General features: G+C 37.7%; 1 protein-coding gene across 1 annotated transcript; it reads right to left on the bottom strand.

Moving 5' to 3' along the window:
- Positions 1-18461: 18461 nt before the first annotated feature.
- On the bottom strand, positions 18462-94501 carry MEI4 (meiotic double-stranded break formation protein 4). The gene is made up of 5 exons (XM_061991080.1): positions 94459-94501; positions 83383-83631; positions 69933-70492; positions 55193-55324; positions 18462-18713 (listed from the first exon to the last, which is right to left on the bottom strand). The coding sequence occupies exons 1-5, from the start codon at positions 94499-94501 to the stop codon at positions 18462-18464; spliced, it is 1236 nt and encodes a 411-aa protein (XP_061847064.1).
- Between the last annotated feature and the right edge of the window lie 49678 nt (positions 94502-144179).

The following is a 144179-nucleotide window of genomic DNA, read 5'->3' on the forward strand; positions in this document are numbered from 1 at the left end:
GAGGCTCTTCCTTCCTTCCTTTACTTTCTCCCTAAAATATGAGGATGCTTTATGTGAAGAAATGCTTCAAACATTTCTTCTTTGCTAAACAGACCTTATTCTCATTTAATTCTTAACTATTCTCACACCAATGAGTTAAATAGAATTAATATCTCTATCTAATTTGTGTTTTCTTCTTTTTTTAATTCCAATGGGAAGCTCAAGATATTGACAGAGAGTAAAACATGACTTAGTCCTGTTTATATTTTGAATCAATCCTTTTTGAGCAGTGGTTCATCTAGAGGATGCCCTGAAAACTCTCTTCTGCCATGCTGATTCATGCAAGTAACCTTGTAACTTTTGGTGCTAGGCATGAACCAAAAAATTCAGAATCAGATATAATATTAAAATACTCGAAAGCTGCTACTAGAGGCTCTCCAAAGTCCACTCTTCATTAATCTAAACAACTCTAATTCCCTAAAAGACATGGTTAGAAGTTTAAAATGTGAATGACCCCACCATCAATTTGCTATTGGTCCTTACTCTTCTTGTGGCCTTATCACAGAATCAGTGGTTGGAAGTGACTCAGTCACCCCTCATCAGACTTCTCCAAACCCTTCACCAGTTCCAATGCCTATCTCTGGATACGCTCCAGCACCTCAATGTCCTTTTTGTAGCGAGGAGCCCAGAAGCAAACACAGTATTTGAGGTGCTGCCTCACCAGTGCTGAGTACAAGGATACAATTACTTCCTTGGTCCTGGTAGCGACACTATATAAGCCAGCATGAGCCTGCAGTGGCCGTTGCAGCAAGGAGCACCAACAGCATCCTGGGCTGTGTCAGCAAGGAGCATGGATGGCTGATCAAGCAAAGGGATTATTCTCCTCTGCACTATACTCATTAGATTGCATCAAAGCCTGTAATGAGCTATGCTCCTCTGCTACCCACCTCCCTCCATAACACAGAGAAAACATTGCTAAACCAGAATGAGTAGTGGAGGCCACCAGGATAGTAAGAGCTGGAGCACATCCTGCAAGGGAAGAGCCTTGAGAAGAGAACTAACAGCATTGGCCAGTGTCTATGGGGAGCAATTATCAAGGGGCTCAATATTGTCTCTTCACAGTGATACACAGAAAGAAGTGAGATAACAATAAGTGGAAATAAAAGAGATAATGACAGCGTAAGCAGAAATTTTCAACATGAGGATAACTAAACAGTGGAACATGCTGCCCAGTGAGGTCATGCAGTCTCTTAGACATTTTCAAAACTCAACTAGATAAATCACTAACAACCTGCTTTGTCCTTCTAGTTGATTTCACTTCAAGCAGGAGGTTGGACTATACACCTTCTGAGGTCCTTTCTAATCTGAATTTTCTTACAGTTCTAAAAACCATACAGACATCTTCTGGAGATGGACTAAAACTCTGACAAAACGGGAACACAATTTCAACATACAGTACTTTTTTACTTAACTGTAACCTAGTATATTTACTAACATGCATTTAAAACTGTGAGCCAACTATATGGGCTTCAATGGGTTTTCTGAGCTCTTATTCCAGGGAAGGCAACAAAAACCAAAAGCTGAGCATACAAAAATGCCCTGCTCACAAATAACTCCTAGGATATCTTATTTATCTCTTAATCTGCCCTTTAATGCTTCACAGTTGCATTTTCTTTACATTTAACAAGCTCCACTTGCAAGGGCAAATAAGTTTCCTCCTAATGATGTTCTGATGGAAGACACATAATTACACATTATAAAATCTTAGTAGCTATTTTAATTGCTCCACAAATTATCTTTAAGTGTTGTGCATGACTTATAGTAGCAAACCATTCCACCTTCCAGCAGCTAAATAGAGCTGAGAGGGAAGCTTAAAGAAACTTTTTGTTTTGGTAGAAAAATATCCACCTACAAAAGAAGCCTTTTTTTTTTTTTTCCAGGGAGGTTTTAATTAAAAAAATTAATTTTTCTGGTAAAGGTTTCTTAAATTTGGGTAGAAGATTTAATCAGATTTAAAATACCAGGTTAATTAATCACAGTACGAATACCTGAGTTGTGAGAGACAGGGAGACAAACCTTTTTGCAGAGAAGCTTTAATTAAAAAAATAAATTTTGCTGGTAAAAGTTTCTTGAATTTGGGTAGAAGTTTCAATCAGATTTAAAATACCAGGTTAATTAGATCTTAATCACAGCAAGAATACCTGAGTTGTGTGTGAGAGAGAGAGACAGCCAATTTGTAAGCTAAGGCAGACAAGGTGACACAAACAGGTTCAAGATCTTGCCTCATTCAGATTTCAGAAGAGCAAAAGGCTTGAACTTGGGTCTGGGTGAGAGATCTATCTTGGTTGAAGCTTTATCTTTTCTACTGTACTGGAAGGAATATAATATAAAAGACTTTACAAAACTCAGTAGATAAAAATTTTGTTTGCCAAGAACTCTATCTTTAAATAATATTTAGGCAGCTGTGAGACAATAAGTAAACACATATACTTGCATAATTACAGCAATTTCCACTCCCCTTATCACCTCAGTACTTTATAACAGTAAATGAAGTGTCAATTTAGATGCAGAGCAGCATCCTTTTTAGACAGACTATTGCTGTAAGTAAAAATATGAAAAGATTAATGTTTTAGAAAGCAAAAGCTGTTTCTCTAGAACAAAGCTCTACACTAATTAGACCATAATTTATCGAGTAGGAAATAGAAATCAGTGAGGCATTAGGAAAAGCTTTTAGAAAGAGATGAACTTTGTAGTTGTTCCATCAGAAGATTATATTCTGATATAATTGCAGTTATTTATTCCAAAAGTTGTATATTAACGGGTTCCAACTCATTAATGAATAACATTTATTTCTATAAAATTAATCATTGACATATCGAAACAATTTTGAGCTGCACTTAATGGAATCTGATATGTTGAATTAAATCCTTAATTATTAGTACTTTATTGAGCCACTTGTAGTCTAAAGTCTTTTAAACAAAAAGTACTGGAATAATCTGTATCTGAGTTGGATATAATTATTTAAGGGGTAATGGGATGAAGCTGCAACACAAAAAGTTCCACTTAAACATAAGGAAAAACTATTTCACTGTTCAGGTGAGGGAGCCCTGGCACAGGCTGCCCAGAGGGGTTGTGGAGGCTCTTTCCTTGGAGCTCTTCAAGACCCACCTGGACATGTTCCTATGTGACCTGATCTAGGTGACCCTGCTTCTGCAGGGAGGTTGGACTAGATGATGTCTAAAGGTCCCTTCCAACCCCTACCATTCTGTGATTCTATGATTCTATGATTTTCTGAATTCGACAAGTTGAAGAGGACGTAAAAAAAAGCTTACAGAGTTTAAACTGGAAATAGATACAAACACTAAAATAAAACAGGCCTGACTGATAACAGGTAACAGGAAGTCTAATTCAAGTAAATCTAATTCCAGTACGTCTAATTCAAGTAAATTACACAAACTTTGTGAGTATAAACTATGTGTGAGTATAAAGTTTTATGAACATTAGATCAGTAGTAAATTCAATTTGTAAATCAAACCAAGACAAATACTATTTTACTGTTCTGTGATACAGATCTCAGGAGACAGAGACTTTAGAAACCTCTCAGGTTGCAAACTAGAGGCACCACAGACAAGATGACCACACCTTCCATGCAGAACTGAACAATAGCTGCTTGTAAATTTTAAAACAAAGATAACATAACAATTGAAACTATAGAAGTTTCAGTTGCTACATCATATCATCAACAAAGTATGTTTGCATCATTTATGTTCCAAATTATAGCATGTAAAAGAAAGAAGTGTAAAATAAAACTAAAGGTACAAGTAAAAATAAAAATCAAAATACATAAGCATATATATTTAAAACTGGAAACAAACCAAATATATAATAAAAAGCGAAATTCTGAGGTAAGATTCCAACAGGAAAAAAAGAGAAAATGCAAATTTGAAGAGATTATATTTCATACCAAATAAGTATTGTCAGATTTCAATTAAAATTCTGGAAGTAAATTTTGATATGTCAGCACTTTTCATTCATTCCATATTCATCTTCTGCTTTACATATTTTAAATTATTCACAAGTTAAATGAGTGTGTTCATACTTTCTGTCTTTGCAAGTTATAGAGTTTCTGTGCTAGAGGAGGATTGTCCCTAAGCTTCTGGGCAATCTGAAGCTGTCATGGTGTAAAACTTGGTAGTAGGTATGGCTGGCCTTGATTTTTAAACATTAAAATCTAAGTTGCAAAACCCGCTTGCTTCTAAGCATTAAGAACTTTATGAAGTTAGCGGGTTTTGAAAAAATAAATCTTATACAATGCCAGATAAAACCAGCAATTGGATGCCCGATAATGAAGCTCTAACAAAAGCACAGAATACAATAGCTTCATTACAAGAAATACAGACTACTAACTGTAGCATATCTACCTACATCTACAAATAAGAATTTCCTTCTCCTGATTTCATGCTACGATCACAGCACTATAAAGGTTAATCTTGTAAGTGCCGTGAACAGAAAACTGCAATAACATAAAATTCACAGTAATCAGAGTTTTAATACAGTTGCTAATCAGCTCATTAAAGCTAAGGAAGTCCATATTACTGGTACTACTTCTTTTTTTTTTTTTATATTATGTTTATTTAACTTCTGCATTTATGCACAGTACTGAGTTAATTCGTCTCCACTTTCACTTTCTCCCTTCATTTGTCTTTCAGCTGCAGCTCTTGCAGTAGCCAGTCTTTACTTTAAAAGTTATTTTCTACCATAACTTTTAAAATTATCAAAGATTTTTATAAAAGCTTCTTTTTTCCATAGTAGGCTGTGAGACCCTGTTCACACTAACACTATACTTTTGAAGGTCAAAACAAGATTCTTTTCCTTTTTGGAGCAATTTCCCCTCCCCTGAGCCTTAATTCCTTTACTGTCAGCTTCTCCCTCTCACAGTTACTATTTCCTTCAGGATGATAAACATCAGAGTTGATGTCAGGATAAGATCAGTGGTGCTATCAAGATCAGTGGTGCTATCAAGGATTTAAACAGGTGCTGGAGACAGAATTTGAATATATAACAGGATCCCTAGCTTTGATGATCCCCTCTCCAAGCCTGCCTTGTGCGTCTCTGCCTTGGGGACCTTATGTTGACTGTCATTTAAATTTCCCCTTGGAGGTTTCCTGCTCATATCTGCCAGAACTTGAGTAAATAATAATAAGGAAAAGAACAATTAAATCAACATTAGCAAAAAATAATGAGAAATGTTGGTAAATCGACTTACAGACAGCTATCCTGGTGTGTATTGCAGAATGTGGTGTTAAGACTGACAATGTACGGTCCTGTCATAAGTGATCTGCAAGAAGGTGTAAAGATTGCATTAGTGACATTCTCAAACATAAGCAGGGCATAAAGAAAGAGCTTACAAATCACAAACAAGGCAAAGAAATCAACAGGAAAGATGAATCAGGACTAAATTAAACACGGAATTTTTCAATTAACAGAAAAAGTAAAATTAATGCCTCCAGGAAGAAAATAATCTTTAATTTACAGCCCAGGATGATCTCCTGCCTGCAACCATTGAATTGTAATCTAGCTCTCATGTGTCATATACTTTGGAAGCATAGGTATTACCTCTACTTCTCAGGAAACCTTTCCCTCTGAGTTCCCTTTATTCTCCTTCCTGGGAGTTCAAACCTTGTAGCTTGTGACCCCTCTAAAGCTCTGCTCCCTTGCTTCCTCTAGGACTTCCCCTGACACACTCTCCAGACCTTCTGAGAACCGCTGGTGATATTACCTTCTGAGTAAGATGACATTTAAAGCAAAGGGCACAAACCTTGTGATGGAATTCCTAAACACAAACATATACACAAATTTATGGCAACAGGCAACTCTGTCTGAAAACCTATTTCAATCTCTGCTTAACCTTAGAAACCTGAAGACTTTGTCTGCACCAGTGAATTAAAGTGTCAGGACACAGAAGTCAAACCACCTATCGCTGAAATATCAGAATAGTCCCTCGTACCTTTTTAGCACTGCTCATCTAGCACTTCCCCATCTGATTCCCTACAGTTCTGCCTGGGTGTTGGCACAGGCCAGGGACCATCCCTAACAGCTGCTTTGGACATGGCAACTCTCATTAGCAAACTATGAGAATTTCAGTTGGCTTGATGGCCAGAGGAAGGCCTTAGCCCTGGTGACGTGGGCGGTGTAGGTGCAGCCTCTGAATCTTGGGCCTTACCAGGGTGGCACACATCTTGCACACCTCAGAACAGGAATTGCAGCAGGCAGCACAGCAGGCTGTCTAAAGCCAACACCCTCATCAAGGTCCTGCTCAGTCACTGGGAGAGTAATGAGAAGGAAGTGTCTTTAACTCTTTATGGACAACAAGAGGAAAGTACTTCAGAGCCACAGATTATATCTTTTCTGCAGACAGTTGTCCTGAAGCCTTTTTCTGAAAGACTGAGAGGAATCATAGAATCACAGAATGGTAGGGTTGGAAGGGACCTTTAGAGATCATCTAGTCCAACACCACTGCAGAAGCAGGTCAACCTAGGTCAGGTCACATAGGAATGTCTCCAGGTGGGTCCTGAAGACCTCCAAGGAAGGAGACTCCACAACCCCTCTGGGCAGCCTGTGCCAGGGCTCCCTTACCTCACAGTAAAATAGTTTTTTCTTATATTTAAGTGGAACTTTTTGTGTTCCAGCTTCATCCCATTACCCCTTGCCCTGTTGCTAGATACAGCAGAAAAAAGGGATGTCCCAACCTCCTGACATCCACCCTTTAGATATTATCCCAACTTTCCACACAGAAGTGAACAATCCATCTGGATACTGTGTAAGAAGAAAGAACTAATGTCTTTAGTATTGTCTTCTGGGGTCACCTTTTGAAACAAAGTATCTGAAAATGTATTTTGTGACAGGCCCTAGAGATCATATTGGCTTAGGATAATACTTTGCACCTCTGTGGTAAGTAGGGCAAGTGATACAGGTATCTACCACATCAGGAAGATAAGGAAGAGGAAGGGAGGAAGACAGCAAGGAATTAAGTTCACAAAGAAGAAATAATACCTAGGAATCAGTAAGGCTGCTGACATATTTTTCTTTTTTTTTTTTTTGAATGTAGCTAAACTGACTGAAAAAGTTGCTTCACAAAACAACTTCCAGCTGACTGTGATGGTCTACTGAACTGCTCTTGCCCATAACGCCAACTCATCTGAGTTGACATGAGCTACCATGAAGACCACATTTGTACTAGATTGACCTATTTTATCTGAAATGCTTATTTCAGTGTGATCAGAGACTAGTTAGAATTGTTTAACCACTTCTTTCACTGAAAAAGCCAAAAAGGTGCACATGTAAATCTTAATGCACAAAGCCCTCCAGTAGTGTTGATGGACTTAAGTGCTTAATGTGCACATTTATGGTGTTTTTGTACAAGGAGCTGCAACATGCACAATGAAGGCTGCAATCATAACAAAACAGAACAGGTACAGTCACAGCTAGAATTACTACTCTCCAAGCATAATAATGTTATCATAAAGTTATTATTATTGAATCTGGGACTATTCAGCTTGGAGGAGATTGAGGAGGGATGTCACTAACATTTATAAGTATTTGAAAGGTGAATGCCAAGGGGATGGGGCAACACTTTTTTCTGTAGTGTCCAGTGATAGGACAAAGGGTAATGGACAAAAGCTGGAACACAAAAAGTTCCACTTAAGGAAAAACTTCTTTCACGTTCAGATGAGGGAGCCCTGGCACAGGCTGCCCAGGGAGGGTGTGGAGTCTCCCTCTGAAGGTTTTCAAATTCACCTGGACACGTTCCCGTGGGACCTGATCTAGGTGGACCTCCACCTAGATGGAGGTCCTAGATGGAACCCAATGCTTTAGCAGTGGGTTGGACTAGATGATCTCTAAAGGTCTATACCAACCCCTACCATTCTGTGATTCTGTGATTACCAAATCATCACACAGGATATCAATACAATGCTGTCTGAAAAGAATCATAGCGGACAGTCAAAAGAATCAAATGAAAGCAAGTGAAGAATGACCAGGACCAGAGAGGCCCTGTCTCTAACCAGGTGGAGGAGAGGGACAACTGGGTTTACTGGACTGTGTGGATGCAATGGCTTGGCACATCAGACCCACAGCAGTACAAGGCTCTATTGGACAGCAGTACACAACATACCCTCATGCCACCCAGCTATAACGAGGCAGAAGCCATTTGTATTTCTGGATGGTGCAAAGTCGGCTCACTCAGCAGAGTTGGATCAGGCTTTGTTGCAGTGCAGTAGGCCGGTGGCACCAGGGGCAGCAGGAGGATGGTATGTAGTGATGGACTTGCATGCTGCATGTAGCAGGGTTTGAATGTGAAGTCAGTGCTTCACTTGGTTTTATGAAGGTTCATTCTTCATTCATGTAAGTAATTCTTACTGTAGTACCATTGACAGAGCATATAACAATTACAGTAGCGATGGTATACAGTGGTAAGGTTATATATGAATTAACATCATAGACTTGAGTTCATTGGCTATTCTCATCTCAAGTCAAATTCCCCTGAGCCACACATCAGACTTCCATCTTTACACATCACTCACCCACCCTCATCCCTGACCAGGGAAACAGAATGTTAAATGGATGTTTTTCTGATAATCAACATTTGGTAGCACATTACCAAGACAACAAGTAAAATGATCTGCTGTTCATCAGTATGGAAATTAGTAAGATATTTGTTCACTTATCATTTCTAATCCTTCTTTAAAGTGCCGCTGACAGGAATTCTGTCATTGAGTGTAGAAGAGGATTTGGTGCTTTTTTTATGATAAGCACTTTTCTCCAACATGAATTTTCAAAATAATCCATCCAGAAGATATTTAGAATAAGAGAGAAGAATTATACAGGCTACTTCATCAGTGTCATCCATAAGGTTTTTGGGTTTTTTCTGCTGTTTGGAGCAGAAATGCTATGGGAGCTTTGAATTCATTTCTCTGCTTGTCTTTAACTCCTGCATCATGTGTGTAACATGAACTTAAAATAAATTAATAAATCAGAAACTGGAACAAAAATTCCCCACCCTAAGCTGCCCTGAGTAAGGAAAGTAAAATCTAACCCTTAGTTATGTCTGTGTGTTTGCAGCAAACAAAAAAAACAGGTGAAACAGCTTGGAAAGGCAAAATAAGTAAGAAAAGCTCAGGAACGTTTCATTTTAAAGGTAATTACACAACTTCAGTACTTCACTGTAGTGGCTTCGTCTGGGCCAGATTTTTTGGTAGAAGGGGGGCTACAGGAGTGGCTTCTTTGAACAAAAAGAGTTTCCAGAAGCTTCCTGTGTAGTTCACAGGGTTAGGGCCAGCCAATTCTAAGCTGGACCCTGCAGCTGACCCAGGCCTGGCCAATTAGTGATGGAGGTAACACCTCTGTAAATAACGTACTTGAGAAAGAGAAGAATTGTTGCACAGTTGCAAAAACTGCAGCAGCATCAGGGAGGGAGAATGTGAAAGTATCTCTGCAGACACCAAGGTCAGTGGAGGAGGAGGAGGAGGAGGAGGGTGCTTAGGCACTGAAAAGGCTCCCTTGTGGTATGTGGTGCGGACCATGGTGAAGCAGGTTGTTCCCCTGCAGTCCATGGAGGACCACCGGGGACCAGAGACCCACTCGCAGCCCATGAAGCACTGGAGTGGGTGGATGCCTGAAGGAGGCTGTGACTCTGTGGGAAGTTCACCCTGGAACAAGTTCCTGGCAGGACCTGGGAGTCCGTGGATAAGGTCCCCACACTGGAGCAGGTTTGTTGTCAGGACTTGTCATCCCATGAGGGACTCAGGCTGGAGCAGTCAGCACCTGAAGGACTGTTCTCCCAGTGGGTAATCCAAGCTGGGGCAGGGTGTGAGGAGCTGCCCCTGTGGCAGGCCCCATGCTGGAGCAGTTCATGAGGAGCTGCAGCCCAAGGGAAGGACCCACGCTGGAGAAGTTCATGAGGGACTGTCTCCTGTGGGAGGGACCCCAGCACTGTAGCAGTGGGAAGTGTGAGGAGGCCTCCTCCTGAGAAGCAGCAGCAGTAAAGTCCATCTGTAATGAACTGACTGCAAACCCCATCCCCCATCCCCCATCCCCTGTGTAGCTGGGGGGGAAGGAAAGGTAGTCCTGGGAAGAGGAGGGTTAGGGGGAGGTGTGTTTAAGATAGTTTATTTCTCATCTGCCTGCTCTTATTGTTTCTTTAATAAATCAAACCTTTTTCTCCCTGAGTATTTTGCCTGTGACGCTAATTGCTGAGTGATCTCTCTGTCCTTATCTCAACTCAGAAGCCGTTTGTTATATTTCTCTCTCTCCTGTCCACCCAGTGATTTTATGACTGGGTGGACATCGGGCTAAACCACCACATTCACCCTTCTCATTAATTGCCAAACTGGTGCATATAAATTCTCATTGTATGATCTACCTGGCGGAAGCTGAAGGCATGAGGGAAGCTGTTAACAGTAAGGGCAGATGTGGTATCTGTGTGTAGTTTAGTTATAGAATGCAACAAAGCCTTTCAGCAGTCAACATTTTCCCATTAAAAATAAAACCCCTTAGCTTATTCCAGAATAATCAGAAGGGTACTTTGTGTGGAAGACGATCATTAACTTTGCAGTGATGTGACGAGTGTAACTAGACTGCCTCTAGTACTCTTTCCAACTTCACTAGAAACTAATGATTGGAAAAACAGAACATGTCAAAAATAATTCCAGTGATATAGGTGGCTGGCATGTATTTCTTTAACTTATTTGTATCAAATATCTTTTATATGAGGAAAGACTGTGGGAACTGGGGTTCTTTAGTCTGGAGGAGACTGAGGGGGGATCTTATTAACATTTATAAATATCTAAAGGGTGGGTGTCAGGAGGTTGGGACATCCCTTTTTTCTACTGTATCTAGCAACAGGACAAGGGGTAATGGGATGAAGCTGGAACACAAAAAGTTCCACTTAAATATAAGAAACTATTTCACTGTGAGGGTGAGGGAGCCCTGGCACAGGCTGCCCAGAGGGGTTGTGGAGTCTCCTTCCTTGGAGGTCTTCAAGACCTGCCTGGACATGTTCCTGTGCGACTTGATCTAGGTGACCCTGCTTCTGTAGGGGGGTTGGACTAGATGATCTCTAAAGGTCCCTTCCAACCCCTACCATTCTATGATTCTATGATAAATTATTGCCTTAAGTGATTTTCATACTACAGCATAAATTATTTTCAGCAGATTTTTGCTCTCATTTGGAGCAAAACTTAGAAATACCAAACAGAATCCTAAAGTTCACAGTCACTTTACTTCTTTCAGTTTTGGCTGTCAATATTGGTTTATACAATCATTAGAAGGTAAAAAGTAAAGCACAGTATGCTCTTCAAGAGGATACATTAATATTACACAGAAATACTTGCAACAATACCTTGGTGTGGTAAGGAATTTGGAGTCAAGTGGAACAGGCTTCCTTTGTGCTTCTATTAGCTTGTAACATATGAGTACACTTTTAAAGGATCGAATAGTGCAATCTGTTTCCTGAATAGAACAAATTGCTGCACCAAAAACCTACAAAAGAATATATTCTGTTATATTCTAATGGTGGTACACTTACATTTGAAATGCTGCACAATTTCTTATAAAGTCTCTCTACTCAAAAAAGCCTGTTATACAAAATGAGAAAAACAAGGTCTCCTTTGAAATAAAAGCTTTATTTGTCTTAAAAAAGTGAGTGATAAGGAATAGTAAAAATTAACACCAAATGAGACTTTAGCAATCTTTGTTGCCTAGTTATGAGGGGTTAATTTTTTTTTTTTACCCAGAAAAAACCCCAAAAAATTGTAACTGGCTCTGTATTTAGGAAACAGACTATTCTTAGTTTTTTTGCAGTGAACCGCCCTGCTAAGTGTCTGGCTGTCTGCCCTGGGAATGGAAACTAGTTAGTGATGCAGATCCCAGAGGTGCATGATACTGAGGACACTGAATGAGGCTGTGGGAGCATTTTTCCTACTGCCTGTGCTAGCTCCTGCTTAATGGCAAACATCTTACAAGGTATGACTTGTTTATGCTGCTTGGATCAAGAATTGGCTGAATGACAGAGCCCAGAGGGTGGTGATCAATGTCACAGAGTCGAGTTGGAGGCCTGTGGCCAGTGGAGTTCCACAGGGATGGGTTCTGGGGCCAGTCTTGTTCAATATCTTCATCAACAACCTGGATGAGGGGACAGAGTTCACTGATGACAACAAACTGGCAGGATTGACTGATTCCCCAGAGGCTGTGCTGCCATTCAGCGGGATCTCGACCGGCTTGAGAGTTGGGCAGAGAGGAACCTTGTGAGGTTCAACAAGGACAAGTGTAGAGTCCTGCATCTAGGGACAAACAACCTCATGCACCAGCACAGGCTGGGGATTGACCTGCTGAAGAGCAGCTCTGCATAGAAAGACCTGGGAGTCCTGGTTGATAATAAACTAAACATGAGCAAGCAATGTGCCCTCGTGGCCAAGAAGGCCAATGGCATCCTGGGATGCATCAAGAAGAGTGTGGGCAGCAGGTCAAGGGAGGTTCTTCTCCCCCTCTATTCTGCCCTGGTGAGGCCTCATCTGGAGTCCTGTGTCCAGTTCTGGGCTCCTCAGCTCAAGAGGGACAAGGAACTTCTGGACAGAGTCCAGCACAGGGCTACCAAGATGATCAGGGGATTGGAGCATCTTCTTTATGAGGAAAGGCTGCAGGAACTGGGGCTGTTTAGTCTCGAGAAGATCAAGGGAGGATCTCATTAACACGTATAAGTATTAAAAGGTGCATGTCAGGAGGATGGGGTAACACTTTTTCCTGTAGTGTCCAGTGACAGGACAAGGGGTAATGGAAAAAATCTGGAACAGAAAAGTTCCATTTAAACACAAGGAAAAAGCTTCTTTATTGTTGACCTGAGAGAGCCCCGGCACAGGCTGCCCAGGGAGGGTGTGGTGTCTCCTTCTCTGGAGGTTTTCAAAACCTGCCTGGACACATTTCTGTGTGACCTGATCTAGGTGGATCTGCTTTAGCAGGGAGATTGGACTAGATGATCTCTAGAGGTCCCTTCTAACTCCTATCATTCTGTGATTCTGTGACCCTTAGAAGGACAACCACTGCTGAAAGCTCTTAGATGCCTTAATTTTTACAAATATGGAACACTGGAACAGGCTGCCCAGATGAGTTGTGGAGTCTCCTTCTCTGGGGACATTCAAAACCCACCTGGATGAGTTCCTGTGTGACCTACTCTAGGTGGTCCTGCTCTGGCAGGGAGATTGGACTAGATGATTTTTCAAGGTCCCTTCCAACCCTTGAGATTCTGTGATTTAGATAATTTCACTGAAGTTTGTACACTCTGTGAGGTCTCATCAGCGTTTGTCTTTTTGCCTTTTTATCCTTGTGAGGACATGACAGCCTTAGAGCAAGGCCAACATGGAGTGATCTCAGTCCTTAGAACTGTTTTTATGGATGGCTACTAAAATAAATTGAAAGATTAACCCAATGATGCTCCATTACCTCTAAAACTTGAAGAACCTTGATCTTGAAAGGACTCATTGCCACATAAGTAACAAGCACTGGTGCGCCATCCTGATATCCTATAAAATTCAGAATCCTGAAAACATGTACTGAGAGTCCCATTATGGAAGGAGTTAGCTCTCTTCCCTCCACGCTGCACCCTCCTCAAAAAAGGGTATAAAGGAGTTGGTCACTAAGAAAAATAGTAAACTACAAGATTAATCTTTCATTCTTTCTTGTCTGGCTCAAGACTTATTTCCTCACCTCTGCTAAAAGACATAGTCCAGAATATCCAATGTCCAGAAGGAACAGCTTACCAGAGGGAGACACCAGAGGGCTATAAAGGTCACATGCCCCAGTATCTTCCTCAGGTAACAACAGCAGTAGTATAGGAGTGTGTTCAAAATCTTCTGTGGATATAAACCCCTCTTGTTAATTCTGTATGTCAAAAAGATAATAGCAAATTAGGCTGACACCATTTTTACTTGCATTCAGCAGAAACATGAAATAAATGCTTCACAAAATCAATGGGGCTCATTTATGTTAAATGAAAACAGATTAGACTCTATATTTCCCTTGTAATAGTATCTTTGCTTTCAATGCTTTATCTTCCTTCAGTACATAATAGTCATTTACAGGAGTTTAAATTTCTGTTGATTTCTCCATAGTTTTTAGTTTATAGTATTCCTCTGGCTGTACAAACTTGGCTGAATATATCAGGGTACTTTCAAAAATTGTGTTATCATGCTAGGGTCAGAGGAGGACAGTTACTATGGAGGACAGAGACAAATTTTAATATCCATTTAATATCCATCCATGCTTGTTCAGCCTGGGAAAGAGATGCTCTCAGGGGGACTCAACAGCAGCCTCTGGTTACTAAGGGGAAGCTATCAGGGGGATAGAGATTGGCTCTGGGTGGTGGGAAGACTAAAGACATTGAACATAAAATGAAACAAGAGAGGTTTAGACTGTATATAATGAAATTTTTTTCACCATGAAGACAGTCAAGTGGAAGAGTAGGTTATCCAGAGAAGTTGTTCAGTCTCTGTCCTTGAAAGTTTTCAACACCAGCAACAGATAGCTTGGTTTGACCCCACAGTCAATCTCGCCTTGAGCAGGAGGATGGACTGGAGGCTTCCTGAGGTCCCCTCTGACACATAATCTCCTATGATATTGTGTATGTCAGATGAATGTTGTGCTACAGTACTCTGTAAAGCATTACTCTTTATTAGCTAGTAATGCATAGATTATTGAAGGAAAAAAAATGCAGATTATTACAGGATGAAAATATGGTAGTTTAATTCCTGCTAATACCAACATGTGAGAGCAATAACTACCTCAAAATAAAATCGGTAAGTCACAAACAGTTTCTAAAAACATTCCAAATTAAGTATACTAATATATTCTAAGACAGTTAACTTCAAAATCCCATCCACTGCTGTCATTAGTGGGCATGTACAGTTCTTTAGTGAACAGAACAGTCAATGGAGCAGCACTAGGGAAAACATATTTGCCTTGTCGCATAATTTTTCTGTTCTCATAAGAAGAGACACTCTACCATAAAATTCTTCTTAAAACCAATGTAAACAGGTACAAAACAGTCATCTGAGAAGACATGAATGTGGCAAAGTAACAAATTACAAAATTATAAACTGCTATTAAGCTACCAGTTAGTAATCACTGGTAATTCAACCATTTAAATATACAACTCAATCGTACAGTTACACAATTCAACCATATTTGTGCATGTATATGTATATATAAAATCCTGAACAATTTGCATTTGCAGAAGTCTAAAGTACATATATTTACAAAAAGGAAATCAGCAAGACAAAAAGAAATACCCTAGAACTGTTAATTCTAAAAATGATAGGGTAACTCAGATGAAACACTCCAGGGAGTGATGACAGGTCACACCAAGTTATTTTTTTAGCGTTTCTTATCCTCGAGGTCTACAATATATTATGCTCAGTACTTGGGACCTTGAGATTGTTCTTCTGAGACATCTAATAGTCTCCACTCAGCAAAGACCATAGGTTCTTTCTCAGGATTTGGGATTCCTCTCTGGAGGTCAGATATGTAAAGCGCTTATTTATTAAGTACTTTAAGACTTAGTTGAAGTCCAAGATGCAGAAAGGTTATTTTAAGTGGAAATCCTCACCTCTAACGGATAACTCCACGGACTGGCTAAGTCATCCTGTTTTATTTAAAAAATAGCAACATTTACTCAAGTTACCTCTAACAATCACAGAATCACTTGGAAAAAAGGAGAAATTGAAGAACAGGGACATAAATCTAGGATTTTCTACTCCTACAACCAGATATCACACAGGTAGGATTTATATCTCACACTGACACGTAACTGCATGTTTGTGCCAGTGAGTTACATGTCTAAACTCATGCTATCATCACAACTGCCTAAGCAGACACATCTAGTGACAGGGTCACTAAAGATCCTTTAGGGTACCAGAGGCAGCTACATGAAAAGAGAAACTGTGACACAGGACTTAGAGAAGATATGGAGTTATCTGGAGCAGCAGTAGGAGACTCAGCCTAAAACATCGGGGTACTGTTAAGTGTTTTATAGCTTAAACATCCCAAACACATGAAGACATCTAAATGCACGTGTCCACCTTTGTGTATCTTCATCTTGGGGCAAGTCCCACCTTGCTGAAAAATCTCAAAAAAAATGAGACAACAATCTGTTGAATAAATACTACTGTGGCAGAGGTTATTGCTCCCATCAAAGCTGAGATATGCTCAGCAATGTGGTTCAACTACACTATTTAATTTTGGCTAAGAAGAGATCAGGTGACCTGTTAATACTACTTTTGCAGAGAGGTTAGCAGGTGTCTAAATTGCTGCAATAGCATTACAAGAGGAGCTCTCACTCTGCCACAACACATTCAAAGCTGCATAACAAAGTGTTTCAAATCCTCATCAGAGCATAAGTACCACACAGTTACTGCCATTTCTGGACATCACCCCCACCCTCCCCCCCGCCCCGCCTCTGCACGTTGTGGGGAAAAAACCCAAAAATCATGTCTCAAGTCAGCAGTTACTTCAAGACTTATCAAGGATGTATGTATTTCCCAAAATACCCATTGCTCTTCCCATGGCCCAGACAGCTTGCTGGCAAGAAAATCTTGCAATCTGTAAAGAAAACACATGGCCCTTTGTGCCTGAGTTGCGTTACTCATAACAAAGGTACTTTTTTCCAATAGATAGCAAATATGCAGTGGTGTGCAATCAAGTGTTGAAACTGTTCTTCAGAACAGTGAGTCTTGAAGCAATACACATTTTGCTATTACACAGACTCCAGTATCCTCCTATGTTTTGTGTCTTGTCTTTACAACTCCCTTTTGAAAAAAGTTGGTTTTGAAAAATGAAATTATTAATTAGATACCAGTTCTTTTTGTTTATTCTTTTCCTTGCTCTTTTTATAATCATGCTTTTGGCACCATGGATGGAGGCGGAAGAACAGATCCTCTATCTTAATGAAACAAACAAACAAAAAAGTATAGCAGTAAATAAAAGAGTGCACAGTTCTTGAGTGGCTACCAATCTTAAATACTTACTTATTTTCTTTAATTTGGCTAAACTGATCTGATTTTCTGATGTGAATGGTCAGGAAGATTTGTTTAGTAAATCAAACATTTCTGTTGAAACAATTTGCTAAAAGAAAGCGTTAAACATTATCAAATGACATCCCAAATACCAAATTTAAGAAAAAGGAAAGTGGCCAGTGACTAAAGAAGTGTAAGAATCACTCTTCGGGGAGCCAATTCAACATTGAAATAACTTTTTTTTGTAAAGAGTAATACATTTTACATATATGGAAAATAAAGGTTTAGTATCTGAAGTACATGTATGCAAATTGACAAGAAAAATTCTTTACAGCCTTAAAAAACAGTGATGTTTGAGAATTTTTTGGCATAAAATTGATCTGACAAAACAAGGGGAAGGGGAAGGTTAAGGACTAATGCTAAAAATGTGTTAAATGTATGGTGAATATGCACAACATAGGAGACACAACAAAGCCAAAATGTTGTTTTATCTATTACAAAAAAAATGCCATTTGTTACAACAGTTGCCCTCTAAATTGATTCAAAAACTCTGGATCAGGTAAGTTATTGTTGAAGTTGTATTTTAAAGGCCTTTAGTTAAGGTGATTTCTATTAAAATATATTACTTTAATTATTTCTCTAATTGCATCACCCAGAAATAAAAGTTTGAAAATTGGAGAATACATAAATAAAGGGGATTTTATCAATATTAATTAAGTTTTGACAGAAAGGTTTAAAATAATCATTAAAGGACTTAAATTTATCTAGATTAAATCTTTGAAGCAATTAGTCAGATTGCAGTGAATTAGGCCCCCTTTGCCTACACTTGTGCAAACACAAGCAAAGCCAAGCAGTATACAATGAACGTAAGAAAGTCGTAAAACAGGGCACTAGATTTTAATTTGCTCGGGTAAGGACTCTTTTGATTAAATCAGAAACTAATTCTGCTCTGTAAGAATCCAAGTTTATTATTAGTTATATTATTAGTGTAAATTACCAAGTTTAAAAAGAAACATTTTTCTTTCTGCCAACCAGCCACTGTCTCTAAAGCACACAGAAGCTATTCCAGCTCTTTAAAGACAGGCATTAGTTTCCTACCTTGGATGCTCTACACACATTATGACTTGACTTTAAAATTCATAGTGCCTGAAACAACTTAGTTGCCCTTTTCACTGTGTATGCAAACTCCAACATACTGTTTTCCATTATGAGAAACAGCATTTATTCAAAATGGCACCTGGATTATTACTTTTTTTATTCTATATTTAAAATTGGAAATAAACTGCATTATCTCTGAAACTGCCATACAGCATAGTAGTTTAAAAGTAAATGTTTTCCAATAATGACAATTTTCCTGTCTGGCTCAAAAATCTTCCAATGCAATCCCAAAACAAATGCATTGTTAAAAGTAGCCTGCTTGTTTTAATCAATTTGTATTTGAGCTGAATTCAAAAGAACACCAACTCTCCATAAATATAAACAAAACAAAGGGAATTCGTCTGAGAGATGAAGAATAATTTGATCAAGGCTCTTCAGAAATCTGATTTTTTCTTCTCCATCACAGTCTGAGCTTGAACCGTTACTTTCTTCTGTCTCATTTTGAAGAAGTTGTTCCAGAATCATACACAAAGGAAAAATATTCTCATACTGAGTAACGTTGTACATGGCCTGGACCTGGGAATAAAGAAAAATCAATATATAAGCACAGTGTGAAAATATTTCTGCAGCCCACCATCTCAGATGACAGTTTAAGGAATAATGTTAAAATTTCCAGTAGCATTTATGTAATCAGAATAGCTATATGCTCAGAATGATTGCTTCTAAGAAATGTTTTCTTTTTTGTGATAACAGCCAAACAACTCTCTATCGTACTACCAAATGAAAAGTAAACATAATGTTCTGTTCATGAGTCAAAGAGCTTTTTGTCTGCCTAATTATTCACAGGCTGTGACATACAATAATGATCTACAGATAAGCAACACCAACAGCAATAGTTTTGTTTGGTTTAGGAATATAATTAAAACTGATGGATTTCTGTTTTCTGAGAAACAAAATAACAAGTAAAAAAAGGGTTTTTTTTTTTTTTACTCTCAAATATTGACAATTGTCTATTAAAGCCACATCTCTAGAAAGCAAGTAAAAAGTCCAAATTCTAAGTGCCAACAGAAAATACAGAAGTCAGTTACGAAGTGGAAGAGTGAGTTCATCAAATAAACTCACTGACCAAAATATGAATTTATTAAAAGCCTTACAGCTTTATCTAATGTAAATTTACCTGTCCTATGTTTGGAAACTGCACTTTCAAACTGAAGCTTTCAGTTCCTTATGCCAGGCATAAGGAATAACTGCTAAGAAAAAAACTTAAACCTTTGGAAGTAGTCTCTCTGGAATGAAATTCTGTGCTCCTTAACAACAAAATCTACCAATGATGAGGGAATGATCTCATTGATGAAAATTATGAACTTGTTCTGAAAAAAGCTGTGATGACAGTAGCTAGTTGCTAGAAAATTAATTACATCTTTTAGAAAATGGACCAATAGCTCTATCAAGCCTCATCAACTCTTTAGGCCTGTGGTACAAAGCCAGATGGGTCTTGGCTTCAACAAGAGCCTATTAATCAGTATCAAATAATTTTACACATCCTAAATCACATACTGCTAGCACTTCCAATTGTGAAACATACTATATAATAGGGGTTTTTTTACAAACAATGTAAGCAATTTTTTATTCCATTAGAATCTAACAAAAAGATAGCACTTTGACTTCCTGGTGTAAGGCTACTGTCAACTATCCTACAGTTGACAGTGGCTCAGGGATTGTTCACTTTGGCTTACTGAGCTAGTAGTTATTAAACCTAAAATCTGTATTGAAGCTCCTTAAAGTAATATCTTTCAGATAACCTCACACCTCAAGAACAACACTAAGACACCATAGCCATCCCATTGTAAAGCCTCGATATGGAAAGCCATTCTGCTGAGTTTTTTTGCATGCTCCAATTCTGTCTCTCTGAAACTTGGTAAGAAAAACCTTCAGTTCAAAAGCTGCTGCCAAGAATTGGATATTGACACTGTTATCACAACAGACAATAAAAGACAGAAAAGAACAATATTAAGTATTTGCATACTTTTAAATCAATTAAATCAAATTGTATAAATAGGGAGAAATTTCTTGAGGTAAATTAAGGTAACAAGACAGTCTGTTTCTTCAAATAACAAGCATCTGACTCTAGGACAACCATGCCTATGCAATGATTGTTTTGGCTATTAACTAATATTGGTGAGAGAATTGTATTTATTTTACTTAGTTGACTAAATTACAGCTTCTCAGTTGAGAAAATAACTGGTATTAACAACTTCCTGAATTTCTAGGGAATAGATTATTTAAAAGGCCTACATGCTGAGATAGTTACCCTTGGTTTCTGATTTAGTCAACAGAGGGAAACGGGGGCAGATTCAGTTCTGTGAATGTAGATATCTATTGTCATTTTGGATGCCCAAGGGTATCCAAGGCATGTGCATGAGTAAAGCTTTACATAAGAGTCAGCAGCTCTAAGTAAGGAGGAGTACCTTAGGGCAATCCAGTGGCATTAAGTGTCTGAGTTTTGGTAACTGAAGAGTTCCCAAGGTCTTTCAGGATGTAATTCATCCTGTTCTAAACCAGATAGTCAGATGCACCATTTGTGCCCAGAAAAAATAACTATGTAGAAATATATATTGAAATTCTATGCATTTGGTTCCTGAAATTTGGATAAAGTTCATTACAAGCAAAAACCCTTGTTTGATTCTTAAGTGTTGGCCTTATAAATTCCCTTAGATCTTCCTTTTGCATAAGAGGTCAATAGAATATGTTTCAGAAAGGCAAATTATGTCACTTATCCACATAACCTCAGGGTCTTCCAAGCAGTTAAGCAACTGTATTACTTTCAGTGGATCTTGAAAAGTGCAACTAATTGCAACTTAGTAAACTGTCTAATTGATTATGGATAATAGAAACCACAAGCCAACAAATTATTTTTCCTCTGCAAATACTACTGCACTAAAACTATTTTAGCCAAATAGAACTGACTTTGAACAGAAAGGATAAGTCTGATGGTAAGAAGGAAGTATTTTTTTGAGGTAATTGCTTTTCAAGGGACAAATGAACCTTCAAATATTGTTTTATAAGACCAGGGGGGGAAAAAAGGGTCTGTCTAGAATATCTTCTGGCTAAAGGCTTATTAGCTTTTCCAGCCCATTTAATAATCTTAACAAAATGTGTCTCCACTTCTTTTGTTAAATGTCTTTTGTAGCACTAATTGATGCAATTACTAGCAACGCAAATTTAAGCCACAGAATTTGTAACCGAATACCTTTACTCTTACCTAATGGTGCAGTCAGATAAGAGACCTACTAATCTTGCTCATCAGTGTGTGTAAATGGGTAGCTGTGTACATGTATACATACACACACACACAGTTAGTCAGAAGGTACGTCAGAAGTTCAGAAGGTATGTGTGTAAAGCAAACCATATATATAGGCCACAATTCCAGTATATATTAATATAAATTCAACACTAACTCTTTTTTTCAGAAAGAATTTTAAGAGAGCAATTCTTATTATAGATCAGATGAGTGTGCAATATGGGTTTTGGACACTGTTTCTGAGATTAGTCCTTGCCAATTCTTCCTCACCAAGTAGTGGGAAATGTGTTTCTTAGCAGAAAGAAGTATTTTGCACACACCTCAGTTTTAATTTTAACTTTTCAAATTATTTTGTCATGATTTCTCAATCCAAGCAAACTTTTCAAAGTTAACAACAAAAGCAACAGGTCAGATGGCCCTCAATCAAACTCCAAGTCACTGCTCTCGTATTGGAGAGATTTGAAGTTGGGGTCTTCAGCACAATTTTGTACAAAAAGTAGGGATTTGACAGCACAGAATTAACATCAGTAACATTCACAGAATAATGGAAGTAATTTCTGAAGCTTATTCAACCAGATTCTGAAAAAAATCCTAAATTATATTCTATATGAAACTCTGGGACTTACAATTTTGTTCTCATATCTTAGTGATTTTCATGCCTTAGTGGTTCATGCTAATTATATAATTTAATCAAAGGCTCTCAATAATGCAATATAAAACAAGAACAGGAGAATATATATAAATTTTGAAGAAATTCTCTACAATTCCCAAGTCATTTACAGGCTGCAACTCATATTTCTAGTGGTGCAGTCTTTTCAAGCTGGAATTTTTACATGCAGAAGACTGATGTCACGTTCTGAGTATTGGCAAATAACTTCTGTTCCTTATAAATTTCAAAGGACATACAGAATGGAGACACTATTTTACCTGTGCAAATATAAATTAGATAAAAAGAAAGGGATTATGTTCACAGTAGCTAGTGTTTGCTGTCATGCAACTCAGATACTTATGTAGGCTACGGACAAAACATCAGCAGCACCTGTATGCTTTCTGGAAAAAAGCCTGAAAGAACTCTAACTCAGGGAAACCCCTTTTTGATTTAGAGTGAAATGCTGCAATGCTGCAATTTGTGACAAAATTAAAACAAATTACTACACACAACATAATGCTATACCAAATACTGATATAATTATATAAATTCCAATCAAACTGGAAAGATGAGTGTTTATACACCACTGCTGTTTAGGAAGGGATAAATTTGACACTTTTAAAAGATGGCTATTTTAGCAGAAAATTGTTCTACTCAAATGTTCTCAATCCGTCATATTCTAACAGTTTTGCTTCTTGTAAGTTTTTTATTGCAATTTTTGCCACTTATATTTCTTGGCAAACTTTCACTGTTCAACAGGGATATAACTTTTATGCTAGAAAGGTGTCTCTTCTATGGCCCAAGAAATTATATTTAAAATATCACTGAAATATGAAGTATTAAAAGTTGGAATTTCTCTTGTTTTACATGCATATTTTTCAGAGAAGCATAAAGGGAGGACTAAAATAAACAACAGAATCATCTCAAGCCTGGCTATTGTTGCCTTTCAATGGAAGCAGAGATAATAAGAGCTGCAGTATTGTCATAGAATCACAGAATGGTAGGGGTTGGAAGGGACCTTTAGAGATCATCTAGTCCACCCCCCCTGCAGAAGCAGGTTCACCTAGATCAGGTCACACAGAAACACATCTAGGCGGGTTTTGAAAACTTCCAGAGGAGACTCCACATCCTCCCTGGGCAGCCTGTGCCAGGAACAGGAAAATAGGGGTTTTTTTGTTGAAACGGATTTTTTATGTTCCAGTTTTTGTTCATTACCCCTTGTCCTGTTGCCAGATACAATACAAAAAAGGGATGCTCCAACCTCCTGACACCCATCACTTGTAAATATTAATGAGATCCCCCTTCAGCCTCTTCATCTCTAGACTAAACAGTCTCAAATTCCACAGCCTTTCTTCATAATGAAGATGCTCCAGTCCCCTGAGCCGGACTCTCCAGATGTTCCCTGTCCCTCTCGAGTTGGGAGCCCAGAACTGGACACAGGACTCCAGATGAGGCCTCACCAGGGCAGACTAGAGAGGGAGAAGAACTTCTTACGACCTGCTGGCTGCACTCTTCTTGATGCATCCCTTATTGCATCCCAGGATGCCATTGGCCTTCTTCGCCATGAGGGCATTGCTGGCTCATGGTTAGTTTATTATCAGCTAGGACTCCCACGTCTCTCTCTGCAGAGCTGCTCTTCAGCAATTCGACCCCCAGCGTGTACTGGTGCAGGAAGTGAGTCTGGCTCAGAGCTGGGGAGAGTTGCGAGCAACTTCTTACAGGAGCCATCTTTACAGCCCCTTCCCCCTTACCAGAAAAGGCTGTCATGTCAAACCACGACAATGACTAACTTATTTCCCCATATGGCAATACATTCTAATTTTATGAACAAAGAAGACAAATTCTCACAGGGAACTGCATTCTCAACCCTTCATTTTTCCTTTGAGAAATCCCTCTCCAGTCTACTTATTGTTCTGTTCAAATTCTGAACACAACTTTTTCCTAATGAGGCATGTAATCTTGGCCCAGGAAGTGATGGTAAGTGGAGTTAAATCCAGTTGACAGCTGATCACTAGTGGTGTTTCCCAGAGCTCAGTGTTGGGGTATGTTCAGTATAACATCGTTATCAATGAGGGGATCGAGTGCACCTTCTGTAACTTAGCAGATGATGTGAAGGTAGACAGGTGTGTAGATCTGCTTGAGGGCAGGAAGGTCTTCAGAGGGACTTGAACAGGCTGGAGCAATGGACCATGTCCAATTGTATGAGGTTCAACAAGGCCAAGTGCCAGGTCCTCCACTGGGGCCAAAACAATCCCAGGCAATGCCACAGGCTTAAGGCAGAGTGGCTGGAAAGCTGCCCAAAGGAAAAGGACTTGGGGGTGTTGGTCAACAGCTGGCTGAATGTGAGCCAGTAGTGTGCCCAGGTGGCCAAGAAGGCCAACAGCATCCTGGCTTGTATGAGAAATAGTGTGACCAGCAGGACCAAGGAAGTGATTGTTCCCCTGTACTCAGCACTGGTAGGCCACACCTCAAATATTGCATCTAGTTCTGGGTGCCTCACTACAAGGACATGGAGGTGCTGGAGCATGTCCAGAGATGGGCAATGAAGCTGGTGAAGGGTCCAGAGAGAAAGTCTGATAAGGAGCTGCTAAGGGAGTTGGGGATGTTTAGCCTAGAGAAGAGGAGGCCAAGAGGAGACAGGATCACTCTACAATTACGTGAAAGGGAGCTGTGATGAGTTGGAGGTCAAGCTCTTCCCTCCAGTAACGAATGATAGAACATGAGGAAATGGGTTTAAGTTGTGCCAGGTGAAGGTTTAGATTGGACATTAGCAAGAATTTTTTCACTGAGAGGCTTATTAGGCATTGGAATGGGATGCCCAGGGAGGTTGTGGAGTCACCATCCCTAGAGATATTAAAAAAATGCACATATGAAGTATTACACAGAATCACAGAATCTTCAGGGTTGGAAGGGACCTCAAAAGATCATCTAGTCCAGTCCCCCTACCAGAGCAGGACCACCTGGATCTGGCAGTGTGAGCTTCGTGGTTGGACTTGATGATCTTCAAGGTCTTTTCCAACCATAATGATTCTATGACTTTATGTTTAGATAACAGGCACTCTATTTCAAAAAAAAACAGGAAGTCTTTTAACTGGATGCTCCATAGGCACATAAATAACCTTTACTTGAATCATTCAAATTTGCAAAACCAGCAATACTCATTGTACAAGAAAGCCCACAGTAAGATAAACAAGGTTATGTCTAATTGCTGTTTAATGTTTAAACAGCATGCTGACAAGCATCTCTAAAATGTTTAAGGCAGGAATGTATGAAAGACTTTACTGGAAACCATTTTGTTGTGGGATTACCTTACAAATTGCCACGTGTCTGGATTGAATTTTTAGCTCGTTTGCATTTCTCTTTGTATTTGCTTTGTTTGTTTGTTTTTTTTTTTAATATTGAAATGTATATTTCCTAAACATCTCTTCCAGTAATCACAATTCTCATTAACCACGTCAATCAACCTGACAAAGAAGATCAAACTGATTTACATCCCAGAGTTTGACACTGAAGCAAAATACCCAGCACTTAAAATTCCTTATGTAAATTTATATCACTCCCTACCCAAAAAACTTTCAAAGTATTGAAAATACTTGATGTTTTATTCAATGGGATCTGAAATTCTAGTTATGCCATTTTTATTCGTGCTATCATTTTCTTCTCAAGTAGCTCCCTAAGATTCAACAGTTCTGGTTATAGATCAAGACCCAATGAACCTTCAGAAAGAGTCAATGAATTACTAATATTTTTGAAAGTTAAAATCCAGAGTGATCATCAGCTAAACTCTTGGAACAAAGGAACCTACAGCATGTGCAGTGACTACAGTCCAGAGCAACATATCATCAGCAAAACTTTACATGTCCCAGACAGCCTCATGCTAGAGAGAGTTCAGAAATGACAGCAAGAATCTTGCAAAAATTATGTGTGCCCAGACACAATAATATAGCATACCCTGGGAAACACTTTTGATAGCAAAGAGAACAAGTACTTTAAATTCTATCACCCAAGGGAAGGAAGCTTATCTCAGAGACAACACACGTCGTGCTTCTTCCACGGATCATTTAGCAGGGTCATCTGTTACTAGCCCTTAATATGACACACAGAATTACAAGAAATTCCCAAGCCATTTTAAGTGATATTTTTCTTATCCAGTAATGTGATTTCCACAACATATTGTAAGAAATCAAATATACTAGCAGTAGAGCAGTCAGACTTCCATTTTGGTGTAAGAATCATAGCAACTGCCTTGCAAGTAACATAAAGACACAGAAAGCTTTGAAAAGGAAATTCTAATCCCTGTTATCCTGTTTAAGAAGGCTAAAATATGAGCCACTAAGAAGTCTCATTTAGAGACAATCACATAATTTTTCACAAACTGAAGCATGGAATTCATTGCTTTGTTATTATTTTTTCAGAAAAGAATCTAAAGACTATGAAAGAATCTGTCATAGTACAGGTCCTTCTAAATCAAATGGGCTAGTTGAGCATATTTCTAATTTCAAAATGATAAAGTTCTAGATAGACAGTCACATGCACACTCACTATCAGTGAAAAAAGGAGAAAGAAAACAATAAAAGCAATTTAATGAGATATCTCAGTTATAAACACTGCAGTATTAAAGCAAGGTATTTTTTTTCCTGGTTGAGGAGGAATTACCTCCTTTAAAGAACTTTGCAGGAATGTAAACTCATAGGAAAGTTTATGAAAGTAGAACTGTGTAAAAGTATACTGGTTTTGGCTGGGTGAGAGTTAATTTTATTCATAGTAGCTAGCATATTGCTATGTTTTGGAATTGGGCTGGAAACAGTATTCATAATAAAGAGATGTTTCAGTTATTGCTGAGCAGCGTTTGCAAAGAGTCAAGGCCTTTTCTGTTTTTCACCCTACCAGTGAGTGGACTGAGGAAGCACAAGAAGCTGGGAGGCAACACAGCTGGGACAGCTGATCCCAACTGACCTGAGGGACATCCCAGACCATATGGTATCATGCTCAGCAATAACATTAGGAGGAAGGTTGGTGAGGAGGCCACTGCTCAGAGAGTAGCTGGGCATCAGTGGGTTGGTGGTGAGCAATTGTTTTCATTTGCATAATTTGTCTTTCTTTTATATCTCTATGTTATTTTCCTTTTCATTATAATTTATTATATTATTTTAATTGCTAAACCATTCTTATCTCAGTCTATGAGTCTTCTCACTTTTACCTGTTCACTTTTCTTCCACCATCCTGCTGGGGTAGGTCAGTGAGCAAGTCACCCTGTGATGCTTTGCTGTTGGCTGCAGTTAAACCATGACAGTCCTTTTTGGCACCAAATACAAGGCTCAAAGGGTTTGAGATAACAACAGACTGATGAGAGCACATCAGAAGGGATTTATATCTGTTAACAGTTGCAAGTCACAGTAATTGATTCACCTGTTCTCAATATTAGCTTATCTTATCTGTGCCATGCTCTTTATTTTGCTGTATATGTTAAAGACTGGTGGTGTTTTCTGCAGTTTGTTGTTCTCTGTAGTGATCAGCATTTCATCCAATGAATCAAAGTCTCTGTATACTTTTCATAAATAAATAAAAGAATAATGCTAAAGTGAACCCGCTTCTGCAGGGGGGTTGGACTGGATGATCTCTAAAGGTCCCTTCCAATCCCTACCATTCTATGATTCTACGATTCTATGACAGGTTTCCTTTTAATTATACAGTTATTCTTTCTCTTCCCTAGTTAGAGGCTGTCTATTACATAACTGTTAAATGCAATGTTTAACTAAAACAGCCCCTGTCTTTAGTTTAGGGAAAAGTGTTTATCTACTTATCCCTTCTCTCGTTTTGTTTACATTTTATTGTATAGAAAAAAAAACCACTAAAATCTTTGTATATTTCATATATACAAGGTCTCATAAACTAGTTGCTTAAAATGGATGAATATTTCCCTTAGGACTATGAAAGATGACAATAAAATACGTTTTTTCAATGATTCCAGCATCTGCCTACAACACTAGCTTTCCTTTACAATTATGTCACCAAATCCCATAATCTCCATGCAATTTTCAGAGGATTCCAAACTTTAACTGGAAGCAGGGTAGGATATAATAATTTCATGAAAATTAGATGAGATAGGCAGTGATACTTTCTTATTAAACATATTTAAAACTACATAGAATATGTACATAGAATAAATCTTGAATGGATTAATAGAATTTAACAACAGGGAAATGATGCTGCTTATCCATCTTAAATATGTGACAAATTATAGCAGTAAAGTATTTAATTGAAAATCATACAGAATTAATAAATTGTGAGTATATAACAGTGTATCTAGAAGTTTACATACATGCTGTAAAGCTTAATTTTAGAAACATTTACTCCTTTGACTAAAACATGTTATCATCTGAAACAAATCATGGAAGAATTATTGAAGAAAGATCTGTGGTCTGAGCATCATTCTTATTTAGTGAAATACACTAGGTCACATCAAGCCAATCCAAGTCCAAGGACTTCCTATACCTAAATCTGGAGTAGCTTGACTCCCACTCAAGGTAGTTTGGAGAAAGTTTTCTGCTATGCAAGTCATAGCTTATGCACTGCTGAACTTGTTACCTGGATTGTTCTGTACATCTCAAGTGTGTCAGCTGGCAATGGCACAAATGGCCTTAACCAAAGGAAAAGAATCCACAAAGCCAAAATATATAGCACCACCATTTTCAGCAAGCACAGTGATTTACAAAAGGCCTCATTCCTTGTGATAACATGATGTCATTGAGAAATGATGAAACTGGGAATGTCAGGATTTAAAATGATGAAAGAAGAAAGCTGAAGAAAATTTGGAAATATTTACATATGGTAAGAGAAGTTCATGATTTTTCACTCTTTGGTATCATTTCTTCTATCAAAGCTTCATCACAGCTCAGCAATGTTACCTGGAACTGACATGCAGCAGAGAGCTACAAGCTTACTTATTCTTCATAGAATCTCTTTGAAGGATAACCCTCTGCAGTTGAGCTGAGTATCTAAGGCTTGAGTACCCTAGCAAAAGCACAGATTACTTTATGAAAAGGTTGTGCTAAGCCCAAGACCTAAGAACAATAAAGTTAAAAACAACTAGAAATACACACTACTGCTCCAAGTCCCCCAAAAGTAGACTACTGTACCCAAACTACAAGATATCGTAGAAGTTTAAAGCAATTAAGTTTGAAGCAGAAACATCCATTCAAGAAATAATCAGAATCAACAGCCCAGTTGGAGCTCAACATATGATCAAAGTCAAAAAAGATCTGAACAAAGCCCAGTGAAACAGCATTTGCATTGAGAAATCTAAAACACAATGTTTCAGCCAAATGACTCAGGTGTCTGGCCAACCTGTTACAAAATGCTGACATAGAGGGGTTGTGGAGGCTCCTTCCTTGGAGGTCTTCAAGACCCGCCTGGACATGCTCCTATGCGACCTGATCTAGGTGAACCTGCTTCTGCAGTGGGGTTGGACTAGATGATCTCTAAAGGTGCCTTCCAACCCCTACCATTCTATGATTCTATAAATGTACTCGTAGGGGCCCATATGGGACACTGATAACAATGAACAAAGTTTCCAGAGATTGCCATTCCTGTGAACACGATATGATAGCTACATGAAAGAAATGTCATGGTATCAAAAAAACCAGCCAGTGAAAAACAACTGTAGCAACAGAATGGTGTTTCAGTCTTTGATGCTGCTTGGTGGAATGGAATTTTGTAGAAAAACAGTTCAAATCCACCTTCCAGCTAAGGTTGTGATGTCCTCTAATGGCCTGAAGCAGTCATACTATTAGGTGAATTACATCTGAAAAGCTCTTCTGCCTTCCTTAGCAGGTCCAATATGCCCTACAGTTCCTTTCGTTTGTTTATCTCCATCTCCATCCTTTTGACTTTTCTCTATTTTTTCCCTCTATTTTTTCTATTTTTTACCTCAGGAAAACAGAAGGTATGATAAAGGGTCTCATTGGCATGACCATGTTCTGGGCCATAAGTGGAATGACATGATAATAGAAATACAGAGGAGGTTGTTTTTCATCAATCACCACAAAGCCTTTTGCTCTTAATGTCTATGAATACTGAATCTGGACAGAATAAAGTTTTGATTTGATTTGAACTTTCCACAAGAACGTGATGTTAGGGAAAAAAAATGAAAATAATCAAATCTGCAAAGTGAAGAAAAATATACAACTCTCTTTACATTCACTTCAAAGCTGTGTATGTTTTGAAGGGGACTGACCTAGTAGAATAATTAACACTATTTAAAATGCTACATGCTGCTTCAATAAAAAGTAAAAGTTTAAAAGTGCAGTTAGTACTACCTATGCAATTTCAGAGCTTAATATAGTTTCAAGAAGGTTATAAAAGACAGTCTCTAGTCCTTGTAACCATTAAGACAGTACATGACCTTTTGTGTAGCATCATACTAGCAGAATTAAGGTAATTGACATTGAGAACAGATTCTCAGAGAGGATTCTATTCTTTCTGCAGGTGCCAGAATCCTTGCTTATTACTAAATGAGCACACAGTAGGTGAAATGCAATGCTAATGTCAGATTGACTGTGCAATCAGAATGAAATATTAGATACAGCATGATATTTATTAAATATTTGTCCTGAAAATATTATAAGTATTCCAACACTTCAGAGGATGACTAGCCTTTCAAAAAGACAGCTGAACTGCAGTTTAAGACAGGGGGCTTTTTACATTAAATGGTCTGGAAAAAGAAATAAAGTATCTCCCTAACTGTGGATAGTTTAATAATTCAAAATACCTGCTATGTCATTTTACACATAAAGCTTTTTACAGTCAGCTAATTCTATTTAATAATTACCAGCAAGCAGAACAAACAAGAATGTAGGAATGCTTCTTGAAGAGCCTTTAGTAACACAATAGCATTACTCTTTGCTACTTTAAACAGATAAAATACTGTAAATTTGATGCAATTTAACATAATTACTTAATTTATTAGGCAGGTTTAAACCCACTGTGAATCACATTAAAAGATGATATTAACAAATCATACCAAATACACAGGCCACGTAGCTCTTATTATTTCAGATGACTGCAGGAAATACATTAACAGAAATGCGACAGAAAATCACTTCAGATTGACTCATTAAAAGAGAAGAAGCAAAATGAGATCCTATCAGAATTAAAGTGTTCAGATTATCTTCGTTATGCTGTAATTGACTCCTAGCAAACTTCCAGTTATTGGAAAGTTCAATCTACCAAGAACGTAGAGCGGAGACTGAAGGTCGAGGCTGAAATGAGACATGATCACTCTCTACAGCTACCTGAAAGGGGTTGTAGGGAGGTGGTGGTCAAACTCTTCTCTCCAGTAGCAAATGATAGAACACGAGGAAATGGGTATAAGTTGTGCCAGTGAAGGTTTAGATTGGACATTAGGAAGAACTTTTTCACTGTGAGGGTTGTTAAGCATTGGAATGGGCTGCCCAGGGAGGTGGTGGAGTCACCATCCCTAGAGATATTAAAAAAATGCATGGATGAAGTATTGAGGAATATGGTTTAGTTTAGTGATCGGCTTGGCAGTGTGAGCTTAGTGGTTGGACTTGATGAACTTAAAGGTCTTTTCCAACTGTAACAATTCTATGAAAATTACAGCATTAGAGAGAAATACATCTGCAATCATATAAATAGTCCAAAGATAAAAGGTAAAGCAGACAAGAAAAAAATATTATAGACATTTAGCTCACATGATGAGAATTTTCATAGAATATCCACATGGAGAAAAGTAGCTAGAAAGTTCTTGCACAGGATCTGAAGATCAGGAGAAAAATATATTAGAATGTATCTTTGAACAAAGGTGTCATTTTCTCAGATATCAGCTTTTTTACCTTCAAATTTCAATGTCATCTGGTTCTTCCATAATGATACAGGACATCACACAGTGATTTATATACTTCTGTTGAAACCCTCATTTGTTTCCTCTCTAAATCACAGCCTTTCATTCTCTCAGAAGACTTTACAAGTCTCTAAATCTGCTGGGTGTACTCAAATTCTTACTAGTCTGTTACATATTTTCTTAAAAGACCTGATCACATGACCATGTTTGCTACAATTCATCATCTATATCTTTACCAGTTTATCTTATAATCCTATTAATATTTTAGAGCAGTTGCTGTCCATGAAAATAGTAGTCAAGAACACATTTTCTGTACTTGGTATACAACAATAAAGAACTCACTCTTAAGGGTTAAAAAAAATTAATTCATTACACTTAAGAGTAAAAATGACACTAACAGTAATCTTCAAAATTCGAATCTGCAATAGCTAGCACCGCCTCACTACTCTAACTGATGAAAGAATAATGACAAAATACTTGGAGTGGTTTTTAATTTGCTGCTCTTGCATGTAGTATGATTTATCCTAGGATTTAAAACTGTATTTAATTGCATATTAAGAGATGGTAATATGTGCAATAAGACTTTATTAATACCACTGCCTGTCATACCTCATATTGAAAACAATCTACACTGGCTCACCTACAACGTGAACTCATAACAAAGGGCTACTTCACGCAAAGTAGCACATTAATATTCTACACAGTCTGTAATTGCCATTCTGGTGGTTTTATAATATTCATGTTTGTAAGCAGTTTTCAATAGCAGTCCAGGACTTAGGCACGTATGAAAAGCCTTTGAGAAGATAGTTACTGACTAGTGGGAATAATTTTGAGGGAACATAGGTACACTTTTTAAGTTTATTTTGCCTTTGTGCAAGTCTGAAATTATTTCTTTAGTCTTTTTTTAAAAAAGTAATTCAAGTACAGCAATTATTCCAGTGGCTGCAGTATTCACTACAGACACAACAGAGTTCTGAATTGCTTTAGAAAGACATAGCACAATAGTAACACAACTAGAAAATATTGACACAGATGCTCCAAAGAATAATGTAAATTTGATAACATCTTTTAAGAACAAACTCTGGATGTTGATGGGGTGTGTAAGTAAATAAAAGGAAGGAAGAGAAAATGCAATACAAATATGAATTACCTATAAGAAAATTATGATAACTCAATACCTAATGTTTGCTTTTCTGGAAAACTGAGAAGGCAAGACTGGAGAAAACCAATGTGTCTGCTGAGAGTCTTCCTGTGCTGCTAAGCCTTCTATGTTACCCAAGCTTTGTGGAAAGTGATGCAAGAAACAAGTGTTTCCTATGAATTACATTCCCTGTTTAGTCCCAGACTGGTTTTGCTGTGCTTGTTAATCAAATGTGACTCTTATGCAAGCAGTATTTCAAGTGGTATGGTGAACTGACTAAGCTATGAAGAACAGCACTGTTAGTCTAAATCATTGATTGGTCTGCACAAATCTCTCTCCTATTAAGAGAGTAATTCTCTGTAAGAAAATGAGACATCAGAAGTCAGTATATTAAAAAGACATATGAAAATTTCCCCATTTCTAACTTGCAAGAAAAAAGTCAGGTGCTTCAACTAAGGAAATCTCTTAGGGTTTGTGTGTGCAATAATAGTAATAGTAAGCTAAGTTGCACAGGAAAACAAATTTTAAGAAACATCCATTTCTTTAACTTTTCCTACCTCTTAGAATAGTTGTTTCCCACTCATATCTGTTGCTGTCAAGCCTATTCTGAAATATTCACACCTTTGCCAGCACTACACCAGGGGCTCGCTGAAAGATTTCCCACTGGGAACTAGGCACGTATAAGTAGAAGCACTGCAGTATTTTTCAGTTATGTCCCTCTGTGGTCTAACATTCAGTCTCACAGTATAAAGAATGTTGTTCTTGTTTTTTTTAAAATCAAGAAAAATGCAAGACAAAAATAATAATATTTACTAAAAATGGCAATTTAGCTTCTAAATGTAGTCAACCAAAACTGAGCTCTTGAAACTATGAGAATAAAACAGCCTTAGAGGAAACTGTGTAGTGAGATGAGAGGGAAAAATAAAAAATGCTACATTGACAGAGTTGCAAAATGATGTGAGAAAGGTAGCAAAAATGGGCAGATAGAAAAAAGTCAAATGGATAGTCATGGTAGTCACTATTCAAGGATAGTCAGTAGTCCACTTTAAGAACTACTCCCTAACTAGAAAAATCACATCTATTGCTCAATCTCAAATATTAGCTATAAGTAGGGACACAAATTAAGAATGAGAAACAACAGTAAGATTGTAAGAAATCAGTTATTTCAGGTTTTACAACTGGACAGTCCTTGTTTGTAGCATTATGTGTAGTATTTTTTTAAGTTTGTGACAGGCATTGTCATTCAATTCTCAAAGGTTTTTGGTTTTGCTGCTGCTACTACAAAATCACAGAATCTTAAGGGTTGGAAGGGACTTTGAAGGATCATCTAGTCCAACGCCCCTGCCAGAGCAGGACCACCTCAAGTAGGTCACAGAGGAACTCATCCAGGTTATTTTACGGTTTACACAGTTATTTTACCATTCCTAATTCCAAATTCATATCCATTCAGTGGCATTTAAACAGCACAACTGCGCAGTAAGTCTGCTTCCTTTTCAAAATAATTCCAAGTTCTTAGTAGCATGTACCTGAAAGTATTAAATAATGTATCACAATGTTTTTATGTAGCCTTCCATTTTAAATTGCGAAGGGACCACAAAGACTACAATGCTTGATCCGAAAGTTCAAGGAAAAACTCACAACTTCTTTTTCACAGAAAGTTAAATCCATTGTCTTTCAGAAAGATATATAGCTTTATTGTAAAGATGATAAACCGTGAAGTCTCTGCTTTTCCTTTTAAGTTCCCAGTATGTCAGCTGAATTTTCCAAGTATCAACATTACAAATGAAAACATATGCCAATATGAAAATGAACCTATACATAGAATAGGAGGCAACTAATATCACCTAAAGTAAGGTAAAAATTTATAATGCAAATAACTGACAGCAGAAACTAAAGGGATCATAGACTATCAGTAAATAGTAGGGTTACAAAGATAACAGAACTAAAGAAAGATTTTTAAAGCATGTTAGAGATAAAAGCAACACCACAGATAAAATGAAGCACAGTCTACTAAATTTAATTAAGAAAATTATAACTAGTTATGCAAAAACCCCAGAAAAAGTAAAAAATGGTTTTTCCTCCAATTCTGAAGAGGAAGAAGGAAAGGACATTTCTATTCCATGTAATATTGTGGTCAGAAGTGATATGAAGTGTCATCTGCAACAGTCTAACACTTTACTAAGATACGCTCTCAAGTCCTTTGCACGGCATCTTTGTAGTACTTCTCAAAATAAATTTATATCAGGATTCACATTAAACATCAAATATATGTTTCCATTAAGTCCTATATCACTGCTTGGAAGATCTATTTCAACAAGATAATGCATTTCCCAAAAAGGCACTGGGGCCTGTCTGCTTAAGGAATTTCCTTTATGCCAGTACAGTTATGAATCAACCAGAGCACAGCTCTGTCCCTTATGTTCATGCTGTATGTTACAAAACCACAAAGCTTCCTGTGCAAAAAGTGTTACATTCAATATAAACATAGTATTTCATAGTTTGGACTCCAAATAAGGAATATCAAAGGAAGCAGACCTTCCTTCTGCCCCAGAAAGATCGTAACAATAACAGATATTTGACTATATCACAAAATCATAGCTTAGTTTTCTGTAGCTGATTAAGTTTAAAATAGCATGAAGAAGTGGAAAATTAAAATTTATTATTATTGCTAATCATTTCAGGGACTATAATTATTTCTCAAATAATATGTGTAAGATGCCAATTTATTTTAAGTACAGTAGTTCACTGCTTGTGCTCCTGGATACAATTGGCAACTAATGAAACGTGGCTATGTTTTATTTATTAACTTAGTAGACAGACATGCACTTACTAGATTTCACATTAATTGCTAGTATTTCCCTACAGCAATGAAGCCCTGAAGGTCTTGTTAGAAATATGACAACTGCAACTGGATGCCTATACCTGAATTTGCTTTTCAGATCAATTTTACACTTTTCAGATGCAACTATTCAGGATTCTGGAAAAAAAGTTTTTCATTTGCCAATAACAGAAACAGTTGGAATCGGGTAACAGAATTGGTCACTGCTGCTCCTGCAGACCCTTAATATACCACAAGGGCAATTAAATCAATATGCCTCAATTTCAACACAATAATAAAAAAATCCACAGACTGCACTGTCAACCTCGTTTTAGAACTACATTGATGGCTAAGAAATCCTGAAAATCTTGCTATTGCACAATGCAATTGACTGCAAATCCTGACTCTCCTTAAACATCCTACTGAAGGAAAAAGGTTCCTAAGAAAAAAGGTGGTCTTTTAGACTCTTAGCTTTAGATTATTTATCTAATCAAGTAGTAATTCCAACAGGGTCTGAATGTGTTTTTTAACTTTTGAGTTAAAATAGGGCTAGCAGCATAGAGAATGCTATTAGAGCACAACACAGTCAGAAATGAGTAAGTCCCAACTATCTTAACTGATATTGAAAATTCTGGAGTATTCCAAGCATTTGTAATACTTCCTTCAAATGACTTCTAGTAAAAAATTTGTTTCCACCAGCTGGATTTCTTCTCAAATAAATATTTTAACATATACATAATAAATAACAAAACAAATCAATATTTAGTTAGTACTATTGATTCAATTTGATTCAACATAAAACTAATTGCTAGGACAACTGCTTACGCTTCATTCATAATTTATCTAGCTTACTATATCACTTTACATGTAGCACTATACATATGGCTGTACTACTACTATTTCAGCATATTCAATCAATCTTCATCAGGGTTTTTTTTTCTTAAACTATTACCTAGTTCTAGGCAATAACATTCAGTTAGAATAATAAAAATCACAGAAATAATAAAATCATTATTAAAGTAGAAGGAGAATAATAATTGTAAGGAAAATTGATACAATCAATACTACATTTCAGAGCTTCTTGAAAAAAAGACATCTTCTGTATAGAAAGGAGTCTGGACTCCCTCTGACCTCAGAATCTATGAAATAATAATAACATTTGACTTTCAAACGCATTTAAAATTCTTTGCAAGGAAATTAAGATGCATGTTCTGAAATGGAAAAGAATGCTGAAATACATTTTGAAGAACAGCTCTTATAATAAATAGAAATATTCAAAAATGAGTAAAAAGGCTCTCGAATGTTAGTAATTTTGTCATTAACATAAAACACCCCAGAACAGTACACATTATTTGAAATGCTATTCAAGTGAACACAGCTGTAAGCTACTTATCCTTCTATTTATGCATTGCATCAGTGAGCACAACCCTCTAAAGTCTCTGTCAATGGTGTAGTCCAGTCTTCAGCTGCATTTTTCTCCCAGTTTCCAAGACCAATCAGAATTATTAGTATATAGATAAAATTTATTACCTACAGGTGTTACAGTGAATACTGAATTTAAGTGGGGACATCAAAAGGAATCTGCCTAAAAAATAGAGAATTCACAGGACTCCAAATATGAAAACCTTAAAGAGGCTTTCTCTGATGCAAAGAACTAACTCTGTGAAAAAATCACTTGTTTAAAATCTCTGCCAGGATATGTCTAATCTACATTCTGATTTTTTATTACTGCCTGAAGAGGGTTTTAACCTCCTGCACTTTGAATTCCTGATTTTGGGACACGTTAGTAATTTTCTAAAATGAGTTAAATTTTGTAAATTTTCTGTAAAATCTCCTTCCTGACCTACTAGCATTAATTATTAAATCCTCATTGTACCAATTCCCCCAAAACTAACTTCTACACATTAAATTAAATTATTACTTCAATTTCTTCCAAAACTTAGGACAAGAGAAAATCTGCTGTGGAATCTTCCCTCCTTCCATCTCTTCTTCCCTTGGAACTGGTTCAAATTTTCATTATAATTCTCAGTATTAAAACTATTGTATTTATTATATGAATTTATGATATATAATAATTCAGCTATAAGGTTTATGGCTGAATGAGTCCTCAATTGTCCTAGTCCCAACCCAGTTTAAGATAGGTTCAAGTACAGTTTAGGTCACTCCCAAAAGATGCTCATCATGAACATACTTGAAGACCTTCACTAAAAGAAGACTGATATCTAACCATAATCATCAAGGACGTTTCTTCTTGTTCAGAAGCCAAAAGGACCAGTCCTTGTGTAGCAACTTTTCACATCTGGAAGACTATTACAACTGTTCTTCCCTCCTCAGGCTTCTCTTTTTCAGATTATTTTATGGAAAATCATAATTTTTCAACAATACCTTAAAATATATTTAACATGCACACCACAAATCCTGTGCAAATTCCCTATCAAACATAAAATACCCTATTCGTCAAATCATAGGGGTTGGAAGGGACCTTTAGAGATCACTTAGTCCAACCCTCCTGCCAAAGCAGGTCCACCTAGATCAGGTAAATTTATTGTAGTTTTAAATTCATCAAGAACTTGAAAAACAAAAACAAATCACAGATTATCAATAAACATTTTTTTGAGTAAACAGAACATATTCTTGACATTTCTATCAACTGATTCATTACATCACAACTTCCTTCATTACATACTAGCACATTTCTAATGAATGTTCTGCAATATTTCACACTCTACATCATAAAGCACCTCTTTAGCAACACCATCTATAGAAAATAGATGAATTTTGAGCACAATATTAGTAAGTCTCCTACCATTTTGACAGTTACACTTTAAAGATGACTAATAATGCCATACAGCAAATGACACAACGGTAATACATATGAAAGAGAAGTCTATAGGCAGTTTTAATCTCCATATGCTTCTTTTAAAACCATTATGGGAGCAGAAATTCTCTTCCTCTTCAGTTCTGTGCATTATGAAAGTCTCAGAAGCTTTATACTTTCCTGAAAGTTAACTTCCTCCACTATTCCTGTTGTGGTATCTACATGTAGAAAAACAGACAGGCATCATTTAGAAGGAGCTGTCTTTCACAGGATGAATAATTAAGAATCTGTGATCATGGAAAAGTGCATCGTAAAAGGCTCTGAAACCACAAACTGGAATCACCTCCTATGTATAAACTGCCTACATGTTAAAACTCAGACACCAAACAAAGCATACTTTCCTTTAAGCTATTTAAACTATTTAGGGGCTGAGTGATTCTTGAACAATCACTGTGCAGAATGAACTAGTGGGACATATTCCAAAGGCTAGTCAAAAGATTCATTAGCAGAATCATAAAACATTGAGGAAATTAAGGTCTATGATTCAGACTATGTTCTTTAATATTGCAAATTAATTCCCTCATTTATTTTATATAGTTTCTTAATGTACCGCAAGCTACCTGCTTTTTATTAGCAAGGGCAATTTTAAATCAATACAATGACATTGCATACCTAATTTCATGCTTATGCCCATAGTTTTAATTACGTGATCACTTACTGTTTGTTTTATTTGGTTTTGGGTTTGTTTTTTTTACAAGGATACCTGTGTCTGTTTCTATAGAGGATGGATGGTGCTGAATTAGAGGAAATACTATTCAATACTTCATCTCTCCTTGTTATATGCAGGGATAAAAATTATGTATCATTCAATTATGTGTTCAGAGTAGAGGCCAGTATCTTTTTTTTTTTTAATGATACTCATTGCTATAATTCCACACATGCTAAAAATAGTACTTTAACCTCCCAACTGCTTTTCAGAAGAGAGAGGGGTAATGCTTCTGTCCTTTTACAAAAGGATCTTTTAAATACTCAAAGTAATAATTAATGTCTACCTTGCCTGGTTAGGACATGATTTTACAATCCCTGCCATTAAACAGAAACTGCATCACTTCCAAGCAAAGCTCCTACTGGCTTCTGTGGAAGCTATGGACATTTATGCCTTTCTCAACAAATTTGTACATCTGCACTCACAGAAACAAAAATAAAGTAAAACACACATGCAAAAATGTCTCAAGTCAGACATCTTTAGAAAAGCGTTTCAAGCCCAAAAGGTTAAGATTTGTAAAAACTTTATAAAACAAAACAAAGCTCTTATGATGGAAAACACTTTCATTTACCTGATCCACAACATGGGTGAATTCTGTTGTAAGAGTTATTTTATTTTGTATTATTACTGAGAGATAAAAGCCTTTATTTTCACATGTTCACCTAAAAATGTATTGTTTTTGTCAGATGGTACAATAACCTCTTTCAGCCATACAGCATTTATCTGACAGAAGAGCAATTCACTTCTCTAATTTTCCTATTTTGGAACTACCAAATCAGACACCATTTACTTCTTAAAAAAGCACTTTGTGAATATCTAGAATTACTTCTTACTTTTAATAAGAGTTTTCAAGCTTAAAAGCTCCTTGCCCTCTTTAACCAGAGACTTCTAGTGCTACCTCCTCCAGGGTACTCTGCAGCTAAGAGTCTGTGAAAGACAGAAAAGGATTGATATGTAACCAAGACTGACAGATGTAAAAGGAAGATAATTGTGATGGTGTGTAGGTGACTGGAAGGGTAGTGTGAAAACATCACTCGTCTAGCAGTAATACAGTGGTACCAGACAGAAATGACTACACAATGGGAATTCAAGATACCTGGATTGACAGAAGTGAGGCTAGAAACAGTGAAGAAATCACCACACTCTTGCTAGCAGCAGCACTGTTCTAGATGTAACAAGAGCGGCCAGTAATCCTTGGTGGCTTCTCCATTCCTTGTGCATTGCTAAAACACCAGAAAGAAGCTGCTCCCAGAAAAGAAGAAGATGCTCCGAGCAACACCTCCCGAGAAGCAGAAAGAACGTATGCTCATTGACATACGTGGACACAAAGGAGATCTGTCTTACAATTTAAGCTGCAACTTTTAAATTAATCTACACACCCTGATGAAAATCAAAAGATTATAAAGACCCAAGCACTAAGGTTTCTAAAGAAATAATTTTCCTTGTTTGTTTACTGAAGTTATTTAAGACCCTTCTTATAGCTAGACAAGTTCTAACTTATTGTTAGGCAGAGAGGGATCTGGGAGAGTTGGATTGACAGCTGGCTGAACATGGGCCACCATTGTGCTCAGGTGACCAAGAAGGCCAAGGGCATCCTGGCCTGGATCAGGAACAGTGTTGTCAGCAGGAGCAGGGAGGTGATCATTCCCTTGCACTACGCTTTGGTGAGGTTGCACCTCAAACACTGTGTCCAGTTTTGGGCCCCTCTCTACAAGAAGGACATTTTGATGCTGGAGAGGATCCAGAGGCTACCAAGCTAGGAAAGGATTTGGAGCACATCTCCTGTGAGGAACAGTTGAGGGATCTGGGGCTGTTTAGCCTGGAGAAAAGAAGGCTCAGGGGAGACTGCTCTCTACAAACAACTACCTGAAAGGAAGTTGCAGTGAGGCAGGAGTCGCTCTGTTCCCTCTAGTGACAATCAATAGAACAAGAGGAAATGGCCTCAAGTTGGTGCCAGGGGAGGTTCACGCTGGATAGGAGGAGTAATTTCTTTACTGAAACGGTTGTCAGGCATTGGAACAGGCTGGAGTCACCATCCCTGAAGGTGTTTAAGAGATGGGTGGATGTTGCACTTAGGGAAACGGTCTAGTGGTTGATAGGGCTGGGATAAGACTGGACTTGATGATCGTAAACTTCTCTTCCAGCTGAAATGATTCTAACAGTTTTTGGGAAAGCAACACATTAGCTTAATTTCCTTCATTAAAATAATAAAAAACCAACAACAGCAAAGACATGTAATATACTTGAATGTATAGTCTTCTAGCTGTTATTTAAGGTCCCTGGGAAAAATCTTTAACCCCTGGAAGGCTAGTGGCTAACTTAGTGAATAATGTGCTGTCCTTCAGAACAGATCTCAGTCTCTCAACCTTCTCAAGTATACATGAAGGTTTTCTGAAGGATGTTCAAGAAAAAGGAAGAGTTTTAGAGTTTCCCATCAACTCAGTCAGCTTCATTATGAAATATGAGCTTCATATAATAATTATTTTCACTCATTCATAACTCAGAGCATTACCAAGGCTCCTGTAAGCTTTTTGGAAGAGGATTACTCCTTAGTAGGTAGAAAAGTAACTTGTCTCTGTGTGACTCTTTCCATCTATAATCTCACTTATTGCTTGTAATTTTATCAAAATCAAAAAGTTGGAATACCACCCTTGGCATAAGAAGGGCAGACTTTGGTCTCTTCAAGAATCTGGAAGAGATTCTCAAGGATCACCTCCTTCATCAGTTTACCTGATGTACTGGAAAACAATGGTGATGGGAGGCCCGCAAGTGTGAACAAGGATCTCCTGACAAAAGTTAAAAAGTAGCATACAATAGGGTCAGGTGAACTGGGAGGAATTCCAAGACACCATCTGAGTGTGCAAAGAGATGGCTAAGAAAACTAAAGCCCATCCATGTCAAGGGAGGAATAAAAACCAGCTGGACTAGAACAGTCACTAGTGGTGTATGTACTCCAGGGGATGACATTAGCACTACTATTGTTTAACATCTTCATGAATAACTTGGACAATAAGACTTTTGTAACATCTCCAAACTCAGCAAGGAGGAATTGACTCCATGCACAGTACAGACTGGTGACTAACAGCTGCAGAGCAGCTTGGCAGATAGGAACCCGGAGGCCCTGGAAAAGAAGGTGAACAGGAGCCAACATTGATTTCATGTGGCAAAGGCAGCCAACTATGTATGAGAGGAATCGTTGCCAGGGAGCTGAGGGAAGTCATCCCTTTGAACTGCTCACTGGTGAGACACAGCCCAGTTCTGGGTCCAGTTCTAGGCTCCTCAGCACAAAGGAGACCTGAATATACTGGAGTGGGACCAGTAAATAGTCAAAAAAAAAGATGAAGGGTCAAGAACATGCAAGGAGAGAGTGAGAGCTGGAACTGCTTCCCTTGGAGAACAGAAAGCTCAAAGGGAAACTCATTAATGTCTATAAATACAAGGTGGGATGGGGAGGGGTAAGGAAGAGAAAGACACGCTCTTCACAGTGGTGTTCCATTGACATGACAGAAGTCAATGGTAAAAAACTAAATACAGTAAATAAGTACCTTTACAATAAAAGTGATGAATACTGGAACAGGCTACCCAAAGATGCTGTGTAGTCTCCATCCTTGGAAAATTCAAAATTTGCTTAGACACAGCCCTGAGCAACCTGCTCTAGTTGATCCTGCTTTGAGCTGGGGGGTTGTACTAGATCATCTCCAGAGGTCATTTCCAAGCTTAAGCGTTCTGTAATTCTATGATCATTTCATGAATTCACTCTAAGGACTGAATTATAGTTCACATAGCCAAATTGTGTAAAAGAACCCAAGATGGATAACTTGAGTTAATCTAAACTAAGCTCTGTTTTTAATTTATTCCTATAGCCAAATTACTGCTCACATTTTTATCCCTATTACCATACTCTCTCATATTTCTCATACATAATTCCCTATAGTATTTTGTATTAAATGTAGTAGCTAGGCTTAGCAAAAGAGCTTTGATTAAATGACAAAGCTACATGAAACAAAGTTCTTTAAAACAGCAACTTCAGCTAGAAGTTTAATACTCTGAAAACTCAGACAGGCTAGGAGTAACTTTTAATGAAAGAATTAATTATATGGATGAAACAGAGCCAAAATTACCTTGTTTCAAGACAATACACCAAGAGGTTTAATTCTACTTTGCCAACTCAATCCAAGGATTGACAGATGCCTGGAAATTCAACACACACAAGATAAGTCTTCAAAGGCTGCACTGTAATCATGCAAACTGGTACGCCATCAGTTACAAAAAAGGAGAAACAAAAACATGCTTTTTTTTTCCTTCTGTTTTCCACATTTTCTTGTTCTATGCATTTATTTCTTCCTATGTAAATTATTATTGGAATCACATAAAAATAATTAATTCTTATTATTAGGAAGTTAAACTGGAATGGATTCAAGAACATTCTTTCCTAAAACTAGTTTTGATTCTGTAATGTTAGTGCTACCTGCATTTCAAGATGTATACTTCTGAAGGAAAGAAATCATTCTTAAAGACATGTAACACAGATTGTACTGCCATAAATTTTTCTGTGACTGTGTATGTGTGTGCACTCGCATTTACAATTGTGGTTCATCCCAGCAAATGTATCTGGTAGTCTGTATTTCATAGTGAGAGATTATAACCAACACCTTAATCCTAAATCTAATCAAGGCATATAAATCATATTCTTCCCAAGAATACTTCAACTTCTCTTTCCGGAATACCTTCAACTCTAGCAAAGCTGCTGTGCAAATTCTAGGCATTCATGTCTTCCTCTGTACTGTAACACTAACCTAGCAATTCATGTTACTAACAACTCAGGTATAAACACTCAGCTCCTGCTGTCTCTCCCTCACCATAAACCTAGCACAGTATCCCCTTCCTGTAACTCCAAAGACCCTATGAATCCCAAAGGCATTAATAAACTCACTTCTCATCTTTACACTTACCCAAGTCCATCAATACATCAAAATTTGTTGTGGATTGAGAAGGCTATATCATCAGTGCCTATGTAAAACTGAAGCCCCAGACCCCTAAGTCCTCAGTACCTCAGATGCGAAATTTATCTTTAATATCTTCTGCAAGTGTGTTAAGCTTTAGCTCATCACATCCTATCTCCCTAAATTAAATGTATACCAAAAATCCTGTCAATCTAGCAATGAATAGGAGTTGCTGCTGACACCAGTCCTGCAATTTATCTACCTCTCTAGGCACGTTATTAATAGCAGTTTGCTGCCCTGACACATCCAGCCTTAACTAGTGCTGTCACCTAAAACCTAAACTAACTTTTACATAAACCAAGAAGCTACATTTAATCTACTGTATATGTCAGTCATGTAAGCTATAATTCCAATTTTGGCTACAAGACAAAGTCTAGGTAACCAACCCTTTCATCCCAGATATAAATCTAGTCTATTAACCACTTGTATGTGGAGCCAAATCCTAACAACACGAGCTTTTCTTGTTTCACAGCCAAGTTGCAGACAGCACCTGCTTCTGGATATGATGGCAAACCCTGCAGCTCATAAGGAAAAACGTTGCTTATCGAGAACATGTGAAGACCTGAAGTAGTTTTTCTATACTTGATGGTATACCAAAACATACTGGAGAAGCTATGCCACTGTGCATGTGTTTAGTGGTTATAATATCTCACAGTGAGCTACACAATGAGTCCTTTTAAAAGCACTTGAACATTTTTAGAAAACACTGAAGAAACATCAGTTAATCTTCCCGGTGTTGTGATTGATAGTGACGGCCATGCATAAACTCCATAGGTAGATAAACACAGCTTCAAAGGTATTTCTATCAAAAAGATCCAAATCAATGAATGAGGTCCCAACGGGGTACGCTGATTTTCTATGTCATTATGTACAGGACTGTCCCACATCTTTACAGAAAGGTGAGTGCAAAGCTAAGAAATTCAAAGATATTTATACAACCTGTAAAATGAAGAGAATGCTTTGAAAGAAAGATGAAGTGATGATTTCACTAGGATTCACTATCAAATCCATCATTTCCATTTCCATTTTACTCTATTTGACTTGGCTCTTCTTTAAAAATTGTCAACTGTAATTATTCTTCCAAAAAGAAAGTTACATTAGTCATTTCTAGTCAGAAATGTTCAGATTACAACTCGTCTCATTTTCATTTTATGAAGATATGACTAAAGCAGCAAAGAAACTGCAAAGCCATTGACAGAGGAAGTGTGCATTTTTACAGTATTTATGCATTTTATACTCATATGCCACAAAAATCAGATGCTTGTTTCTTAGTCACATTCTACTTTCAAGCATCCAAAAGTATTAACAGAATTGTTAAGAAAGAAATAGGAAAAGGACAGAATTAACACAGAATAAGGAAGTGAATGCAGCATTGATCCAGATTTTAAGAGGGCAATGAAAGCTTATCTGGATCGAGAATTCAAACAGGTTGTTTTAATTTGCAATCACCTTACTTAGAGCTTTTTCAAAATCCTGGATTTTGTGCATGATTTAAGAGAAGATTTCCAGGAATATTACTTATTTACTGGTTGAGGTATGATATAGTCTCATTTGTTTAATTAAGTATTTTTCCTTTTCCAGTATTATGTTTCCATGAATGAGATGATTCATCAATAGTAAAAGTAGTAATTCTCTAGTTGATAGTAATACCGAGCTTTCCTCATGCAATCGATATTTGCTGCTTCTATTCCCAAACACACCTGAGGTTTTCTGATTACATGTCATCCTCAATTTCGCCAAGAACCTCAGTGCAGTCAAAGCCCTGCTACCTTTTAGCTCAGTAAGAATACTTCTAAACTCCTTTCTTCTTAGCACTATTTCACAACAGTATGAGAGGAAAGAGAGAAACCACATGAACACCATTTGTCATTTTCCAGCTCTGACAGGTGTGCATCTTAAAACTTTATCTGTAATAGGAGATGACATATGCAGCAAAAGCAGGTATATGCTTCAAAGGTCTATGGCACCCTTCTGACATACACCTAGTCTCAACCGATTCTTTCACTCCTGTCTTTCAGGGGAGAGATTTATGTTTTCACAAGTATGCACCTCCAAGTTAGGGATATATCTACAAGAAAAAAATGCAGATCTACTGCTTTTATTCAGCTGTTATTTCTTTTGTTACCAGCAGTATCAACAGTCATGTGGAATAAAAAAAATAATCCTACATTTATCCAGAGCAATATTTTGCATTTAGCCATTCTGCAACATCTTTAACTATTCACAATTTGATGTGACAATCTAGTTTATCAGTGTAACAATGAAAGGATAGGTTAAAAACGATGAACAGATATCCAGATGCAAGTTTAATTGTTTTCATGATCTCTGCATGCCAGCAATGTCTTTTCTTTTACCTAGGTGAAGCATTAGTAATCTAATGCACTAGTAAAGGTAGAAACCACAGAGTCAAATATGCTGAATAGCCAAATTAGTACCTTGAAAAATAGTGAACTGCAAAATGTATTTAGCTTTTCTAGTTACTGTGGTATTATTACTTAAGTGGCCTAGAAATTGAAACATATTAAAAATCAGCATTGTTTACCAATTAAGGAAAGGTATAAAATCAAGCAGGCTCACAGGGTGGATACAGCTGCTGCTGCTTTGTGAGGAATCCACAACACAGCAATTCCCTGCAAATACCATGGAGTGTGGAGCAGAGTGGAGGCTCTGTGGTCAGACTCCGTGACAATACACAGGAACAAGATGGTCCTCTATAACTGATAAGCAGCACTTTTGGTACCCTGAGCCAATGGTCTGTCAAATCTTGACAAAATGCTGTCCCAGTGCAAACTTTGTTCACTATAATATCATTTTAATATTAAAACACACCTCCATCCCAAAAGCTCCCAGCCTTCAAGATGCAACCACTCCTTCTTAAGTCTGCACCCTGAATTGTTTAAATGCGAAGTGAGAGGATTTTACATCAATTGTAATGAAGGTATTTAAGACTAAAGTCACTCAAACTCCACCTTGAAGGTGAAAAAAGTTATAAAAGGATTTTTCCATTTAATGATTTTAGGCATCTTCTACTATATTTGGGAATAATATAACTTTTTTCCCCTAACTCATATAAAAGTTCTATTACAACACACATAAACTTATGGCTGAAGAAAGTAAACATTGCACAATCAAAGTAGATTTTTTGGAAAGAGGAGCTTATGTAAAGAATTCTCTACATCATATCAAACATTCAGATTTGGAGTAAGGTATGTCATGGATACCATACCTGCCCACAGCACTCACTGGATGCAGAATGGCTGCATGGAGAAAGGCTTATGAAGACAAGCCTTGACATTAATAGCTCAGTTCTTTGCACTTTAAATCTTTCTGTTATCTAGCTGAACACAGCTCCAGGCAAGCTCAATTTTCCCCTATGGATTGATTACCAGCCAAGCTAGTCCATCTTGACATTAGCAATGTCTCCAATTTGCAGGCCTGCTAGAAAATAACAGCTTTCCAGCCATGGAAATATTTCAGCTCTTCATTTACTTCCACAGGGCTTTTGCTGTGTAGTTTGACATTTCAGTGATACAACTGTTAGCTACACAGTGCTGAATGGCAAGAAAAATCTCAGAAAATGCTCAAAACCATACTGCATCCATGCTCTTCCTTGTTCTTTTTCCTTTCTTGCCTGCATAGACCGTTAGTTTAACAGAGCTTCTGATTTAGAGGTAAGTGCATCGGACACACCTTGCTGAATACAGGCTACATGTATCCTGCAGCCCAGTTCATTATCAATCTTTCAACAATGTGTACACTTAAAGAATTTGAATGCCTGGGAACTTAGTTAATTTACTAATTATCCTAATTGAAATATAACTTGTTACAAACCTAATGAAGTTACTTACATAAGTTTGGCAGTGATTCCGTGATTATGTACACGTTCCATGACTACTGGATACAAATTGTGCTGTAGGATCAGACTTATCCTGGCTCTGGCCTTCATATCTTCAGAGAGATATGATAGGATTTCCCTCCCTTAACTTTAAATGTCTACAACATAAATATCTACATTTCACCTGACCAACTTAAGTTTCCGACTTTGTATCCAGAATAGAGAGGCAGACAACTCGAGGGCCAATTATATATGTCCAAAATAACTTGGACAAGAAATGCCTCTTTCCTTTCCTTGGCTGTAAAGGAAACTTAAAGTAAGCATCGTGGAAATGTGAAGTGAGACAAATCCCACCATATGTCTCCTTTGGCTCTTTTGAGTCAAAGCTATTCTGTTCTAATAAGCTCAATTCTCAAAAATCTCTGTAATGTTCAACAAAGTCTTGCACAGCTGTCTAACTTCACATTGGCAAATTTTTTAGTTAACTTTAGCTGCTTGGTTGACTTCATGAGAAGTAGACAGTAGTGATGTACTACATACATCTACACTAAGCAGGATGAATCCTGTGTCAAAGTCTAACTGCATCATTCATTTCAGGACAAAAATTCACATCCACATTTGGATTTGGACTTAATGCTTACATATAACCTTAAGAATTACTCATCACTTAAAAAAAACCAACCAACAAACTATTAAGTGTACAGTTTTTGTGACAGAAATACTGATAGAAAAGTTTTAAAAATGGAAAAAAGTAAAGAAAGTAGTGTAATATAAAAATGTAATACTAAACCAGCTATGTATCAGCAATTATTGAATAACAGGGCTTTCCAAAACCTCACAGTACATCCTCCTTTTTCTATTTTCAGACCTATTTTCTGGTTTTTTCATTTAATTTTACAGGCCTCTTGGAATTAACACCTGGGAGGTTAGAAATGGACACTGAAACAGTATGTGCTTTCCATTTCTGTTCCTCTGAAATAGTTATCATAAAGCAAGATCTTCTATCATGGTGAGAAGCTCAACATTTGAAAAATAATCCATCTTCCACAGTTTTACTCTAAAATGTTAGTATCTTAAAATTGTATCTGCTCTGCAGTATGAATCCAATTAGGGATCAGAAGATTTCTATTATCTAAGATGATAAGGTTCAGTTACTGTATTTTTATAAACCATGTTTATGAAGCATAAGAAGTTCCTATTGCAGATAAAAATGAAAAGTACATATTCAATAACAGTAAAAATTAAAGGATCCAATTGAGTTTGTAACAGTATGCTTTTTTATAGAAGTCAGTGTTCTTGTGTCAGCAAAGCACTAAAGTATGAGCCTCGCTTTAACCACATGATGAAGTACTTGAATGAATTAAACTGCTAACTTGCTAGAGAGTTTACTACCAGAAATGCACATTAACTAGGGGAAAAAATTGGATAACTGTACTGTTTTATATCCTTTGTTACTTTTATTTTCTATACTAACTTGTGAGAATATAAGACCAAAATATTAAACAAAATTCTATTATTCATATATTTCATATTAATTTATAATATGCTAAGAGTAATGGATTTAGCTAAATAATCATGGAATCACAGAATCACAGAACCATTACAGTTGGAAAAGACCTTTAAGTTCATTGAGTCCAACCACTAATCTTACACTGCCAGGCCCATCACTAAACTAAACCATATCCCTCAGAACCTCATCTATGCATGTTTTATATATCTCCAGGGGTGGGAAGTCCACCATCTCTCTTGACAGCCTGTTTCAATACTTAATAACCTTCTCAGTGAAAAAGTTCTTCCTAATGTCCAATCTAAACATCACTTGGCACAACTTTAGCTCATTTCCTCTTGTCCTATCACTCATTATTGGAGAGAAGAGATAGATCCCCACCTCACTACAACTGCTTTTCAGCTAGAGTGATCATGTCTCCTCTCAGCCTCCTCTTCTTTAGGGTAAACATTCCCAGCTCCCTCATCTGATCCTCATCATACCTCTTTCTCCAGATCCTTCCCCAACTTTGTTGCCCATCTCTGGACACGCTCCAGCACCTCAATGTCCTTCTTGTAGAAGGGCCCAGAAGTGGACACAATATTGGAGGTGCAGCCTTACCAGCCCAGACATCCAGTTTTACATCCATCTCAAACTAGGTCCAATCCAAGCCACGGGTAGCCAGTTTCACTAGGAGGATGCTGTGGGAGACTGTGTCAAAGCCCTTACTAAAGTCTCAGAAGACGACATCCACAGCCTTTCCCTCATCCACTAAGAGGGTCATCTTGTCATAGAAGGAGATCATAAAGTCATGCTGATGGGGCCTGAAACTTTGGTTGTCCTGTGTGTGACTCACAATGGTGCTCAGGATGATCTGTTCTGTAATCTTTCCCAACACTGAGAACAGGCTGACAGGCCTGCATTTCCCAGAATCCTCCTTATAGATGAGTGTTACATTTGCCAGTCTCCAGTGCACTGGGACCGTCCTGATGGGCCAGGACTGCTGGCAGATGATGGAGTGGCTCAGCGAGCACTTCTGCCAGATCCCTCAGCACGCCTGAGTGGATACCATCCAGCCCCACTGACTTGTGTGAGTCAAGATGGAGCAGCAGGTCACACACCATTTCCCCTTTGATTAAAGGGGACTTCATTCTGTCCCATGTCCCTGTAGAGCGCCCAGAGAACAGCTGGTTTTACTAGTGAAGACTAAGGCAAAGGCATAAAGTACCTCAGTCTTTTCCTCATCCTTAGTCACTAAACTTTCGCTGCATCCATTAAAGGATGAAGACTCCCTTTATCCCTCCTTTTGTTGCTCATAAATCTATAGAAACTTTTCTTATTGTCTTTTACAGTAGTAACAAAATAAAACTGCAGATTAATCTCTGTACTTTTCTGGTGTAGTTCATTAGATACATTTTCCTACAGTCAGTCTATGTCTTCAATTTTTTAAGATAGAAGCATAGATAGCTCTTTAAAACTGTGAGTCCTGGACAGGTAAGTTTGTTTTAAGAGGACACAGACACAAAGTCACTAAAATCAGTCAGAATTTTAAAGTAAGAATTCACACTATTTATGAGAGGACCTATCCACAAACCTACATAATCTGAGATGAGCACGATTCCGCTTGCAGAAATGATTGAATATAAAGTTGCACAGTCTGGAATGCAAACGTTTTACAAACTATTTGTAGCTTAGCTCAAGTCTTAACGAGGATGTTGAAACAAAAATGTTGAGATATCTAGATGATTAGAAAAATTAACAGGAATTTTGCTTTCAGTCCAAGTCAGTGTTGAAAAACATCTTCAACTTTTAAAAAACCCTATTAATTATACAAAAATAAAACAGAAACTTGCTGGTTTTCAACAAATGTTTTTAAATTAATTACAAGCTACCCTGAATGCATACCTCAAATAATTCCTTTATTTCTCCTATCTGTCAAAAACAACAAAAAAGAAACAAACAACCAAATGAAAACAGGAATTTGCACACCTCTAATCATAACTAAAATTCAGAGTCCCTAATTGGGTTGTTTAAAGTGGAAGACATGAAACGTCTTTGCAATTAACAGTAGTTTTGCTTAAGTAATAAGTAATAGGATTAGGATACTTGTCAGCTAATGAAGTTGGATTATATAAAGTCTTATCTTTCTGAAAATTCTAACTTAAGTATTTATGAAGGTTTTTATTTAAAGCTGTGATTTATTTCAAATAAACATTGTATTGTTAGTTTACATTATAAAACAAGGAAAAAAATCTCCATCTTTTAGAATCATGCCTGCCAAAGATAATGCTACACAAAGTCAGAAACATTCAGAAGCAAGTCTGTAAACCATGGCTGTCAGAAATATGAGAAGTTTAGAGTCTTATTGTGATAAGTAGAGAGGTTTTTGTTAAGCAGTTATTTCCAGAAAAAAATATTTCATACAGAATATATAGAGATATTATGTAAATGAACATAATATATCTATTTGGAATAAATACAAGAATTCATAAACTTTAAAAACATTGACTTTAAGGCAGGAAAAGCAAACCAGAACTTGTTACTTTTTCTACATGAACTGCAGCTTTAGAAAAATCTTCTAGTCCTATGAAGTATCAGCTACAGAGATGTGCAGTTTCTTTGGCTTCAGATTTGGCCACCTTGAACGTTATGCTATTCCTAGAAAGAAGTCCAACATTGTGTTGAGGGTAAAAATTTCAAGACTACTTTGTCATTGTAAAATTAATCTAACTGGAGTCTGTCTCTACCTAACTGCCTGATGCTCACTTATTCTTTTGATGGTTATTTAAATGTAGTGTTTTAAAAAGACTCAGAAGAAAGTCCCACAAGCTTTAGTGAGATTATATGAAAGCCCTATCCTAGACAACAGTTTGATGTTGGTTTACCAAGATTCATTAATCTAAGAGATGCTTGTAATTCTGGATAAGAAAAACAAAAAAATTACTGTATTGGTTTAAAAAAGAGGTCTACCATATTTCAGTAGCAGAAGGCAGACTGACAACTTAGTGGAAGGAAGCAGAAGCAGAGCATGGAACTCTTATGTAAATACGGCTCTAAATTTTGCAATATGAGAGAATTAAGTTATTTCTCTAGGTGAACAGAAAGGATTGTTTAAAAGAAAAGGGTTTTGTCAGAAAATCTATGTTTCTCATTGCAAAATAACAAACACACATTGCCTCTCTTGTAAAGGGAGGCGGCTCCTGGTAGTACAAAGTCTGAAAATCGGTACTGTGGACTGATAATGGCTAAAATTTACAGCAAGCACAAATGCAAGATAACTAAGGTGAGACAGATGGAGGGATGCAGGTAGCAAAGACTTAAGCTAAAAAAGGGTTTGGTCCTGAAGCTGAAAAGGTCAAGTAACAAATGAGTTTCACTGTCCCTAATTTTAGTTTGCATATACTAAATATAATGAAATAGAATAAATTTACCAGATCAAAAACATCTTTTTTTTTTTTTTAATTTCAGTAAATGAGTACAAGCCTCTGTCCCCCCAGAAAGTGTCTCCCACTCCACAGGCACCTTCCTTTCAGTGCAAAGTACAACCTTCTTCATTTGCTCCAGGAAGAACAACTGAAGGTTTCTGTTTCTTGACAGGGATAGTGTATCAAGCAGAGTGATGGCTTTCCAAGATGTTAAAAAAGAAAATGGGGAAAGCTTCTGTACCATTGAGTAAGGATATCAAGCCACCCTAGTGAGGTTGTCATTTTAGCAATTTATTATACTAGCTGCAGTGTAAGAATACTCAGGGATTAAATTATCAACTTCTCTATATTTATATATGAATCAAATCTTCTACTGTCTTCACTTAAATAAATTACACTGCCCCTAATAAAATATTGGACTTAGAAAAACCAAAATCATTCACATAGTTAAAGAAACTCTCTTATGCTTATCATCACAGGATACTAACTTACTTCTATTTTATCAACTACAAATTATAGTTCTGCAATCTCAATTATGATGATCTTAAAATCAAATATATGACCCCTTCCAACATAAAGCAAAGAGAAGTAAAATTTCTCTTGAAAATTTTTAGAAGCAAATTTTATGAATCAAACACAAAAGGAATACTGAAAATAATTACACTATGGCAAGGTTAAGTAGTACTGTAGTAACCAACTTAGCAAAGTGCAATGCTCAATGTAGGCTTTTTTATCAGTGTGAAGCACTGGAGAGTTCTGTGTTGCCACTGGCAAAAACTCTGCTGAAAGGAAGGGTGACCAATGCTGTTAAACAGGTGAGACCTAATAATATTAAATATGACCAACATGTTTACACTTAAAAAAATATGTGTTTTTTAATTACACACTTCCCTATCCTTACATTTATTTAAAGTCTTTTTGCTTTTGGCTGCTATCAGTAAATCTGGTATACTAATAATGACTTAAAATAACACACAGTTCCTTGCAAATTCTCTCGAAGCTGACTTTTCTGAAGGCTCTTCTAAATATAATTCAAACATACTAGAAATTTGGATTGGAAATTACACAGTCCCTCTCCAGCAGCCAGAACTTCATTCTTTTTCTCTCTAGGATGTGCTATGAGAGTTAAGACTGCTTGAGTAACACTTAAAACATTTGTCAAACTGGACAACCACTAGATACATCCATGAGGAATTTTTGTATGTACATGATACACTTTATTTGCTTCCAAATAAAAAGCTGTATGCTTTCTTTGTATTGAAACTTCTACGAAAGTGTATAATGAAATCATAATCCCAAGTGAAATTGAACAGTTTGCATCAAACACATAACATCACACACAAACACACAGAAAACCCAATATATTTCATACATCTCCTCTCCAAATGTTGAAGGAACTTACCTTCTCTCTCTTTTTGAACTCCATAATTTACTGGAAAAAAATTGACCTAAGAATAAATTTTACCCAAAATATACCCACAGTATTCTGCTCTTCATCTCCTACACACTGGAAAAAAATAAATACATTTCTAAGTGTTGGAAAATTTTTACATCATGAAAATTAACATGATAAATGGGAAAGATGAAATCTAATTCTGAAATAAAATAATGCAACTTTTGGTACAGTTTTACATGAACTGGAGACAGACGTCTGCCTGCATAGCCAACAATTAACATGCAACAATTGCTTTATTTCAACTATTTTCCAAATGATCTTAAAACTTAGGCAGTCTATTTATTATACAGACTGATAATTTACTTTTGTCCATAAGGAAATTCTTTTTACTCTATATGTTTCTTTTGAATCTGTTCTTAAGGTTAAGTTCTGGTATCTTCTGAGTTCTTAAACCTGCGTATTCTATAGAATGATCTATTTATTACATTTTATGAAATAAATACAGACAAAACACTTCAAACTCCAGCCCTTCTCAAAAAGAAAAGATAATAGTACCTGGTGAGCTTGTAAGAGCTGCTCAGCAAAATGACGTACTTCTGATAGTAGAAGAGATATTAAAGAATTTCTTAGTACGTTGTTCCTTCCCAGTAAAACCAGCGTGTGTGACACAGCATGCAGTGCCTGAAACTAAAAAGAAGTGTTGAAAGATTAAATTTACTATTATATGTCTCTGCCACTAAAATTTTGAGTTTTACCTTTTTTTACCTTCTTTAAAATTTTAAGATTCTCTTTTCTGTTTGAAGTAATTGTTTCAAGGCAGAGAGTTCAAAAGTCTATTAATTGCATACATATGACATATATCAGAAACCCAGTTCCATTACCTAGAAACTTTCCTTTCTCAGAAGATTAGCACTACAGGAAACCATCATATGAACAAACTCCTTCAAAAGCGTGAATTCCCCAGGAGGCAGTTTTTAAGCATTAGCTGCTATCATGCCCATCTGCTGTCACAGAAAATGAGTGACTATCTTGCACATATAATAATTCTGTTTGTCACAGGTAGGCAAATGAAGAAACAAATTATTTGAAATTCAAGCACGTGAGCAAGCCAAGAGCTACACTGGAGTTTTATGTCAAGACAGTTACCAGGAATAAACTTGATTAAATGTGAAGCAATAGAAAATGTTTTTTCAAATTCAAACAATTCACTTTCATATTGTTGTTTAACAAGCTGTAACCAAGACATTTCTCCTCAATCACAGCAGGAGTGAACTTATATGAGAATTACTCTAGGTTTTGGGCTTTTTTCCTCACAGTAATTTCTAGGAAAAAAAACCCAACAACAAAACACTCTTTTCTTCATTCCTGAGTGGAAATGTATAGCTATTATGTAATGGAGCATATTGCTCTACAAATTAAACATAGCATTATTTCAGAAAATACTACTGGAAGAAATTATTGTTTACATATATAAAAAATATTATATGCACTAAATTAATTATAATTAATAATAATTATCAATAATAAACAAAATATTTTGTATTTTTATGTTAACTTATACTCCTACAGCATTAATATGCTCTATCTCTTTGCAACTGAGTATTTCTGATTACAAAAGGATAACCTGGTTCAAATTTGTATATCCAAGAACAATCACTATGTCTTAACCACGCAAAAGCAGACCACTGCATCTGTTAATGATCTAGTTTACTCTAGGCAGCTCATGTACACATACATATATATGAATAAAAATACTTGGCCACCATTTACGTGTTTTCATAGGATGAATCTTGCTGGAAATCGTTTCACAGAATCACAGAATCTTATGGGTTGGAAGGGACCTTGAAGGCAATCCATTGGTAGCCAGCATGGATTTATTAAGGGGAAATCATATTTAACTAATCTGATAGCATGCTACAGTGAGAGAAAAAGCTGACTGGATGAAGGGAAAGCACTGTGTATCATTTATCTTGTCTCCACTGTGCCTTTTAACACTGTCTCCCATAAAATTGTTACTGACAAAATTTTGGGCTAGTGAGGTGGATTGAAATCTTTGGCTGCAAAACCTGTTAATTAAAACTTTCCCATGTACAGTTACTGCTTGTCTGCCTCATCAGATGGTCAAACTGCCCTGCCAGTTGATGCATCGCTTATTTCCCAGGCTCTTACCACTGAGGAGTTTGATCAGTTTGGTCTCATCTGCCCATTATCAGACAATCTCCTATTCACAGTCATAACAATCAAACCTTAATAAATCTTTGCTGTTAATCATCATACTTTAGTATGTAATCCCCAAACAAATATAAAAGACGTTTCTAACAGACAGACAAGTCTTATATTCAGAATCAAATCTGCAGAGATGCAAAGTAAACTCTTCATATTAAAGAAAATTCATAAATTGGACACATATGGCTTTCAAAATTGCTGAGATTAAAATCACTCATAAATGTATACACCAAAAATTCTATAAAGATGAAATATGAATGAAGGTGAGCTAAAAGTAGGTTTCTGAAGAGTTAAAATGATATGAAAGGATAACATAATGCATGCACCTACATGTTTTTTAAGGACATACGAATTAAAGTCAGACTCCCATATACTAGAAATGTACACCCTTCCAAACAAAAAAATTACTCCTCTTCCTAAAAACAATCTAGACATTTATAGTTTTGAAAGATCTTCCACAGTATTTACTAAAACTGTATGACAGAAACAAAGTTGGCAACACCTGGATGGTTCTGCTTTGACAGTACCCATGTTCCAAAAGGGTACAACTGCTTCAAATCTTTACCTGAGGTTCAAACAACAATAAAATATAGCATTAAAGTCCTGTAGTGAGTTGATCCTGGCTGGATGTCAGGTGCCCAAAGGAACTCTATTGCTCCCCTCCTCATCTGCACAGTGGAGAGAAAATATTTCTACACGTGAGGTATATTCTAGGAAAGTGTATATTCATAGTCTCCTTTAGAAATCTACTTGCTCCAGCAGAGAGTCTTCCCCGGGCTGCAGGTGTATCTCTGCCCCACCATGTCCTCCATGGCTGCAGGCACAGAGCTGCACCACAGGCCACAGGGGAATTGCTGCTCTGGTTCCTGGAGCATCTTCTCCCTCCCCTTCTTCACCTTGGTGTCTGCAGAGTTGTTACTCTCACGTTTTCTCATTCCTCTTCTCTGGCTGCTGTGGCACAGCAGGTTTTTGCCTTCTTAATTCCCTTCTCCCAGAGAACTACCAGCATTGCTGATGAGCTTGGCCTCAGCCAGCAGGTGCACTGACTTAGAGCTCTCTGGTATTGGACACAGGAGAAGCTCCTTGCAGCTTCTCACAAAAGCCACCCCTGTAGCCCTCCCACTACCAAAACCTTGCTACGCAAACCTAATACAAGCCCCCCTACATTTTTATTTCTTTTATAAGTTAAGGATTAATACATATTTTGGAGTTCTGTTTTCAGGGCGTATCACTGGCACTTGGTAATTTGCCTTTGGCAAGCAAGCAAAGTAGACAATCCTGAGTAGTGTTTCAATGTTGCCTCTCCCAAAGAACACATTAAATGTATGTATGTATTCACAAACAACCATGATTATGATCACTTTAAGCTCTATGTGCTTACAATACAGTAAAATAATGAAAAATTTTAGATTTTTGTAGTTATTAATGGTAGCAGTTGAGACTTAACTAAAATAAGATCTTTCACAAAAATTCTGGCTTGGCAAGAGCTACCATTTTATAGCTGGGATTTTGCAGGACTAGGTAACAGTAGATCTTAAAACTTACAGTCAGAGCCTCTACTAAGGGAAGTAAACATGTATTTTGTAATGACAGTACTTAGGGTACTTGAGAGATGGGTACTGATGCCACTGAAAATCTCATCACCCAACTGATTAATTACAAGAGTATTGATTTGAAATTGTAGTTTGTTAAGAAAATGAGATAACAAAGAATTAAGGTGAAAATAATTCTCACAAATTAATTGGACAAATTAAATGCATATAGAAAATATTTACAGAATGTAAGCAACTAATTTGTGAACAGCAAACAAAAGTAAGGCTCTGTTTTATAGGAATGCTTATGTATTGCTAAGTAAATGCTGGAAACTGATAATAGTTCAGCTACTATGCCACTTCATTAAAAATAAAAGCATATCCTCAGCTCTCAAATTTATCAAACATTAAGAAAAGCAACAGAAATCTTTTAATCCCTTGAGCTTGCCTTATGGTATAGATGAAATAAAACCTATGCTCTTCAGGGATTCTCAGGTCAAAGCACTCATAAAATTAGACTAAAAAAACCATACTATCAGAAACAAAAAAATAATGGATCTTGGTTCATTGCTGAGGAACTGTATTATCCCACACCCTGGGTTTTGCTCTCTTCCCATGTTCCTCAGGATGCAGAACAAGAGAGGGCAATGATGTGCCAGTAGCTGGGAATGATGGGTGGTTTGTTGACCTGGCTGCTGTCAAAATGAATCTATAATGTCAATGTTCTATTTGCCTCAAGCATACTAATTTGGTCTCTTCTCCACTCAGACACTGATTTTAGAGTCTATTGGAAGGTATTTTTGACATTGCATTTCTTTCCAAATGATTTCAAACTGGTTATCAGTTTAAAAAGTTACTCGTGGAGGAAAAGATTGACAAGCAAAACAAACAGCATATGCCTATAAACTTTGTTTCCCCAGGGAACTAAGATAAAAAACCTTCACCTCAATTTCTGTGTCACTAGTTTACATTTTTCATGCCAGGTTAACAGCTCTCTTGCCCAAGCAACTGGCATATTTGGCAATACAGGACTAAAGCAAAGAGTTCTTACAGGTATCCTTTGAATTCACATCATCCTTGCCTGTCCAACTTGACTTCCACTCCTAACTCAATGTCAGATGAAAATTTTCTGTTTTCTACAGACAGTGTTAGTACTCCCTCTTCCTGTCTTACTGTCATGTCACTTCTTTTGTTAATTTGATAGTTGTCATTTACCTCCCCTCATGTTTACTCTGCACTATTTCTCTCATCTTCAAATCCTGAGATTGGATACATACTGCATTTTTTTGCTCTGTTAGCCTCAACTCAAGCCTTTGCTGTGACCTTCCTCCTTCATAAGCTTGTTCACGCTTTACTCCACTCTTCTAAACCTGATGTTCTCTGCCAGGACAATCAGTTAGCTTCACTATTGCAAGCTGCCTTTTATATTACAGTATTTGGTACTTTTTTGCAGAGCTTTAGTTGAAAGACATTCTGACAGACAGTGTGACATACAACAGAGGCATATATATTAGCAACATGTTTGACAGCATGCACCAAAAATGTTAAAAAAAAAAAACAAGCTAAAATGCAAAACTGACTCTTTAAAGAAATGATTCAGAAAAAGTAAAAGAAAATAGTGAACATTAAACCAAGATATTTCAATATCTGGGAATTACTGTAATACAACACTTGCTTGCTGTATAAGACTGGACTAGATGACTTCTAAAGGTCCCTTCCAACCCTTACCATTCTATGATTCTATGAGATGAAGAAACAAATAGCCTGCAGTCAGTCTACTAAAAATTCTGAAAACCGAAATACTTTGGTGAATGATGTTGGAAAAGACATAAATGGCAGTACTATCATGGTACTCACTGAAAGAAACATGTAACCTACTGGCTTCAGTACAGCTTTGTTGAATTTGTGGAGTTAGGAGGGAAGATATTCAACGAAATGTATTACATGAACTCCTCCCAGTCATCTTTGCTGACCATGAAGCTTGTATGCTAGACTCAGAATGCAAGGGTGTGACTTTTTGCTCACAGATTGAAAATATCTTTCTTAGGTTTATTTCTTCATAGCTGCCTCAAAGTCATCAACAGGGTCTCTCTGGCTCCATATATTCTTTTATCCAACCCGATACCAGTTCCCTAGCAAAGCAGGCAGCAATTGGTACATCTGCTTGTTCCTGTTCACAGGCTAAACTAGATACACAGTTATAATACCATCTCTAAGTCTTGACTCCAAAGTTACTTTTTTTTTTTTTCATTCAATAAAGACTTATCCTGTCTTTCCCATTTTGAGCACCTCACACTCTCTTGAGCTGGATATTATATATACAGCAATGAGGCCTAGTTGATGGGGTAAAGTACAACAGTTCTTGCTGTGAGGCTTTTTTGGGCTTTTTTTGAAATAAAACACACACGAAAAAAAATCAAAATCAAAGAAAACCCCCAACCCAAAGCACAACTTGGATGTCCTCAAAGAAACTCAGTACTGCAGATCACTATCACGTTTAATTTAGTGTCTACCTCAAAATGGTATCTTTTTCCATACACCAAAATCATGTGCTTTGATTATATCACCGCACACCACTAACCTTTAACAACACTTTCCTTGAGGGTACGCAAACACTACAACTATGAACACAAGCACAAGTAACCAATTCACCTGAAGATTAAGTACAAGTAACTGATGTGTACAAAAATCTCAAGCAAAGACATTTGAGATCCTGCTGGCATCAGAGTTTTCACCAATAAATTTACTTGAAGCAATGCTATCTTGGCAGAGATCAAGAACTTCTGCATCTTCTTGAGATTCATGAATTAGGCATCTAAACAATCCAATTCATCCAAGAGGCTGGATTCAATAAATATTGTCAACAGGAAGACAGTATCAATCCAAGTTAAACAAACCGCATTCAAAACAGCTGCCACTCAGACACCTCTGATGTTACTGTGGCCCACTTTTTAATACCCATTGAATACATTCTATTAATTACAAAGAAGCACTCTAGATACAGAGTCTTCCATGTCTTGAGAGATTAAAATTTCTATCATTCTTGATTTGCCATTCTTAACTAGTCCTGGTCAGAAGACCAGAGGGGTGAAGAACTGCCTGCCTGCTTGCTGATGCCAAGTTGCTGAGCCATGTTAGTGGATGCAGATGACACCAAGCAACAAGTGAGTGAAATGACATGAGAATAATTATGGATTCAAATTTTTAATCTGAGGACTGATCTAGGTGGACCTGTTTCTGCAGAGGGACTGGACTAGTTGATCTCTAAAAGTCCATTCCAACCCTACCATTCTTTGATTCTATGATTCTATGACTGCTTAGAAAAAGTCAATGGATTAATTACAGAAAGCAGGTATTTTTCAGCTATTAAACTAAAGAGTCAGATGGCCATCCTTAAAGAAATTCAGGGATGTAAATCAATGTCTCGTTTAAGAGTCTAAGATTTATAGACACTTCCTGCAAATGAAAACAGTTCAGATGTTTACTTCCCAACCCTTCACTCTTCTCCCCTCTGCCTACACTGTGTAAGATATTCTGAATACCACTTAAAGATGCCAAGTGTCTGGCATACATATCTAGGAAAAAGGGAAGTACCTTGTGTATAGTTGTAGATTTCACTGCAAGAATAGCCTAATCAAAAAGTTAGGCAAGGAACAATCAACTGTCTTTGCAAGTGGCTGTAGATAATAAGCTCTGTAGAGCCTGTTTTTCATTTCTGTGCTATCACCATAACATAAACACACACTCTATTAGTGCACACAAAGATATTTCCAAGAGAACCACGAAAAATTTAAGCTATAAGAAAAAATTAATTAACGAATAGGCAAAAGAACAGAGAAGCACCAAGATTCTCATTATTAAAGTATGTATACACATTTTAAGCAATGGTTGAGGACTATTACCAAAAACTCTGTGGGATATACATCCACTTTCAAAAACTATAGGATGTAAGAGGCAATCTCCCTAAGACAAAAAAAAAAAAAAAAAAAAAAGAGCTCTATCTCTGTTAAAAGCAGCAAAATGAGTATTTCCATGAAGGGAAAGATAACTCTTAGAGCAAGAATAGTCCTAGACCTCCATCTGAAAGTGACCGGAATGGAACTAAAGAGCTGTTGTAAGTCATGATGTGATGGAGCTAAAGTGATCATATTGTACCCTTGAATAACCACCTACTATGGTCCACTTCAGCAAAATAAAGTGAACAATTTTAGGCCCTTTTGTTTAATAATATGGCTATAATACCAGAAAACGAGGCCTAGATAGAATTCAAATACTTCTGTACAGGCATAATAAGTGAAGGACTGAGGGACAGGCTTTGACGTTGCTGTTCCACACAGTCTCAGCTGCAAATATCAGAGAGATGCCAAAGAAGCAAAACGACACTGCTTGATATGATGCTACAGAAAGTTAAGAGAGTTTTGATAGAAAGCATTTGCTGGAGACAGACTGCGGGCAGAGGAAAGAAACAACCATATTTGATACATACTACCTCCCACATTCAACAAAACCAAGAACCTCCTGTATTCTTGTGTTAAAGGTCCCCATATATTTAATTTGTAAATCAAGAGAATAGCAAAGGACTATTTTATCCCTTTTTTCTTCTCCCAGGGGAAATAATCTGTAATACCCTGAACACTCATTAATTGGATAAAAACAGGCAACATTATATGCTGTTAGGTAAAGAGATAGTCCTGACAAAACAACATTACTGGCAAGGTGGAAATCACAAATAAAGCTTTTTTGCCTTAATGGTAAAATGAACACTGCTAACTTTCACCCTGTAACTCTTCAATAATTGTAGATTTAGTGTATGATGTGTATCAGCTAAAGATGAGGAGGAAAAGTGGACAAAAGTCTAAGGCAGACAAAATTTTCTTTCATTCATTCCTGTCTAGTTACTCCTATGATCCACTTTACTGAAGTAAATGAGAGTTAGTCAATTTGGTGATTATTTCGGACTCTAGTAATTTACAAGACAACAGATTTTGATTACCATTTGACTTAAATAGCTCTCTACATAGGATAAAAAAATGCTGAGAAAATTTAATTCAACAATCAAGAGATTCAAACATCGACTTTTACTAGACCATAAAATCCTGGTAACACATTTTAATATTTATATGAATGAACTGCTCTTCCACTATACAAGCAAAATCTTTGGCAGGAAAAAAAAAGTATCATGTCTGAAAAACCATGAGATTTCCCTTGGGACTCAATTTAGGAAAACTGAAGCCCACTAGTTTTATACTTGGGAACCAGGCTGACACGAATAACTATTTTTAAATCTCATTTGTCCCTGAGCAGGCAAGAGTTGTAAACTGATGAGTTTGGTACTGTCTTGGCAGTTGCTGACAAAAGATAATGAAAATTATTCATGGCCAGGGGAATCTGTGTCACCCAGAACTAGGCAGAGCATGTATTAAATATACATTGTTAAAAACCATCCATGTAAATTTATGATTACTCTCTTCCAGGCAATTTCAGTCATTAATGAATAATACAAATTGTATCCTAGGTAAGAAAAGACTCAAAATCATGTGTGGGAACACAGAACTGATAATTGGTAAAAAATGTAAACCAACTTTCAGAGTATGAGACTGATTGCTGGCGAATGGGTAATGTTACAGAATGCCCTTTTGTGAGTGTGAGAAGCAGCAGCATGAGAATGGAAAACAGGCAAAGTCTGAAAGTCAGCAGGATGTAAAAAAAACCCCAGCTATTATGTAACTTTGACAATAAATTGGGAACCTGCATACAGCATGGCAGCACTTGCTCTTTGCAATGCTCCCCCTTCAGAAAACCTGAGTGGGTTTGGTATGTTTCATCACATTGTCCTGATGCCAGCTGGCCCAAGACTGGCAATTATGGTTCTTCTTAATGTGTGCTTTTTCAATTGCACAAGCACATTTCCACACATTTCATTAAAAAATTGCCAAATAGATTCAAACATTTTTCTTTTTGTTTCTTACTGTACATTTCAACTTGTTATTTTCACAAAGAATCATGAATCATTTCTTGTGCAAAGAGTCAGTAAAGGCATTAAGCTACCACTCAGAATTCTTACGTTTGCTTTTCTGCTAAATACATAACACTTGGCCATTTGTAAAATTCTACATAAAGACTTTTAGAGGGACATGTCAGGAGGTTGGGACATCCCTTTTTTTTTTTTTATGGTGTCTAGCAACAGGACAAGGGATAATGGGATGAAGCTGGAACACAAAAAAAGTTCAATTTAAAAATAAGAAAAAACTATTTCACTGTTGAGGTGAGGGAGCCCTGGCACAGGCTGCCCAGGGAGGGTGTGGAGTCTCCTTCCTTGGAGGTCTTCAAGACCTGCCTGGACATGTTCCTGTGTGACGTGATCTAGGTGGACCTGCTTTAGCAGGGAGGTTGGACTAGGTGATCTCAAAGGTCCCTTCCAACCCTACCATTCTATGATTCTATGACGTATGAGAGAGAATAATGAAAATAAGCAGTAAAGTCACTTCCAGGATAGAAAAAAGTTCCTAGAAATGATGTTCCTGTATCAGTATCCAGTAAGATACTACCCTAAAGGTAGGTTAGGCAATTTCCAAAGGGGATAATGGTTACAAAGAGAGGAAGAAAATAGAATATAACTTTTTAAAAATTTTGCTTTGTTTGAACAAAGCAGGCAATTAATGACTCTTTATAGCACCTTAGAAGTCAGCAGTGATGTTTTAAACATAGCATGAGAAGCAGTAAACGAGTATAGTTCACTAACATACATATGTCTGTCTTCTGGGTCTTTTTTTGAAAGATTACTAGTGAGATGGGGAAGATGGATGAGGTATTTGTTGAACAGGAACAAGGCACCAGAAAGCAGTCTCTTCTGAGAGCCCTACACAGCTAAAGTTTACTCTAGAATCCCGAAGCCAATATAACATTGTCTTTTATTTTAGTGGTTTGATTATCTCCTCAAAACAAGAGGTCCAAGAAACACACAACTCTCTACAGAACCCAGGGAGAAGACCGGCATCTTTTGGCACATAATCAGTGCATTTTCCATGTTCCAAATAACAGTATGAGATGCACCTAAAAGAAGTACAGCCAGTGAACAGAGTTTCTGTGAATGCTGCTAAACTAGTGTGACTTCACTAGTGATCACATAAATCTTAACTAATGCAGCACATTCTGACTGTGTTTGGCTATGACAACTTTGAATATAGTTGAACTGCAATGAAAGAAGCCAGACTGAAGACAGAAAAGCAGTTTTCTTCTAAATAACAAACAAGATTTGGAAGTCCTTAACAATAATAGTTTTCAAGCTTTATACAGATGCATTTGCAAGAGATATAGATAAGACATATATTAAGTATCTTAATTTCTGTAACAGGGATTTGACTTTTTAAAGCTAATTCATAGAATCACAGAATGGTAGGGGTTGGAAGGGAATTCTAGAGATCATCTATACCTAAAATGATAAAGCAGGTCCACCTAGATCACATAACATCACACAGGAATGTCTTCAGGTGGCTCTTGAAAACCTTCAGAGAAGGAGACTCTACATCCTCCCTGGGCAGCCTGTGCCAGGGCTCCCTCATCTGAACAGGAAATAAGTTCTTCCTTATGTTTAGAAGGAACTTTTTTTGTGTTTCAGCTCTTCTTCATTACCCCTAGTCATATCACTGGACACTACAGAAAAAACTGCTGCCCCATCCTCTTGACATATACCTTTTAAAAACTTGTAAGTATTAATGAGGTCACCCGTGTCTTCTCTTCTCTATGCTGAACAGTCTGAGTTGCCGCAGCCTTTCCCCTCATCCAGGTCGTTGATAAAGATGTTGAACAAGACTAGCCCCAGAACCAATTCCTGTGGAACTCCACTCAGACATCTCTCCAGTCCTCCACAATTGTTCAGAAATTATAGAGAGTCGGTCCAAATTCACCACAGAAGGCTTCCAGGCAGGTGCCAGGACACCGCCCACGTAAAAGGAATTTAGTGTCCACTCTGAAGTTATCTACTACAATGAGATGAGCAATATCTTCACCCCAAACATGAAACACACATGCTATTCTGCATATTCACTATGTCCCTATGGAGGCTGATAGAGATATCTGTTGTCAAATCCCAAATGGGTAGATTAGGGAAAATGTTCCTGTGATTCCTTTCAGAAGAAGGGACAAAGTTTCTACTCCAATGGAGTGATAATAACATACTACATCTCCTACAGAAGTTTTCCATAGGAAACATATTTTGTCAGTAGCGGTGAACAGTCCATTTGAAAAAGAGAGCCAGTGGCTCTATGAACTGAATAGAGTTTCACAGAGCTTTCTTATAACACATTTTTGCCTGCCTGAAAGCAGGACTTAAAAAGAACCTGCATAAGTAGGACAGGGGCTCTGCTGATAGCAGAGTGACTCAACATGAATGAACAATTTGCACATCGAAAGGCACTGCACCAACAGCAACACACCTCCAAGCACTTCAGTGCTGAGGACTCAAAAACTGATGACAAGCAAAATGCTTGCTTCATAAATCAGCAGCAACTATCATAGATTTTGCAACATGAGAGCAATAGCTCATCCATACCAGAATCAAGCTTTCCTGTGGCAGCCATACAGAGATGCAAGACACAGGTAGAAGGTGCAGAGACAGACCTTTGAGCACATGATTTAACCTCACAGCATTCACAGATCTGTGACTTGAGGCTCCGTTCTAGGTATTTCCTAAAGGCTTCCTCCAAAAGATTCTGTCTGACAGCTGTGTGCATTCTTTTGAGCTGCTCTCCACACATGAAAGGAGAGAAGAAAAAATAAGAAGGCAAATTCAAGAGGCTACCTGTTATTTGTAGTTTTTTGATTTAAATACTTCTGTATTTTAAGCAATATTTCCTTTTACTTTACCTCTCATATCTTAAATGATGGATTTTTTTTCTTTAAAAAAAAAAGTCAATTTAGGGTTTCGGGTCAAAAATTCTATCCAAAGTGCATAAATTTAGGCAACTGAATCCAGGCAGAAAAACTCTAAGTACATATCTTTGCTGGTTCCTACAGCTTCCACTGCTTTATAATTAGAAACATCACAAACAATAGGACTCAACAGTTACAGGAAATAATTTGCCGCTGTTTTTCTTCCTTTACATCTATTGTAGAGATAATTATATTTTTTTCCATTTCTCAAAGGTTTTTAAAAGTAATTTAATTTGTTCTTGCAAAACACTGGGACTGCTTTTGAAGATGAGGTTAAATGTAATTCACAGCCATTTCTCTCTTTATTCACTTTTTGAAGGTGTTTCTCACAGTCCTTTGTCCTTCTTGACAGCTCCTGACAGTTTTATAGGTGTGGACAGCAAAGGGAAAGTTGTGTCAAATACTACAGCTGCATTGGTAGCTGTCTGTACAAATGCTTTTCAACAGCAAGGCTAGACAGAGTAAAATTCCTAGTGTCTTTTATACTGGAGAGATTTAAGCATCCTCCTGGAACCAAAATTCATACAGTTTGCCACTCTTTCCAGATGACAGCCTCGTAATTAATGTTAATTTTATTTTAAACCTATAATCTTGATATTTCAATCACCACTTCAGTAAACAGTGATAATTAAAACTGAAGTACAAAGTGTCCCTGGGAGATCTCTGATACACAGCACATGGAGAATTATACAATTTCCACTACTAATTCTGAATTCTACATATTTATTTCCATATTCAATCCAATTTATAGAAAATCAAACCTCTAAAAAGGATTTTTCAATACATCTTCATAAACATTGCAATTACTACACACAACATTTGCCCCATTTCCTTAGAAATCTGAGAGCTACCATGATTATCCCTTAGTAATTGGTTTATACAGTTTTTAAAGTCTTTGTATCTGTTTGATTGAAGTAATGGCTGCTAGTAGGAATGATTGTTAAGTCAATATTTTGGTGGAAGCAAGTTATGTAACATCTCATAAAAAGCCATCTGTTTCAGTGAAGATATTCACAGAAATGATGCCACTTGCAAATTATATGGACATACTGCATTCTTCCTGAATGATTTATAAATGTATTATGTAGACCTGAAACATCCCATATCCATCAGGATATTTTCTCTTATTTAATATATGACACCTCTCACTCCAGCTTTGCTAGGTTTGTCCAATTAACGAGTAACCCCTCTCTGATGATCTTATGGTTGCTCTCCCACAATTAACATTATTTTAATTACTTATTAACCTTCTATTTGGTAGAGGAGGGGAAACACTGGACATTATAAACTATGAAGAAGGTCTTAACGAATGCCTGGTAAAGTTTTCTTCATGCAGTATTCTGTAATCACATACACACACACACTCACACAAAACAGTCATACCTGCATGACTATTCCTGATACCATGAACATGGTATGTGTACTCATAGACTTTCAAAACACAGGCCAGGGACACCTCCAACTAAAAACTAAGCCTCACACCACGGCAACACCGAAATAGAAAGCACAAACACAAGGCTCTAGTCCTGGAAAACCTTCAGTACATGAAGAATTTCTTCTGAATGCTTTCTGACCAAAGTACAAGCATATTTGGTCCCCTGCCCCTGATAGTTTGGTAATAGCATTTGGTTGATATTTACATACTGGGGTACATACCTAATACACAGTGAGTGGGATTCATTTTATATTAAGACAAATAGATACATCTGTCCACATGTGTAGCAGATGTCTAGGCTCTCATTGTGTTAAAGGCAAGTTTACAGCTCATCCTAAAACAGGGACCTAGTACCTGGTCAGCACTCTTTAGGCTCCATGGATTATAGAGATACAATCTTCATTTACTATGATCGTAGTGTAGTTACACACAAGTGGATACTAAATTGGTACATCTAAGACTCAAACAATTCCACCATCATGTCTCCTCCATGTTACTCTAGAAGAAAGAATGAAAACAAAAAATCCTAAGACAGACAATGGAATTCATTACTTACGGGAAGTGTTGTGAAGACAGACTAGGGATACTTTAGTTGAATGGGAAAACTAACAAGATGATGCATGGGATAATGCAGAATGATGAATACAGACAAAATGCAATTTAGTCTTATTTGCTGTTTGTGCCAGTGACATGCTATTTCTGAATGCTTCATTCATTGGTTGACTTAATTTTAAAACATGAATTTTCAAACATCTAGAGAGTGACAAGGATTTTCTAGACCAACTAAACCAATTTAATCTAGGTACCCAAGAGGGAATAACAGAATTGTAGTCATTACTTTGTGAACATTTACAATATATCTTCATGTAGCAAGAGAAATTGTGTATTTCTCACGTATTTTCTATAAGGCTGTGTTAATCTGCCTTTGTAACAGTTTTAAAAAGTGTTGCTCTCAGGAACAGACTAGAAGAACTTGCATACATGAGCAAGAACTTTTTCAAATGCTTTAAAGCATTTATTGTTCATGTTACAAAAAGAATTATCACAAAAAAATCTCAGAGAAGCATTCTTCAAAATACTAAGACAAACTTGTATGCAAAAAGTGGCTAAAACCAGAATACTACCATATACTGAAATGCTGTAGGAAAGATGGAAAATGTTTTAAACTTACCCTATTAACACTGCTGTTACTTAAAATAATTTGAATTAGATTTTTCTTAAATTCTTCCAGCTTCTTGAAACGCTTCTTCAAAATATGATTACATAATTTAGTATCAGTTATTAAACTGATCAAAACACAAACTGCTTCGGTAAGAAAATTCGAAACTGGAATTTTAGGACTGTTATAAAAAACAGTCAGTCCATCAAGCAACTGAGACACTGAATTGCATATGGTGAAGGAATCGTTTTCAAGTTCTGTGAAATCAGCTTGAAGAATTCCTCTTTCGGACAGTTTTCTTATTTCAAGCAGATGTTGCAAAAACTGCACTGGAGCAGTCAGAGCTTTCTCCTTGCTAGTACAGCAAAGATTCAGTGGGGGAACTCTTTCCAACCAATGTTTAGAAGTGTTTATGTTATGCTCAGACTGGTGAAAACCAGAAGTTGTGCCTAAAGAATCGAATGCGTAGTCATTAGAGACATCACATCCAGAGTCTTCTAGCTGGCTGGAATAACTCATAGGGTTTATACATTCCTGATCCAGAAGAGTTTCAGCAGAGGTATCTGGTTTTCCTGAAACACAAATGTGAAATTTATATTTGTATAGTAGTTAAATATATGCTTATGAAAAGTGTCATATATCCTTTCTTCTTTAGAAGCTATGCAAAAAACACGTAATACCTATGTATTACAAACTTCGAATGACTGTAATTTAGCTGTGGAAGAAGGTGACATTTTAAAATTAAAGTCAAAACTTTCAGAAGGTAGTGTCTATTTGTAAGCAAGATGGTTTATATCTATAGCAATATGAACAGTAATTTTGAGTTTAAAGTTCCTGACGGTTTTAAGTTTTCAAGGTTGTGTAGTCTCCTTCCATGGAGGTATTCAAGACCTGTCTGGACATGTTCCTGTTGACCAGATGTAGGTGACCCTGCTTCTGCAGGGGGGTTGGACTAGATGATCTCTAAAGGTCCCTTCCAACCCCTACCATTCTATGATTCTATGAAACAATAAATTTCTCCTGTCACCACCTGCCTCATACCATCTTCTTCAAAAACACACAAACTACATTACAGAAGGTATGCATTGCATTCACAGTACTAAATTATTTTCATACAGTGTTGTAGAATCTCTTTCATCCTATGTCACACATTAAATACATTTAAGTCAGTGCCTCCAGGCATAATTTCAGCACTAGGTGACAACAGACTTTCTCTGTGCTACCTACGCCAAAAGACTGTAGTCAAAACAAGCAAGAGATATTAGAACAGTGAAGTGAAAGACCATAACACATAAGCATCTCAGCGCCAAAGGGCAAGGCTAGAGCTCCATCTGACCAGCTCCAGGCTGTGCCCTGCTTACTGGGACAGAGACACAAAGTGTTTCCCATCTCTCAAAAAAGCCTGCATATACCGCATGTATTTTCTACAAGGATCCAAAGCAATACCTTAGTCACACATGTTTGTATTCTTAAATGGATATTAAGATATTATAGATTGTTTGGCCTAACAAAAAATAAATGTTATACTTTGTGGCAAAAATTTTAACGCAAAAAAAAAAAATTACTAGGTGGCAACCTACAGTATTTTGTACACTAATGAAACACCGCCCAAAGAAGTTTATGCACACTTCATTAAATTCTGACCATGACTTCAGTCTCTGAAAGCATATCAGATTATCCAGTGAGGGTATGACTACTGAGACCAAAACTAGAAATGTGACTCCTTTATTTTTGAGTTTCATGCTTCTAACATCCAGACATAATCAAAATTGAATAGAATTGCTACCCATTGGCTAACAATGGATAGATTGTGAGGAAATCAATTGACATTTCCAGGAGGTAGGAAAAACAGGACTTGCAAGGTTGGCTTAGCATTTTACACTGCTCCCAAATGCCCTCAATACCCAAACTTGGAAAACAAGCAAAGCATACTTCCAATGATCTGACTAACAAAAGCAGGCATCAGTCTTTCATATCTTCTCTCACAGAATGGTAGGGTTGGAAGGGACTTTTAGAGACCATCTAGTCCAACCCCACTGCAGAAGCAGGTCCACCTAGATCAAGTTGAATAGGAACATGTCCAGCTGGCTCCTGAAGACCTCCAAGGAAGAAGACTCCACAACCCCTCTGGGCAGCCTGTGCCACGGCTCCCTCACCTGAAAAGTGAAATAGTTTTTTCTTATATTTAAGTGGAACTGTTTGTGTTCCAGCTTCATCCCATTACCCCTTGTCCTCTCCCTCAGGTTTTGTGCAAAAGACATTCCAGAAGAAAAAAAAAAAAAAATGGAAAGATGTTTTTAGTGCTGTTTAAGGAAAATAAGGCTGTTAATGAACTATATTCCTATGTGGATATATTGTTTCTGTTCTTAATCCCATGAGGCAATATGAAAATTGCTCACAAGGCTGTAACACCAGGAATCAAAAGAAGTGAAGCAAGAACTATGTGCAAAAAAATGTATTTATGTTCACTGACTATTTTGTTGAAAAGAAAAAAAAAAAAAAGAGATGAAAAAGGAAGAAGAAAATGGGATGAAAAGAATAATACAGAAATAATCACAGACACCAAAAACTGTCTCTAAATAGAAGGGGTAGCATAGTAAGTGAAACACTTACCAGTAGGAGACAATGTTGCATTTATACTTAAGCTCTTACTCACTGAGGTACCAAACTCCTGTCCCATGATGAGTTTCTAGAAAAGCCTATTACAGTAAGTCCCCAATGGCAGCGTATTTTCAGTTCAATGAATAATGTAAAAATGCTTTAAAAATGTTCAGCCATTTATACATTGTAGTCATTTGGGGAGGAATTGGAAGATGTCTTTTAAAGAAAGAAATAAATCACCCACCAGGAAATACTCATTATTTCTCTCAAAATGTCTATAAAAAACTTATTTATTTTTTGAATGAAGGTAAAATAATCACTTTACACTTAACTATTGTGTAAATGACAAGGTCTCGATGTTCATATCATGTGATAATGACATACAAAAAACATCCCAAAAAGGAACAGCATTAAGCCTATCTCACATTAACAATAATCTTTAAACAGTAATTTCAAGACCATTTGACTGTAAATATACTGGAATAAGAAACAAGACAGTTTAGTGTGCATGATAAACCAACCACAACATTTTACAGTGCCTTTATATAGGTAATGAAACACCTGATCATAAGCAATTTTACAGCCTCAAATATGTCACATCAGATTCAGGAAATATTTAAACTCTTAATTCTTATTTGAGACTAGCTCTTTGCCACATTAAGATTCTGAGCTGAAAATCAGAGCTGTGTGCTCCCTAAATAAAGCAAGAACAGCCTCAGGGTGCAAGGGCTGAAGAACTGACATGTCTCTACACATGTGGATATCCACATATCTACCACTGCAGAAAATTCTGGCCTGAAAACCAGCAGTTGCTCAAGGGACAAGGGAATGACTCACATCCTGTGTATAGTATGTAAGCAAGGTTTGCAGACCCTGCTGTGAAGTGTATGAAATCAAATGCATTTACTGCTGTTGGACCACAGAACATGGAGGCTTTTATCAGAGGAGTGAGACATCAATCAGTTATGATTAGAGAGTATGGAGTCTTCAGCTAGCCTTGAGGAAGCATAGCTCTGGAAAACAACAAAGTCCACCCCATCTCCCAAAAGAATTTTGTCACTTCTGAACAGCCACCTTAATACAGACACCAAGATTCAGTTCAGAGTCAAGGAAGCAAGGAGGAAGAGCCAGTTGCTTCACTAGGATAGGAAAACACATTTTGTCTCCCGAATGCCTGTTGCCAGCAGTATGGTCATAAGGATTTTCAGAGCTGTGAAGAGACAAGGGAATGAACCAGATCCTGGTCCTACCCAACTCAGAGTAAGAGAAGCAGCATCTGCATAATATCCATTTTGCAGGAGTACGGTGGTGGAAAATGCTTTCTCAGACACCTGCACTACTGTCTGCCACAGACCAGACAATGCTTGAATGTGGAAGGCCACGTTATATGCACTTCAAAATGTAAAAACCTGAAAAACAGCCCTCAACTGATGAAATTGCTGTGGAATCATAAGATGGTCTGAAAGTCTTTTCAAAAACTTAATATACACCCATTAAACCACCAACAGGGACTGCAGAACAGAAATGGGTTTGAAGGTGGTAGATGTAAAAACCAAAGAGAAGAGATGAATTGAATTCTGCAAAGAAAGAAATTACTTCATTTTCAAGCATTAGGCATTGTTTATATTCTCTTGCTTTGTGAGTACACACATGCACTATCACTTGAAAATCAAAACCAATGATGTTAAGACATCTAAAGCTCTCTTAAAATTGTTAAAACTGATTAGCTCAGTTCCACTTCTAAAAAAACGACAATTAAAAATGGGCCAATCCTAGAAACCTCCTCAATGATACCACATTCTACTTTCCAAGTACGTGTTCTACCAATAACTGAACAGGAAATGGAAACATAAGTGAAATTATTAATATTTTCTCCTATTGTGTTACTTCTCCATTTTTTCACACATTAACTATTTTATTTACTTTTTCTTCATGTGTAAGCCTGTCTCTGGTCTGCTCTTTTCACTACTAACCAAGCTGTCTGACTGAGAAAAAACAACTCTACCTCACAAACTTACAGAATCATAGAATCTTAAGGGTTGGAAGGGACACCATTGTTGTTCTGATCTGGAATCAGGTTAAACTTCTGCACATATCAGAGCAAGGAAATATTGTCTCACATATATGAATATTTTTAAATAATTAGGAAAAAGAATTCTCCAGATGAAGAAATTTTAGAAGCCATATATCTAGGTATCCCACACTTTCCTTCTGCATTTCTGTATTTTTTTTAATGACCAGCTTGGGAAAGAAAGTCCTTCTGTTTAAAGCTAAAGTATTTCGTGCTGACATACTTTGTCCCATTTAGGAGTAATATCACAGAAATAAATACAAGATTGAATATTTCAAGTTTTCAAATTAATTGTTCAATGCCTTACTGATTTAAATGCTTCTTGGAAGGCTTAGAAGCATATAGTTCAATTTGTTAGGGATTCTGCTTACATAAAGCATCTAAATATTTAGAATACAGTTAAGAACTGAGAAGGCTTTTGAGGATATAAATACTAATTTTTAGGAAATTTCTGCAGAAGACAGCACAAATCTTTCATAGTGTAAATCAATTAAAGAATACCTGCAATGAGGGTATGGAAGGATTGATGATCAGGTGAGAAACACAGATTTGGGTCAGTTAATGACCATCAAGTAGCTTTCATGACAAAAGATCTAACATATGCTTTACAATATTGACCATCTTGATGAGATGATGGAAATTTGAGTTCTAAGCTAGATAGGTGATATTTCAAGATACAAAGTGAATTACTGTTACCTATCACAACTATCTGTTTGTATGAGTAGTGCCGAACTGGAAGAACAATGTCTTCTCAAAAATGCTTTACATCTTCAAACAAAATAAGCTTTGCCAAGAGACAAAACTTACCAGCCAATGCAGACAGCAATGATTTGGGTCCAACTTTAATGAACTGAAGGCTGAAATGAGATGGAGTCCCTGTGAAATCAGCTAGCATGCACATTCCTAAAAACATCTCTTCCCTCAAATATAAGGTGATATAAATATTTGTCTTTTTTGCTTATACATCCAGAAACTCACAGACAAATATCTACTTGAGAAGCTCAAATCTAAGTTTGAGTTTGGTTAAAGTTGCCCAAACAGGCTGTGGAATCTTCATTCTTAGATATACTCAGGAGCTGTTCAGGCACAGTCCTGCACAACTGTCTCTAGGTAGCCTTAATTGACAAGGGAGTTATACAAGACGACCTCCAGTGGTCCCTTCCAACCTCAACCATTCTGCTAGTCTATATTTCCAGTGAAAAATTTCATTGGCCCTTAGCTCTCTACAGTGGACTTATAGGCAAGAGAATCCTAATTGACATGGCCACACTTCTTAACCTGTTTTTACTATATACATTCAGGTTTCCCAGAACTATCATTCTATTACCCTATTACACTAGATTATGAATCCCATTTGTTTTTATGAACTCCCTAAATGTCACTATGCAACTTACCAGGAACCTGACATAAACAGGGAATTTATAAAACAATAACAAACCTTTTCTCTTGCTGGGACAATTATGGGTTTTTTTGCCTCTGAATGGGTTCCCTATACAGAAACCTGGAAAGAAAAGCATGCTCTTGGGTCTCTTTGCCCCGAGTATGTCTTTAGAACAGCTGTAGCAATGCCATCTGATAAGATAGATAGCATCTGCTTTCAAAGGGAGAAAGTTTCCACAACCAAAACAGACCTGTTATCCATGGAAGGAGCAGTACTCTGAGATTTCAATGAATCATTACACTCCAGCTGGTGCTTTTTCCAGATTGCAAATTGACTTATTTAATTATCCTGAAAAGGCTTCAGCTTTCATAAAGTTCCCCGTTGTGTCACTACAATTATGAGGAACAGATTTATCTCATCATCATATTCCAAGAGCCATATTCCCATAAATCTGTGCTAAACACAATTTTAACTTCGTTTTTGTCATCTCAGATATCTGTTCTCAACTCTGTGCTCCCCCTCCTAAAGAAATACTCTTTGTGAGGCATTACTTGCAATGCTTCCTACTTGCATCAGTACCACTAGCACCAGAGCACGTGAGATGTTGAATGACAGATCATTTTGGAAGTACTGTCTGTCTGATACTGCCATGCCTTAGAGAAAATGCTGAGGTGACACTTAGACTAGGCTGCCCTTATGGATCTACGTGGAGAGAAGGCCATCATTTGGGTGAGGCAGGGGCAGGTGGAGGAAGGAAGAATCTCTTTATGCAGTAATATCACGTCCCTAGGCACTGGACAAAGATAATTATATCTGTTTTCCATGGCAACTTCAGACTAAGTGTTGACTGCTGCCCAATGGAGAATCCTTTCACCTTGAAAAAATGATGCTAGAAAAAGGAAGAAACCAAAGATATGCCTCAGAGGCTCACAGTTGCTCTGCAATCAGTTCCTCCTTCTTTTGCATTCTTTACTTCCTGCCAAAAATCTGGAGGGTTAAGATACAGTGACAGGAAACACCAATCTGTAACAGCAGCTCTTTCAAATATAGAATCATTTTAGTTGGAAAATGCCTTAAAGATCGAGCCTAATGCTGTCAAGCCCATTACTAAACCATGTCCCTCAGCCTCTCATCTGCATGTCTTTTAAATATCTCCAGGTATGGTGACTTCACCACCTCCTCGGGCAGCCTTTTCCACTGCCTAACAACCCTCTCAGTGAAGAAGTTCTTCTGAATACTCAATATAAACCTCCCCTGGTGCAACTTGAGGCCCTTTCCTCTTATGCTGTTACTCATTACTTGAGAGAAGAAATTCACCTCCACATCACTGCAACCCCTTTCAGGTATTTATAGAGAGTGATAAGGCCTCCCATCAGCCACCTCCTCTCTAGGCTAAATAATCCCAGTTCCCTTCTCATATGACTTATGCTCTAGACCCTTCAGCTTTGTTACTCATTTCTGGACACACTCCAGTAGCTCAGTAACTTTCTTGAAAATACTGACCTAATGAAATAGCTTTTATATAAACATATTATGATCATTTGGAAACTCTAGTCTATATTCCTCTACCTTACTACCATGCCTTGGGAACTAAAAATCTTTGCTAAGTGGTACTCTTGGCAGCTGTATACATTTCACACCATTTAATTCTCTTTCTGGGAAGGAAAGTAATTTCTTGTAATAGAGAAATATGTTTTTATCTTTACTATTCAGTCTGATTTGGACTGTTGCTCCCTATAATAATGAGAAAGACTTCTTTACAAGACTGTAAATAACTTATTCACTTATGAATCTGCATATGTTTTGGTCTGATCTTTCTGAATTCATCTGAATCGTTTCTCTTTGAAAATGAGCTTTAAAATCAATTATGTTCTTTCACCTCTAAACAGGCAAAGGAATCATGGCAACTTAAGTTACTTAAGTCATGATAGAGAGTTTTGCCCTTTCAGGGGTTTGAAATCATATTATTCTGAAAAGATTCTGACTGGCTATCATTTTTGCTCTCAAAGTACCACTTATCTATTTCCTTCTTTGCCTAGTGAGCAAATACTGGGTCTTTAAGATGTGCACCTAGAGTTTCTGTGTCTCCCTGCTGAGCAAGAAATACCAAAGCCATAACCTACAGGGAAGTGGAAAGGGAAGACGTGGACAAATTCTGTGGTTCAAAATAAGGCTTCTGGTAAGCTGGAATTGTGTATCATTTATAATCAGTTTTACTTCAGCTGATGAGCTTGTTGGTTCCAATTCTATATGCTTGTGCCTTTGCAGCAAGTCTGAGCTTCCAGCAAGAAGAAAGGAGACTGAAGTGTCTTAATTCATACTAATCTATAAAGGAAATTGCTTCCTTTTTTTCCACATGTACAACTAAATGCCTCAAGAAACACACCAAGTTAAGGAGCAGGGAAGGAGACAGAAAATTCCCTAAAGAAACACAGGTTGCTTCAAATGTCTTGACAGAGGAAGCAGAAATTAGGGGACAGTATTCTGAAAAATCAAACACGGCCTCAGGACACAGTTAAAAAATCAGACATTAATGTTAATGACATTCTGATTCAAAGTTCAGCATTTCCCCAAACACACAAGGAATACTATGATAGGGTAGACTGCCAGCCATATGCTACTGTAGAGGCTAAGAGCACAGGAGGGGACTTCAGAGCATGGCAGATGACTGTAAATGATCTATTAAAGGAAGAATAACCTAATTCTTAAAAAGGCAGGGGGGAATCTGATTTGTTTGTTTGTTTCAAGGAGCAATCAGTTCAATAAATTCCTGTCTGCTGCATAATAGTGGAGTAATATGAACCAAGGTGAAGCTGAGGAAGAGAGAATACATACTCAATTCAAGTTTTCCTAAAAATATACCTTGGATAACTAATTTGGAACCATTCAAGACCATCAGTCTGAAGTAACCAAGTCAATAAACATCTATCCTCTAAATTGTCATTCCTAAAACACGTGCTTGGGAAAAATAAAAGACAGAATATTGCATTTATGCATTCTTAGGTTGGAGTAACAGCTGCAGGCTTTTCAGATCTCTTTAACAGAGGCTGCCAAGAAACAATATGACTGTTGATTTAATGAGCTGATAATGGCTAAGGAATTTGTCTTACAGGACAGGTGTTTCAATCCCTGAACCTATCAATTCATCAATGCTTTTTTGAGACCCTTTGTCTTTTCATGTAGCTCCAAAGCAAAGTGACAACAGAATGTCCAAATATTTCATATTGTTATTCTTGAAATAACACTAACGAGTTTCTCTCCTCGTCTCTGCGGAATTTCAGTCTGAACCAAAGAAAGGCAGAAAACTTTGATCAATATGAAATTTGATATTTTTTCTACCCATGGGCACAGTTGTCAAGACAATACTGGCAAGGTGAAAAATAATGAAGAAGCAATTACAAAAAGATTTGCTTCTCCTCCTCTTTGCATGGCTGACAGACAGCCAAAAGCACCACCATGTAAAAAGAACACTGGTGCCCTTGTATTCAGAAAAGGCATCTGCACATTAATTCAGGTAAGAAACTTCCAGACACAGCAGTCAATGAACATGTTTATAAGATTGCTGTGGTGCAACACATTAAACTGTAATAACCCATATCACCAAACAGTTTACCTGTGGCAAAGCGTGCTCCTTGCCTCAGAGAGGAAACCCAAACTTTTTTATGGTCTTAAAGAACAAAGAACAAGGCAGATGGGTCAAAAATATTTTTGACAACATATCTTTAAAAATTGACACTTTCTTCTTTTTCCTTCAAATGCTTGTGTATCCATACTGTGTGTGCAACTTTCTGTGGAGAACGGGCACCATGCCATCAAAGAGCTCACAAATTTCTCACATCAGGGAAATAAAACTCCGTGGGCAGTCTCAATATTAAATTCCTGAAGCCTCTGAATGCCCTAGTATTATTATTACACACAGCAGGTGGGAGAGGAAAACTCTCACACTCAGAATGCAAAGCAGAGAAGAAGCAGCTGCAAAGCGAACCTTGGCTGAAGGACTTGAACTCTTCAGCTCTCAATACGCAGCATCAGAGAAGTGCAGTATCTGATTCTTACTGCATATGAGATTTTCCAGTGGTGGATATTTTTTCATCTATAGAGTTGTTAAGCTGAACACAAGAGAGTAAAAGAAAAGCTGAGATCTGAATTTTTTTAAGAGGTTGTGTTGCTTTAAGCAGAACACCAACATCAAACACAAGGCTAGGAAATGAGTGGAGGAAAAGGATCCAGAATATTTGTAGATTACCTGGCCCTAAGAACAAGCCCAGTTATCCTCAGCCCTAATGAGAACTTCTTTGGTGTGATACTAGGTGGTAAAATTGGGCAACATCAACAATAAACCATAACAATGGCTAGATGGAACATCACTTACACCATTTTTCCTCTCAAATTAGATTCAAGGTGCTTGTGCCTTCCTACCTCAGCAGTTGCCATCCTTTAGATTCTAATTTCCATGGGCTTGAAAAATCTCAAAATTGGCATATAACACTAGAGAGGAAATATTTTTCTTTTCCCCAGAGCAGATGATGTCAGTGATGGACCAGCCCTCCTTCCAGGTAGGTTCTCCTTCTGTGACCATCTCCCTTGAAATGTCAACCACAGGCGTTCTGCTATTACTACAAATCATCAATTCCATTACCAAAAGAGCACATAAATGTTACCAATAGATATCCTGCCAGCTATCAGTAATGATCCTTCTTTACTCAAAAGCAAGAAATTTAGTGTTTGTCTCCAATGTAACTGTAACCATGAATGTTCATGGTTATAGTTCTACATGAGAAGAGGAGATTGAGAGGAGATCTTATTAACATTTACAGATATCTAAATAGTGGGTGTCAGGAGGTTGCGACATCCCTTTTTTCTCTTTTATCTAGCAACGGGACAAGGGGTAATGGGATGAAGCTGGAACACAAAACGTTCCACTTAAACATGAGAAAAAACTATTTCACTGTGAGGGTGAGAGAGCCCTGGCACAGGCTGCCCAGAGGGGTTGTGGAGTCTCCTTCCTTAGAGGTCTTCATGACCCGTCTGGACACGTTCCTATGAGACCTGATCTAGGTGACCCTGCTTCTGCAGGGGGGTTGGAATAGATGATCTCTAAAGGTCCCTTCCAATCCCTACCATTCTATGATTCTATGATTCTATGTGATGAACATCTTTCGAAATAACAAATGACTCAAATGCATTATCAAAAGATTTAAGGGGGGGGGGGGGGGAATGAAGAACAGTCAAAATAAAGAAATATCACAAAAAACACCCATGTCAAGTTTAGACTTAAAGAGTTCTTGAATCACTTTTGATTTTAAGGAAAATCAATATGAAGAATAAAAATTATGATACAGTTCATATTTTTATGCATTTTTGCTCACATCCAAGTGGTTAAGCAAAACTGAAGGGGAAGACTATGCCCTACTCTTGAACAGCAGTATGTGAGGCAGGTGGAGTTGATAGGAACTCCCACAGATATTTCAAATGCAAAAAGGTTTTTTATCTAACAGGTTTATCAATACTGTAATCACAAATATAAACAAACATTAGAAGGGAAAAGCAGCTACACACATCCTTCAAATTAGTATAGTGTTAGTTTTGTACCCTGGAGAAACTGAAGAATGCTGAAGGATTATAGATACCACATACTCATTTCTAGTATTTATGATTCCACTAGATGAACATAGACCCAGATCAAAGTTTGGCTTCACTGAAAAATGAGACTTGGTCAGCTACCACGTCTGTTTGAACAGGCTGATGAGACTATAAAAAACTAAAAAGAGCTATCTATGAATAACAGCTTACTGAAGTGATTTAGGAGACTTTTTCAAAGCCAGTCAGCCTATTGCTAGCAGAATGCAGAGGAATATCTTTTGTGGACAATTCACTACATTCATATTAGTGAATATTGTAATGGGTCAAGTGAACCATAAGCTTTAGAGTAAGCATGCTATTCTCCTATACAGATCACAACAAAAGCACAGAAATTTAGTGCAGATGTTGCCACTTCAAATTAGACAGGATTTATCACGTTAAATCTGTGAACAAACTTCATTGTGACTAGGGCAAGGAAAATTAACATCCTTTGGAATAGGTATTATTCACCAGGGACAATTGCTTTTGTCTGTCTCGCAACTAAAAGAGCTCACTTGGGCAACTGAGCTATCAGGTTTGCTCAGTTCCATAGCTTAGGATAACGAATCTTTAAAATAATTCTTTAGACACAGAACACAGAAGTTGCAGATAAACTGATGTCATTCATAGAGTTTGATACATTCTGCTTAATCCACAATTAGAATGTCCTCTCCACACATTAAATATTAACAAATTCTTCACAACATTATGACACGTGTTGCAAACAGCAGCTTGAAAGTTACTTTAAAATAAACCATGTTTGGAATAGGTTGCAGAGAACAGCCACATAAACAAGTACCAATAGTCATTAACTCATTTCTCTAGAGAGAAAGATCTATGATAAAAAAAGTACTCAGTCAAAGCTGGAATCCTAAAATCTTTTCACAAGGCCATAAAGAAGCTACCATTTCAGTACAAAAGCATTCCAGTAAAGGCTCATCAAGTTTTCTATCAGGAAACCTTCTAAAAAATGTCAAGTGGTAAAGCAACTAGCTATACACTTTTGACTTTAGAGATGTCCTCAATAGTTAGATGACCCTCCCCTCCAGTTGACAGCATTTTGACCTCCATCTCTCCAGGGAAATATCTCTCCAGAGCCTGCAGACATCCTTCACTGCCTTATTTCCAAGCTCATCCTGTGCTATTGATGTCTCAGAGTGAGAATGACTCACTCCACATGCATACGTCAGAGAAAAAGTGCTTTAAGCTCATCTTCCCCCCCCCTTCTTTTTTCTCCCCATATTCTTTAACTATCATCTCTTCTGAATCTCACAGTAACAGACTCAGAATACTTTCTATATCATAATAAGCATTCACATTATCCACAGTCTAAATACATTAACAGCATTATCAGTCATGCTGTCTTTTGCATGCCCAATCTTCTCAAGATCCCTATCATGCTTTCAATACATTAGGCTTAAATTCTGATTTTAAACATCTGTAAAGTGGTAAAAAAAATATGCAATGTCTTTTAGACATGTTCTAAATGTAAAAAGGGTACATCAATACTCTTACAAACTAGTAACCCTGAGGTTTCAGAGAAACGTTTTGTATTGACAATTTTATCTAAATATTCTGTATGATATGTATTGATTCTGAAGGCTAAAAATTTAAGTTCTAAGTAAGCACCAAATTCTTAACCTCAATCCCAATCAGAGCTTTGGGAAAAACAGAAAAGTATACACTGAAGACTCTCATCTCTGAATACAAGAAACAGTGCAGGCAACATGAAAGCTGTTTGTTTCCTTGCTACTGCAACATAGTCAGAAATTATTTCATAAACTTACCAGTTTCCAAGCAGAATCTCGGGCAAATCTTGTTCAAAAGCAGTTCCTGACGTAATCGAAGAACTTCAGCTTCCAGTGCTTCAACTTCCAATTTCCATCCAAAATGTTTTTCGGACACAGTTTTGGCAAGGTGCTCAGTGTATTCCTTGCAACTCTTCCCTGGTGGTTTTGAGCGGATAATTGCAAAAGCCAGTGCTAGTTTTGATATTTTCAAAAACCAAACTTGATTTTCTCTTCCATCTTTGATTTCTATTACATTACAAAAACAGAAAAGAAAAAAGTAACTTCACTGTAACTCTATTAAGGAAACTATGCATAGTGTTTTCTTGGCTTTAGAAACTGTTCAACAGCGAGAACTATGACTTTCTAGTGCATTCCTAAATCATCATGGAAAAAAGGAGAAATACAAGCATCTGCGTACAATGTGAGAATAAAACATACAAGAGCTGCACTCCAGCTATGAGAATAAAATTCAGACAGTGTCCAAGCATAATTACAAGTAGCAAGCACTTCAAACAGGCTTATCCTAACAAAATTTTAAATGCAAATGATCTCTTTCCTAAGAAAAAAAACCACTAAAAATACTAACTAAAAAAACCAAACCCTGATACCTCCTCCCCCAATGCCTCCACCCCACAAAAAAGAGATCCTAACTTCTGGAGAGAGTGCAGCACAGGGCTATGAGGATGATCAGGGGACTGGAGCATCTCTCCGACGTGGAAAGGCTGAGAGGCTGGCAGCTGTTTAGCCTGGAGATGAGAAGACTTAGGGGGGAAAAACCACATCAATGCTTATAAATACCTAAAGAGAGGATGGGGCCAGTTGTTCTGTAGTTCCCAGTGACTGGACAAGGGGTAACGAGCACAAGATGGAACACTGGAACTTCCACTTGAACACAAGGAACTTCTTTCCTGTGAGGATGAGGGAGCCCTGGCACAGGCTGCCCAGGGAGAGTGTGAATTCTCCTTCTCTGGAGGTTTTCAAAACCCCCCTACATGCATTCCTGAGTGACCTGATCTAGGTGGACTTGCTTTAGCAGGCGACTGGACTAAATGATCTGTGCCAGGGTAAAAACACCTAATCTAAACCACCAATGCATTCTTAATGCTAAAGAAAGAGTAAGCTCTTAGAAACTGAAACATACAACCTATACCCACTGCTCAGGGTAGTCATGCATTAAATAAATGGTACTTCTGGCAAAATTTCTTTCTTGTAAAAATCTGCTTCACACAACTTTTCCATGAACTCCAGTGAAAAAGCAGAAGTTAATTCCTCAAAGGATCAGTGTCTCTGTGGGACAACAAACTGATGTAAGATTCTTGTTTGCCTTATACATCAAAGGAAACATTTTACAAGAAGAAACATGCAAGTAATTCTACTGTCTTCAAAGCTGTGAATAAAACAAAATACATGAAACTAAACTGAAAGAAGTAGCAACAGAAAGGTATTCAAAATCTTTGGCTTTGAATCTGAAAGGTGCTCCCCAGATGATCTCATCTTCTTAATAGAAGTTTCACACAGATACCACTCAACTAGTGGTATCTTAAGCTTCATTCATACAAAGTTCCTTGAGCTACAAATTAAGACAGGCAAAAAGGTGTCTTACAAATGGTCTTGACTACTGGTTTATCATTTTGGTATCTCCAGAGCAAAAGCTTTCTGATTCATCTTTAAAAAAAAAAAAAGTACAAATAAAGATTTGCTTTGTGCTTGGTAACATGTTTTGTCAGTACTAGCATGTCCTTTAAATTATGATCAAGGAAGTTGCAGAAGGACCAACATTCCAGTAAGGGTTAGGAGATTGTATTTAATTTCAGCACCGCACAGATGTTCAAGTGACTTTTGTTATTAGAGAATCATCAATACCACCTTTTCTATCCCACTTTGGTTATTTCTACTCATATGACATACTATTACAAAGAAAATCAACTGTTTGAGCACTGACACTTTACCATTACCTCAGCTCTAAATCAATTGACTTTGATTTAAAAAAAAAAACCTCAAGAAAAACAAGAAGTAGAAAACTACTACATAGAACTAGAATGAAAATAGTTGAGACTGAATTTCTACAGCTCAAGGAAATTTTGAAGTGTTTAGAAGCATTTCTTCTTTGTCTATTATCTAACTAATGACAGTAATTTGTCTACACTCTTTTAACTATATCTTTAGCAGAGCAAAACCTTAGTGCACATGCTAGCAATACAACACAGAAAAGTAAAAGATTCTTTCATCATCAAAATGCTAAAATACTATTTCCTAAACAAGACGTACCCTAATAAATCACATAAACCATGGTATCTTACCTAATTTTGCTTTAAATCACATTCAGAAAAAACTTAAATAGCATTCCACCTTAACACTTTGGACACAGAGTTAAGCAACGAAATTTGGATTTTGAGGGAGGCCTAGTTCTCTTTAACATCTCGTACAGACTCATTTCTACAATAGTAGTGCCTTACACTGAATGAGTTTAATGAGGTACTCTTACTCTGCATAAAAAGAATCACTCCTTTTCTGCAGCAATTACTTGTAGAGATACTGTTTGGAAAAAACTAATAAAAGCAGCAGAGATCACAGAGCTGGTTCTCCTTAGGAGCAAAACACAATCAAAGCAGTTTTTGGAGAGGTAATTCTGTTGGAATTTCCAAATCCCTTGTTTAAAATCAGGTAATTAATGACAAATGGTGATATACCTGCATACATTTCCAGAAGCACTGGATTTTATGAAGATTTTATAGAGGATATACAGCTCTTTCACCTCCTGTCTATTATTATCACTATCATCACATCTCTTCTTTTTTCTTCTTCTATGACCATGAAAATAGAAGTTTATTGAACAAAAAGGAGTTGCAAGAGCTGATTCAAATTTTTCCAGTTTTCTAAAGTGGCAACTAGTCTCTCTGAAATCACTGTATTTACTCTTAGAAAAAAACCCATTGACATTGTTATAAATATGGAGATGTTTGCCAAATGTGCATTAGCAAAAAATTGCCCAGCAATCTGTTGATCTTGGGATGTGCTGCACCAAAGACCACCAAATGCAAATGCATTCCACTATAAGTATATCGGCACCTACTGAGCTATCAATTACAATTTCTCTCACATCAGCACAGAAATGACACCAATGTCAGGCAGAAAAATTATTTAGAATCAAACTGGAAATTTTCCATGATTGGGAATAGCACCAGGAGAAGAGCAGAAAGAAGTCATCAGTCTAACCCTAGCTGCTAATACCACAATAATGTCTGACAAGAACAGGAAGGGTCAAGAACTATCCACCAAAATACATCTGGCACACAACTTACTGAGAATAACTACTTATTAACAAGGCTCCATCTGTGTGTTTTACTCAGTGTTAAGAGAACTAGTAACCCCTTGTGAGCCCTGCTAGAAGCAGAGCACAGCACCCTAACAACAGATACCATCCTGTGACAAATTTCTCATGCAACACCTTCAATCCACAGACTGATACTGAAATGCACTCAGAGGACAGGACCAGCTAGAATCACCGCCAAATAGGACCGGGAGTTCCCTCGTGAGAAAGAGAGACTCTCTGCAGCATCTCTCCAGGCTTCTGACACTCATGCAAGGAGAGGGTACTGAGGACTCACAGCCCCACCAAGGTCCTAGCAGTAGAATGCTGCTCAAATAATTATAAAAGAGGTCATGTGATGTCCTGTACAGCTTTGTGTTAGATAACCAAGTGGTGGTGCAAGATCCTTTGAGGACCTTAGGTATGAAAAGGAAACAGGGTAACAGAAAGACTCAGGATAAATGTCATTCATAAACACTACCCTACTTCAACATACCAGCTCCATGTTTTTTGTAAATGCATTTAGTGCAGCAACAACATTATACCATCAACTATAGCAAGACAGATTTCTGTTAAGTCTCACCTTGGTTTTGACATAGACTGCAACACATGAAGAGCAAATAATTCCTACTAATTAGAGAAAAGAGCCAAAATATTACTTTCAGACGGTTTCTTTTTTAGTTTCTTTTCCTCTCAGTCTGAAACTTCATATATTCAACACTGTTCAAGGTCAGATTTCACATTAGTGGGTAAAACCCTCAAACAATTCATGGGATAATAGCATCATAGAATAGTAGGGGTTGGAAGGGACCTCCAGAGATCATCTAGTCCAACTCCCCCTGCTAAAGTAGGTCCACCTAGATCAGATCTGGACAGGAACATGTCCAGACAGGTCTTGAATACCTCCATGGAAGGAGACTCCACAACCCCCCTGGGCAACCTGTGCCAGTACTCCATCACTCTCACAGTAAAATAGTTTTTCCTTATATTTAAGTGGAACTTTTTGTGTTCCAGCTTCGTCCCATTACCCATGCTAGATACAAAAGAAAAAAGGGATGTCTCAACCTCTTGACATCCACCATTAAGATACTTGTAAATATTAATAAGATCCTCCCTCAGTCTCCTCCAGACTAAACAGACCCCGTTCCCACAGCCTTTCCTCATAAAGAAGATGCTCCAATCCCCTGATCATCTTGGTGGCTCTGCGCTGGACTCTCTCCAGAAGTTCTCTGTCTCTCTTGAGCCCAGAACTGGACACAGGACTCCAGATGAGGCCTCACCAGGGCAGAATAGAGGGCGAGAAGAACTTCCCTTGACCTGCTGGCCACACTCTTCTTGATGCATCCCAGGATGCCATTGGCCTTCTTGGCTATGAGGGCACATTGCTGGCTCATGTTTAGTTTATCAACGAGCATTCCCAGGTCTCTCTCTGCAGAGCTGCTCTCCAGCAAGCCAGTCCCCAGCCTGTACTGGTGCATGGGGCTGTTCCTTCCCAAATGCAGGACTCTGCACTTGTCCTTGTTGAACCTCACGAGGTTCCTCTCTGCCCAACTCTCAAGCCAGTTGAGATTCCACTGAATGTCAGCACAGCCTCTGGGGAATCAGCCAGTCCTCCCAGTTTGATGGAGTCACTCTGTCCCCTCATCCAGGTTGTTGATGAAGATGTTGAACAAGACTGGCCCCAGAACCTATCCCTGTGGAACTCCACTGGCCACAGGCCTCCAACTCGACTCTGTGCCACTGATCACCACCCTCTGGGCTCTGTCATTCAGCCAGCTCTCCATCCACCTCACTGTCCACTCATCCAAGCCACACTGCCTGAGCTTTCTGATGAGGATGTTGTGGGAGACAGTGTCAAAAGCCTTGCTGAAGTCAAGGTAGATGACATCCACTGCTCTCCCCTCATCTAGCCAGCCGGTTATGCACTCATAGGAGGCTATCAGGTTGGTCAAAAAGGATTTCCCCTTGGTGAATTCATGTTGACTGCCCCTGATAACCATCTTTTCCTTCATATGTTCAGTGACTACATTCAGAATGAGTTGTTCCATCACCTTTCCAGGGATGGAGGTGAGGCTGACTGGCCTGTAGTTTCCTGGGTCGTCCTTCCTGCCCTTTTTGAAGACTGGAGTGACATTGGTCAAATAATTCATTGTTTTTAAAAACCTGAAAATATCCGTTAGAGCCATGAAACTTGCATGGAAAGCTAAACGATTCATTAAGGCAGTTTTAAAAAGCTACAAAATCTCCTATTTCAAAAGAATATCTTCAACCACACAAAAGTGCTGTTTATATACCTTGCTAGTCCAGGGTCTCCACTTTTACCCTGATAAAGTGTTGTGAAAGTCTGGAAGTTGAGGTGAAACATGTGACATCTTCAAAAAAAAAGGCAATTCCCTGAGCCAACTAGTGGCACAAAAGCACCCATTCCTCACCTAGCACTCTGTCAGCTGTCAGAAGATGCTCTTCTGTCTTGCACCTCTTCACTGTTGTTTTTTTTTCCACAGTTAATTACTCACAACTGAACCGTGCAGTCTCTGAATGCAGAGCAATTGCCTTCACTGATGCACACATGACCAAATTAAGTCTCAAGAGGAAAAACAAACCTCCTGATTACTATTTGAGATTTTTCTACATAATGTCAGAATTGCACTAATGTCAATAACAGGCTGACAGGGATAATTTTCTAACAGAAATGCAGAGGTGATTTCCTTGCATTAGTACAGGTGAACCAGAGGAATCAGCCTCTCAAACGAGAATAACCTAGAAAGGGGTACAATTAAGTCTGCAGTCAGATCAAAATGGACTGCTCCCTGAGGAAGATCCCGGTGATCTTGAGATGAGCCTCCTCCAGCTCCTAAGCCCATGTCCATTGATCTCTCTCAGTCAGCTCTGGGTTCCTCTACCAACAGAAACAGCAGCATGTATCATTCAAGGGACAAGCACAGGTGAATTCTCAGCTCTAAAGCTTTTCACTGTGAGGGTGACAGAGCAGTGGCACAGGCTACCCAGGGAGGGTGTGGAGTCTCCTTCCTTGAAAGTCTTCAAGACCTGCCTGGACATGTTTCTGTGTGACCTGATGTAGGTTGACCTGCTTCTGGAGGGGTGTTGGACTAGATGATCTCTAAAGGCCCCTTCCAACCCTACCATGCTATGATTCTTTTGGGGTTATTTTTGGTAAGAGAGGTGAAAATTTTTAGATAATTTTCCGTTTTGAGAACTACATAAAGTTTTCTGACTGACCTCGGAAACAGGGAAGGGAACCAAGGAAGTCACAGAGCAATTAAATGACCAGCCATCTCAAAATAAAACCAAAACCTAAACTTGTTTGAAATTATTCAACATTTGAGTAATACTCACGTCACAGGATTACACCCCTTAGTCATAATCTCTAAATTTGCCCATGAAATTCACGGCTAATAATGGAAGAAACTCCTTCAAATGTCAAAGACAAAACGTTACTGCTTACAAGAGGACATTAATCTGTTATTCACATCATTATCATCTGAGATTGAACATTTTAAAAATTAATATAGCAAGACACAAAATAGACTAACTCATTTAACTTCCAGGCCATTCAAGGGTTCAGTTTTCTTCAAATTTGAAATAGATGAGACACATAAAATGATGTGTTAGGACAGAAATAAATTGCTGTTCACCACTACTACACAGCAAAAAAGAATAAATCTTCAGAGAGTCTTAAAAAATAGTATGTAACAAATATCCAAAAGATGAGTTTCCTTCTAAATTTACACTTATGGCCTTTCTTTAATGGCACAAACATAACAGGGAAAATTGTTTTGTTGCCATGACTTTTGCCTTAAATAATGTGTCAATTCCACTCTGCAAATTAAGGTGAAAAAATTGGCCACGTCTTTCTAACCTCTTTGTGCATTATCCAATAGCAATCAAGATATTTACCTATTTTAATGGAGCACAAAATGGGTCACAAAATGATGTGAGTGGTCTAGTAGAACTGGCCTGAGCTGCGGACACATAGTACCATAACATTAAGCAACAATAAAATAAACTTGATTTAATTGGTATGCCTAACACAATACTGTCTTTCATGTATATAATAAATAATGATAATGGGACAGCTGCATAATCAAGATGAACTAAAGTATGTCCTGTGTTCCAATTAAGCAGCTTTTATTGTAAAAATGTATATTAAACCAAGGCTACTCCACAGGGCAATTCTTAAATAACCTCTACTAATAATACACAAAGATATGTAATGCTGACATACTTACTTGGGGAAAACAATTCCGTTTACTATCTAAAGTCTAAACAATACCTCCAGCATATTCTTTTTTATTCCTTTCTTTTTAAAAATGTATTCCAAGATAGTAAAATGACATTGAAAACAATAAACATTTAAAACATGTTATGTCGAAAGTACAAGGTTGCTTAGCTAAAATTCAACATGACTTATTTTTTCAATCAAATCAAGTTTCAAATCATTTTAGCTTCTAAAAAAATCAAGTCATATAGATTCTCCAAACTCAACATGAATGGTTTGAAAAATATTTTACAGCTTTTTAACATTCGCCACTTAAAACTATTTTATAGGATTATAGACATAAACAAGCCTGATCTTTCAGGATTTCAGCAACACTTCAGACACAGGCTTTATCTCCTCTTAACTACAGAAATCCATAGTTTAGAAGGCTATAGCCAAGCTAGCTGTCTAGGCTTCCCTTATCATCAATGGACAGAAACAGCAACTTCCAATGTTAAAAATAAGCCAAGTGATTTGTATACTTGCCTTGTGATGAAGTCATGACCCAAAACCACTTGCTTCCCTCCCCAGACTACAGAGCTAAGATGACCAGATCAGATTTATATATATGTGTTGTGGAGAACTAACTTCAGTGAGAGGAGTTGGTGAACCACAGGCAGCTGAAGCTGAGACTTTCAAAAAGTATTTAAGCACTTCACTGGAAAGTGAAATTTCACAAGGTTAAAATCACAGAATCACAGAGAATGACAAAATCATACAATCTTAAGGGTTGGAAGGAACCTATCGAGATCACACAGCCCAGCACCCCTGCCACAGCAGGACCACCTAGAGTAGGTCACACAGGAACTCATCCAGGTGGTCTTTGAATGTCTCCCTAGATCTTCTGAATATCTCTGATAAAAAAAAAATTCACCTTTCCAAAAGAAAACACAAAAATAATGGCAAAATGTTGTGAGGATTGTCTTCTAAACATTTAAACATTGTCCATACACAAACAAAATAGCATACAGACGCAAAGAAAAATACATGGGAAGCATCAAGTATGCTCAGAATTAAATGAGCACAAAACAATCAGTTTGGCCTCAAAACTACCATGCATCACTCATCAGTGAGGTCACATGCAAGGAATTTATTTCCTCCCATTTGAAAATGTGTAAAGTTGCAATTTAAGATATCACAAGTATATTGATACTTCTACATCAATATGTTTAAATTAACTCTTTTCAGGTTTGGATTTGTTCTGGTATTTTGCTTTCAGAACAGAATAATTTGACAGATTTTTTTAACTATCTTTTTTTCCAATATGCTGTTGTAGTGACACGTCTAGATGAGAAACACTATATCAGATTTAACATACAAGAATCCCAAGTCACTCAAGAGTTCACCTGTCAATCTTCTTAAAGAAACATTACAAAGAACCAACAGCAAGGACAGCTTATGCACCACAGCAGCCTTAAAAAGATAAGAGGATTCACTTAGTCTCTATTGCCTTTAGAATACTCCAAGCAAAGAACCCTAATGCAAGCTTGAGATTTCTGATAGTTTTAAATTACGTATATGTCATCCCTACAAGCTGAGGGGTCTTGCCTTTGCACTCTTTTCTTCTACAATGTGATTTTTTTTTCTGCTCTGTGTATCCAATGAATCTGGCATGCAGCACTGTTAGCACTACCACATTTCTCTTCACTGTTCTCACTACTGAAGACTTGCACATATTTGCTCAAATGGGAATTTGTTCTATAAAGCCTGATATTCAGAAATTAATGCATAACTCAAGGGTGTAAATTTATTCACTCTTAATGTTGGCACAGATTTCTCCCCCTATCAAAACTGTAATAATTTAATCAGATAGGTGTAAATCCATTTGGTTAGGAAATTAAGGATATACTTTTCTTTACAGCTTTATAAGACAGACCATGTAAGCCAGACTTTTAGTCATTTACAAATAGAATCAAAGAATCATTTCAGCTGGAAGAAACCTTTAAGATCATTGAGTCCAGCCTCTGAACGTTGTTCCTGATACAGGCCAGGATGCCACTGGTCTTCTTGGCCACGTGGGCACACTGCTGGCTCATGTTCATCCACTGTCACTCAACATTGCCAAGTCTCTCTCTGCCTGGCAGCTTTCCAGCCACTCCTCCCCAAGCCCATAGCGCTGCTGGGGGTTGTCATGGCCCAAGCGCAGGACCTTGCACTTGGTCTTATTAAAACTCATGATATTGACCTTGCAAAAGTTTCACATATGCTAATAATATTTATTTACATAAAGAATATATTTATGTTTGGCATATTGGACTGTGAAAAATGGACGCTATATACACAACAAGAATGCAACTGCATCTCTGCAGTTTTACCTACTGCAAAGACAGCATTAGTTCTTGAATACAGAATTTCAAGGCAGAGTTCAAAAAAAGGCAATCATGAACACTTTAAAGGATTATACAAGGATTATTTTACATCTCTTCCCATGTTAAAATATATCAACTAAAATATCACCATACTCTTTCCTTTCACACTTTCAGCTGTCACCTAAATAGTTCCATTTCCACAAGTTTTTAAATCTGCAAGATCAGTATCTTTCAGTGAACACGTTTCCTTCAGCTAAGTTACCAGAAAGCATCTGTTGTATTTAAAAAACCCTGTTCTTGGTTTTCTTACATAAATTTTACACTGGCAGAAGGAAAGATGAGATTGTTCAGAAGAAAGTAAATGTGTGTAATACAAGACAAGGGAAACGCAGAATAGCAAGAATGTAAGAAATTTAGTACCCTAAAAAGCATATAGTATGTAATGAAGAATAAAGCCCTATCTATACTATAGATACTAACATAACTACAATTGAATTCATAGTGTCTCCATATTAATTTATGAAGCACTGTAAAAAGCAGTGGACTATGGAAGTGACTTGTCAAGCACTCAGCTCCAGCCAAGTCCATTGAAAAGGAAATAATTTTTTACACTTTAATCTCAATGCATTCTTATTTGTGACTTTGATATCATGAGTAAGAAAAGACTTTCAGATCTGTAGGATATATGAAAACCGAGACTGAAGTCATTCATATTTTACGGTCTTCATTAAAAATAACAAGTAAGAGTTGCAACTTTCAAGTGAAGGCTGCCACTCTCTTCCAAATAAACCGAAACTGTCTTCAGGAAACACCTGCTGAAGCACCGGAGACTGCCCACGCGAGGCCTCCTGCACGCTGCCCGCACGGCCCGGCGCGGCCTGGCCCAGCCCGGGGGAGGTGCCCGCTCCCCTCAGCCGTTCCATCGCCGTCGTCCCCGGCAGCCTCTACACCTCTACCTAAAGACGCAGGGTTTTTCAAACACGAAGGATGTCTCCTAACACTGCAACAGCCCCGCGGCCGGAGGAGGCTGCCCACCGACACCGCGCGACGGCGGCGGGTCTGAGCCCGCGGTCTCCCTCCCCCTGAGCCCTCGTCCAGCCTCCCTTACTGCCTTCCCCAGCCGCAGGGAGGCCGAAGCCGCCGGGAAGTCCTGATGGCACCAGGCTCCAACCCACCTTCAGCACCAGCCCCGCAACTGGGGTCGCTCCCCAGTTCCATGGCGAGGCCCAGCGCCCGGCAGCCGCTCACCAGCTGCCCTCACAGGCGTCTCCGCGCTGCCCTCTGGCGGGCAGCGGCACAGCCCGGAGGCCGGGACAAGAGCTCACCACCCACGCTGGGCCCAGCCAGACCCGGGCCCCGCCGGCCCTAGGCACGGGCCTGCTGTGCTGTGCTTTAAGCTCCTCGGCATAGGTAGTCCTCGTCCTACTCGTGTTTATCTCGGCCAAACACAGCTGTGTCCTGTGGGTGTTGTCAGAGCCTGCTGGCTCATCCTTTGGGTCTTTCTTCCCACTTGTGGGGCTGGGGTGGGTTGAGGATGGATGGATGGATGGATGGATGGATGGATGGATGGATGGATGGATGGATGGATGGAGACTACCTTGTTGCCAAGGCAAAAGCTGCCTTGGTTGGGAAGGTGAAGGAAGGGGGAAGCAGGGAGGCCCTGTAGGAAACCTCTGAAGGCAACCTCTGAAGGCCTCTTGTGCTGCCTGTTGCAGGCATAAGGCAAGTGTGGCCTGTAGAGGTCACACGCTTGGTTTCCACCCTTAGCTTGCTGCGGGACAAGGTGATGGAGGCCACCATTGTCTCAGTCACCTCAAAGGACCCCACATGCTTTTATACTGATCAATGTATGTCCTCAAACCTGCAGTATTTTTACTGCCATACATTTCATGAAGGTCTCTTGAACAATTTTGTTGGTTAATTTAGGTGTCTTAAAACATTTCTTATGTTTGGATAGCCTAAGAGCAAATGAGATCATAAAACTTCAGAATCTATTTCCTTACAGTACATTGGAAATAGAAGCTGCATTTTAGCTGAAACACTGTGATCAAAGCTCACTAGTTAACTTAATAAATTGGTTTTGTATGTAATGTTCTTTACACCAACTGTTCTGAAAAGACTGTCTTAAGACTTCTTGGCCAGAAATGGAGCCTGTCCGGTGGAAGATGGAGGAGAGGACAGGAGGGGAGATAAAAAATTAATAATGATGTCAGATTCATTAGGTGAAGTTAGGCTTATCACACAGTACATCAAGTTCTTAAGCAGAGGGGTATTGATCTTTCTAAATATAAAAATATTCAGATATGACAATGTATACCTTTAAACTTCTCATTCCCATTTTTGTTCTTGGATAATCTAAACAGCTACCATAGAATAATAGAACCATTATGGTTGGAAAATATCTTTAAAATCATATAGTCCAAACACCAACCTCACACTGCCCAGGCCATCACTAAACTAAACCATATCCCTCAGTACTTCATCAATGCATCTTTTATATATCTGAAGGGATGGGAACTCCACTACCTCCCTATGCAGCCTGTTCCAATGCTTAATAACCCTCTCATTGAAAAAGTTCTTCCTAATGTCCAATCTAAACTTCCCCTGGCACAACTTGAGGCAGTTTCCTCTTGTCAATTCATTACTGAGAAGAGACCAACCCCCATCTCACTCCAACTGCCTTTCAGGTAATTGTAGAGAGTGATCATGTCTCCTCCAAGCTAAATAGCATCTCCCTCAACTGCTCCTCCCTGCTAACTCTTGACCCAACATCTTAAATTAATTTATTCAAAAGACTAACTAGTAGACTGCTGAGCTAAAGAACTTAATATTTTTTTATAATTTAAAAAATAAATTTACCATCCCAGCTACAGAAAACTGTTAACACATTGGAACTTTCATTTTAGACTTCAAATGATAAAAATAAATTAGACTGAATAATTTAGAGACTATTTTCATTCTGACAGCACTACTTATTTCTCGGTGAAACCCAGGGGAAAAAATAACAAAACTTTCTCCAGACTTTTATTAGAGTGACAAATCAGCAGCTACACTTTGTTTATCCTTTTCTGTGCATCTTTTTGTGCATGTAAGTGATGCAGATGCTTTGCAAAGGGAACAGGCATTATGTAGATTGGAAAATCCACGTTTTCAGAGAATCTTTTTGACTGTGACTGAAATAAAAGATTCAGATACATCAGAACATTTATCTGCAGACCTGAGGTTTATACGCAGAGAGATTAATCTCTAAAAAAAAGTAGAGTTACTCAGAAGCAACATTACTATTGTTCTAAAAAGAAAGTGGCTCTGTATTTTCCAAGAGTACCAGTCCTACTCACAGTTGCACTGAGAGGCACCTAACAATCCTGAGACCTCCTGCTATTAAACAGCAGCCTGGAGGGATGTTTCTTTCTTGATTGTTTTGTATTTAAACATCTAAGAACTCCATAAATTTAAGTTTATATGCACATTCCAACACCCTCCCCTCCTTTTGTTTGTATGGTGGTTGTTTTATTATTTTGAGCTAGCGGTTAAAAGGAATGTGTCTTGAGCATATAAACTTATTGTATGCAACTCTCAGAATACCAGCCAAGATGCGCCTTCTTAAGGTTTTTATGATTGCCTTTAAAATAAATTGAAACATCCTGGTATTGTCAAGGTTGGAAAAAGCTTCATTAACAGAGCATTGATAAGGACTTTTTTATTCATCCAAAAGCAGCAAAATCTGGGCACAATCAACCTCGTGTTCACTGAAATGTGTGATCCTGTTCTACTGAACGCTTTTCAAAAATAATGTACTGAATTTGTATTAACTATATTCACTGTGTACTCCCAGTGATTACATAATCTAACATTACTTTTTCAGAAACGAACAATGTATGTGTGCACAAGCATTCTTGCACATATACAAATTAATGTTATATGCAATAAATAAAAAATAAGATACAATTCTCATTTTGATATCCAAGCGTGGGATGATTAGCACTGTATGCAGTCTCAAGGGAACCAAGAGCAAAATCAGGCTTTGATTTGAAATAAGAAGTTTGTAGATCATGAAGGGAGCTGATTCTACTAGTTGCAGATAAATTCTTTTGATCTCTGTTTCTGAAGATGCCTTTTGATCTCAAGAACAGTCAAAGGATATATTTGTGGCAAAAGGTCGTACGAAATAATTAGCTGCTTTTATTAATAATTAAACATAAAAGCAGTGCAGGTGTTTAATCACATTGAAGGTCATGAATTCTCATTATGTAACCAATCCAGATGCTGAACAATTACAGAGAAGTCAGTGGTCAATTGAGAACAAACTCCAAAAAGGCAGGATTTGACCAGTTGTTAAAACTAAATAGATTACATTGCTGTCAAACATGCAGGCCTTGCTCTTGCTGGCTGTCCACAGTATCAACAACTTGAGCAAGCATGAAATAACAGTTTTTCATTTGGAGAACTACAATCTGTCAGAATTCATTAGATATCCTTATCTTTAATGCGTCTCAATTTAACCAAGAGCAGGAAGTTTCCTAAAATGCATATGAAATACAGTGTCTCAGCTGTTGCAGTTTACACTTTCATTTAGCTGATGGGGAGCAAGAGATATACCAGCTTGAGAAGAGTGTGTGAAAACCATGAGCAGGAACATCAATGTCTTCTCATTTGAGCTTTGCTGCTTCTGTGTTACAGTACTATATTTAATTAAAAATAAAAATGTTGACATCATGTTTCTTTATTATTCAGCATCACACCCTTTTCAAAATAGATTATAACACGGTTGTGATGGCTCTGTTTAATATGTAATTCAGATGACAGAAATATGGTTCAAGTAGTCCTTTTGATCTTAATCTGCAATTCTAAACAAATCATCTGATTTAGGATGTTCAGGGAGTTATGCAATGACTTCTTTGTTGCTGTTCAGAAATAAAGCATTACCATCAGGAAAAAAGCAACCCTTCAGCGTCTGATGCAATGAAAACCTCAGCAGTATAAAAAGTTGGGCATAATATGAGCAAAACAGGGAAACAAATAAAATTTGATACCGTTAAGAGGCAACATACCGTCAGTTATGACAGTATGCTCTGTTAGGAATGGATACTTTCCAGTGCTTTATTTAAGTATTGTCATTTATATAACACTATAAAATTAGATGTATGCACAAGATAATGACAACAGATTCCATTATTGTCTCTACAGCATATACTAAAGAAAGAGAAAACCTTTCCCTCGAAGAATTTCACCATCTGGAAATCAATACTAAAAAATTCCATACTACCAGGTAACAAAGAGGGTAAAAACATGTTAACAAGTAATCAGAATGATGTTCGTGCTTCAGTCTAGAGAAGTTTAAAAATGAATGTGACAATATAGCAGGCAATTTTCCGTGTTTGCATTTCATCATTGATCTAAGAGTAAGAAAAGACTGTTGTGAGAGGTTTTTTTCCATTTTACCTGGGTATGATAAGAGACATCTGGGAAAAAAAATAAAGTGAGGACATACCGAAAGTTTTCTATTAAGTTAGTATTTTTTATTGTAATTCCATGAGGAATCACAAGGTCTTCTTTATGAAGTTTATTTTAAAAAAGAAGAGAGAGGAAGAGGTAATTGCTATCCCAGAAAATACAGAATTCAGATTACACATGGTATTAGAACTAAAGAGCATCTGAACAGTCCTCTCTAACTGCCTCATAATGAAGAAAATTGAGTGCATTAAAGTATCCACATTATTCTGATTTGATCCTGAGACATTTTGATTTGCATTTCACTGTGCAAACATTGGATGGCCCCTGAATCATTGGTTACAACATCCATTTCTTTCTATTGACTTGGATCAGTCTGGCATAAGTTTTGATAAAATGAGTTTCACCTCTTGGAACATACTCAGTCGCAATTCACACAGAAAAAAATGCCAGATGCTAACCCACTTAACACACAGTGGTTGTGCTAATGTTGCTACCATCTCATCTGTCCAACCAATAGCTTATTGTTCAGACTTCAAAGGATACAGGGCCAATTCCTTTTCCTGGAGGGAATTTGCACCTTGTTTCCAACAGGAGCATTGAACCCAGCAATCACAGTGGTGTTCTGGAAGAGGTTTGTGTCAGTTCCTTTTGCCAAAAAGGCTCCACTTTAGATAGAATGAAATACTTTTTAAGCTACAGCGAGCTTAAATATGGTGAAAGAATTAACTGTCAGGAAGATAAAACCTCAAATTTTGATCCCTGCTCAGGGTAATGTATATTTTTCTGCAATGAGAACTGGAATTTGCCCTATATTTAGGTAATAAAATAAATTACCTTTATGTGAGGGGTGGTGGATGATGCCATGTAATATGCTGTCTCAGCCAAGGATTCATTCCTTTGATGGAAGAGCTATAATAGCAATGGTGATAGTGTTACTTGAAGTGAGACATAGGACTGATGAGACAACCTCCAGGAGTCACTTAAACCAAACCAAACCAAACCAAACCAAACAAAAAGCAAAACAGAGTGCTCTGCCCCTACATTCTCCCTGACCACCTGAAGATAGCCTATAATCTGGGGAACTGGAGTGCAAGGTGAGAGAGGTAGGCTTGAACACTGATTCAGGATTGGGCAGAGTACCTGCAAGTGAGCTCTTTCGCCACTGACTTGTCAGACAGAAACTGATTAAAGTAGCCACTGTGTGTATTTTTAAAAATATCTGACTATCCCAGACCTAAAATAAGGAGGATTTTTGGAGGCTGTAATCTGTATGTGGATGTATATGTGGATGAAATCGCATAGGGTCTAATTGTCTTACACAGAGATATGAATTTTGATCCCCTCAAGAAGCTCCTCATTCGGAACCTGCATTTGTCAGTTTCATTCTTCCCAGAATCCTTGGTATTAGTGCTGAGAAATCTTCTGCCAGAAAATATCCACAGTATTTGCATTGCCTAACACCACAACATTTGTTTTCTAATAGCATATCTGTGCTTTATTGTGGCACTATCCAGGTCATGCACTGTGCAGTGTCAATCTGGCTGTGCCACACAGCTGATGTCAAGCACAAGGAAGCCCTATGCATTAGGAAACGTACACTGATTGACCAAGACCAAAGTACTCTTCCTCCTTTGATTCACAAAAGACAATGTAGACGTTTCTGCATTTCAGTGGAAGCTTATACACAGGCAGACACATAACTAGTGGCTAACGGGTCCATTCTTGTAGACTAAGCAGTCTGGTTTAGTCTTCAAAAGTAGAGTAACTACTCCTCTCAGAAGGACTGTACTTACTGCTTTCATAGGTGAGGAGAGGGAGGGCCATCTTCTCAGACATGTAAATTTTCACTCACTTAAAAGGAACTTTGTCAGTTTGCTGTAATTGTACATGTGTCCCACTGAGTTTAACAAGCTTAAACCATTAATTTGTTCATTTTTCCTGGTGTGAAATGTAGGCTTCTTGTTAGATTATTAAAAATGTAGGTTCTTGGAGCCCAGAATTCCTTGTATCTAGCAGCTATGGAAAGGAGATTGAAGAAAGAAAAAATACTACTCAGAAAAACTTAAATATTTTAGATTGGGGAAAGCAAGTTTCTAATGTAATATCTACTTTGAGTAGGTCAAATATAGAGGTATACACACGTAGTTATATATACACATTTAGATAGATAGGCAGGCAGACACACAGCTAGATAGGAATGACAAAGTTTGTGGTAGAGGCAGAGAAAGGGTATTTTTTTGTTAGTTGGTTAATATATTTCAACTATAGTAACACTTCCAAGTATAAAACATTTTGTCTCCTCCACACACAATTTTCCTTCCTTCAGAAAAATCCCATCACAGGTCCTAGTTCAGTGGTTAGTGAGCTTTACAGCTGAAGGGTTGAACGTAATTTTAGCAGATCAAGGGAGCTACGGTCAATACTGTATCTGCTTTGAAACGCTCCAGGTGGTTCCTGGGGCTCCTGAAGCCTGTCAGGGAAGGGCAGTGGACCTGGCCTAAATTATTTTATTTTTTCAGCAGCTAGGCTGTTGCTGCAGAGAAGAGCATCTGCTTACAGCAAGAAAGGGTTACATTCTCATATGCTCGTGAATGTGAAAATCAGTAGATACAAATGAAGATGCCATTTAAAACTTGTGTGGCATGACTCAAGCGACACAATTTCAAATTTGAATGAAATCTGTACAAATATGCCCTGATACAGCTGTCCAGAAATCTGAAAGTCAGTACATGGACTTCAGGTTGCAATTTAGAACCACAAAGGCTGTCTGTGCATATGTTAAGGGAGAAAATTACATGTGCCCATAAGTCTACACAAATATCCATTCCATAGGAGGATTTAAGAGGCAGTCACATACCTGCCGACATGTGTGTGCATGTTTCTGCTGAATGAGTAGAAAATATAGAAGAAAAAAGCAAAATAAAAATCAATCCACCAAGATTGCCAACTATGCAATTATTAATAAAACAAATTATTAGAAGGAATTGTCTACAATGAAAGTGCACCTAGATTTTAAGATATGTGTGATTTTGGAACTAGACCAAGACTTACAATGTCACTAAAACCCTTATTAAAAGGAAGGGTACTTCATTTAGATCCATGAAAACCACTGTCTAAGTATAGTTCATAACATCAACTAAATCCAGTTCCAACTAACTAAATTCTATTTAGTTTAGTTCTAAGTAAATTCTAGATTTTTTCTGGAAATCATTTGCTATTTTATTTTTAGGTTATGATATATAAAATTAATACACTTTTTTAATTTTGACTGTAACGTTCAGTTACTCTTTACTATAAGCTCAAATGGTTGTATAAGTCTAGGTCTTGAGGTTTTGAGGAACAATGAAGGAAGAAGCATCGAGTCAGCAGAATGAAATACTTATGTAGGTTACTTGGATAATTCATATCTGAGAATAAAGAAATCCCAGTTCTGTGGAGTACATGTGATACTTGATATATGTGCTATATATAGAATTTCCTTAAGGTCTATAAGAAAGTTAACCTGAAGTTTAATCAGAAGTTTTGCTCCTCAGCAGAGGTGAAATGGGACCAAAAAAATGTATTTTTGAAAATAATCCACTTGTATTCCCATGCACCTTGCATTTGAAAGAGAGTTATTTTCCAGTAGATTTTATAATTTTTATTCCTCCTTCATCTCTATTATTTTATTTATGCTTTATCATCACATTATACACACAGATAAATTTATGACTTTATTGAGAGTCATGCACTTATGCTCATATTTCTCAAAAGGGAAAATGTAGCCTTTAATAAATATGCAATGTGGTACAGTTGTGACTGAAGTAGGAAGTTTTAAGATACATAACTTGATTATTTAAAAAATAGATTTCTTCAAACATGCCAAAGGCAGGTATATTTCAAGCTGAAAGTTGAAGTGCAACAGGGCAACCCAAAATATTTTTCAAATTATGCAGAAGTCTGTTTACTCATATTCCATGTGCCAGACTGAATCTTTTACTGCATTTTCATAATAAGTCTTATTTGGGTAGTGAAAAAAACATCAGCAATATTAGCAAGATAGATCATGTTGTTAAACCTCTAAATGTCATAATAGAAATACCTTCTCAACTATAATTGCAAGACCATTGCAAGGGAGGTGCTATAAAAAGTAAAAATATGTGTTCACATATTTATTTCCTCACTTGAATTGTTTATTCAGGTAGCACTCATAACACTATTTCTTGCTATTAAATGTCTTAGGGGAATAATACTTTAAATGCTCTAGACTGCTTAGATTTTTTAAAGTACTTTCAAAGTTCAAAAAAACCTATGTTGCCACTGCTGTTTCTTCATATGCTAAAGATCTTTTTCTTCAGAAGTAATTACTTCTACTCTTGTTTTCATGACTAAAAATTGTTCTGTCGATATTGATGAAGACTAGATTGTACTCACTACTTTTATTTTATTTGTGGAAAACAGATCAGATAGAATGTCTGAATGCTCTGGCAATTTAGTTCAGTTTAGAGTCAATACCGAGCCAAAGAAATTATCCCAATGTTTCACAGATCATTCCTTAGACTATCAATCAATACCATTTCAACTGGGTCTCCCTATCTGGTAAGTCCAATAGCAAGTAGCACTAAGGGTGGAAGCATGTATCAGATGAAAACATAAGAATTACTGCAGTGGGTGAGATCAAGGATCCATCTAGTCCAGTTTTGTCTCTCCCACAGCAACAGGGGAAACACTATGTGAATGTTATTTAGAGATTTCTTTCTGGCATGTTTTCTTAATTGTGTGTTGTTTCAGCTTGTAGACATTGTTCATTACCGCCATAGCTGAGCATCCTTCTATTTTGCTTGGCATCTTCATGCTAAGAAAATGCCATTGCTTAAAGTTTATTGATCAGAATGACAAAGAGAATTGACCACAAAGTGAGAAACTTTCATTTCCAGCTTCTTTACGAGCACCATATCCAATAAAGTCAGTTATCCTATTTAACACAAGTGATTAACAAATAAATTAACAACTAACTTGGACAGAAGTCTTGGCAGCTCTGTTTAACCTGGCTGCTTTCATAGATGTCCATTTGCTTAGCCTTCTTCAAGTGCATATTTATTTATATCAAAGCTAATCCATTAGGTTTTCTCATCTATTATGTTCAAAGCAAAAATGCATATTATATAGCGTTTCCTATTCTAGGTAATAGATTTTATCCAGTGTTAACAAGTGTTAGTGATAGTATTCAAGATGACCTCAGCTGATCCTTCATAGGAAAAAGCTCACTGTTTGCCATTAGACATTCCATTAGCAATTGAAATAGGTTAATAAGATAGCAAACCCCTTTAAATTTAGATAGTAAAATGAAGAAACTATCAATAAAGAATAAAGGAGGATTTAGCAAAGATGCCAGAGAACTTGAAGCAAGAAAATATTTGGAGGCACCAAGAAGTTGGTTTCCATTCATTTGTCTCTCTCTTTCACAAAAGTGCAGTTTTCCATTTATACTGCCTTCAAAGCTTATTAGCTGTAGTCTGTATTTTATAGGGCCTTACTCACCTCTTTTTCTAGAGGACTTATTTCAATGGGTTGAAATTACACACAGATTTTTTTTTCCTCCATTGGTGAAATGACAGCTCTAAGTGAGTCAATGGTCATATACAACATCACTGATTATATTTTCCAAAGACACTAATGAAACAGAGATGTTAATTCAGTTTTCAAACAGTAGATGCTTTGATACATTGATTATCAGTTAAATACAGCAGGTTTTAATGTGTGTCCAAACTACTGTTTCACAATCCTCGATTCTCCGCACGTTTGCAAGACAGAGTATTTACATTAGTCTAGTAGAACTCCCAAAGAAAGATACTACATTATTGCCATTGAGTGCCATTTCAAAAAGTGCCATACTGATTTTCTATGCTTAAATTACAGTGTCATAAGTTATATGCAGTGAGCTTGCACCACAGGACTAAGAAAGTCCCTTTGAAACATCCAAGTAGCTCACAGAAACCTTGAAAAATTCTGTCAAATATAGGAACCCTAAAAATGATCACTTAGATGTCCCTGAAGGATTTAAAAAATAATGTAAATGTCCTCGAAAATAAAACTTTATAATTGAAAATTTGACAGGTCCTTCACTATAAAGTCATAAATACAACTCAAATCAGACTTTTACAGGGGCTTAGAGAGTGAGTTTTCAAAGCAAATCCTTGAAATGTCAAGTTAATGTTATCAGAAAATCATGAACATTAATGGATTGTTAGGTGACTGAAACAGTTCTTATTAAAAATAAAAACTGATAAGAATGTGGATTTTTATTTTCAATTTAAAACAATGAAAGAAGAAGATGATAAAATAATTTTCAGCATCCACAGAACTCGAAGGGAAAACCTGTGCACTGGAAATTTTTCCATCTGCATTATTTCTCCATGTACAATACAGATAGTGTTGATTTTTGATTTCTAGGATCACTTAGATACAAAAGTGTCTTGCATGGTGATTGAATGTTGCTTTTGGTGAGAGTATATTGAAGAATCCTCTAACAATTTCAAAGAGAAAAAAAGCAAGCAGTCCTCTGCTTAGTAGAGAACTCTCCAATACCCTAGACGATAGGGAGCTGCTTGAGAGAGTTCAGCATAGAGACATCAAGATGATGAAAGGAGTGGAGCATCTCCCTTCTGATGAAAGGCTGAGGGAGCTGGGGCTCTTCAGCTTGGAGGAGACTGAGGGGTGACCTCATTAATGTTTACAAATATGTAAAGGGCAGGTGTCAGGAGGATGGAGCCAGGCTCTTCTCAGTGATGTCTAGTGATAGGACAAGGGGCAATGGGTACAAGCTAGAACAGAAGAGGTTCTGAAGAAACAAAAGAAAAAACCTCTTCCCTGTTCAGGTGAGGGAGCACTGGCACAGGCTGCCCATATGGATTGTGGAGTCTCCTTCTCTGGAGACATTCAAACCCACCTGGAAGAGCTTCTGTGTGACTTACTCTCTGTGGTCCTGCTCTGGCATGGGGGTTGGACTGGATGATTTTTCAAGGTCCCTTCCAGCCCTTAAAATTCTGTGATTCTGATTCTGTGAAAAACTACAAAAACCACGCTGTTACAAAAATTATGAAGATAAATGCACCTTTGATTCTGAAATGTTAAAAATATTTGGTAGGTTGACCTTGGCTGGGTGCCTCAGCAGGATGGGTGAGGAAGACAGTTTAATAAAGAAAAGACCACTCACAGAAGCAAAGGGAAACTGAAAGGTCTGTTCTTTACTTCCCATCAGCAGGTGACGTCCTGGCATTTCCTAGGAAGCAGGGCTTCAGTATGTCTAATGATAACTCTGAAACACAAATATTGTAAGAACAAATGACACCCCCCCACCACCACTTTTCTCCTGGCTTTTCAGAGATCATATGGTATTGAACATTCTTTTGGTCAGTTTGGGTTAACTATCCTGGCTATGCTCCCTCCCAAGGTCTTGCTCACTCCCAGTCTACTGGGTAAGGTGAAGAAGCACTGGAGAGACAGCCTCGAGTAGCAAAAACATTGGTGTGTTATCATCATTTTTATTAGCTTCCAATACAAAGCACAGCACAGCACTATGAGGGGAAAATTAACTCCGTCTCAGCAAGACCCAGTACAGTATCTCATTTTAAAGTATGTTTTTAAAACTTTTCAAACAGATCTATATCTGATGTCTAACATGAAAAAAAAAATCAACCTAAAACCTCATATAAAGAAGTGTCTTCCTGTTTAAAGAATCACTAATAATAATAGCAACTGAAATTAAAACCAAGACTCAGAAATCGGACAGAAAGCATTGCAGAAACTTTCTGCATAGAACCAAGAATTTTTGCAATTCCTCTTATTGGTTTTTCTGGATGTAAGTCTCTGCACAGTACATATAAGTACAGAAATATTTTACTTTGCTGTGATTGAACTGATAAAAAAAATAGATGTACATTTTTAAGATCAAAACAAAGTTCCTTTCTTTCAAAAAATAAAAATGCTGCTGCAAAGACAAACATCTAAACAACCAGTGAGGTGAAAAACAGCTGAACCTGCTTTTCTGATACCATTTTCTAGGAGGGTGATCTTCAATCACTTCAATCATGGGTCAATGAATGTCAGGAAGTAAGCAATTTCATTGTTGATCAGTATCTGCCATTTTCTTTGCCCTAGTCTACTGCCAGTCTTACTGAGACTGAAATGTATTCCTGAAGGAGCATAAGTGAGACAATGGTTTTGACTTCGCTTCTGTCATTGAGATACTGCCCTGTATCAGGTACCCAGATTTTCTGAAGATTGTAGATTACATGTGTCTTCAGGTAAATGTCTTGGCTTTCAGTGAGTTGTTTGCACTATCAGTAGATGGGCAGAATAAGCTCTTTTTGTTCCTAGAAAGATTGCTCTTAGGTTTTATTCAGCAACTTCCACATATCACTTAGAGTGATAGGTCTTTGAATCAGGGCCCAGGAAAACTGATACATTTCCATCTGAGCTCAGCAGAAGGCCCTGCTGCTTTTCAGGTTTAGCAGGAATCTGCCAGGCTTCCATGTAGTTACTGGACCAGCAAGCAGATAACCTAGGCAAACAGGATTTGCATGTAGAAACTGGTTCATGCAGTTTTGCACATACAGTAAGTCTCAACCATCAGGTATCTGGGTTTAGGCCTACAAATGTTCACAGATAGAAGGCAAGTTGTCGTTCTCAGTTACTCACTGTAGAGTTAGCATGAGTGAGATATTACTAGCCATCTTCATAATACTCCCCTGAAATAAATTCCTTGAAAAATCTTTATGAAAACTAAAGATAAAGCAGGAATCTCCTGTGAAATTAATGGAAGAGAAAGCATGTAAAAATTGGGATTTTTTTACTGATGTTTTGGAGGCAAGCCGTTCTTCTCATTTGTATTCCTATTTGCTGTTTATTTTGTCAATCTTTCTTTGACTTCCTGTAAGATAAGAGGTTAATAAGAAAAATAAGAACACAGAACAGAGTTTTAAAATTAAGCTGACAATGCAAGTTTCATACAGATTGAGTCCCCCAGGCTGCAACTCCCTGCTCCTGCTGTGGGCAAACCTCTCAGCCTCCAAAGAGCTTGAAGAGAACTATAGCATGCTTTGGATCCAGTAGGATCTTTTTCTCTGCTAGAAGAAAACATTAATGTTCATTAAAAGAAACCTTTGTTGGTGGATTGGATAAAGTTTACTAGTGAATATACAGGATTTAAGTGTACAAATAAATAGTGTACCTCTGCTTAATAAGCGGAGGTAACAGCTTCAGAGCTAAACATAGCAGGCCAAACTCTGGGGTTCCTGACATGCTAAAGCTTCTGACAGTTTGGTTAGAGTTTTGTAGTTGTAAAATACAAGCTGAAGAAAACCCTCAAGAAGTGATTCATTGAATCTATTAATATCCCACACCCCTTTCCTTCTGCATTGCTCTCCCTAAGAAAGAAAACAAAGTTGAAGTCAAGTTTTCTGTGAATTATCTTTCTGAGGACAAATAAGCAAACAAAAGAACCATCAGTGAGCCACTCAGAGGCTTTCAGGAAGTCCTATAGGAGCTTGAAATTCAGCCTAAAATTAATTTTACCTTTGGAATTGGACTAATTGTTTCCTTTTTGGTATCTCCACCTCTGCTCTGCAAGTGAAACAACAATTTCATACTGGAAATTATCTCTCTCTGCTAGTCAAGCTCTTTTTGTCCCAAATGGATTCTGCACATGGCTGGTTTTCCCCATACAGTGTAAGAAGTAAACAGAGACTGATAGATATTGGCATTCCATCATCTGAACTGTCAGCTGCTGTACATTAAGAAGTTATCTATGCCTTTAATTGCAAGTAGAAGAGGGATTTAGAGCTTGCAGGAGCATAATTGTTTCACTGTAAATCTACAGATAAGCCCCTCTTCTTACTGCCCACACACACTTCCACTGACTTTCAAACATTAAATTGTCCCCTTCCCTTCAAAACCAGTGCCTAAAGCAAGATCTATTATCCCAAAGCTTTCTTTGTATCTTAGACTCTAATCAGATGCTGATATTGCAAACCAATAACAAAAATGAGAAAATACTGAGATGAAGCATCAGGCTGCCTTTATTACTGCCATATTTCTTTACTGCATTAATTTTGAAACATCTTTCTATGTTCTGTCTAATCCCAGTCTTAGTGTTTTGATAATTGACAGGCTGCTTTGTCATGTGATATTTTCCTGGAGACAAGGTGTAAGTGTGTGGGGGAGGGCAAGGGAGAGGAGGATTTTTGTCTGTAATGTGCTAGAGGCTTTGAAAATTTTCTTTGAATTTATTTAATCAAATGTAACAGGCTTGTTTTGATGTCTGAGTCTCAAAGTTTGGTGAATTGCTCATTCCTTGTTATGAGTGGTTTTTAATTCAAGTGAGCAAATAGCTTAAGAAAATCAGGCAAATGGGCTGTGATTAAATAAATATCTGCAGACCCCCTGGGCTTGCCTTTGTTTCTTTTGAGCTGCAGCAATCTTGCCTTGTTCCTGTAGTGAGGATACAAGAATATGTGCCTATTCAGCAAAACCTACTGGTTGTAAATGAGCTAATGAACAGTCACAGCTGCTTGTATTTCACAGCCTGCCTAAGACACATGACTTTGCTTATTGATATTATTAATAAAAGAAGAATGCACATAAAAAAAAAAAAGTCTTTGTCTATCCATCCTCATCCTGACAGTAATTTATACTGCAATAACAATGTTCATGGATGTAGCATACAGCAATTTCTCATTTAGGGCGAGTTTAATTGCATTATTTGAATCAGTGAGTGATGCAAGAGAATCATGATATAAAAGAGACAAACACTGCTTGTAGTAGCCCAAGGTAGGACATGTTGTTCCTGTCTTACCTCTCTAAACAAGTGGGATAAATAACATCATGCTCATCATGTGTTTAGAGGTTTCATGTCACATGAGTGACCAGGTCAGGGGACACAGAGATGTGAATGAAACTGCAGCTCATCTCCAGGTGGACATCCTGCTACAAGGACCCAATAAGCCTGGGTATTACCAGTGAAAACCAGCACAGTTTCTGAGTGAGCTAATGCTTCCTCTATAGCCTTTGTCACACAAAGCAGTCAATTATCCCAGCGTCAAGGATATTTGGCATTTTTACAGAGAGATACATTACTATAGATGGGGTAGGAGGGGTTGTCCTGACTTCCATTTTTTATTCCTATTGTTCTTTTTCTTTCTGTTCAGGTCATGAAAACAAATCTCTTATAACGTACGAAGAGACATACTGAAAAATAAAATGTCAGATAAATTATAGGAAAAAACCATTTTGACATTGTGTAACATCTTTTAAAATGAGAGGGTACAGTAATAGCATTTGGTTTGATATTTCCCCGAAGAAAGAAGTAAGCTTCTTTCACAGCTACCTTATAGGACAGGATGATGTTAAAAGAGTATTTAGTAATTTGTAGGGATTTTCGTGTTTGACACCTGTCTTTCCATTATAATTGAGTTAACATAATTCTTCTTTGTGTTCTGTCTGTGTTTTAACGAACACTTAGTGCTAAAATTTTCAGGTAGAACATCAAACAGCTCAGGGCAGCATTTGGTATGCCAAACAATGACTAACAGAAAATACAACTCTCTTTCTTTTCCCTTCTTATTTTTCTTAGATGATTCTGTGAAGTGTATACTGTTACAAAACCAGCAGAAGTTACAAAGTCAGGATATGATCCCAGTATTCTTTACAAATGATGCAATTGTATAACTCATTGAATGTACAATCCTAAGTAGAAAAGTGAGAAGACTTTGACAATAGCACCTGAGATTGGCTTGACTCCATATTTACTGGCTTCCAAAGCCAAGAAATTTTTGTGTGCTTAAGCAACTATTTATAGTGCTATTCCATTTTAAATAAATTAGTATTAATATTCTGTGGGTAATTTGCTACAGGGAGCAGAAATATATCTGCATAGTGAGAAGACAGGCAAATGGAGGTTCAATACAGTATTAAGTGATATCACTAATGACAACCACAAAATAAGGTGGTGTGAAAAGAAGGGAACTGACCACTGGCATTGCTAAACAACCCATATCAGTGTAATATTAAACTTGAAACACAGATTTGTGGACTAGATGGTAAATTGCATGAATTACTTAAGGGCCTTTAACATTAAAGCGTTTAATGATTTTTGTCATTTGCAGTACGTAGCATGTCACATCCTATTGCAATACTCAGCATCTTGTGCGTAACCATCCACCCAGGCTGTTGTTGCTAAATTTTCCTAGCTCACAGTTGGTACATGAAAGAATAAAATTCCATCACCTCATGTAACTTAAGGAAACAAAATGAAAATTTAAAACTACAAAGAAACCATTTCTTCTTTTGATGTTGAAATTTCTCCTCTAAGAATCTGTCTAGAGCCAAGTTTTTCCAATCAGACACCAGGGATTTTGGTTAAAACAGACTGTCAAAAAGCAGATAGTTTTTGATAGTTATTAACTTTACTCACTTAGCTATTATTAACTTAGCCTAATAGCTTTTCATGTTTATTGAACACTGCTAAATTAGTTAATCTAGAAATAGTCTTTTAGAAGAAGTCCAGTCTTCTAAGAATTTTTTGAGTTTTGGACATTTCAATTACTTTCTTCATTGATGTTTAATTTGTTTGTGTCATTCAGTAGTATTACTGTACTTTGATTCTTGACACTGATCTCAAAATGTTTATAGACAGATCAAAGAAAATCTTCAGATTCTTTCATATTTTCCTTACAAGTAAATGAAATCTGAACTGTCAAAGCTGGCTGTTTATGTAAATAGGGTGCAGCTATGGAACTTTATGGCTCCAAAACTTTGATTTAAAGTCTTGTTTTCACCCAGAGCAATTAAAAAATTAGTTGATGATGATGACAGAAAGTGTGGTAGTTTGATCTTGACTGGTTGCCAGATGCCACCAAAGCCATTGTATTACTCCCCTTCTAAGCTGGACAGGGGAGAGAAAATATAATGGAAGGCTTGTTGGTTGAGATAAGAACAATCAGATCACTCAACAAATACTGTCATGGGTAAAACAGAATCTACTTGGGAAAAAAAGATTTGATTTATTAACAATCAAACCAAAGAATGGTAACGAGAAAGAAAAAGTAAATCTTAAAACTGTGAAATCTTTGTCAATTGAATATTTTTACAGCAATAATATTTTTCCAACAGGAATCAACATAGTTGTGTTGTCTCAGAAAGCTGTACTGATTGGCCACTGGAAAAGGGAAAGGATACAAAACTATTTGACATGAAGAGTCATTTTCCTCATTTCAATAAATAGTCCTTATGCTAACCCACCTTTGTCACCAATCAGCTCAAAACCCTGCATCCACAAAACACAAAAACAAAGTTGATCTCAGAATTTTTAAGAAGAAACTAGAGAATGTGTGTGATATTCTTTTTTTTTTCCTCTACCTTTCTCATCTGAACCAGAGAAAGCCCCAGTTTTCTTCCCTCATTCCCAAGTTCTTTGTTCATGAGCACAAAAGATTGATCTAAACGTACTAAGAGACGTGCTTCAATATTTATTTTAGCATTAAGAAGGAAAAGCAATGCCTGATGAAGGCTTCTACTTCAGTGAAACAGAGGTTTTTCACTGACTTCTAAAACTGTGATATGTCAAAACATCTCAATCACAAAAAAAAAAAAAACCTCTACAGAAAGTGTACTTGTAAAAAGTAAATGCTCATATGCTAGAAAGCAAGCGAGTAACTTTTTTCTCAAAGAAAGAAAAGAGTTTAAAAGTCATTCCCTATACTGGAAGGGCTTCACAATCCTGGTACCAGACAAGGTATTTGATAAATTGTATATTGTGAAATTTCGCATTAATTATAATTTGTAAATGAAAGATACTACCTTGGCTTTCTGTTCAGATACATCTTTAACATAAAGATTCAATGGACTTGACAGTGGGAGGTTAGCGGTTGTACTTGATGATCTTAAAAGGCTTTTCCAATCTTTATGATTCTATTATTCTATGGAGAGTAGTGACATGAGAAAAAAAAGTTTGAGAAAGCTTAATTTGCCACCAAACAAGAACTTCATATTAAACAATGACAAATTTAGCTAATGTTTTTTGTCCCACTGATGATTTCTGTCTTCTTCTGTGCAGGTTATGGATAAGGTGGAGTTACTCAGTACCTCACTTACTTATTATGAAGCAGTTCATGTAATGAAAGCACTGTTCTTTTATGCTATACAACTTATGAAATTCCTTATGTAAGATTACTTTAAATGTGCTGATTTATGAATATCAGTTTTCATTTTCTCTGTGTACTTATAAACATCTATATACTTCTAGGAATATCTTTCAAGAAATGCAAATCTGCTTCTACTTTTCTCAGTTCCACCTTTAATTTTTCTGAGATGATGTTAGTGTGGTTTTATTTATTTTACTAATTTTCAAAAACCGGTATTTATAGTCCCTCTGAATTAGTTCAGTCTGGGCTTGGGTATTGGCAAACTGGTATAAAATAGTCTAGAAATGTATTTCATTAACTTCTAGTGACAGTATTTCTTCAACATTTTTTGTTTATCTTGCTCTTACATCTTAAAATCTGCAATGGAAATTAGAAATATCAGAACCAGATGTTGGGAGGACCACGTGCAGATCTTTCCTTTTGTAGAACAACTCATTGAGAAAGGTTCTGTTAACACTACAATTATTTTGTGCACATTAAGGTCAAGCTCTGTTTTTGTGAATTCTTGAGACCTAGCAATGCCATATACAGTTAGTGTTAGCCCACTAGTCACTGTAGGTGGAGGACAGACACCTTTGGAGAGTGGTGAGGTCTACCTGGAGCTTTGGCTCTGAGCACAGCTGTTCCCATTTTCTTCCATTAGCTGGGAAGAAAACAGACCACTATCTAGATCTCTAATGTATAGAAAGATGGGGCTAGGTGAAAGCAAACTCAGTGGTACTTCAGAGCAGCAGCCATGAAAGTACTGACCTGAGCATTTGAATGGGGTCGAGATCCATGGGATCCATGGGCACCCCAAACTGTCCTGACACTGGTCCCAATGCCAAGGTGTTTGAATGTGGGAGGATCTGTACTTCTAGCATGTGCTGCCAGCAGCATGTGCCTAGGCTTCAGCCTGCTTACTGAGCATGAGGTTGGTATGATGGCAAAGAAGGGACTGGGTGAACATTACAGGTGGGTGAAGAGATGCAGCTGGGTCATTGTGGTTAGTGATGCTTCGGAGATAGCTAGGAAGATAGATTGTGTAACAGCATAAATGACCATAACCAGTGGGCAGTGAAGGAAAGGAGAGTGACATATGTTTTTCCTGCACACATGAAGGGCCTGACAGAGAACCAGGAATTGCTGTTATCAGCATCCAAGTTGCCTTCAAAAACAACTGAGCAAATTAAGTTTGAAATGCCTTGCTATAATATTTTTCCAATGTCTCCTGCTCCCAGATCACAAGAAAAGATCAAAGTTCATTTTCTCTCACAGAAAAATCTTGACACATAGGGGATAAAGTACTGCTTACTAGGATTTCATTAAATAACTAAGAATTCACTGTCAGAACTGAAGTTATTATTCAACACTTGTGCTCTCACAAAAAGGCTTTTATCTCATCTTTAAATCTTCTTTTAACAATGTGTTTTTAACCAAGTTTGCTATAAGGAAATTACTTGAATTGTCTCAATAAAAGTTTAAGCAATCTTTATTCTGTAACTAAAGGGATGCAGAAGAACAAATAATAACAAAGATATATATCAAGTGTATGCAAATTCTACAGAATCATCTCTTTTGAAGCAATATTGTAAAACCACTTAAAATCATACAGTGAGACATAAGTCTTTCCAAAGAAACAGGTAAAATGGGTTTAAAATCTGCAGAATGAACTTAATTTGGTTTTGTTTGTGAATATTTATTACCAAGATCTATTAAACCAGAATGAGTAATATTTACAACTCTCGACCACTCTTCTTTTACCACTTACAATGTTTCTGTAATGGAGGCAAATTTCTGAAAAAAACATTGTTGTTTTGCAATGAGTTGTTTGAGTGAGGAAGAAAAAGTGGATCCTCTATTCACTTGCTCATAGAATGGAGAAAAGGATGGCCATCTCTATGTAGGCTCATGAACCTTACCAAGGCCTTATTGAGAAATCTTGGCCAACTCTAGCATTATAGCTAGATCCGTAGTTCCCAAAATAATCTCATGCATATATATCCTGCAATATAGCTCTGAGGAGATGATTCAAGCTCCCTCCTGCAGAGGAAGATCTTCACACAAACTCAGAGTAACCCAGACCAGGAAGGATTGACTTCCAGATATTTTTTAGCAATTTACTGGCCCAGTTTCATTGGTAATAAGCAGAGAAGAGATGTTTCCAGATTTGATTGCTTGATGTGGTTTGGTTTAGCCTAATATATGGCACAAACCATAATGCCTTACCACATACACAGTGTTGAAGCCTGGAGAAATTTTTGTTGTACTGAAGCATGAGAGTTCTTAGGAAATTAAACTGTGAAAAGTATCAGCAGTGCCCACGCCAATGTAACAGCAGCCTTCCTTCTGCTCCCATCCAGCTGGCAAGTATGGGTCAGTTCAGCGTCTTCCTGTGCTAACACTGCTTTTGAATTCTGGACCGATTTGCACCTGGAAATCAGTAGGCACACATGGCTCATACAGAGAGTATGTGGTGCAGGCTTTCTGGCCATCCCTGCTGTAGCCCCTGTCATGAAGGAGTGTCCTGGTTTAGGCCCATCAGGGAACAAAGGCCACGATTAGCCTGGAGTACCAAAGAGGCTGAGGATTGCTCGAGGGCAGGGAGGGCTTAATTGCCGCTTAAGGTTCAGAACAAAACAGACCAGGCCACTCGGTTTGGGGAAGAAAACAGAAAATAATTTAATGCAACATCAACTAAAACATACCCCCAAACACCCAAAACATAACCAAAATGAAACAACACAGAGTAATACATCAATGAAGAGTCCAACCAGCCTTTTTAAGAACACCTTCTTGCCACACCTCCCCTCTTCCGGGGCTCAGAGCCCTGATCCCGGGGTTTTTACCCTGTCCCCCCCTAAACGGTTCGGGGGGGCAGGCAGTGGGGGTTTCAGTTAGTTTGTTCCCGATAGCTTCTGCCGTTTGTCCCTCCTCAGGCCAGGTGAACTCCACGCCAGTCCTCCCTGCAAGTCCATGGGGTAACTCACACACACGGCAGCCCTGCACGGGCTGCTCCAACGCGCACTTATTCCAAAGGCTGCAGCTCCTCTCTGCCTCTCGTGTGGGGCTGCTCTGTGGCGTGCAGGCTCTCCAACACGGCCTGGGCCATGGCCGTCTCCCCACACAGTCCCTCGCCCGTCCGGGCTCACTCACACGGAGCTGCTGGTGGCTCTCAGTCCTGCCACGGATCTCCATAGGTTGCAGGGGCACAGCTTGCATTCTCGCCACGGCCTGCAGAAGGGTCTCCGGTCTACTGCTTCTCCTTCCTTCCTCCTCCTCTGGCTGAAGGGTCTGCGTGGTCGCCTCCATCTTGTATCACTCATACACCTCCTGCCTCGCATTTCAAATTCCCGTCCCCTAAATAGTGATGGCAGAGGCGCCAGATTGGCCCAGCCGGGCCAGAGGTGGGTGTGAACCCAGGAGCCGGGGGAGAGTCCGCAAACTCTTTACCGGGTCTTCACTGCAACCCGCTCCCCCTGTTACTGAGCCAAAAGCTGCTCCTTGCTAAACCAGAACAGGAGTCATCAGCAGCCATATCAAACTGATTCTTGATCTACACATTGTGAGTAACAATTATGTTACCTCCAGCCTCAATAAATCTCTCTAGCTCTGCTAGATATATAGTTGCCCCAAGACCTTGTGTGAATTCTCCCAGAAAAAAGAAGGCCCTACATTCCTGTGCATCCAGCGCTGTCGTATATCTGTGGCCTGAGCCATTTCTGTGACATTGGCTGTGCTGCAAATTGGCTAGCTGCCCTGCCCACTCTGTGCCATCCCCATCCCTGCAGCAAGTGGTGATTCAGACAAACTCTGTGTCTCTGTGAGTAAAGAGAACCTCATTCTCAGATATTATTTTTTTTTTTTCACAAAAAAACAATTCAGAGTCAGGAGTTTAAATTCTTTGTACTGAAAAATTAGGACAAGCATAGGTGATCTGTGAGGTACTACCAGGAGGTGAACAAATTAAAATGTAAGAGTCATAACCATGTCAGACTTTCTAGTCTAATTCTTGCCTTGAGCCAATATTTTTCAAAAATTATACTTGCTGGTGAGCTACTCTATGGACACAAGTAATTATAATCCCCAATACACAAAAATCTGTATCTCTCACTATAATGAAACACAGAAGTAAAGAAAAATAAAAGGGCTAGAACTGAACATTCAGAATGCCATTTATGTGTTCAGCTTTACTCAGTCAGCTGAAGCTTTACATAACAAGGAAGTCTGCATGTGGAAATTCAGCCTTTTAAGTGGACTTTGTGTGAAGAGTAGTCATTAGAGAGATTTTTCCAATACCTGGAAAGAAAATGGTTATTCAGTTCAATTATTTCATTGGGCAGTAATCAAAGTAAGAAGTTTGCAGACATATGCTGCTTCTAAAGTGAAAATACAATTCTGTGTTCACATTTCTGTGGTAACTAGCTCAGTAACATTAAATGAATCAATACTCCAGTGCTATTTCATTAAAATAATAGAATCATAGGGGTTGAAAAAGACCTCTAGAGATCATCTAGTCCAGCCCCTCTGCTAAAGAGGTTAAACTTGATCAGCTTACATAGGAATATCCCCAGGCAAGTTTGGAAACCTTCAGAGAAGGAGACTTCACAATATCTCTGGGCAGACTTTGCCAGTGTTTCTTTGCCCTCACAATAAAGAAGTTTTTCCCTTGTGTTTAAGTGGAACTTTTTGTATTCCAGCTTCATCCCATTACCCCTTGTCCTGTCACTAGACACAAGACAAAAAAAATGTTACCTCATCTTCCTGACATCCACCTTTTAAGTACTTGTAAGCATCAATGAGGTGTCCTCTTTATCTTCTCCAGGTTAAGCAGCCCCAGGTCCCATACTCTCCCCTCAAGGAAGATGCTCCAGCCCCCTGATCTTGGTAGCCCTCTGCTGGACTCTCTCCAGCAGTTCCCTGTCTCTCTTGAGCTGGGGAGCCCAGAACTGGACACGGGACTCATGATGAGGCCTCACTATGGCAGAGTGGAGGAGGAGAACCTCCCTCAACCTCATGAGTAAGATCTCACCAAACGGTAGCACAGCTTTCTGGTGAATGCGCCAGTCCTCCCAGTTTGATGTCATCAGCCAACTTGCTGAGGGTACTCTCTGTCCCCTCATCCAGATCGTTGATGAAGATGTCGAACAACACTGGCCTCAGAACCTACCCCTGTGGAAACCCACTGGCCACAGGCTTCATACTCAACGCTGTGCCATTGATCATCGTCCTCTGGGTTCTGTCACTTAGCCAGTTCTCGATTGTCCTCAACCAAGCCACATTTCCTGAACATTCCTATGGGGATGTTATGGGAAACAGTGTCAAAAGCCTTGCTGAAGTCAAAGTAGATGACATTTACTGCTCTCCCCTCATCTAGCCAGCCCCTTGTCAAATCCGTGTTGACTCCCTCTGATAACCATCTTTTCCCGTGTGTTTACAGATGACATTGAGGATGAGTTGTTCCATCACCTTTCCAGGGATGGAGGTGAGGCTGACCAGCCTGTAGTTTCCTGGGTCCTCCTTTTTGCCCTTTTTGAAGACTGGAGTAACATTGGCCTTTCTCCAGTCCTCAGGCACCTTGCTTGTCCTCCATGATCATTTAAAAATCATGCCTTAGCAACATCGGCAAGCTCTCTCAGCACTTGTGGGTGCATCCTATCAGGAGCCATGGTTGTATGGGTGTTAAGCTTGCCTAACACGTCTCTAACCCCATTCTCTTCCACCAAGGTTAAGTCTTCTGTTCTTCAGACTATCTCACTATCCTCCAGGGACTGAGCTTCCCAAGGGCACCAACCCCTAAGCCAGGAGTTAACTTGCATAATTTGTCAATTTTTGTCTATCCTCTTTCCTCTCATGGGCAAGTTGGAGGAAAAAAAAGTAGTTGTGAATTATTATAAAATTATAAAATTTACATGACTAAATTTAGGTAGTTACTGTAGACTCCCCTTTGAGTCAGTGCAGATCTAGAGAACAACTCAGATAATCCTAGAGCAGATTTCTTAAATATACTGTAGATATATGTATTTAATGAAAATAATCGGCGTTATCAATACAAAAAGTTTAGACTTAGAAATCTGAACTCCATGTCTTCAGATTTCGTTAAAATAAATCTGATACTTAACTTTTTAGGTATCCACAAAATGTATAAAGCTTACAAAGTAAAGAGCTGCAGTGGAAACCCACGCTGGCCACCCAACTCTCAAGATAGATTTTGAGATCAGTCGGTTCAGTTCAGTCTGTTTTTCTGGTTTTTGTAGAGAAATTGACTACATGGCTACATAAGTTCACATCATTTTCAGCTTTTCCACACTTTGTTACCTGAAAAAAAAGGGCACTTGGTGGAAGTCCTGTTTTCACTGAAGTCAAAGGGACCTTTTCCTTGATTGCAGAAATGCCAGGATTTCACCCAAGGACAAGGACAGTTGTGTCATGTCAGCACAGATCTACATGGGGAATGAAAATAATCTTACAAACTTGAAAACAAAACCAAACAACCCCCTCCTTGTCTGACAGATTCCTCATTTCATATTCCATCAAGGCATCTGCAGGCAACTCTGTCATAGGGAACGGGGTGTCTTGTGCATGAAATGTGAATGAAGAATCAAATGTTGGAGTTCAGCAATGACTCACATCTGGCAACATGTACTCCTGTCATTTCTGAGTGGCGCTGCCCTGCTCTGCTCCACAGAAACATTTTAAATGATGTGGGAGATATTTTATATGGAGAAGCAAAGCACTCTGTACGTGACTCATAAAGTTCTCCTTTTATCCCTCATTCAAATTACTCTTTAGATCAAGATTGTATTAATACTCATAATTAATTTGGCTTTACATAATGCTTTTAATCCAAGCATCTCACAACACTTCTTGAGCATTATCTAATTAAGCTAGTCACAATATCTCTGTGATGTAGTCAAAGAATCTGTGTGGCTTGCTTCACCCACTGCCAAGATGCAGTCACCTCTGGGGTCAAGTAAGGCAGCTGTTCAATAATTCATAGTGGCACTGAGCCACACTTTGGGAAGGAAGTGAGAAACAGCATCCCTAATTGGAACTAAAGGGGGATTAAAGGAGGAAAATATAATTATCTGTAATTTCACATTGAAAGGGGATAACATTTCTTTTCCTCAGAAGATTGTCAAAGGCTCTTTAATGTCCAGTTGTCCTTTTAGCTCATAGTACAGATGTCTCATAAAATACCACAGGTCCTCTGGCACCTTCTGATCAGATTCTGAGAATGATGCCTTACCATGTCCTGATTTCATGACCTATTTTACTGCAAATATTCTGTATCTCCACATAGCATATACTTGTTCAAAGTAGCTACCTAGTTAGATTCTTTGATGGAATCCAATAAGCAACCACCAATATCTAACATCTCTCTATGAGGCTTATTTCAAGGAGTGTTATTACCCCCACTGTACAGTAAGAAACTGAAGCACTGGGAAAATAAATGATCTTCCTCTACATACTGAGATTATCAGGTCATCAAATCTTATTTTTTAGGCCAATATGAGTTTGCTAAGCTCTCACTCATCCTTCTTTCTGCCTATTAAAATATTGCTGATGTTCTATATGACAAACTTGCTGTATTTTTTATACACTTGATTAAAATACAGCTCAAACATAGAGTATAAAATATTCTGCTTAACAAGAGAGCTTTCACATATCCCTTCTCATTTGCTCCTCTACTAAAACAAGATTTAAACAAAAAAAACCTACTAACCACACTCATGCATAAGCTCCCAAGTGTCTTTTGGACAACTGCTCCCAAAGCAAGAGCACCTCATTTGTACCTACTGCTGCTTTAGGCCAAATCGTGGGGAAATGTAAGAGGCATCAGTCACCCAGGCTTTTCAGGACATCACAGTCTGAGTTATGCAAGACACTGGGTTTCAGAAGTGTGCCAGAGAGCAAATGACTTCACATGCAATTCCCTCTTCTTGAGGAGGAGCAGCCACATCCAACTGCAGTGATGTCCTGTAGCATGGAAAACAGCAGATATCACTAAAGAATTTTTGCATAAGTTTAAAACTTGAACTTAATTTAGATGCTGAAAGACAAAGTATCTGCTGCGTCTCCAGGTGAAGTACTGGAATTGAAAGTTACACTCACTACTGAATAGCAGAGACTTTACTGGATCTCTGACCACTCAGTTTCAATTATAAGAAAATGTGTCCCTGGCAGCTATTTATAAACAGGTTTTCTGAGACTGAGGGAGAGCCAGAGACGTCTAGATGTTTTTTTGCTAAGGCCTAGAAAAGCCAAGAGGGCTGGACAATTCACCTTTCTTCATGTTGCTCACAGCGTAGCTATTTTTGCTAACCCTGGCTTTCATATTGTTTATTGTTTTTTGCATATTGTTTTTTCAGTTCCTCTTTTAACAGGATGTTTATGCTTATGAAGCGAGGAAATGGAGAAAAATTATAAGGAACACGCTAAGGGTTCCTTATTATTATCATTAAAGTTTGAGAGAGCACAGCCACTACTATAGCACCTGGAAGATCCAGGTCTTGTAAGACACAGAAAATTATATAAGAATATCTATAATCCCAATATTTTTGCTATCTAGTAATCTGCAGTGATTGACACCATCGTCCATTTTATGGAAACTGAGAGAATTGACATTTGTTATCATCATCAAGGGAGCAGAGAGATGACATGTCTATTCCCAAGATGAAAACATCTTTGTAGGATGACCCTGTAAAAGTAAAGTTCATGTGAGGATGAAAGTTCCTTTTCTTGCATGATTTCATTTATCCTCAAATCTTGATGCTTTTAGATACTTTAACAAAGACCAATTCTAGAAAAAAATAATCCATCAAAGTTCATTTTTCTAGTTTTCTGATTACAGAGTAATTACCATTTTGAATCAAAGTAATTCCTGAAGGGGAAAAAAGCCCAACAAAATTCAGACTGCAAAGTACTGTAACAAAAAGTTCTGACATGCTCAATCTATCTCTGTGTTATTTGGTTTAAAATTAACGCAGTTTTGCATTTCACCAGAGCAGAACATCTGTCAAAATTTTAATAGCTTTTGTTCTTTAAGAAACGTCACTCACTTTCATTAAAAACATATATAGTCTTTATTTGAGGGAGAATTCTTTAAAAAGGAAGTTAAATTCTCTTTCCATTTACACCCAAAAGTATCCACATCTCCTTCACAGTAGATAGTAAGTTCCAAATGACTGTACTAATTGTGTTCACTATGATGTGCATCATGAACAGCTGTAGCTTCACGGTCACAGTGGCTGCACTTATGTTTTCTTTGTAGAAAAAAATGCATGCCCTTTCTCCTCAGGAGGGAGGAAGAACATCTCTAGAGTCAGCTACTAATTGCTGAAAAATGCTGACTTCATTGCATTGCAGGCCAAGGAAATGCACCTTGGGGAGGGGATGAAGTTAACTTCAGGAGGCTAAAAGTTAAACAAGTCAAGGTTGAGCACTTCATAGTAATGAGGGATATAGGCTCCTAGGTGATTCATCTCTCTCTGAACGAGATACCTAATTACACACATTCCCTAAGTCAGGGAAAATAATTGCAAATGGAAATTCCTGTTATTCTCTGCTGATACTAAAAGGAGTGAAAGGCAACTAATGCTTTTCTTGATAACTAACTTTGTCTAAATTGTGGAGAGATGGTCCTACCCTAAGTGCCTAAAATTATACTCAAATATTATTTTTAAACTGCTTGTGGATTTTGACAACCATTCCTAAAATCAACAGGAAGCCATCCAGCCTGAGCAAGTGCCGGTGATTACTTGCCTAAGGGTGAAGCTAGAGAAGTGACATTGGCAATGTTATGTGTGCAGCAACGGTGTATTATAAACTCGTATTTCAGGTTTAGTTCTTCATGCAGTATTGCATTTGAGTGAATGAATGAATGAGTAAACAAACATGTTGTTTGAATATTGCTATAACTGTACCTGCTGCCGTACATAAAGTGGATGAAACATCAAAGCACAGTAATTGCAATGAAACATAGTGCCGTCACCAAAGCAGAAATGACCAGATGGCTTGGCTTGGCATAGATATGTGAATATTTTGCTATATGCTGTGCAGGCAAGACCTTTGATCTTATTTGTGTGAATTTATACACAAAGTGAAATAATAATTTAGAGACAGGTTTAGGCTTTAAATATGTGTGCTAGCACAAAAATCTAGCTGAAGCAATCAGTTGTTAGGAATGTTAAACAGTAGTATTGCTGTGTGTCATTGCTCTGTTGAGATTTAGAGGCACTGAGGGAGAGAAGTGTAGACAACCAGCTGCACTGATACAAAGGGACAGAACTCTCCTCTTAACAGTACTGGCACATCACAGCTGGCAGAAGAGCAGAAATACCTAAATTATAAGTTAATTGGGGTATCTTCATGTTGTAAGGCAGTCTGACTTGTTGTAAGTTACCTTCACTGGGACCACACAGATGTTACAGAGGAGACAGTAAGCCAGTTCTCGTAACTTTACAGCATATGTTTTGCTATACTGCTCAAATCTGCTTGGCTTTACCAGCCAAATTCAAAATGCATGAAATGTCAGTGATTTCTCTCTAGTTGTAACCATTTACTCCACAGCAAAAATGGATCACTGGTGGATAGGGAAAAAAACAAGTGATGGGGGAATGTCAATGAGAGAAAAATAAAGGAGATCTTAGAAAAATGTTATTTGCTGTGAAATCAATAAAGGACATCTCAAGTGCTAAACAGTTCAACATTGTACCTGATAAACCACAATTAACCAAGTATAGAAATGAAGACCATTATAAATAAATGCATCCCCTACTTCCATACAGTGTTAATCAAATATAGAATCAAGACAGACGGAACATCAAGTACAAAGGGAAACATCTCATTTCTCAGTCATACTCAGTCAACCAGGAGAACAGATGGCCCTTAATAGCATGCCCTGAAACATTTAATTACATGAGAAACTTTGCATAGTTTTTCTGGACTTTTAATTGGTCCCTCATCCGTGTGTGAAGAGAGCCAAACATTTTGATAGATTAAATAATAATTATCAAGATAGTGTATGCTATAGCATGTACAAGACCTTGCTGAGTTACTGGTAATGTGGATTTAAAAAATATGACATTACACAGAGGAGTTCAGCCTTTCAAGTCCAACTCTGATGCAGAGAAGCTATACTAATTTCTTTGGAAGTCTTCCTCATAACATCCCACAAAACAGAAACAACAAGATGTGTATCATATCAGACTTAAGGTCACTAAGAATTTGGCCTACATAAATGAAATAAGAGGAGCAATGGCTGGTAACTAAAGCAACCAATAAAACTCTAAGAGGAATGGGGAATGGACATTACACATCTGCATGCCAAACTGAAATGTAACAATGTAACTACAAGATTAACATTATAGGCAACGATCTAATCTAATGAAATAATGAAATGTTTCATTTATATTGTTAAAAGAGTTAATGGATATTTAATGACTGAGATGTACCAACCTAAACAGTAGTAAAACAATGTATAATCAAGTTCACAAACTCTTGTTAACAAACAATAGACACAGAAACTAAGCATTAAGTGAGGCAAGAAAAAAATATCAGCAACAGCAAATGTGTTTTTCATTGTGCACTGCATTCAGAACTTATCTGGAGATACAGAATCTATACTTCTATTGCCCAAAGCGTTCTATAATGTTTCCCTCTAGTAATACAGGCCATAAAAAAGCATCAGAGGTCTGCTATTTTGGTTAATCACATAGTTTAATCCAGGTTGTGATCATGCTGTTTAATGACATTAAATTTTGTGCTGCAATTAGAAAAACTGTTCCAAAACATTGTTGCTCTGATGCTTGGAAAGCTTCTTTTCAGGATAAATTTATCAATGGACAATTTATACCCAATTTGTTTTTCCACCAGGAGTGGCTATTAGTTCAAATAGCTTTTCTCTGGTGTATTAACATACAATATTATAGATATACAATGTTTTGTTAGGCTGTGAAAGCCAAATTTCTCTCAGAAGACAGAGTCACAGAATGGTTTGGGTTAGAAGGGAGATTTAAAGTTCAGCTATTCCAACTCCACTGGCATGAGTAGGGACATTTTCTGCTGCATCAGGTTGCTTAAAGCCCCATCCAACCTGGCTTTGAATACTTTCAAGGTCAGAGCATCTACAGCTTCTTTGGGTAACCTGTTCCAGTGTCTCACAACCCTCATAGTAAATAATGTCTTCCTTATATGGAATCTAAATCTACTCTTTTTTAATTTAAAATGGTTAACCTTTTTCCTACCACTACTGGCTCTGGTAAAAAGTCTCTCTCCATCTTTCTTACAAGCCTCCTTTAGGTATTGGAAGGCTGCTCCAAGGTGTCCTGTAGCCTTCTTCAGACTGAAAAACCCAGCTCTCTCAGCCTCTCTTCATAGGAGGTGTTCCATCCCTCTGATCATTTGATAACCTTTCTTTCCTCTAACTATCTTAGAAGTCTGTCTCTGCTCCAGTGTGATTAATTCCCTTGTGTAAGTAGCTATAATTATACATTACAGTCCAGGTAAACTCGTGCTAGAGGACTGTTCAGTACTTCCTTATCCTTGAGGGTATGTTTTCTTTTGATATGGCTGCATCACACCAGTCTGTCACAGGATTGTTACTAGCTGTATTTTTTTTCTATTGTTCCAACAGGTGAGCTAATTTACTGCAGAAATTCTGGAAACTACTCCTTAATCCTTGACCTTGTGTTTTCTGCTATTGAATGTTGTATCATTTCTATTAACTCAAATATCAACCCAATTAATCGTGCTGCATATACCTATATCCCACTAAAGATTGTTATTGTATTGTGTTTGATGCTCCTGTACATGTGGCTACATACTAATAACTGATCTTTATCATTGTTATTTAAACACATCCTCCAGCATATACCTGGAAAATTGAAATCATGGTAATAAGAATTTACTAGAACTATGGAGATCTCTGTTCACCTCTCTTCAAGATCTCTAGCAGTACTTCAAGGACTGCCTGAATGAAATAACTTTTGCAGTCCTTCCAGAGCACAATTGACCAAAATCCTTTCTATTTTCATCCATCTAACCCTTATTTCACTGCTAGTTACCAGAACAATGATTTTGAGCTTCACCAATTTAATCTTATCTTTCATGGATAGCACATTTTCCGCTCATAACTGTAATCCCATTATGCTCCTTGTTGCCATACAGGAAAGAATCAGGTGATTTAAAAAATCTAGATCCAGACAGATGAGCAATATTTTACACATATTTCCAAGAATGCAAAAGGATACAAGAAAGACAATGAGTGATCATGGCCATCAAGTCTCTTGTGCTAAACTGAAAGCAAATGCTGTTCTGCATAACTGCAAAATGTTACAGAGGTAAATAACCACGCAGAAGGTATAACACCTAAAATGATAGTGCTTCCCCTTTTGCTTTATATAGTTAGATAGTATGACACAACTTGATAGCTATCTTTGCTATATCCTTGTCTCTGTTCACAGGGGAATCTGGTTGAATTTATGTTTACAGTAATCCATAAAGGGAGGGGGTTTTCCCTCTTGAACAGAATAAAAATTTTATGGAGCAAGAAAATTCACAGTGCTAAGCCTATTACCAGCCAGCAATTAACCCAAGAGTCCCCTCTCTGGCTTGTACCATAGATGTTTTCTGAACCATCTGTGGTGGTCCCTGAGCATCCTAGTGCTCATTGCCCAAATACTGGGACTCTCAATAAAGTCCACTCCCTGTTCTTTCATGTAGATCCTAGTTGTTACCTGTATATGGACTGTAAATTTGCAAAAGGTCTGACTTTCATGCATTGCCAATCATTCTCATTTCATGCACTTTTACCATAGAAGTGCTAAATTGCATTTGATGAGGCTCTCAGACTCCACTCCACAGCTCTTCCTGGAGGTTTTATCCAGATGCAATTCTACAATGCATATCCAAGCACTCTGTAGAAAAGATGGCTATATAAATAAAGATACCAGCCTCAAGGTCCACTCATTAATCCCCAGGCCATCTTGCTTTGAGTGGTTGTGCTCACACTGCTCATTTTCTCAGCCTCCAAAACAGGTAGCCACTTCCAAACTGCATGTTGTGAATGGACCCTGGCCCAGGCCAACCTGTACTGTGGAGCTGCTCAGGAGGGTACTAGTTTACTAGGGTCAAAATGTGCCAGGGACTTGTTTAACAACTCAATGCATATATTTGATTGTGTCACTTTATCATTGAAGAAAGGCACAATGATGCTCATACTCTCACTACTCATTACACCGCCCATATGCACATATTTTCCTTTGTGCTCTTGAGAATTACCCCTTCTAAGGGTTAAATATTAGCAGTACTTCAAAAACCTTTATATGCAGTTATCAAAAGGTCTGGGAACTGAAGAACCTGTAAAATTATAGCTTCTGAAGTATAGAGATTTATGCCTAGCAAATAGCATTTTTGTGTCCCCAAATATAACTTGTCATTGGCACATAGGTAACCTGCTTGTAGTGCAGAGGCCTGTGGGCTCCATCTCTCTGTCTAATGATTTCCAGAGCCTGGAAAAGTTTCCTTGTGTTTCAAAAAGTCCACAAAGAAATACAACTAAGATAGCCTTGTTTAAAAGTGTAAAGAGCTAAAAAGTAGCTACTCTTTAAGTATCATGATAGGTGCATTGCTAGAGGCAGGGCTGTATTATTGGAAGCCTAGTAGAGTGAGAAATAGGATAAGAAATAGGATAAGAGAAGTAGCATTAGAGAATCACAAAGCCCTGTATTACAAGATGCTTGCTCTGCAAGATGTCCAAAGGGAAAAAAAAAAGCTAAAATAATGGCAAAAGGGGGAGTTTGAGCTTGGAGGAAAGAAAATTAGTATCAGCAATCCCAGGAGCTCCAAAATACTTAGATATATTGTCCCAGTTGTCCCGGTCTTATGCTGAAGGAAGAGACAGACCATGGGAATTCAAATAACAAAAATTTGGAGCGGTCAGAAAGGGCCATGAGAGAGTAAATTATAGATAAGAGAAGAAGAAAGTTATTTAGAAATAGTATTTTGCGTGATAATAGACAAGCCAAATAGAGTTCTGAATGAAATCACTTTACACAAATAGAGAAGGTGAAACACAACAGTCCTATAATTGAGTACAGTCCTAACTAAGATACTTCTGATAAATATTCAGTACACAGGATTGTAAGCTCATAAAAAAACAAGAGAAAGCACATCCCAGAGACATCTACATGTGTGATCACTGTTTAACAAATCAAGCACATGAATAAATCAAGTGAAGATTAAGTATATTAAAATTCTTTGCACTAGATTAGAAAAAGAATAGAAAAAAAACTTGTTTGCAAGAGAATAGATTTATTCATTTGGAATAAGAAATGTGAAGGAGCCTTCATTGTAAAACTATGGAAACAATTCTTAACTTGCAATGCATAGTGTAGTTCTACAGATAGTTATTCTGCATTTAAATTAGATATATACAGCAGTTAGGAGTTGCTGTCAAAATAGAATAAGCCATCTGGGTAGTGTGACAATCTGGTAGTTGCTCTCTAGTTGTGTGTTTGCTTTTCTTTTTCTTTAGCTTTCACTTTTTATCTCCACAACTCTTGCCTTCTTCAAAATAAAACCAGGTAGACTGAGGCAGAGGTGTTATTTACTGGGGATTATTGCAGGGTGGCAGGTAAACTGATTAGGGTTTCAGAAACCATTACACAACTAATCCAGATCAAGTCACACGGTCATATAGTCAAATTAAACTGAATTTCCTGTGGTTTTCAATGGTTACTTATGGGCTTTCAAATTAGAGTAGACAAGGAATTCAGTTATTTCAAGTCTGTCGTATTACAGGTAGATGTTACTTTAATTGAAGTACTTGTCCACTGAAAGGCACTTTATGCATTAGAATAATTTCCAAATCTTCACGTTCTGAAAGATATCATTTCTTCTCTATAAAAAGACTGAAAATGTATTATTTCAATCTGAGATGTTGGTAACAGAAGTTCCAAGAAAACAGTTTTATATGCTGTAAATTGGAGTCTAGTGTAACTGAATGTTGTGAAAGCAGAAGATAACAGAAAAAAATCTAAAATCAAATTGTCAACACATTGAAACAAATGGTTATAGTAGAAACTTTTTAAATTATTTGCCTGCATTTCAGCAGGTTTAGGCAGGTTATTTTGGGAAACATACTATTCATGATATTTTATGCCCAAATAATAATTATATAGTGATTATATAGTTCTAGATACTTAGAATGGAAAATATCACAAATACTGTCACTACCTGACATAATATTTGTATATTCAGAATATTCACTCATGGCCAGAGAACAGTTATGAAATCTGCAGCTCTGGATTGAGATATAGATATATGTCTCTGTGTTGTATACACACACTTACAACCATGTGTGTGAATGAGGAAATGAGATGTTCTTTGGTATCTTCTCATTTACCTTTTAATCAGAAGGAAACAGTAACATACAAGTTGTGTACTCATACAGATGCTGGTAGCATTTGAAGAGAAGAATAAGCACTTCTAATAAAAATGTGGTGTAATAGTGATGAAATTATCAAGAAAAAATATATTCAAACATGATAGAATTTCACTGTAATTATGGAAGCAAAAGAAAATTAGAAGTAAAAGAGAGTCCCAAACAGGAAGACATCCCATATCACAATATCAATATTCATGTTTTTAAAAAGAGGCAGAAAGAAAAGAAACTGAATAAAAAAGATTTACTTTCAGCATTTCCTACACATTCTTCATTATAAATTACAGTATTCTAATTTTTTTAATACCAAAAATGTTTTTCAGTACCAAAAATATTCTCTTGTACTTAGATCAGGAATCTATTAACATCTCGAATACTGATCTGTTAAGTACTTGACCCTGGTTAAAACTGGAGAAACACAAACTTTAAATCATCTCAACTGTCTGGCCAAAATGAGTATGACCTTTAGCTCACTTTGAATCAACTGAGACTGAAGAATAAGGATCTCAACCTGCAAATAAAGAAACAAGTAACAAAATGTGATGAGCCAAGATTATTTGTAGCTTTCCCACAGTACCAAGTAGCCTTTCTGGATGACCCTCACCAGCTCTCAAGAGTGGTGTTTATGGTAAGCAGAAGCGAATGTACAAAGCTAGTAGAAAGAAAGAAATACTGTGAAGGAGGAGATAAGGAGAGAGCAGCAGCAGGAAGACAGAGTCAGAATCCCCAAAATAGCACAGTTTTACCAGGAATTGAAGTAGGTCTCTAGCTACAGAAGAATACTCAAAATGATAGTGTACTATTGAAAAGTAAGGTCTCCATTAGACATCTAAGAGCAGAGGCTGGTATTTATGACTTGGTACTTTTCAAAGACTGTTACAGTGAAACATAAAAAAAATCCCCAAAACATTTCTGTAAGTCAAAACCACATTCTTAGGATGTTTGCATATTTTTCCTAAGTTTGGGAAAAGACATAAATCAGTCCCAACCATAGTGCCCCATAGTCCTGAGTTAAAAAAAATATTGGGACTACTGAAATAACCTGATGGTTTTCTTCTTTGGGAAGAAAGTAAAATCTTCTTGCTTAAATTGAGCCCAGTATTTTTAATAAATGATGTATAGAGTTGATTGGGAATTTTTCAAAATTGAAAACCAACCAAACAACAACCTCCAAACCCAAAAGGGGAGGTTAAAATATTTAAACTTGTCAATGCAGTAAATATTTATTTTGGGACTGGGTTACACAGCATTGAGATGGTTAAGTTTCATAAATTGAGTTAAAATAGAAGTACAAAGGCCAGGAGTCAGTGCAGCCGCTCAAAATCCAGAATAAGTTGGAGGAAAATGAAACTGAAGGCTTCAGTTAAGCTCATAGTGAACTTAATATCCGGAAAAGTCAAGAAGTGGTGTTTAGCTTGGAACAATGAGGCAAAACAAAATAATGGGATGCCATGAAATTTTACTTCCATGTGAAAAAGAAGCCAACAATTTTTCTTGTCTGACAGCACAAATTTTAAAACCCTCTAATTTTCACAGGATGTAAGTATTAACTTACAGCCAGTTTTGATAAATTTGAATGCTGCATACTGTTAAAACAAAGGATGTGTATGCAATGGTGTGAGAAGAAAGCCAGGTAAATCTCTGAGATGCATGCCTTGACCCTTGCCTTAGGGTGGAGACCAGGAGACAAGAAAACTCCTTCAACTCAGAGATAGACTTTATTAAAATAGAAACCAAAATAACTAACCTTTTAAAGAGATAAAACTTAGAGTAAATGAATAAGATAGAGCAGAAACAAAATTGTATATAAACATGTTTCCATCCATCATACATTTACCGGCAAGTTCTTGCTTCCTGCTTGATTATTGTGGTCACAGTAGGTTTAATTTGCAGGCAGCTCTCTCTGATCCCTAAAAAATTTCTCTCTGCCACTGTGAGGTTTGAGTTATGGATGAGTCAGGTCCCTGTTTCTTTCAGTACTATCTCCATGAGCTCCAGTTCCTGCCTTCTTGCCACGACTTTCTCACTTAGACACTTTTTCCTTCCCTGAGGCTGGTGACCATCTTCCAGCTTTCTGGAAGCACCACCTGAGTCCACCACTCTCTGCTGAATGTCACATCACGTTACAAGCAAACTGAGAACAAACTGTTCAGCACACATACCACAATCTGTTTATATTTAGTTTTAGAATCTGGTATTTGGACTACAGAGCTATACTGTTTGGCAAGATGACAGCTTTCTGATTTAGTTAGTGGAAAAGTATCATTTATTTGACTATATGAGAGGAATGTTGTTTCCTCTTTGTGAATCTGTTGCCAATATTAATTAACTTTTTCTCTATAGGAAGATTTTTTCTATCTCTAAGAAATTATCTTTAGGAAGCTTAAAGACTTTATTTAAGCTCTGTTCAAAGTATTTAACAGCTTTTACATCAGCATGATAAATTTTAGCTTTTTAGTTGATACCATTTTTATAGCAGTATATTAAGGATAAAGTTTAAGAGCTGTCACCTCCTAAGGAGAAACAATTTCAATTTTATTCAAAATAGCACAAAGAAAATTGTCTGAACCAAGAAAAATAATGTAGATGTATATTGATGATCATACTGGAAGCTTGAAGGGGATGAGAGCAGTGATGAGTGCCAATATTTTGCTCGTGGAAGGAGGCACTGAACAAAAGACTTAAAGAAAAACAAGAGGTCTACCTGGAGTGCTCATCACATGCTACATCTGGGGAGAGGTATTGAATTACTGTGACCTATGCTCGGTTCAGGCCACTTAACTGCAAATATTTAATTACAATAAAAGCTGCATTATTTTATGAAGAAATTGGTTACCAGTATTAAAAATATTTTCTTGGTATTGTAGATTACTTCAGCAATCATCTGTAACTCCTGTTCAATGCACAGACTAGAGCTTATACCATTATGTATAGACATCCTTAGTGAGATGTTGTACATACAGTATGTTTAAATTTACAAAAAAAAAATAATATTTCCATGATGTTATTCAGATAAGTAAAGTGGAAAATATGGTCCCAAATTGGGAACATATTTATGCAGTCACCAAAATTACTTACAGAATCAAGAGTTCATTCACATAGATTTCCATTATAAAGGAAAATTACGTTATTTTGATATAAAACAAGCTCATTTAAATTTGCTGTCTGATGATGAAATTTGCATATCTAAAAGCAGGAATATGAAAGATGCAGATCTCAGTCTTCATTAACATCTTAATGAATGGACAAACCTTTTGTGTTTTCTGAGAGTACCTCTGGAGTATCTCAGAGGATGCAGCATGAGTTGGATAAGGTACCAGAATCACTTCTAAATAGATTATGAAAAGAGACATTAGAGTATGGAAATGACTGTGAATTGTAACAATTTGGTCATTTCATTGATTTGTGGAGTCATTAAAAAAAAATGTTGTGTAGCAAGTCCAAGTAATTAAAAGGTATATAAATGGACATATAGTGGTAAAAATTCAAGATCAGTCTAGACAAGAGATCCAGGAAGAAAATACTGAAAAAAATATTGAAAAGGAGCTATCTATACAGCCATCTGGTAAAAAACATTAGTCATGTTTAGACTGCATCCAGTGTTGTATCAAGCAAATAGCTAACCTATGCATAGACAGAAAACAAGGCAAGTTCATTACAATAGAGCAAAAATGGCACATGAGGATAGAGTAGAGAAGCTTCCACCTTTGCTGTACCTAATCCTGTCAAGATATCTGTGATAATAACATTTAATAAACAAGTAGCAGCCCTAACTTAGTAAAAGTCACGTTCTTTATTGGATTTTCTTCTAGTGGTATTCCATCATGAAAACCTGATTTTCTTCAGGAAGTTTTCCATGACTGGAAGAAATTAAATATTTATTCAGAGTGGTACTCCATTAGAATAAAAAATGGAAGTTCATTTAAACTGTCTTTCTACACATGCAGAGAAAATTTACACATTCAAGTGGAGGAGATTTGATTAATAAAAGAGGGAAATAAAGCAGTTTTAAAACATAATCTGTAAAATCAGTTAAAGCCTCAAAATTCTTAAATTGCTAGAGAAATTTTATTCTCCCCTTGATTCCATTTTAATAATTTTAAAGCCTGAAGGTTCCCTTTAGACTTTCTATCATTAGCATATCATCCCAGACTTTATGAGAGATCCTGATGTTTCTGTGAGTAACATCAAAACCAAAGTACATCCACATTCCTGTCTGCTTCTGAGCCTGAACTTGCCATCTGCATGTGACATTTGCCTGGGCCTTTATGACACATCTACTCAGTGTGGTGTATTGCTGTAGGAAGACCACCAGGCATTTCTGAATAGCAGTGTCAAGCAGAGGTGCTTGTTCAGATTCTGTGATCATCCACATTGCTGCTTTATCAGAAGGACTAATTCATAAGGATGGAGTGGCCACTATGCTTCTGCATATATACTAGGCTCAGGTGCCTGTGTAGCACTGCACTGGGCCATATAGATGCATTATTTACTTCCCACAGTCAATGGGGAGAGATAGGTGTATTTCAAAGGCAATGCACATTATCTGTCATCTGCCTACTGCAAGATGGTTTGAATTAGCCTATCAAAGACTATGCTTTAGTCTGGGTCCTTCAGATCCTCACCAGAGCTTAGGAAAGCTTATTCCATTTGAAAGGAAAGGAAATGATGTGCAGAAAATTATTCATTGCTTGGAATGAGTTAGAGTAGAGCTCTTTGTAATGAGATGATCTGGCAATTCAAAATGGTGAAAAAAATGGTAATTGGGCAGGATCAGATACCTACAGGGATCATCATAATGAGGGGACACATTTTAACCAGTTAGACAAGAAATATGGGAAACTGTTACTCTTATAAAATTGGCGTAGGATTCTAGATGTAAGCTGAAGGAAAAGGACAATCTAATGTTTTAATTTGCTACATAAAAATTTGATTTTTGTTAAATCTGGCTGATCACAGTTCTATTAGACTTGAAGACTGTTCAGAGTGATGGCTTATAATCATTAATGAAACTTTGTTCAAAGAAATAAATATGTCAAAATACTTTAATGTCTAATCAGCACTAAAGCATAAGAAGTCATTGTTTTATAGGGTGTTTTATAGATGCCAGTGTGTTTAGCATGTTCTTTCACAAATGAAGAAAAATGAGAAGCCCATTGAGGGGCTCTGAAAAAAATCTCACCTAAATGTCAGAAGAATTCTTTTGCCAAACAAGACTGCTGTAAATGAAAACATAGTAGTACTGAAATCTCCCATATGGATATCTTGTTCTGAAAGATCAACATAACACCATGTGGCCTCCCTTCTAATGACTGCACAAATGAACTGAAGAGAAGCTTATCTGAATGCAGCAAGTTTCTACAATATCTACATTCTTTTTCTATTGAGAAATCAAAAGCATTCATTTTTCAAAAGCATATATTTTTATTCAAATACAACGATAGTGTCTGATAAATATAATTTTTTTAATAGAATAATTATAATCTCTTGAATTTGAACTTTAGGAACTGATTATGGAGATAATGATAACCATAATTATATTTCTCTAAAGCCTCATGACCGCAGAGCTCAGTGAAGAAGAGCTCATGTCTTCTTACCTGTTCAGCAGTCTTTCAAATTACCAGGATAATATTTTGTAGGAGAAGGAAAAATAATTGACATTATTTATTTGGATTTTGAAACTGCCTTTGACAAAATCCCTCACATTGAATGGATAAAGAAATTCATCAGGATCAAGATGAGAGGCAATTTATTGCCATGGACTAGATAATAGCTAAGAGTCAAAAAAGGTGACTGCTGAGGTACAGCAAATATATTCATAAGGTTTCTGCAGTTATATATGTGTAGTAGTGTTCTGGGAGGGGTGATAAACAGCAAGACAGCAAACCCAGGCAAAACTGGAAGGACTAACATGGGGAAATAGGCAGTGTAGTGAGGTGGCAATATGCAATTCAATGCTACAATAAATCTGGATGCAGTCCTAAATTACTAATCACAGCTCTCTAAGGATCACTGCTCAACAGAGATGAAAATCAGAAAGTAAATATTAGGCTATGAAAAGCTGGCATGAAGGATAAAAAGAAAAAGATTGTAATCCCGTTTATGTATCAAGATACATCTGCTGTGCTAGGAATACTGTCCTCAGGTTAGCCTATCTAAAAATATAGTATTTCTAAGGGTGCAGATGGGAGTAATAAGAAAGATGAGGAAGAGACTGAAAAGTCTGTGCCAAGATGAGAAGTGGAGCTTACAGAGACTTGCTAGCCTACCTTGTCTTATCCATATGAAGATTGGTACGGAGGAACAAAAGGAATTTAATCTTACAAACAAGTTTCTCCCTCTCACACTTGTGACGTAGATTTTGGGGCAATGGGGGGATATGCTTTTTAAACAGAGAAAATAATGAAAGGTTCTATTAATATTAAAATCGAACTCGTAAGGAAATGGGATTTTTTTTTTATAGAAGGTGGCATTTTTCCTTCTGAAGAACACTTAATCATTGTCCATATAGTAATAAGCACTATGCAGAAGCAGCATTAAGTGTAAAACATTATGAATCCCCATTAAAACTTGCTTATGAAGCAGCTGCTTGTTTGGGAAGTTCCCTGAAGGTGAAGCCAGTGAAGAAGCCAAACTTGAGTCATAGCAGGGACTCACAGACAGTCATGAAAAGTTACACTCTGACACTTTTCCACAAAGATGATCTGGTATATTTTGGCTAGATTTTGTGTCTCTGTCGTGGTTTGGCCCAGCTAGCACAACAGCACCACGACAGTTTCTTGCTCGATGCCCCCATTCACCCCCACCCTCGTTAAGATGGCGGAGGACCCAGCGAAATGGGAGTAAAAAGATAAGCAAGATTGTTGTGGATTGAGACAAGGGCAGGGAGGGCTCACTGCCAATTATGGTTCTGGGCAAAACAGACTCTAGTACTCGACTTAGAGAGGAAAGTAGGAAAGTTTATTCTACAAGAAACAGAACAGAATAAAAGCAAAAAGGGAGTAGGATGATGAGAAAATTACAACCAGCACTTTAAGATCTCCCTCCCCCATCCCTCCTTTCTTCCCGGGCCCAGCTCACTGCTCCCGATATCTCTACCTCCTCCCCCCACAACAGCTCAGGGGGGTAGGGAGTGGGGGATGTGGTCAGTCTCTCACAGATGGGCTTTGCCGCTTCTGTCTTCTCAGATGAGGACAACTCCTGGCATTCTTCCCCTGCTCCAACACGGGGTTCCTCCCCCGGAACACAGTCCTTAACAAACTTCTCTGGTGTGGGTTGTTCCCAGCAGCTGCAGCTTCTGCCGATACAGGTTCCCTCACACGGGACACAGTCCTTGGTGAATATTTCTGACGTGGATTCTTCACCGCGGTTGCAGTTTCTGCAGTTGCAAGGTCCCTCTCTCGGGACAAGGCCTCTTCTGGGCATAAGTTTAATGAGCTGCTTTGTCGTGGGTTCCTCCCCACAGTTGCAGCTGTGGATATTGGGTCCCTTCCTCGGGACACGGCCTGCTCCGGCTATAGTGATAAAGGGCCCCTCCTTCGGGACAAGGCCTCCTCCGGCCAAAATCACTGTCCCTGGCTCGGGGCCTTTAATGAAGTGAATCGCTGCCCCTGGTCCGGGGTCAGCTTTAGCAAAATGAGTCTCTGCCCCTGATGCGGGCTCATTATCAAAATGAGTCTCTCCCGCTGATGTGGGGTCTTTAAAGAAATGAAAATAAATCTCAGCTTCACCAGTTCTCTCCATAGAATGCAGGGGAGTCTCTGCTACAGTACACCTCCTCCCTTTCATCACTGACCTTGGAGTCCGCATGGTTGTTCCTCTCACCGTTCCTACTCCTTGCACCACCACCAGCCAGAAGAAGAGAAGAAGGGGCAGAAGCAAGAAAGAAAATGGAGGAAGACACCTCCCCTTCCGGCTTCTTCTTAAAAAGTGATCGTGGAGGCGTCTAATTGGCTCAGCCCCAGAAGTGAGCCTTTTCTGAGCTGGGGAGAGTTGTGAGCAACTTCTTGCAGGAGCCATCTTTGCAGCCCCTTCCCCCATACCAGAAAAGGCTGTCATGTCAAACCATGACAGTCTCCCATGGATTTCCTAATACTGGTATATACAGTATTTCCTGCTGCTGGGTTATGTTTCCGCTAGCATTCCGTAGACAGTGTGACTAGCTGAAAAACTCTTGAAGAAATATACAGAGCCGATTTCGTTTTTAAAATCTCTTTCTAAAACCTGCTGATAGCTTTCAATCCACTCCAGTTTGGTTTATCCATTGCCCGTTAAAAACCTAAACCCTCTATGTTTATTTCACTCTGCCCCTTCTTGCTTGTCCCCTCCCCAGCTAGCATGGAGGTCAGGATTAGTGATGCCTTTTTATACTGATATTCATATTCTTCACATGAAAGGGAATTGGTCAAGTGTAAGAGATCCCGGGGAAGGCACGGTCCTGTCATGAGCTGCAAAGGTACACAACTGGCAAAAAATACCTTAGATTGCTATGGTATAATATCTTCACCCCTAACTTCTCCATTTCAGAGGAACAAAATCCAGGCTTTAATCCTTAATTTTCTGACCCAGGGATCATATAACAGAGCTTCTCATAAAACCAAACACAGATGCATTTGTGAAGTGCTTTGGGATCATTCTAAACCAAATCTGCGTACCCAAATCTTGTTCATTTCACTCTCATTTTATAGTGCAAGGAAAGTCATATGAAACACATTCCTTTTCCCAGACAAAATTTCCCAGCCTTCCCTCTCCCCACCTCCATTATTTCTACTTTTTTTTTTTTAATTCTTAAATATATACAACATCCTCCTCTTTTCCTGAAGACTAGTTCTCCCCAACCCGAATCCTCAAATTCAGATAAAAAAATCAACTGGGAAGAGGATGGTGTAAATGACATGGAAAATATAGTAAGTGCATAAATACTAGGACTGGCTAGAAAACATCTTTATGGTACATCCCTTCTGTGCTTCATTTTCCACTGTCATATTCTGCTGCTAACCTTTGTCCTGTCCTACTCAGAAAGTACCCATATTATTTGAGTAAGGCTCTGAGCCTTAATAATTTAGCTTATAGGTTTGAGCTAGCACAAAATGTGGCAGAACTGATGGCAGAAGCAAGACCAAAATAGATTTGATGGAATTAATGGAGCACTTGTGGACAGAAGTTAGCTTTACACATTAAAGATTTTTTCCTAGCTCCACAGTGAAATACAGGACTGTATCTACAGGGGATGGAGTTAACAGGGACTGATAAATCAGTGTAATGCAATAGCTAAAACCACAGCTACATGGGGAAGAGCCTGGAGAGAGCCAGGGCTGTATAACATTTGGGCAGTGCTACTTTAGCTGCTCTGCTTAGGGAAAGTGATGAAATGGGCAGAGGCAAGTATGCCCATAAGCAGCTATTTGTTGCAAGCCTCTGAAAATGTGGTCTTCTATTCCTGCTGGAGCACAAGACAGAACAGGACTGGGCTATCCATCCCCCGTCTCTTGGACTGACTGCATCATAAGTGTGATGCATGTATCATTTGCCTTGCTGTGAGATAGCCACAAATCACACAAGGACAAGGATGAGCTGTGGGCTCCTGAAGTTGCCAGGTGGAATCAAAGAACTTTGGTGTTGTATGGCCCCATACAAATGTGGGGAAGGCCTCCTGATCTGTCAGATTTTGCTTGTGATCAAGGTACAAGCAACACATGACTCAGTTCTCTTTGGGATAATTATTTTTGAGAGGGAGAGAGTTGACTTAATTCCTGAGGGAAGTGCTAGGTTGTTTTGTGGGAACTCCTAAATACAAAGTTGGCTTATACATTTAGGTTGTACTTGACAAATATAGCTTGATGCGCAGGTTGCAAGTTGATACAAACAAAAACAAAAATAATAAATTCTTATGTATTTTATAAGTGAACCTGTCTCATATGCAGATTACCTTGCAGAGAAATTTCCCTCTTAACTTCTTCCCCTAGGTAGCAGAAGCAAGAAATAGTATTTCTAGTTTTAAAGAGTTGCAACATGTTTCACTAGTTTCAAGGTGACTCCATGAGCTACAGCTCCAGGATGGCCAGTACCCAGTCTCCAACTTCTGTGTGACTCTGTGCAGCTTTGGAGCAATACCGAAGAGGCTCACAGATGTTTTTTTCAGGGGAGAATGAAAACCTCCTGCTTTGAAGGAGAGAGTTCTGTAGATTTACTCCTCCATAAATCATGCTTTCAGCATCTTTTATTCTTAATAACTGTCAAAGTAAAAAAGGAAGAGAATCATATCATATCTGGCCTTCAGACTGAGACTCTTGAACATATTCACCTTGGTAAAATACCCCATCCATGTTGTGACACAACCCATCAGCTCTCTGGATGGCAGATCTGGCCAGTATGACTGAACGTACAGTTGAAACACAGAATTACAAATGCCCTCTGTTTGCTGCTCTTGAGTACCCTTGTCTTATTTTCCTCACTGAGAAACAATTATGCAGATCTAAACACCATGGAAGCTATTTTCCTGAGGTTTTGCCCAGCGTTTGGAACAGTTTGTTGTACAATACGCTATCTCTAATTGCTGGCAAGCAAAATTACTTCCAGCAACAAAAAAAACCCAAAACTCTAAATCAAATTTGAGAGGGTAATTAAAAGAATCAGAATACTCGAGAGAAAAACTTCCTTTTAATTTTTTATTTTTGGTGGGGAGAGAAAATAGAGAGGAAATTCTCCTATCTATTTTAATTATAAAATAATACTAGAAATGAGTCATCAAAGGATTTTTAAAGTAAAGACTTTGTTGGCAGAAACCAAAAACTACAAAACACAAAACTTCCACTATAGAAAACTTAGACTGATGGAGTGATGATACTTAGAAGTAGCAATGGTTTAAGTGCTTCATTTTGATAATGAAGATATATCTTTCATACTTACCTATTCATACAGAGAAAGTATTGTCCAACAAAAGCTGCAATTTCATACAGATCAAAACATGTTACAAACATGAGAGGTATGTAAGGCATCAAGATTTATTTTGTGAGAAAAGGGTAACTGCAAAGATGTTCTGCTTCTCAAGGCGAATGCAGATGACCATCTACACATTGGAAAGAGACGTAGGTCTGGGGTGCTGCAAAAAGCTGGTAGCAGCGACTACAAGAACCTGTATTTACATTCCATAGCTGATGCTAAGTCTCTCTTGCAGATTTGTCAAACTACTGATGATCTAAACACTTTCCAGTGGAGGAACACTAAAGATGGACACAAGATCAGAAAACAAAAATTGTCGTTCTCCATACACATCCCTCCACCCCCCTGAAATCAGAAGAATTATAGGACCTGTGCCTAGGACAAAACACTTTTCTTTTCATGGCTGAACCTTCTGGTTATTTGAGTAACACTACACTCTGATTTTACTGTCCCTCTGTCCTCTATGAAAAGAGTCCAGAGGGTAACAAAACAAAGCTACTCTCCTACATGCACACAGAGGTCTATGGCAAAGTCCTTTATGATAAATTGTGCTGCACTTCATCACAGGTCACAGCTGTGAGGTCTTAGGCTGAGTCTGTACATGCAAAACCCAGGAAGATTAATTTTATTACATAAGAAATCAAGGGCTAGTGTGTTCATCATCAATCACTATTGGTTTATGTTTACGCCAGAGCTTTAAAGAAACTTTTCAACAAACAATATTTTTTTGTTTGCGATGTTTACATCATCAGAAAATGTTTAAATCATCAGATATGATGCAGAATGAGTTCCTGTTCCCTGACACTGCAATAAAAGATTTTGAAAGACTTCAAAGGAAGAGATTAAACTTGCAAAGTGACACAAGTAGCTGTCCACAGTTTGGCTGGAGAAGTGTTTTTGGCAGAAAGGTAGGACATATTCAGAGAAAAAGAGTGGTCTTCAGAACACAGCAATGACAACTGTATTTGCTAACCATAAATTTCAAGCATATTTTTGTGCCAAAATTGTTGAATGCTGCCTAAATCAAAGTGTTTTGAGGATCAAAAATGCCCATGGCAAGCAAAGTTTATTACCTGTGCAAATTAGCATACTTTTTCAGCAACTGAATATTTAAATATAGATTTAAGTACACATGCTCAGAAAAGCTAACCAGTATAGACTTCTATAGAACCTAATTCTGCCACTCTTAGTGATAAGAGGTAGTAGCTGAATAGATGACTGATCTTATTAAATAATTTTTGCTTTCAGTGTGAGTTATACCCTTAGGATAAGGTCCAAAGATACTACAAAAGAAATATCAACAAACATTTATTAAAGGAGAAAAGCATACAGAGGAGCATCCAAAACTTGTTGTATATATGTAAACTGGCATGCAAGGCAAATGAAAAGAAATCTAATCCAAGCCCAAAGGCAAAACTGACTTTCTTATGGATACAACAGCAATGACTAACAAGCTGCTACTCTGGTCTTGCATTTCTAGAACATTATTTCTGAAAGCTTGGTGTCACTGGATTGCTCATAAAACACTGAAAAAACACAACTTGGCAAGCAACAGTTTGCTGGAGTGGGTTGGGGATTTTTGTATTCTTTTGGTTTTTTCTTTTTCTGTATTACTGGTGAAGCAAGCCTACATCAATGACCTTGCTATCTTGTAATCCTAGATATGTTACCAGGCAACCATTACATGCAACAGCACTTGGCTTGCCCCCTTTTAAAAATAACCCAAACCTCCCAAATCCTTCCACTCCTTGCATTAATGAAAGTGGCATCATTCTACTACTAAATGCTTACTCAGGTATTTTACTTTAAAATTTCAGAAGGACAAAATGCTACTCATTAGTTCACAATGTGATCAGTTAGCAGGCTTTGACTGCATATACTTATATTTTCATTCAACTCAAATGAGGCTATTTTTGGAAACTAAAGTCTATTATTTAGAAGATAGTAGCAGTGTCAACAAATGTAGTATGATCCAAAAATATATGAGATCTGCATGACTATACCAAAAAAATTTATCCCAAGTCAAATATGCTTTTGTATCTTCAGTGCTATATAACTCTCAAAGAGTAAATTAGAATCACAGAGTCACAGAATGGTTTGGGTTGGAAGGGACATTTAAAGGTCAACTAGTCCAACTTCTTGCCATGGGCATGGACATCTTTCATTACATCAGTTTCGTGAAAGCCCCGTACAACCTGGCCTTAAACACCTCAATGGAAGGAGCATCCATAGCTTCTTTGAGCAATCTATTCCAGTGTCTCCCAGCCTTCATAATAAAAAATGTCTTCCTTATGTCTAATCTAAATCTACTCTCTTTAAAATGGTTAGCCCTTATCACTACTAGCCTTGGTAAAAAATCTTTCTCCATCTTTCTTATAAGTCATCTCTAAGAGTTGAAAGGCCAAAATAAAGTCTCTCTGCAGCCTTCTCGAGGCTGAACAACTCAACTCTCTCACCTTTTCCTCACAGAACAGGTGTTCCAAACCTCTGTGCATTACTGTGGAAGAAATTTGTACGTAGCTTTTCTAAGGTATGTAGCTTTTCTAAATATTCAAAGGATGAATATTTAGCATTTAAATAATTAAAAAATGATGGAGTACTATATTCTGTGTGTTTACATTTTCTAAAGGCAGATGTCATGTACCAATGAACTCCTGAATTTGTTGGGTTGAAACCAAGAATAAGCTGAAGAAACTGAAAAAGTGTAACTAATGATGCTAGAAGAAATAGTGACTAAATGATAGTCAACGTCTTCTTGCCAATATAGTGGGTCTTACATAAAAGAACTTCCCAACAAAATGAAGGCCCTGCAGTTAGTCACATATTGTACTAAGTTTCTGTAGGAAAGCTCTAAAATTTAAAGCAGAAGACACAAAACCCATTCCAATTGGATTTGACTCTGAGACTTTAGTCAGATTAGAAGTTGAGGTGTAAGAGACTGCTGTATACACTGTCCATAAAAACCTGACACCCTGAAACCTCTGTGCAATTAGCAGCTATCAGCTAGCAATACAATCACCACAAATAGAGAAATTGCCATCTATGCCGGGCAAAAAATTTCATAAGAAGAGAGCGGCACTGTCATACATCATGTCTTTTGCACCCTGAGTTGAGCTTTTTCCATGGAAGAGTCTCTGGTTTCTGTACCACTAGTAACTCTTTACCAACTTAGTTTTGGATTAACAACCAGAAGTTTTAAAATCAAGTACGAATTTAGATCTTCACACACTTCTGCAAGCCTGAATAGGGTGTCCTGTTCAGGATAGGCTCAATGCTTGACCAGTCTCTCGAGTCTCCCCTGATAAATGCCTGAAAGGGTCAATGGAATTTTACAAAGCCAAAGCAATACACATCCAGCAGCAGCTAGGGCATAAAAGGGACTATGGTGAAAGGAATAACAATGCAATAAGCAGAGTACTTATACCAGCTTAACAGAAATCTTCAAGAGCTAGCAACGATACTTCAGAGACAGGTAAACGTGTCAGTGGAATGGCAAGAGGGAAATAAATGAATGACACCATACACTTGGAAGCCAATCTGCTTTAAGGCCTTTAAACTCCAAGGTAGGTTAACCAATAAAGAACAAAACTTTTGTTCTCTGAAGAAATTAAAGAGAAAAATCAAGAGCAATCACTAAGCACTCAGACCTGATGGTTTTTAACCACTCAGTATAGTTTCTTTTTTTTCCCTCCTCGTTAACATATCTGTTAAGTGGAAGGGTTCATTATATGGGCCTAGACATGAGTAAAACAGGATGTTCACAGGCTGGGTTCAGCTGTAGGGTAAAAGAACGCTCTGAGAAGCAGAGCTCTGCTGTGACTTTGGGGTACCCTGAAAGATTATAGCCAGCTCAAAAATAGTTTTGAGTGGCACAATCTGACGTCTGGAAAAATGT

The sequence above is a fragment of the Colius striatus genome, chromosome 2 (assembly GCF_028858725.1).
Source record: "Colius striatus isolate bColStr4 chromosome 2, bColStr4.1.hap1, whole genome shotgun sequence".
In the NCBI taxonomy this organism is placed as follows: Eukaryota; Metazoa; Chordata; class Aves; order Coliiformes; family Coliidae; genus Colius; species Colius striatus.

What these genes read in the sequence shown, in the direction of transcription:
- MEI4 (XM_061991080.1), bottom strand. Translation starts at nt 94,501, where the DNA reads ATGGAACTGGGGAGCGACCCCAGTTGCGGGGCTGGTGCTGAAG. An exon ending in TTGCGGGGCTGGTGCTGAAG is followed by an intron (nt 83,632 to 94,458) that starts GTGGGTTGGAGC and finishes GTAATGTAATAG; the next exon opens with AAATCAAAGATGGAAGAGAA. An exon ending in GTAACAGCAGTGTTAATAGG is followed by an intron (nt 55,325 to 69,932) that starts GTAAGTTTAAAA and finishes ACTTCTTTTTAG; the next exon opens with TTTCAGGCACTGCATGCTGT.